The sequence below is a fragment of the Salminus brasiliensis genome, chromosome 9 (assembly GCF_030463535.1).
Source record: "Salminus brasiliensis chromosome 9, fSalBra1.hap2, whole genome shotgun sequence".
Taxonomy (NCBI): Eukaryota; Metazoa; Chordata; class Actinopteri; order Characiformes; family Bryconidae; genus Salminus; species Salminus brasiliensis.
Window position 1 is genome coordinate 13485526 of NC_132886.1, and position 144179 is coordinate 13629704.

Consider the following 144179-nt stretch of genomic DNA (forward strand, 5'->3'; position numbering starts at 1 on the left):
TACTCCTAAATCCCATTTAGTTTTCCCACTGACCTGGACCTCAAAGTAAAATCTCCCTGAGGAGAATCCCTCCTTTCCCACAACAGACACACTTTCATTAAATCTTTTTGGGTTGTCAGGAAGATTCTGTCTTGTGTCACCACAGGTCACTTGTTTTCCATCATCAGACAGGATCAGACCAGGATGAGCTGATTCAGGATCCAGAGTCACATCCACTGAGAGAAACACACAAAAACATATGGACATAAAACAAAACTCCATAGGCCTGTCTATGACAGAGGGTTTTAGTTTTCCTTGTGTTTACTGTTCATGGATTCTACAGCTCTCTCTGTGTTTCTGTCTGCAATTTCACCTCAGCTGTTAAAACTGACTCACAAGTACAAGTCAAGTCATGACTCCTACTCCTGTCTGTTCAAAGGAACTATTTCCTGAATGTTTAAGAGGCAGATCAACTCACACATGCAGCCAAAGTACGAATATACAGAAGTAATTATGAGTGATTATGAATCATGATTAAACATAAACATCAAGTTTAAAAAGAAAGAAAAAACTGTAAAAATGCAAACTTTTCAGTGTGATTGGACTATTTTCAGTGCTTTATACACTACACTAAAGATAAAGCACTGACAATCAGAAAATCAGAAAACAGAAAAAGTCCACCCTTACAAAAAAGTGCACGTTATTAAGTATCCTCTCAAGTATACTTTATGGATTAAGTATATTAATATCAATGAACAGTAAGTAGTATATTTGTAAGAGTATTATTTTAATCTTTATGGGACTAAACTGTACCTATTTTAGTTTATAAAATAATATTTTTCAGTACACTGTAGGTTTAAGAGCACCTATTAGTAATTTGAGTACTAGTTTACACAAGATAATGTTTTATTTTGTGCTGCAACTATAATAAAAGTAAACTTAGGTAGCTGTTAGTTTACTAGTTAAATACTAGTATCCCACTAGTATCTTACACTCCCTGTAAACTTAGTTTAATTAGTCTAATAGCTCAAGTGAGCCTGACATAATACTTATATCAATTACATTTTTTACAATTGTATACTAATATTTTTTTTTTATAAAGCATTCTTTACTTTTAAAGTATTATTAACACTAGAAGGGTTAATCATAGTTAGCTTCAACTGTACTTAAGTACACTTGAAGCTAATTATTATTACTACTTCTAGTGGACTAGACATGTACAAATCATAAGACACACTTAGGACTAAGAACATATATATATTTTTTATAAATCAATATTTTAAACTAATCTTTTCTTTGATGTCAAAATATAAGAACATTGCTTAAATCAACATTCTAGTTAAAAACGAAACCACACATAAACAGTTTTTGTCTGTGGGATTACACGTGCTCTGTACTGGTGTCCCTAAATGAACATGATAAACAAACCTACTAAACAATACAGAGCAGGATCTGTTCCTTCAGTTTAGTGCATACACAGTGTAATCTGTATAAAAGTTGACGGATTTACTAAACAGTTTCAAAAAGATAAAACCAAAAAATCATTCATACCTGCACACCATTTTTTCTTTAGAAGCTCTGCAAACCAAAGTAAAAGGTATGTTTTATATTAGTTCATCAGAACACAGTTAACATAGATCACATAATCATTAAGGCATAAACTAATCATATAGCCCTGGCTTCAGTTATTCTTTGTAACATATTTTAGACATTTCAAATATGTGAAAAGGAAACTACTGCAATCTAAACTTTGTCTCTACTCTCATCTATAAATTCACATCTAACTGAGGGTAACAACAAGTTTCATTTTGTTCCACACACATAAATTACAAACACAGCAAGTTTAATAAATTTGAGTTGATGTACCATGTTTTGGGCAACATTTTACTTAGATGATACACTGTAGATGCCTCCTAGGAGCTTAAGTTGGCTATAAATGATTGTCTATTGAATGTAACCCTGCATCTAACCTTAACCTTAACCTAAATAACATTATCCATTTACTGTTTAGGGTTAGATTGAAGCTTTAGGTTAAGGTTAGGGTTAGGATTCAGGGTTGGTTTAAGAATAAGGTTAGGGTTAGGATTCAGGGTTGATTTAAGAGTAAGGTTTGGGTTAGGGTTAGAGTTCAGAGTTGATTTAAGAGTAAGGTTTGGGTAAGGGTTAGAGTTCAGGGTTGATGTAAGAGTAAGGTTTGGGTAAGGGTTAGGATTCAGAGTTGATTTAAGAGTAAGGTTTGGGTTTGGGTTAGGATTCAGGGTTGATTTAAGAGTAAAGTTTGGGTAAGGGTTAGAGTTCAGGGTTGATTTAAGAGTAGGGTTTGGGTTAGGGTTAGAGTTCAGGGTTGATTTAAGAGTAAGGTTTGGGTTTGGGTTAGGATTCAGAGTTGATTTAAGAGTAAGGTTTGGGTAAGGGTTAGAGTTCAGGGTTGATTTAAGAGTAGGGTTTGGGTTAGGGTTAGAGTTCAGGGTTGATTTAAGAGTAAGGTTTGGGTTAGGGTTAGAGTTCAGGGTTGATTTAAGAGTAAGGTTTGGGTTAGGGTTAGAGTTAGAGTTCAGGGTTGATTTAAGAGTAAGGTTTGGGTAAGGGTTAGGATTCAGGGTTGATTTAAGAGTAAGGTTTGGGTTTGGGTTAGGATTCAGAGTTGATTTAAGAGTTAGGTTTGGGTTAGGGTTAGGATTCAGAGTTGATTTAAGAGTAAGGTTTGGGTTAGAGTTAGAGTTCAGGGTTGATTTAAGAGTAAGGTTTGGGTAAGGGTTAGGATTCAGGGTTAATTTAAGAGTAAGGTTTGGGTTTGGGTTAGGATTCAGAGTTGATTTAAGAGTAAGGTATCGGTAAGGGTTAGAGTTCAGGGTTGATTTAAGAGTAAGGTTTGGGTAAGGGTTAGAGTTCAGAGTTGATTTAAGAGTAAGGTTTGGGTTAGGGTTAGAGTTCAGGGTTGATTTAAGAGTAAGGTTTGGGTTAGGGTTAGGATTCAGAGTTGATTTAAGAGTAAGGTTTGGGTTAGGGTTAGGATTCAGAGTTGATTTAAGAGTAAGGTTTGGGTAAGGGTTAGGATTCAGAGTTGATTTAAGAGTAAGGTTTGGGTTAGGGTTAGAGTTCAGGGTTGATTTAAGAGTAAGGTTTGGGTAAGGGTTAGAGTTCAGGGTTGATTTAAGAGTAAGGTTTGGGTAAGGGTTAGAGTTCAGGGTTGATTTAAGAGTAAGGTTTGGGTAAGGGTTAGAGTTCAGAGTTGATTTAAGAGTAAGGTTTGGGTTAGGGTTAGAGTTCAGGGTTGATTTAAGAGTAAGGTTTGGGTAAGGGTTAGAGTTCAGGGTTGATTTAAGAGTAAGGTTTGGGTAAGGGTTAGAGTTCAGGGTTGATTTAAGAGTAAGGTTTGGGTTAGGGTTAGAGTTAGGTGCAGGGTTACATTCAATAGTCAACCATTTACATTCAGCTAAATGTCAGTTGAATGTTAGTTGAATGTCAGGTCAGCATCTTGGACCCCCAAGTAAAATGAAACCAATGCAAGTCTGACAATGTAAGTAACAGCCTAAACAAAGAAAGAATCATCATTATTAATTATCATGGAGCCCATCAGCAATCTGTGATTAAAATTAGAATGGAGGTTGACTGTTTGCTTTTTTAAAATAAATATGTATACTCCTCACCTGTGTGCAGCTGGTCCTTTTTAATCTCTGGAAAATACAAAATAAGTAACAGTGAAATATGATTTATATGCATTTTAAGCCAATGATTTATTCATGTGGTGGAAATGTGATTTTCTATCTAGTTCTAGTTAACTTGTAACAGATGATTAGTGGTCAGCGACCCTTCACAAAACAACAAAATACTACAGGCCGGCCAATATGTCATACAACTAACCTGAGTGATATAAATCTCACGAATTAGTTTAGGAGTACACTCTGTAGTAGTTAACTCTGTCCAGCTGGGCCTGGATAATAAACACTCTTGATTGGAAACTGAGCATCTGGGATTTGCTCTGTAGGGCATGAGGTCTTACATAAAACTTATACAAAACGTCTTCTATAAATAGTCTTATATAAAACACATTTACCTTCCTGAAGCCGTTTCCTCTCAGTCTCTGCAGATATTCAAAATCAGATGATTATTTACAAAGACATTTTAATTACTATATGTGAAAAAGCAAGACCAGCTCAGATTGCCTGGTTTGAATAATGTAAATATTACCATTCTTCTGATAAAGAACTGCGGTTATCATCAATCCCAATCCGGCCAACACTGAAACTAAAATTCCAGTCACAGCAAATTTCCAAGCAAGAAAGATGTTACCTGAAATTCAAACCAGGTGAGAGTATATCACAGAGAAAATACTAATAGTAATGTTCATTTTAGCATTAGAAAGACTGTACAACAGAGTAAAAGATGCTTAAGTGTAAATCTGAGTTTACTGGGGATGATAATCTCGGCCTCCGTCATGTGGTGTTTCTGTAGAAGTCTGCAGTAGAACTTGTTGGAGTTATAAACAGTGATCCTGCATTTCACTCTGAAGCCCTCAGTGTCTCTGTGTGTCTCTGTAGCTTCAGCAGTCAGAGTGACTCCTTCTCTGTCCAGCCACAAAACCTCAGGTTCAGGGTTCCAGCCTCCAGATTCACACACTAGACTGATCCCTCCTGAGCTATCATAGCCCTCCATAGTGATCACCGGCTGAGTTCCCAGAGCTAACATAAATGAAAAAAAAAGAATTTTGATTTTTTAAAAATAAAAATTACATATTAGATACAACATTAAGTCATCTAGTTCATCTTCTAATGGAATGTACATTAGTTGCACTGTAGCTAAGCTTAACTGTGAATAATCTTTCTTACCTTCAACAGTGACACGAACAATAATGTCATCATACCAGGATTTGTCCTTAATAAAACATTTGTATCTTCCTTCATCAGAGACTCGGACGTCTGAGAGTCTGAGTGAAGCGTTGCCTTTTTGCAGCTCCTCTCTGAACAGTGCTGTCCTTCCTCTGTAGGACTGATCCTGTCCTCCACTCATTTCTTTATGATTCTCATAGAGATGGACCAATGTGTCCACCACATCTAGTCTGAACCACTCTACTCTCATGTCCACAGCACTGGTGTTGGGTTTGATAGAGCAGGGCAGAACCAGGTCTTTACCAGCTTCCACAAAAAGAGGAACATCTGGACCAACCACCTTAAAACAATCTGTATTATACAACAAAGAGATTACGGTTTAAACCCCAGTAATTATTAATTTCTTTGGTGAATTGGGATCTGGAGAATTTGGAGAATATGAGTATATGCACCAGAATATCAGTTCTGCACCAGTTAAATTCCAGTGTTTGAATTCTTAGAAAACTATAAAACTTCCTTTCATGGCTGAATTCTATAGAATACTTAGTCCCTCATCATTACATTTGTAGTGACATCTAAAGACATTTAATTAGTGTACACATTCTGTAGTTTTAGATTTCAGCTGGATCTCAGAGGCATGTCTGTCCTTCAGTGATAAACATTGATAAAACATGACTAAACCAACTGTTAATCAACTGATCATTCTTCTCTTTATAAACAGTTAAAAATTGTTGTTAGAAATAGCCTTCACATGCCTTCCACACTCACATGTAGCACCTGCACAAATAGATGTTTTGAATGTTAACTTTGTACCTGATCTAGAATCCAGACAGCTGTGGAGAATCAGCAGAGTCATACGGAGGAACTTCATCCCTGAAGAACAGTTTCTTATCATGGCAACAGTGTAGTGTAGCACATTAATAAATGACTTCTTACACAGTGTTATCATTCAGTATGATTTAGAGCTTTGACCTGATTTTAAAACAGGAAATATTCAACCCTGAACACGTACCTCTTATTACGATCTTTCAGAGTTACTTTCAGTTTGTAAACAGAGCAACGAGTCTGTCAGTCATTCATTACCTCTTTCAGTCCAAGCCACACCCCAACCAAGCACACACACAGCGGAGCTGTGCTCTCTGGAATGAATTAGGGAAGAGATTAAACATCCCTGACTATGCAGCAGCACATGTACTTGAGCTGTCTTGGGCTGCAAAGCCACATAGACATTCTCTGACCTCTTAAACCTGTAGCCCCATCCCAATTAGATCTGGCATGAACTGAAGCTAAAAGCAAGTGGGTAGACAATGTTTATAGTCACAGTCAGTGTTTAAAATAGAGACATTTCCTGTCATTCCCATACGCTTGATTTTCCTGATATTACCAGTAAGTATATTCACAGCCAGCCTAACATGGGTCATTCTGGTAGCTATGAAATAGCAAGCTGGGTTTCACTGCTAGTCCTAAAGGAACAAGGTAAGTGTGTACTTCTATTTTACAAAGCAATTGTGTTGTTCTTAGTTATAATTTCAAACATTCAATAGGTTTAATAGGTTTAAATCTATAAAAATCTGTAAGATGTAAAACAGTCTGAGAGAGTATTGGTGATGAGGAAGGCTCCTGATCACAATGTGGATGTAAACATGAACAACAGCAGTATCTCCTGAATAACCAGCACTCTAATCTTCTACTCACTAATGTAGCATTACTGTTATTACAGTGCTTTAAAACATTTTAAAATACAGTGCTGTAATGTTTGTGATTTGTGATTGTTTTATTATGTAGCCTCTATAACCTCAAAATGTCAACACTCATCAAAAATACTTTAGACAAAACATTTTTACATTTAATTTATGATTTATATACACACACAGTTCACAATGACAGGGTGCTGAATTTACATGTATGTATGTATGTATGTATGTATGTATGTAGTTTATACCTAAACATTTGACAGCAGATATTCATTGATCATAACTGACAGGTGAGATGATCAGTGGAGCTGAATTTTTTCCTCCATCATTACTAGAGGGACTGAAGAATGGGTAGAGTTTCTCAGTGAAAGACTGACCAGTGAAAGCGTAAATATGAGCCCTGGCCTCCACATCATAAAAGAAGACCAGACCCTCCTCATAATCCACAAACACCCCCACCTTCTGGGGCTTCACTTTCAAGGAGAGGGAATATCCAGGACCAGCACAAGCTTTATACTCATTCTCATTCCTCAGGACCACAGTCCAGAATCCATTCCCTGGTGTCAGTCTATTCTGACCCTTCCTGTTAACGGACTCTCTGGCCACTCCTAAATCCCACTTGGTCTTTCCACTGACCTGCACCTCATAGTAAAACTTCCCGGAGGAGAATCCCTCCTTTCCCAGAACATAAGAACAACAATCAAATCTTTCTGGGTTGTCAGGAAGATTCTGTCTTGTGTCTCCATCTGCCACTTGTTTTCCATCAGCAGACAGGATGAGATAGGGATTAACTGTATCAGGATCCAGAGTCACATCCACTGAGAAAAACAGAATAAGACAATAACATAACATATAATTAAACAATACAATCTAACAATTCACTCAGTGCTTCAGACTTAATGATGATGTAGAGAACAGTTTGTAAAAACGAAAAAAAGCTGTTGATAATGTTGATTTTTCTAAATGATCACAGATAAATAGAGCTGATGAAAACTGAACATTACAGACTCAGTTTCCACTGTTTTGGGGGTTCACTGCCCCAAAGTGACCTGATTTAATAAACATTATTGTCTTAAACAGATAAAGGCATTCTTACCTGCATGTTGTTTTCTCCTCAGAAGCTCTGTGAACACAATTAATGCATTAAAGGAGAGTACAGTACTCTATTGAGGATGAATTCCTCAATCATCTCTGTTTATTCTGGCTGATGCACTGCTCTGTATTACCTTTAAAAAGCTAAATAAATCCTTCTTACCTGAAAACAGCTTTTCTTTTTTAATCTCTGGAAAACACAAAATCAGTTTTAAGCCTTTTTTGTGTAAATGTTTCAATACACAGCAATAAAAACATAACACAGAGTTAATAGTATTACCTTAAGAGAATATCTTTAATGTGTAATCAAAAACAGAGGTACACAAATTAAAGAGTCATTATTATCTAGTTGCTGAGCTAAATCAGATGAAGTTACACTATGAAAAGAAAAGCAACAACAACTTAATGTGGTAACAGGTGACTGAACAGGGATTAGTTCACTCAATACCCTATATTACACACTGACCTAGGTGTTTGAGTTACATAGAGTCAAATAAATACAATAGTACATTTATTAAATGTTCTCTTTACAGTGCTTTAACACATCTGATTAACACATAATTAGTCAACAGTTTTATTAGGTGGTTTGTTTTTCGGGTCGAACATATACATAATTTTTACAGCAGTGAAATCACCAAACTGTGCTGGACTGTGGCCTCTGTTGATCAGTACTGGTGCAGTGAGAGACACATGCCTATAAAAAATATTTAATAAACACATCACTACTACTTAATAAACTCTCAGTGTTCATTTTGCCCACAGAGACATAAGACATAGTGGTGTGGTGTGTGCAAAAAAGCAGCAAAATGAAAAATTTTAAATGTTTTTATATGTCCATTTCTTCACTTATTTACACAACATGTATGGCCATTAATATTGGTTATCGTTGTATGGGACATTAATGTAATTGTATTACTGAATAACTGTTTACAGAGCATAGTCACTCAGTTGTTAGTTTAAATATATTGTACTGAATATTCAGATGTCTTATTAGTATTGGTATGACAATACGCACTGCAATGTCATCAGCATAATATTAATGTGACTAACTGATTTGTTATATTCGAATTATATCTTTCTTCTGTTAATGTGTCTGTACATACATGGGAGGCCACATTGCTCTTTACTTTGCTTTGCTTTTGTTTGCTTTTCATTCATTCTATCTATCTGTCTGTCTGTTTGTCTATCTATCTATCTAAAGTGGGGCCAAAAAGTATTTAGTCAGCCACTGATTGTGCGAGTTCTTCTACTTAGAAAGATGAGAGAGGTCTGTAATTTTCATCATAGGTACACTTCAACTATGACAAAATAAGAAAAATGAGAAAACAAATCCAGGAAATCACATTGTAGGATTTTTTAAGAATTTATTTGAATTATGATGAAAAAATAAAGCATTTGGTCAAGTTCAACTCAATACTTTGTAACATAACCTTTGTTGGCAATGACAGAGGTCAAACGTTTCTTCACCAGGTTTGAACACGCTGTAGCTGGTATTTTAGCCTATTCCTCCATGCAGATCTCCTCTAGAGCAGTGATGTTTTGGGGCTGTTGCTGGACAACACAGACTTTCAACTCCTGTCACAAATTGTCTATGGGGTTGAGGTTTGGAGACTGGCTAGGCCACTCCAGGACGTTGAAATGCTTTTTACAGAGCCACTCCTTTGTTGTCATGCTGGAAGACCCAGCCGCGTTCCATCTTCAATGCTCTCACTGATGGAAGGAGGTTTTGGCTTAAAATCTCACAATACATGACCCCGTTCATTCTACCCTTAATACGGATCATTTGTCCTGTCCCCTTTGCAGAAAAACAGCCCCAAAGCATGATGTTTCCACCCCATGCTTCACAGTAGGTATGGTGTTCTTGGGATGCAACTCAGCATTCTTCTTCCTTCAAACATGACGAGTTGAGTTTTTAACGAAAAGTTAAAGAAATATTTTGGTGTCATCTGACCACATGATAGTCTCCCAATCCTCTTCTGGATCAAGACAATTTTCATCCTGGTGTCCTTCGACAGCTCTTTGGTCTTCACCATAGTGGAGTTTGGAGTGTGACTGTTTGAGGCTGTAGACAGGTGTCTTTTATACAGATAACAAGGTCAAACAGGTGCCATTAATACAGGTAATGAGTGAGTGAAGGACAGGAGTTTCTTAAAAAAGAAGTTACAGGTCTGTGACAGCCAGAAATCTTGCTTGTTTGTTGACCAAATATATATTTTCCACCATTATTTACAAATAAATTCTTTAAAAACCTACAATGTGATTTTCTGGACTTTTTTCCCATTTTGTCTCTCACAGTATGATGAAAATGACAGATCTCTCTCTCTCATCTTTCTAAGTAGGAGAATTCGCACAATCAGTGGCTGACTAAATACTTTTCGGCCCCACTGTATCTATCTATCAATCTATGTAATTTTAAAAAGGTCCCCAAACATTTGCATAATACTATAGGGCATTATAAAATATAGATTTCACATACCTCAGACACTTAAAACCTACATTTCACTTACCTACATTAATATTATATAATGTTTATTGCTATATTATAGCATATTCTCCCTGTGCAGTGAAAAATATGTATTTACAAAATGGTGACTTTACAGGAGAATGCAAAGTTTTACTTAACTGTGAATGGAAGTCAATGTAAATAAGAGTTTATTCCAGGTAATAGAGAATTTCTGTTAGTTTATAAATCTAGAATTATTAATGCAGTATACAGAGCAGCTACATTGTTCATAGTTAAGGCTCATGATTTATATTTATTTAGACATAAAAAGAAATTTACCTTCCTCTAAGCTTTTCCTCTGCCTCTCTGAAAACAAACACATTCATTAATAACCACATGTATTGCATTTGTCCTCACGTATGATGGATAAAACATGTAAATAAATAAATGAATAACTAAAAATGTAAGAAATATTTATTGTATTTGTTAATTGCTGCATTTATGCATTTCTGCATAATTCTACATACATCATTTATTTATTTTTGTACTTTTTATAGATTTATTTCATTATATTCAAATATGCCAGTGAGGTAGACACCCCAATAGCTAATTATAGAGAAAGAAAGGTATTCACTCTTATTTTTCTTAGTTTTAAATCACATGACACTAGACAGGAAGAAGCAGTGCTACCTGTGCTCTATTTCTCTATTTCTATGAACTGCATTCCAGTGATTTTGTAATGTATGTTTAAAACGAATTAAAATGTTTACTATGTAGTGTGAATTGAGATAATAAGCCAACTGATCTTACTAAGTTACCATCTTAGTGGCACACATTCTATTGATCTAGGTTAATTGAGTCTGCAACCCACCTTTGGCCAATAACTAAAATTACATTAGCTTTGCCCACCTTAATAACAAGGACTGGGGGAGAAATACAGAAATCGAGAAATGTTCAGAAGCATATTCATTTTTTATTTTTTTTTATTTTTTTACTTTTTTTATTTTAGTGTTTCTGATTAAATAGAGCTAACTTCATTACTTACATTTTACATTAAGTTTCAGGTTAAACCTACTTATATTTACACAAACACAGGTTTACACATATGTATAAGTCATTAATGCAAATTATTGAATTACCTTTCTTGTAATAAATTACAGCAGCTGTCGTCAGTCCAACAGCAGCCACCAGTGCTAATAGTGAATTGCTGATGACAGCAGACTTCAAAACATGAAAGACTTTATCTGAAATTAAACCAGGCATCGGTACATATTTTAATGATGGTAGTGGTAATTGATAAATGATGATTTATTCAGTACACTAAACATGCAGAAACCCAAAATTACTAATAATTATATAAATACATGAAAACAGAAAAAAGTTATGATGAAATATCCTTAGCTAGTCTCATAATAATGAGCCCATAATCAGACAGTGAACAAATAGGACTGATAGGGGTTGACTGACATACATTTCCCTCTCTGCTACATGTTCCAAGGCAAACAATAAAATGTTAATGTTAAAATAAAAATTGTATTGTTTTAATCTCAAGATTTTCAAGTTTATTTTCTTCTTTAAACAAGAATGAGATATATGCAAAAACAGAATCATGAGGGGCCAATATTACACCATGCCACACTTTTCACCAAACCCTGCCCCTGTTTTTCAACCATCGCTGTAACATAGAGCAGTAACAGAAGCTGTACTGATTTATGGTGAAATACTGAATATGGAACTTATTCATGATTAATTTAATTAATTACAGCAGTTTATTTTTTTATTTTAAAAGTTCTACTATGAGGAATCCGAAATACTAGAAACAATGATTTATGAAATTTATGTTATGTGTAAATTTTAGTACTTTAACTCAAGTAGAAACAGAGAACATTTTTATAAGTTCTTTTACAGAGAGCATTTCCATTTATTACCTTTTTATAAATGTATGTTATATTTTTGTGAGAATTTCTTTCACTAACCAGTAAGTTTATATTAAGTTAACTTACCAGAGATGATAATCACTGTCTCCCTCATGTGGTGTCTCTGTAGAAGTCTGCAGTAGAAACTGTCAGAGTCACTGTTATAAACAGTGATGTGTCGTTTCACTCTGAAGCCCTCAGTGTCTCTGTGTGTCTCTGTAGCTTCAGCAGTCAGAGTGACTCCTTCTCTGTCCAGCCACAAAACCTTAGGTTCAGGGTTCCAGCCTCCAGATTCACACACTAGACTGATCCCTCCTGAGTTATCATAGCCTTCCATGGTGATCACCGGCTGCGTTCCCAGGACTGCAGCAAATAAAAACATATTTGTGATATAAGTAACCACATGATGATATCATGATGACAGTAGGGTTGGAAGACTGGGCACACACATAAGGAAGAACAGGAAGATTCAGGCAAAAATATCAGAGTGTGATTTTTTTACCAATGCTAAACCAGCATGGAATAAGTTAGTTACTTACAGTTAGGTGATCCTGCTGCCAGAAAGCACATTGTTACAAGTATATGATTGCCAGCTTCTTATTAAAACGTATGCCCACATGAAGTGCTGCAGTTGTACTGTTAAAAGTATAAGATCCTTTTGGAAGTTCTTCAGTTTGAAACTGTGGAGATTTAATTTTTTAAAAAACTTAAATTATTTTAGAAACTTAATTTTTACAATTTCCAACTGATGAACCTCCAAAAAGTCCTTAAGGATTCCATATATAATATATAATAATCATCTCCCCAAAACAATCCTCAGGCATGATAATAACTCCATTCCATAATAGTTATAAGTAACAAATATCGGCATGGTATTGGTGTTGAACAATACTTGATGTTTCAGTATCAGAATCGAAAAAACTGAGAAAGTGGTGTTAGTTCATTATTGTTGATTATTCATCATTAGTTCATCATTATTTAGACAAAGCTGAAGAAGACAGAATATCTCCAACAGAGCAAGTGTCTTACCGTCAACAGTGACATGAACGGTAATGTCATCATACCAGGATTTGTCTTTAATGAAACATTTGTATCTTCCTTCATCAGAGACTCGGACGTCTGAGAGTCTGAGTGAAGCGTTGCCTTTTTGCAGCTCCTCTCTGAACAGTGCTGTCCTTCCTCTGTAGGACTGAGCCTGTCCATCACTCATGTCTTTATGATTCTCATAGAGATGGACCAATGTGTCCACCACATCTAGTCTGAACCACTCAACAGTCATGTCCACAGCACTGGTACCAGGTTGGATAGAGCAGGGCAGAATCAGGTCTTTACCAGGTTCGGTAAAAAGAGGAGCATCTGGACCCACTACCTTCAAGCACTCTGTATTGGGAAACGTCCAGACGCAAAAGAGTAAAATGCTAAAATTAGTCAAGTCATAACACAACAGCCATGCAGTTACAAATCTCCAGCAGACTCATACCAAAAGACTGAATACTTCAGTCAAATGCACTATATCCTGGAAGTGGAGCCAATAGGATATCAGAGGTTCTACATTCAATAAAAGTACTGAACTACAAGCGCCAACTGATCTTTGAATGTGTATTAGAGACTGGTTAAAAAAACAGGCCTCACTTACTTCCAGCTCACACGCACACACACACACACACGAACAGAAATGCCACATGCATTAAATCTATACCTGATTCAGGTTTCATACAGCAGAGGACAGTCAATACTGTCATACAGACGAACTTCATCCCTGAAACACAGGTTGTCAACATTTGTACAATGCACCACATTTAATTTCATTGTTACTTAACATATTTTAAAAGCTTTTAACTTTATCAATACATCATTTATATATGCACCTATTCTTGTCATCGTCACATGCTTACACCAGGCGTTAGGAGAGCCACTTTCAGTTCAGTAGGGGGAGAGGGGAGAGGAAGGCGGCACACAGCAGACTGTAAAAAAGAAAATGTCTACATGACATTAAAGCAGAATCCTAAAATGATTAGGCTATTTAGAAATACCTAAATTCATCCCGTCTCAATCCTGGTTCAGTTCCTGTCCCTGTCGCTGCCCCAAACCTAATCCAGCTCCTGTCTCTGTCCTGATTTAGCTCCTGTCTGTCCCATGACCTTGATCTCAATGTCTGTTTTAAGTCACTGATGTGCGAATAGCATCTGTTTGTGTTTTAAACATCAAGTTATGCCAAAAACATGTTTGATGTTCCATATATTTTGCGTAAACAATTGCATCAGAAATTACTTTCACTTTTGCTACTCTAGGCAAAACAGCAGGACTGTGTAACAATGGTTTACATGATCAGTGTATAATGATCACTTTCATCCTAAATTCATTCAACTTTTAAGTTAAAAACTTACACTGACAGATTTCAGAGCGAAGTACGTCTAAATTTTGAGATCAGGAACTACAAACTTGCTCATTCACCAGCAGCAGGAACCTTTCATTAAAGGCAGGTCAGATCACAGCAACAGTAGAAACATCCAGCTCTCAAAGACATTTATTCAGGTAATATTTCATATTTCACCAAATGAGAAACAGAGACTAGATCTATAGATTAAAACAGAAAACACACACACACGCCTCAGGCTTTTTGGTAAACAGTAAACAGTTTACTATAGACTTTTATTTTTATATGCCCTGTTATAAAGTCATGATCTATCCATGAGTATTAATGTGCTTCATAATATCTGCTGATGATCTGAGATGTGATTAATTTATAGTGATAATATAGTATAGATACTATATACATATATATAGATACTATATAGATAATATAGATTATAGTGACGCTCATACTTTTTCAGCTCTTTGTATGAGGCAATTGAAAGTTTCAGGTATTTTCCAAGCAGTAACGGCTGAACACTTGAGGGCAGGCTGGCATATTACCCAGCACCAGGGATGCATTACTGACCAGGCCAATGGTCAGTACAATACTTGCAAAAAACACACGAATATTAACATTAGTTGACTATGATTACTGGAATATGTTCAAATGACTAAATAAATGAAAAACTGCTCTCAGTTTTTACTAGTCGTGAAAAAGGTTGCTGTACCGTAAAAACCGTGTCAAATCATGTCATTTTCACTTTGTTATTTCTCTGAACATTTTTTCCTGGGAGTGCAGAACTCATATGTGTATAAAACACACCCCCTTGAGGAGAGAAGAAATATAAGATACCTTGTAGTGAGGAGAGGCACCAAAGGGCCTGTAGTGAGAAGTACCAGAGGGCCTGTAGTGAGGAGCAGATCCCAGACGACTTGTAGTGAGGAGAAGTGCCAGAAGAATTATAGTGAGAAAAGGTATCAGTTATTCAATTGTAGTTGAAAGTAACAGAGACCTTGTTGTAAGGAGGAAATACTAGAGCACCTATAGTTAGATGTAGGAGAGAGGATTGTAGTGAGGAGAACTACCAGAAGACCTGTAGTATAAAGTATGAGAGAACTTGAACTTAAAACTACCAGAGAACTTGTATTGTGGAGAAATAGCTGAGGACCTGTAGTGAGGAGAAGTACCACTAAATTTATATATTTAAATTCACATTTTTTAAATATGTAATCTCCACAATATCTCTGCAATAGCAGCATCTGCCGCCTCTCTACATGTATGCACTGAATCCCAAATCAAGCAATCTGTTTTTGCACATTTCAACGTTTGATCATTCATGGAAGACCAACACTGGAACAGCGATGTGTTAAAACCTTTTTTTTATCTTTATTAAACTCTTGAAACATTTGGCAAACACTTTCCCACCCAAAACAAAAAGACTAAAGAGAGACCTAAGAAACCTGCAGGTCATTGTACATGTATATCAGTCAAGTCACTGAACACACAAAAAGTGTAAAAGCCTCAGATCATAAATTATTAAAAAATAAAACCAACAGCCAATTATGTAAGAACCTTTAATTTCAACTTGCACAGGGAGAAACACTTTTTAAAGGCTTCAGTTTTGTAACATTCATAACCAGCAGCATGAGTCTGAACAGAATGCACATCATCAGGATGCACATCAGATACGAAAGGACAAACCTGATCACATGGACATTGGAGATACTCTACATTTAAAAGTAGCAGAAGTTGCTGCAGTGGAATGAATAGGGTTGCTCAAAACACTCTTGAATTGTGCAAGGAAATGAGCATGTGTCTAGTGTTGTTTCGAATTAGCATGCACATACAGTATCTATATATGACCATTACCGTACAACCATAACACTTTCAGATAAACAGGCTACAGGAATAGCTGTCCCCTTTCATCAGTGCATAGAGGAAGGTTGCTAAGACATTAGCTATACTGAATAAGGAGTGATGTGGAATGGCAGAGTCAAAGTGCTTACTGTATTTTGGTCCAACTTCGGAAAAACAAAGCAAATGCAGAAAACATAAATAAAATAAATGACTAAAATACAGCCAGGTTCAGAATTTGGACAATGACACAATGTTTGTAATGTTGCCTCTGCACACCATTTTAACGGATTTCAAATAAAGCAACCAATGTGTGACTGAAGTGAAGACTTTCAGCTTTCATTAAAGGGTTTTAACAGAAATGTTGCATTAACTACTGTATTTACTGTATTACAACCAACAGAGTTTCAGGCATGGCCTATTTCCTCATTATTTCATGACTATTTTAATGATAAAAGGCCAAGAGTTGATTGCAAGTGCAGAATTTGCACTTGGTAGCTATTCAAGGGAACATATACCATCTTAAGGCAAAGATAAGGAATGTTCTTACATGGCAGTCAGTCGCCTGATCTCAACCCAACTGAAAAGCTTTTCACTTACTGATAACAAACCCGGAGAAGGAAGACCCACAAACAAGCAGCAACTGAAGGTGGCAAAGCATCTTAAGAGAAGAAGCTTAGCATTTGGTGATGGTTATGGGTTCCATACTTTTGACAGTCACATACTACAAAGGATTTGCATCCAAGTATTAACAATACCATGTCCAATTACTTTTGAACCTGTGAACATGGTAAGTATTCCCATGACAGCTACTTAATGCAGATGTGTCATAAAATAATGAGTAAACAGGACACACTTGGCCATCAAACTGCCATCAGTCACTTATCCAATTTCTTTTGAACCTGTGCAAAGGAACTACATAGAAAATGGTTGTAATGTCTAAACAGTTAATGCAATATTTTAGTTCAACCACTGGAATTAAAGCTGAAAGTCTACACGTCTGTGTAGTGTACAGAAGAAACCTTTCAGAAATTGTGTCACTGTCCAAATACCTGACTGCAGTTTCTAAATGCATAGAGGAAAACATAAGGCTCTGTTAAAGTACTTCATAAATTAAGACGAAAACCCACAGTGTGAATTAATTAAGGGCTGTAAAGGCTGGGATATGAGAACTGGTCAAGAGAATGTCAAAAGTACTAACACAACTAAGTGAGAGACAGAAATGCATTTTGGACAATCCTTATTACATTTTGAACACTACCTGGAAAATCCATGAGAATATAAAACTTCTCATAGCTGGCCCAAAAAACCCCAAAAAACACTGGTAGTAAAATGTGTGGTTCGTCCTGGTGTGCACAGGGTTTGTAAGTGTACGTGATGTCTGTGTCAGATAATTACAACATGAAGAATACAACAGATATATAAAATATAACCCACTGCATGGATTCGTTAAAGGCTATTTTGCTCAAATGAGGACCTGTTAAAGCCATAAGACTGGTCCTGAACCAGCACTAATCTGCAATAGCAGTAGCCTAGTTATCAGTACCAAACACAGTGTTGAGCTGCTGAGTCACTCTAATGAAGGTGGTGCGGCGACTCAGCTCCTTCAACTTAGCAGCTCCAACGTAGGTACATGTGGAGCGAACCCCTCCCAGCACGTCTCTCACTGTGACGTCCACTGGACCTTTAAACGCCACCTCCACTGTTTTACCCTCCGACGCCCTGACACACAGAAGAGATGTATTCAGCATCCAGCAGAAGTACTGTACAAAAGTACTGTATTTAGACTCTGTGCTATTATTTAGCAATTTTACATCCAAATAGCAGCCTTATATTCATTTTGATGGTACACTGGCTTTTGATAGAGAGAATGGCGTCCCCCACTCCGAGCCAGAACACTGATACTGTATTATGTAACTCCGGTGAAGCTGCAGAAAATCTCTCTTGAGAACTGCAGAATGCTGCGTAACCGGAGTTAAATTAGTGTACAATTCTGTAATTGCACTCTTCCGCCTTAGCTTGTCAACAAATACATATGCAGAGCTGTCCATGACAGCGTGATCTGTATTTACAGCAGTGGTATACAGTGAATTACATTCCAAAATATCAATTCTCACACTGCTGCTTTAATAAACGATCATACTAATACAGTGCATTAGATTGCTAATCATGACAACTCATGGACAGTGTTAAGGACGCTTGGCAACAGAAGGGACAAAGGCACCTGCACTAGCTCACAAATGTCTGATAATGAAGACAGTTTAAAGCAGTATCATGGAAGAATTGGCATTTCTTGCTACTGGGCTCCCCCTACAGTGGGGAAGTGTAATTCACGCTTTCAGCCACCACGGGGTTTACAGAATTGATACAGAGATACAGAATTGTCATCTGAAGTGAAATAAGCATGTGGACTGAGGCAGTAAGGTAATATTAAAGGTTTTTACACAAATATGACTTGGGTTACAGAGTGTTATGCAGTTTTTGCAAGCGCTATCCTGCCTGTGCTGAAGTTACATTTAGATAGTTTCTGCCCTTCCTTACTTTAGGTCAGTGGAGCATCAACATGATTCTGAAGCGTAAGTTATTTTAAGGTAGAAATGCTACATACTGCTGTTTTAAAAAAGAAACCAAGCACGCTGAATAAACACTGAAACTGTGGGAAAGCAGCATAGACAAAACATTCTGATATCACAGAGTCATCCAAGAACAAAAGTGTGTGTGAACACCGAAATTCAAGCTCTGCCTTGTTTCTTTGCAGAAAAGCTTTCCAATGTTTTGTCTTCATAATGATTCATTCCTAATTGAGTCTTTGTATTACGTTAGTTACAATGTAGTAACTTTAGCTAAGAAACTAATGTTTTGTCCAAACTAGTACTTTCTCTGTTTCTCACTCTCTTTAGCTCACCTGTACTCTGCTACTCCTCCTGCATGCCGCTTCATGGCCGTGTCAGAGCTCATGCCATAAAAGAGTTTGTACTTTTTCCCGTTCTTCTCAATGATCTCACCCCCGCTCTCTGAGTGACCTGCCAGCATCCCACCAAGCATCACAAAATCTGCTCCGGCACCTGTCCGTCCCACAACACAGCCAATTAAATACAGTCCAAAGATGATCAGAATGTATGTATTAACTAATCAACTGGACAATAAGAACCAATGTAATATCAGGACGGTAGAGCATGAGGTAGAGCATCAGGTTACAGAGCAGTCAAACTCACCGAAAGCCTTAGAGACATCACCTGGGCAGGTGCATCCTCCGTCCTGAGTGAGAAAGATTAACTGCTTTATAAAATCTGTACAATAACTGTCACTACAAGCTACATAGTGGATATCTTACAGAGATGATGTGTCCACCCAGGCCATGTGCTGCATCAGCACACTCGATTACAGCACTCAGCTGAGGGTAGCCCACACCTGTCTTCTTACGAGTGGTACACACTGAGCCTGCACAGACAAGCAAACAGATATGAAAAATAACTAAACAGAAAAATAGACATGGTGAAGAATGTATGCACACCAGTTGATGACATATGTAACAACACTCCAAACTAGGGGTTGTATTAATGTATATACATTAATGTATATATCCCTCCCCCCAACTTGGTACTGTCAATTAATCCAACTTCAGAACTATTACAGCACTACTCAAAGCACTAACTCTATAAGCACTGATCACATAAGAATCAAGTGGCATAATTTTAATTGGTCCATTACCTGGACCGATGCCCACTTTTATGATGTCAGCACCGGCCAGAATCAGCTCCTCCACCATCTCTCCAGTGACGACATTACCAGCCTTGAAGGAAAATAATGTTTACAGTTTTTAACAACCATAGGCACCATTATCTCATCGACCAGATGTACACTGTGCCTCATTATCTGATTGGCTTTTGAATGAATGATAGTTTGTGTCTGCTACAAGCTTTAAACACTGACCATGATGGTGTGGGAAGGGAACTTCTGCCTCACGTCCTTCACGAAATGCACAAAATGTTCAGAGTAACCATTTGCTACGTCCACACAAATGTACTGGACCTTAGGCACAGCTTCCAAAATGGCGCCTAGCTTCTCAAAATCACCCTCGCCTGTTCCTGTACTGACTGCTAAGCTCTGTGGAGAAGCAAGAGGAAGAAAGAGAGTTATGTTATGTGACATTGAAAGCACAATGAAAAGTCTAAAGTAGTGTAAATAAAAACACCTTTTTACCTCTAGGCATTCTGGGTGCTTTGCTGCAAACTCTTTCCAGTCGTCTACGCAGTAGTGCTTGTGTATGGCGGTAAAGAGAGAGAACTGGAAGACAAGGCAGGGTTTGTGAATCTTCCTGTTCAGGTCCATGAGATAAAGTGCATTTCACAACAGGATATGAGAAGAACCTTCAAGACCAAAAATTCAGAGACCATTCAGAATCACAGTGATCTTAAGGTAAAGGTTTGTGAAAGTCTGATCATTCAAAAGACAATTACTGGATGCTGCTTAAATGCTGCTTAAAGTCCAATTTATGCTTCTGCTCCTTTGCCTAGAGCCTTTGCAAAGCCTACACATTGATGCATATCCTACATTGTACCCTAGACCAAAGCCAGACAGACGCACACCAGAAATGGAGCTACACGTCGTGGTGATGCAGGCTGCAACAATTGTGATTGGACCGCATGGTAGCATCGTGTTTCCTCCTTCACCATCACTTTTAAATTCAGGTTGACAAGCACAGATCATTAATGTGCGTACGCCGATGTGAGGTTGCAGATGATGACCCAAATCATCAAAATCTCACTGCATTTCCTCGTCTATGACTCTCGGATGGACAAGCACAGAAAAATTCACCCTCCTTCTTGAATTGGTTCAGTAGCCATAAGTCTTTTCTCTCTTTTACTGCAGAATTCTTTTAAAGGTAACGTCACTTTTATCCACTCAGTTTTAGTGGCTAATATCAAATGCCAAAGAGGTCACCACAGTGGCACAGAAACCACTTCACCAGACTAGTGTTCGGGCAGTGTAAGTACAGAGTGACGCAGGTGCACCAGTGCTCAAGGCCACTTGCCCGGGCTATGGAGTAGACATATAGATAGAGGCATAAATCAGTGTTAACTCATACCTGATGGAGCGCCACAGCCATCTCAAAAGTTCCAACCGTGTCCATGTTAGCAGCTATGATTGGGATGCCTCTGTAATTTCCCTTAGAGTTTCTGAAAGTGAAACTGCGCACCAGGTCCACCTGAATGAGAGAGACAGAACAAAAGAGATGAGGGAGAGAATGTCAGAAAGTTAGAAGAGATCAATGCATGAAGGTGTGTAGAATGGAGTAAGCAAAGACAAGATGTGGAACTAAAATCAGCCAAGGGGCGCTACCATGGATTTTGGGCCCCATGAAAAGATATTACATTGGCCCCCACAACTCCCAAACTGCCAAAATAATTCATTAACACATTTTTAGGGACCCTGCTGGTCACAAGCCCTTAGAATCGCCATAAAGACATTCCAGAGAAACTTTCACAGTTGTGGTGAATGGAATGAGAAATCTGAAGTGTTTGCTCCTAAAGACTACATCACAAAAACTTATTTCATCAAATACTGGTGTAATGATGGCTGGAACATTGTTGTTCTCAGACAAGTTCAGTCTGAAACACTTCTAGGAATATTTTTCGAGCAGAATGTTAAGGTTGTGCTAGGCTGCACTCAAGGGATTTGACTGACACTTATATCCAGAGTGACTTACAATGGCTAAGCTATCATGTTACACAGGTTACTATGTGCAATATCCCACCCCCATGTGCAATTAAGAGTCTTTTGCTGTAAATAATATTGTTTATTGCTTTTTTAATTCTTATCTATATTGTGTGTATATAGTGTAAATTATTTATTTATCTAAATTTTTGTAACTGAGTGTACTGCTATCCCTTTCTGCTGTCACACTGTGAATTTCCCCACTGCGGGACTAATAAAGGACTATCTTATCTTATCTCTTATCTTAGATGAATGCTGTGTTAAGAGCCTTGCCCAAGGACTCTCTAATTGGTCTGGTGTGGTGTGTGTGCATCCAAGTGTTGAATTGAACCCCAGTCTGCCACAGGGAGGGCAGTGTTGTTATCCACTATGCTATAACAACTGCTTTATTGTTTGTAATGCAAATCCAGGTAGATTAACAGCCATTTTATAGCGGTGTATTGGTACATCCCCAATTGCTTACTTGCAATGTAGTGGGTGAGTGGAATATGCATTAAGGGTATGAGTAAGAATTAGCTTTGCCACCATTTTACCTTTATTATTACAATGCAGAACACATGTGTAGGTGCACTACTAGTTGTGATTAGTTAATAACATGGCTTGGTTCGTGTTTTAGACATCTCAAATGTGGATCTCTGTGAAGAAGAGTCAGAATGTGCCTCTACAATGCAGGATGTCATACCGGACCACTCTGAATTACTGACTAATGCATACATTAAAAAAGAAGTGGGCTTTCCCTTAATAGAGGATAAACTGGATTTAGCTAATGTGATATAGAACAGAAACAGCAAGGCTTTGTAAGATGGATTAATATAGCTGAACATATCGTCACAGTCACCCAAAAACTTGTATCTCCATTTTTTTTTTACTTTTTGACAGTGAATCTGGCTGTTGTTGAACAGACCAATAGAAACGTTTCAAAATGACTTGGAATAAAATGAAAAATGTTTCTTGCATGACAAAAAAATCTCTCTCACCTCACTACGGGACTTAAGGGTGCTGCGTTTGGGACGAAGCAGCACGTCCTTGAAGTCGAGCTTGATGTCATTCTCAATGCGAGGCATGGTTGCCTGATGTGCTGTCCTTCAGACTTCTGCAGGGTGGCTCAGTGTGGAAACAGCAGCTGTGCGTAGGAGTCTCGTCCTTGTGCGGTCTGTTTGTTCAATCAACCAAACAAACCAAACCAGAGCTGTCACTGGCCCCTTTCATCCATGGGACCCCCCCCCCCCCACCCAACCCCCACACCGCCTCCCATCATGACACGCACGTCAGAAATCATACAGGACGAAGCTGAAGTTGTTTTCTTAGTCTAATTTTCCGTCCCACCTTAAATGCCTACAGCTCGGCGCCTGAGCGATACAGTGAGGTAGTGCTAGCTAACTGCTGTACCATCCAGCTAAAGTGGACCACAGAATGAGCTCGAATAAAAAACAGGCGAATCGTGCAATATCTATTTTGAAGAAAATTGAATTCTCAGGAGAATTCAGTAACTCACGGCATCTAAAAATGCACAGGAATTCAGTGTTACATAACATTACAGACATCTGTTGTTCATAGCCTGTCATATTTTCGGCATTCAACTGATAGTGTATGTTGAAAGCTAGCTAGCCAGCTAAGATCCTAATATGCAAGCAATTTTCGCCGTTACACATTCAGAGTTACAGCCTATAATATAGCTAAAAATACAGGACGATCTCTAAAATGCTGTATGGTTTTTGCATTACCTTTCACAGAAGATGTTGACAGAGTCACCGCTGGAATGTATGAAGGGGGACAGGAAGGATGAGCAGTGTTTTTACATGTAAAGGCGGTATTATTTTGCCCCGGATCTACAGTAGAAAATAAAATGTAGTTTTTAGGACCAGACCCGCCCATTCGAACTGGCTCACAGTGCGCTCTTAATGGACTACAAAATGACGGCCCGTTTTTTACGACTGCTGTCGCAGTCCCTCGTCACTGCAGCTTTTCGTTCCAGCCGAAATATTTTTAAACATTTATATTTAAACCTACACCTAAATACAATATATATATACCACGTGTATATATATTTTTTATAATATACGTGTTTGAACTAAACATGTAGTTTAGCCTAATATTTTATATCGGAACTAATTATCAGTGCTACAGGACGACAGGGAGTGTTTTTGGAGTCGTTCAGCACTTTCAATTGAATGTGTTCAAGAGTTAAACCGAAGGAAATATTGTAGCCAGAGGAACTTTCTGTTGGATTGGTTTTATTTCTGCCTGTATTCACACAGAATCACACAGAATTCACAATGTTGATCAAAGTTAAGGTAAGGGGACGGGGCATTTCCTGCTGTTTCATTCACACCTCCGGTTAGCTAGCGGCGTTAGCCGAGCCGAGCTGTGAGCAGTTTGACTGAACCTGCGCTAAAAAGTGTTACTGAGACCATGAGCGAGGCTTCAGTCTGCGTTTTAAAAATGAGGAAGTGTTATCTGCATTTTTGTGGCCAGTGTGTGAACTATAGTTTTCGTCTTGCCCTGTAGGGGTTAACGTTTTGTGAGCGGGGAAACGGAGCTTACTGTAAAAATAAGATTGGTCAGTGCTAAGTTAGGTGCTAGGCCATAGGCACACTAGATACTGGATAGCACTGATGTCCATCACATGATCTAATGTCTATCAGATCATCAGCCAGTATTCAGAAATACTAATAGTCCTAATATTGAGCATTTCGTGTTAATTCTGTCCATTTTCAGCCATCTGACCTAGATACTTTATTCAAACTAGGCTGTGGTCAGACAGAAAGCCGACTGGGTTCATTGTAGTGCATGATATGAGTTTGGTTCCTGCAGGGAGAAAGAAGCGGGCCATTTTCACACGTCATTCGCACATGTGACGTCAGCACACGGTGGTCTTGCAGTTTTAAACTTCAACCCCAATCTAGCAACACCCCATTCACCAGATGAAGGACTTCTAAAGGCAGTAATTGGATGGGTCAGGTGGAGTGGATTAGGGTTGGATCCAAAGTCTCTGGAACGTAGCTCTCCAAAAGCAGGGTTGGGGAGACCATGGAGTGATTGTTAGTGGAGTGGGACACTGGAGCATCCACACAAGAGCCTAAACTCACTGTGCTCAATGCCAAGTGGTGGCAGAAGAAGAACTGCGATCTCTGGAGTTATGAAACTCCATCCAGTCTTTTTAGGATGAGGTAGAATGGTGTTTGTGATCCAGAACTGATCATCCAGAATCAGTACCTGGCCACACTAATGTTCCTGTAGCTGAAGCCTTACAGCAGTGTCCCCACAGGTTTTCGGATAAATAACATTTATTTTAGTATCTTATTTGTGAACACCCCTTCTAATGAATGCATTCATCTATGTTAAATTGCACCATTGCTGGGACAGATGTGCACACACACAACTTGTCTAGTCTGTGTAGAGAAGTATTGGCAACAGAATAGGACTCTGTGGAGCAGATAAACATAAACTGTTGGCATCATGCCTAATGCCAAGTGTGGGCTAGAGGCCCCCCCCCCCCATCTTGTCACTGAGTGCAATCAAATCCTCACAGCAATGCTCTAAAATCTAGTAGAAAGTTCGCTGGACAGTAGAGACAATTGCTTCCACAAAACCAGGATTAAAGTTTTTTAATACGCTCGTTTTGTTTGGAGAAACAATGAATAGTCCGGTGTCCCAATACTTTTGTCCATATCGTGTCTTAAAAAAACTGAGTAATAGAAGTACTGTAGAGCAGCTATCCAAATTCGTGGTGCAACAATTGATCATGTACTAACTCTGCTCTCTTTTTGGATGCTTGCAGACCCTGACTGGCAAAGAAATTGAAATTGACATTGAGCCAACTGACAAGGTATGTTTTATCAGTGACCTCAGTAAGGCAGATATTCAGCATTAATATTTGAATATTGAAGAAGCTGAGTTGTTGTCAGTTGTTGATACATAGGCTGCAACTCCCTGTTGGTATTGAAGAGTAATGTCTAGTTGTTTGTGAGGCTCATTTAGGTGGTATGTGATGTTTGTCTGTTCTCTGATTTGCTTATTGCACTCAGGTGGAGAGAATAAAGGAAAGAGTGGAGGAAAAAGAGGGCATTCCACCCCAGCAACAGAGACTCATCTACAGTGGGAAACAGATGTAAGACAAGTTCAGACAACTATAAGCCCCTTTTCACACGCACAACCCTGGACATTATCAGCATACTTTTCCCATTGAACATAAGTGTAAAAAAAGCCTGAATATATACCTCTGAATATATATATATATATTAAACATGCTCTTGCAATTTTTGGAAACAAACAGTTCAACTTTAAAATCTCCATAAAAAAATTTTGCTTTGCTGGCCACACCCACCAGTAGGGTGCATTTTTGCTGGTTGTCTCTAGAACCACCTGGAAAGGTTCCACTGTACCAGCTGTGAACCAGGCGTTACTGTATTACCTGTACTATATCAGCTTTTGTTTACAAACAACCCCTCCCACCTCCCTGGGTATTGTACTAGCTCTTGTGTTGTCCCGTTTACTACCTTTACATACAAGGTGTCTAGGCAGCCTTAGTACCAATTAGGGATGTCCCGATCTGATCCAGTAAATCGAAATCAGGGTGGATTCAGGCATATTTTAATGGATCTGGTATTGGCTATTTTAATCCCCAGTTCAGAGTCTTTGTTTTAACCACAGTGTTTAGAGCATCATCTTTGGAGTGCTGTTAACAGATATTCTTGCCCAGCCTGCTGCACTGTGGAGCTTTTTCAGAAGGGAAATAAGAGTTTAAAGTGTGCAGTGTGGAGATATTTTACATTGGAACATGGAATCATAGCATAATATCTGAAACTTTATAAAACTATCAGTGATTTTACAGACGGGAGAACTGAAAAGCACTGAAAAGCATGTTAAGAACCAAATTGAGGCTATCTGCAAATACACATGCTATAGAAACCAAATTGCAGCACATTCCCCCACTATAAACCAGTTATTTCACATCATTAGTTCACAAACAACAACAGATGCACCACGATTGGATTGGTATCTGCTTTAATACTCATCTTTAAATTACTCTGATCAGACCAGGGGCAAAATGCCCTGAATGACACATCCAACATGAATTTTATATATATATCATATACATTTTTGTTAACAGCCTAAATCCCCCTCTCATTATTTCTTTCTTTGGATTATGTTTAAAATTGTTCTGGTAGTTATTTCTGTCTCTGCCTCACTCGCTTATGTACTTCCCGACCCCCTTTTCACTTTCAGTCACAAATACATGTTCTTTCAGTGTTTTAACATATTCCATAACACTTAAAATACTTCTCCATGTTGTTTGTTTTTCATTATTAGGAACGATGAGAAAACAGCAGCAGATTATAAAATACAGGGTGGCTCAGTATTGCATCTGGTCCTGGCGCTCAGAGGGGGGCGAATGCACCAACGTGCCAACAACCACCTGCAAGCCTTATAATCCTCAGCCTTCCCCACATTAGATGTCCCGTCAGCCTCAACACCAATGCCACAGCTCCTTAAAATGATCTCACTCAAACTCCATCGTGTCAGCACCCTCTCTGGTTTTTGTGTAAGCCTTTCTGTTCTGCAGTATCTTCCTGTCAGCTCCCCCTCGTCCCCTAATTTATCCTTATATCCTTAGTGCACTGTCCTGCTCGGTTTGTTGCGTTTACCAGGAGCGAAGCTGAGTAATCATTGTTAAAGTGAAACTGATGCAGTAAAATCATTTGTCAATAAAACACCACGTTGGCATTTTCACTCCTTCTGGGTCATGAATATTTCACCACGGGATGTAAAAGCGTAAAAATGATCATTGGGCTGAGATAAATCATTAAGAGTTCAGTGAATGAAGGCTGTTGTGAAAAGCTTGAATGTGTGTTGCATTCATTTAATGAATTTTTCGCTTGATTTATCAAAACAGTATTAGATTTCTACTCTTGGGCCAGATTACCTTACCACGACCTCATACCTATGTTAAGGTCCCGTCCACACGTATCCGATTATTTTTTTAGAAACTAAGGTCTGTGTTTGTCTGTGTTTTGACCTCCTGTTGTTGTTGTTGGTCACTGAAAAGCTTTTCAAAAACAATCCCCAGAGTGGAGATATTTAAAACATCTCTGGGCAGGAAAAACAGCGCTTTATGAAAACGCTAAAGGCACATTCACTTTTCTGGCTGAATCTCAAATACCTGCTTACTCCCTAGATAGTAAACCACGTGAGTCTTAAAACTACAACATTTACATGCTGATAGAACCAGATTTCCACATATAAATTAATGTAAATATATAAATACTTTCTATTCTAAATATATAATGCTCTGTTTAGATTTAGAATCAATATCTTTGGGACTTGCGTTTTACACTACATAGTACACTATATAGTAGTAGGAGTAGTGTACAGAGGTTTCATTTGGGGTTTGGGTTGTTGGTTTTCTTGCTTATTCGTGGTGTTTTGATTTCTGGCCTCTGATTTATGAGGTGCTGTCGCTCAGGTCGCTACAGGGCTAGCATGCTTTTACAAACATTTTCATCTGTGTGGATGAAAGGTTTTTCAAAAACGTATGGATGGGGCCGGATACATATGGACAGGGCCTGAAAATATGTTTAGACTTTAATATTGGGACACTGTTGACATTCTGGCTTAATCCATGTTTACAAACCTGAACCTAGCAGGTGTTCTCTGCTGATCATTTTATTGTCCAGACCAGATTTACCACCAATCATACCTGTGTAGAAAGTATTTATTATTTAGATATTAATTAGTTTATCTCATGATGAGCTAATTTATGATCCCGTTTTGTCTGTAGGGGGTGCCATTTCACAACAAACTGTTTTAGCCTTTACCGCAGGGGTGGTGACCGGAGGTTCACAGTCTGATGATTATCCAGGCTTAAACACACCTGATTCAACTGATCTGATAATCGCCAGATCTGGTTGGTATGCCGGTGCAGGGAAATCAACAGCGTCCGTCTTTGGCCCTCACGCATTCCCCACCCCTTCTTTACAGATTCAGACCACTAAATTGTATTTGTTTACTTCACTATATAGGTTTATTCATTTTTTTGTTATATACAGTTGAGATGTATACAAAACCCATAAGAAAGCGGATAACAACTTCAGTAGAAAGTTCACCCAGATGTACTGTTTGTGGGATGATTTTATCAACCGGTATGCATATACAAAAGCCTACATAACAAAAAACAGCTACGTATAATGTACACACAGAATGTGGCAGAGACATTCAGAATATCACAGACATCAATCACTTGATGGTGGGTACAGTCATATTCAGTGGAAACACCATCATCGTCCTCTAGGTTAGACATTTTGCATGGCTTTCAGGGCCCCCTCCTAAATGTGCGTGTGAATTAATACACAGCGTAAACTTATACGGGCAGTTTGTGGTAGATGGATCTGCAGCATTATTGTAGGGCTCCTGCGTTCTGTACAGTGGGTTTGAGTGGGTTCTCGAGGTCTCTACACACAGATCAAGCCCCTCACTGCACTAAATCATGTCTAATAAATCTTAATAAAATCATAGATCAAGAAATGTTCAGAGTAGCCCTGAAGCGGTTATTTTCTTGTAACTAATTTAGAAGGTTTAGCTTAGATTTAATATAAAAATTATAAGGTTAGTTTATTAAATTCTTCAGAATTGATTAGTCAGGCATTTCCTTCTTTTCAGTCTGGTATTACATCTAAGTCCTAGTGCTTCTCCATTCAGAACCACAAGCATTACTATAGTAATTTTTAGCACTTAACTCTTACAGTCGTTTATAATAGGCCTCACTCACCAATATCTTCCCAAGAATTTTCCTAAATTCTAGAGAAAAGTCTTCAGAAGAAATTTGTTCTTAAGAACGGTTGGTGAATAAGGCGTATTGATGGTGAAGGGATTGCTACTTGGGAGAAATTACATGCTCATGCAAAATGGTATTGATCTGTAGTCGCAAGCTTAATCTTAACACAGATAAATCTTGGACTTGGGCAGAGTTGTACGGCTAATGGTGTTTCTCCATTTTGTTTTAGTCCAAAGCTTAACATGTGCCTCTAAAGATTTAACATTCTATTGCTTTTACATAGAGCACCTATACACATTCACTACATTTATACATTTTGAAAAGACAAAGAAACAGAAGAACAGTTGGCACGCAGTGTTCATTCAACACATGTATCGTCCATGTAAAGTGGGACATCAACACATAGGCACATAGACAAATCTGTGTCAGCGAAAACACAAAGACCCTGTGACCAGAACAGGCCACACATTTACATAAACAGCAGCCCCTGGCCCTTTCTGTCACTCCTCGATTTGTCTTCTGGAGTGGATGTGTTATGTATGAAAAGTGTAACAACTTTGGCCCTGTAGAGCTGGCGTCCAGCACAGTTTGAAAGTTCCTCTACTCAAACACACCCAGTATGCCTGGCAGTTGGCAGATGAGTTGAATCAGTTGGACTTGGGCAGGAAAGTCAGTAAAAAAACTGCTGGATACTGGCCCTCTGGAACTGGTGCTGGTCATGTTGACTGCTCTACATCTATGAGCTGAGGGTTTTAAGGTGTGGTAACATTTGACATATTTGTGTTTGGTAGGAAAATATGATTTTTACCAGTGTATAAAGCTTGTAGCAGATAAAGGCCATGATAGTCCGGGTCCAGGGCTGATGGTAGTTTGAGCATGAGAGATGGACCAGAAAGCTACTCATGAAACTACACACCACTCCTAAAGGTGCTACAAAGGGTTCTTTGAGTGATGCCATAGACGTACCACTTTTGGTTCCATTTTTGATAAGCAGATGTGTGTAAACAACCTTTTTACGGTGTAAAGAGGGTGAGGTTAAAGTAAAAGCTTATTTACACTCACATCTGTTTACAATGATGCTTAGTTTGTAGAATCAAAAGTGCTTCTTCTATGGTATTACTCAAGAAAGCCCTTTGCAGAAGCTCCTCAGTGGAATTTATGATTTTAATTGACTCAAATGTGTCCATAAGTTCCACATTAATAAAGTATATGTTACATGTTGATGTAATAGTAATGTATTCATGTGGAAGCAATGCACAGATTTGGACCAGAATATTCAAGTAGGTCAAGTAGGTTGTTTTAATGTGTCTTTTGCTTTTGGTAACACTTTAGTGGTTACTGGCTGTACAGTGGCAAGTATGAACCACTGTAGGGGAGTTAGCTGTGATACCATCAGCTTAGACTCAGCAGCCATATAGACAAAGCAGTAGAGCGTGTGTGATACAGGATTAGTGAAGCAGAAAGTAAAGAAGCAGCCTGGTTTTCGCAGTCAGTTAGCTTAGCTATTGGACTGATGTACATATATCACACATCTACACAACTTCTGAGTATGAACATGAAAATAAAATGAATATGCATACTTGTATGTGATGAAGTGAAGATGATGCCTGGCTTGATCCATCAACTGAAATTAGTTGTTGCACCCACACTGACATCTAGAATATATTATATATACTTTTAGATTATTCATATGTGAATATATCAATATGAAATAATTATTGATCTGGCTCTAAATACACGTTTTAGTTCAAGTATGTAAGTACACATTTATAATGCCACTATTGCTTTACATTTACCTTTTCCACAACCACACGTGAAATCCAAAAAATAGCACTACATTACTTTCCTTTGTCCTCTTTTTCCTCCAAAAAATACATTAGTGTAACTTTGAGTGACAATCAATCCACAGACGACTAAAAACGCACTTATATAACATTTAGTTCGTTTCATTTACAACTGATCACGTATACGTAAGTATTTATGCTGTATTTGTGTGATTTCAGGGTATGTAAATAGATAATCAGCAGAAATCAGCAGTAGATCATGGGCCTGCCTTGCCCGACCTATTACAGCCTGTTCTGTCCGTGCAGAAGGAAGTCACCAGTCAGCATTGAATTTCTTAGCCTTTTTGGTTTCTCATAAACGTCTTTTATCTTGAAAAATATCAAGAAAAAACAAACAAACAAACAAAAAAAATGTTCAATAGTGATAATAACAATGGTCATTAGAATGCCTGAGCACATGCTCTGATTTATGTATAATATTATAATTAAGGCAATTTAAAATGCTTGAATTATATCACACCAGAGTAAGAGTCTGGTAGAAAACTACTCTGAACCATGAACTGTGGTTCTTAAATATATACCTTATATATACTATCTCAAAAAGGAACATCCCAGAGTTATCATCCGGATAAAAACAACAAGCAGTGACTGAAACGAACACAAAATAATAACAATAATGACAGAACATGATAAAAAATGAACAATCAGGATATGATAATTAAGGCAAACAGATAAAAAAAAACGGTTTGGAATCAAAGTCAGAAATGATTCTTTAGTGTATTGATGAATGACTGAATGATTGTGATCTGAGGTGAGATTTCTGAATCATAATACTTTTAAACTAAACAAACGACGAAAAAGATGGGTTTCCGAGGGAGTGAAAGACTAATACTGCCCTAAGCAGTGACTGGATCTGGATGTGGCAGTGTTTGTATACGAAGTGTGTTGGTGAAGAGCTACAGTAAAAGGTGGAGGAGTGACTTCAGCTGGAGTCTGGGGATCAGAGTTACAACAATAGAAATGGAAAATAACAATCACTGTTTTGGTTGAAATTATGACATCATCAATAACACTGATCTAATCTACATCACAAATCAGATCTTATCAAAATAGCAGTATTTTATGTACATTCTGGAGTTCTGAGTGTTTTATCATGTCAAAGAAACTAAAGCTGTAACTCCAGTGGAGTGGAGGCAGTGCCGAAGAACGGAGGTGAATGTCTTTACAGTGACCAGTGTACACAGGCGGCCGATTTGAGGACCTCAGTGCTTCACTGACGCACTGAATTTACTTAGTACAAATATGTGCATCATGTCAACACATAGAGTCTTTTACATCAACACAGTTTTTACCAAAACGGAAGTAAAATTAAGACTGGAATGTGTTGATGTAATAGATTTAGTGAATGATTTAATATGTGTACATGATGTACATTTTTAAGTCCAGTAAATTCAATTTCTTATTCATTCTCTCCTGATCTTTGGCTCGACCCTCCAATACCACCCCTGCTTAAACACCAGCAAATGTGCAAAAGTATATACATCAGTCAGAAAGGTGTGCTAGTGTGTGCTTCATGAGTTGTCACCCATGTTTTCCAGTAGCGTATCTGTATGAAACTGGCACCCTGCTTGTGTGTGTGTGTTTGTGTGTGTGTTTGAAAGTGTGTTGAGTGTTTAGTTATCAGCCGATTTTGACGTCTCCTCCTCATCCCCTCCTGATAGAGGAGCAGTCTCCGTTTTCATTTCAATCTCCTCTCCACAGCCATCTTCATGTTTCTCATCTTCTGCCGGATACACCACTACGCAGAATTTCTGACCCAGGTATGTCATCTTATCTGCAGGAAAAAGGGCAAAGTGTAAAACATTTCGCTTTCTTTCAGACACTGTACAAGTCGTCGCTGTCCAGCAAAAACCTCGACAACTTTAGAAGTCAAAACACCTTCTTAACTTTCAATAGAAGTCAATGTACTGCGTTTATTCCAAGTAATTTTCCAAGTAAAATTAATCCTATAACACAGGTCTTCAGCCTTGTAACATTGTTTATGTGATTAAATGAATGCTTCCAACATTCAAAATCAGCTGTTAAGGATTTAAATTGCATTGGGAATGTATTCTTACTCTAGCTAACAACAATGACACTGTGATGAGACAGGACTGTGGATCTGTAACAGCATTAATGCTGCTCCCTTTTGACACAAAGGTTTATTTATACAAGGCACGGTTGTTTGCATTATAACCTAAAAGAAATGTGTGTGGTTTAACAAGGTTAAAGACTTTGTTTTAGTATAGATGTATAGATGTCTACACCACTGGAGGGCCTGCCTAAAGAGGCTATCCAGTGTATAGCACTGAACAGCAGGGGACTGTACACTTTGTTGCACTTACCCACAAATGTGTTAAAGCACTGGGGCTTGTTGTCCCAGTAGACGCCCAAGAAGTAGACAGGCACACCGGTGAGCATGATGGCCAGGCCGATGCCACACACCACAGGCTCAGAGTACAGAGAGAAGATCAGCAGGAAGGCCCAGAACAACAGATAGATCACCGGCCACACAAGGCTGATCTGAGATGAGAGAAACAGGTTTGAGTTATAAGATATTTACCAGATATCTAAACTACTGGTTAACCCGCTAAACTGCAGGCATATTATCCAGTTTTAAGTCAAATGCTTTACTATTTTACCTAATACGAAATACTATTCGGTCACCACTATGAAGCTACGTAGTTATGTAGTGGGGAACTGAAGTGTGGGCCTAACATATGGACCTGTAGAGTTCAAAAGGTTCTGAAAGAGATAGTGTTCAGCTCTCAATTTCATATTTAACAGTACAAAAATACTTCTGTACATGTTGCTAAGCCCAGAAGAAGTATTTCCCTGGATTTGAACTTACTTTGATTGGCCGGTGCATGTTTGGCTGTTTGATGCGCAGTACAATCTGCCCGGCGACAGTGACACCGTAGAAGAGGTAGTTGATGAAACCCACATAGTTGATAAGTGTGTACATGTCACTAGTGCACAGCATCAGAAGAGTTGAGATACACTGTAAAGGACAACACAGAGAGAGATAATAAGAAAGGCACACTTTCTGAAAATTCTGAAAGAGAGAAAGTTTTTCAGGATAAAGGGCTGGTTTTCTGAACATGGATCAAGCCTAGTGCATTTTGAATGGAGTTTTTGAATTGAAAACAAAATGGAGACTTAACTTTATATTATTTTCAATTGAAAAACTCTTAATCTGTGAGCAACCCTGCCAAACTATCCTGACTGAATAAAAAAACAAGGGTATCCCACTGTTTCAGCACTAAGAAAATGCTTCTTAATTGGTAACAAACCTTTCACAAAACACTTTTTAAGGCGGAAAGGAATTCTTTATGGTTACTGAAGTACTGAAGTATTATGCACAAATGACTTTTAAGCCTGTTCCTAAACATGGCCACCTATAAATTGAATACATAAATAATCAGCAAAAAAAAAAAGATGTAAAACTAATACTAAGCATCTACTGTGAGTCTGTGAACAGTCAAACTCACAGTGAACAGCAAGGCTGGAATAGGTGTGCAGCGCTTCACATGGATCATAGCCAGCAGGCTAGGCAGATGGCCCTCTCTGGCACCAGCAAAGAACAACCTGAAAGATAGACAGAGAAAAGAATGAGGCAATTATAGGGCATTATGCTTAACTGGAGAGACATCAGGACATCAAGGGGACCAAGTGAAAGAGGGAACAATGCACAGAGACGCACCAGGAGAGGACGACATATCTGGCATGGCAAGTCACTGCTTGGGAGTGACACACACTGACTATAAGTACAATGACAACATATGGAAACACCATGGGAGAGTTTAAGATGGGGGAGATAATGAAGAAACAATAGGCCCAACGTGAAGGCCTGTGTTTACATATGAATATGTACAGATGGATGGTTGGATGGGAAGACTGACCGGGAGGAGGTGAAGAGGGAGCCGTTGACCCCCCCAAAAGTGGACAGGGCCACCGAGATGGGCATGATCCATGACATCACTCCCAACAGCTTCTCACCAAACGTCTGGGAGAGAGCAAAAGAGTGGTGAATGAGGGAATAGGAGATAAAGAGAGGGTGAACCTGAAGGAGCCCTGTTAAACATGTTTTTGTTTTTAACCATTTTAATAATGTTAATATATAGACATTCTGTGAGTTCTTAAATGTTTAATGGCAGCATTGGAAGTCAGTACAAGTATCAATTGTTCAGTCAATTGATACTTATTTAGATATGTCCTGAAATATTTCAAACAACACAACCTTTCAGTAACAAACTCAGTTAAAACCAAAGTCAAAGCTATTTGTGTAAATTCCTCCTGTCAGTTCAGTCCTTCAAACAGGCCTTTTGTCATTGGTGGACAGTTAATCCTGGCCAATCAGGAGAGAGGATACTCACCACAGCAACAGCGTTGGAGGCCAACAGCTCCTGAGGGCTCATAGCAGTGACGTAGGCGATGTTAGCAAAAACATAAACAAAGGTCACCAGGGGAATGGAGATGAAGATCGCACGAGGAAGGTTTCTGTAGAGAGGGAGAGAAAGGAGCAGAGAGATATAATGAAAACAAGACTTAAAGATAAAGTCTGTATCAGTGGTTCTTTTGAAGGTTCCTCCACACAACATCTCAGATAGTTCACGTTACCACCATTTTCTTGCCATTACTGAAAAGAGATTACAGTATGTTACGCCTCTTCTGTGATTTTGTCTGTTTATTTCCACTGTACATACTATAGAACAGTGTTTCTGGTCCCAGTCCTTGGGCTCAGCACATACATCCACATTTTTGCTCCAAACTAGTGTGTTGGGATCTAGAATAGAACATGGGGAACAGCCAGTTTACCCCCTAAAGACTGGGTTGACAAACACTGCTATAGACTACACTGAGGCACAGGGGCATATAGACATTTTCTTTTGCTGTTCTGCAATATATATTGCAATATTAAAAAATACAGAAATTCTCAAGAAGTGAATGATTCAACATTTAGCTATATTAATAATGCATTATGTGTATCAAAGATTAGAGTAAAATAAATTATATTGGGCAGATATGATCTGCCCCTGGGAGATCTGTCATGAACAATAAGAACAATATGAATTTTCCTGTTCTATCAAGCACATTGTAGCATGATGTGTATGATTTAATTTGCCTTATGTGAAATTGCACATCCTGACTAGTGCACATTCCAGTGACGATGCTAAAATGATATACTGTGCAGCCCTACTAAGGCAATTCACCTTCTAAACCTGCCAGGGATTCTTATTAATACACATTAATACAATAACATTCTTTACACTAGCATCCATTAGTTGGTCCTGTGCCCCCCTATGACTATGCAAAAAATGATCTGCTCCACAGAACATATTGGATTAGCTAAGATTAGCCATTACTTATGACTGATGTTCCAGCATGGCATGAAATGCCATACATGCTTTGTGAGAACCAGACTGCTAAGAGGTTGGAGGCTTACACATAGGGATCCACCAGCTCTTCTGTTACATAGTTGAGGAAGTTCCATCCGCCATAAGCAAAAGAACCTTGTAGAAATGCTAGAGCTATCAGACCAACATCGTAGTCCTGAAAGGGCTCAAAAGCATTGGCTGGCTCCAACCAGTAATACTCGCCTGCAGAGATAGAAAAAAAAGGACCATGTTATTAAATACTAAACACAAACCTTGTTTTCTTTCTGCATATCCATAAATACCAGTATTTTATATAGATTTTATTTTACAGTACTTACAATTACAGTTACAATGTAATATTATTGTATATTAATTAATAATTAATACTTACAATTACAGTTACAAATTAATATTACTGTATATCCAGAACAGGTTAAGGCCTTTATGTGCCAGAGGGGTGACAAAGTCTTAGTTGTCATGATTAAACATTAGCTAAAGTAAAATTATAATACTCAATCAATATATGTCCATATATTTTGCATGTAAAACTGTTATTTTAACCTCCATCAGCAGCCAAAGCTGGCAACTAAACAACGGCTGTTTTTATGAATGCACAAGATAAGGCTATTTATACCACAGTTAGTTCTGACTTGCTATGATTGGCTGAGAGGCATTTTATGAATTCTGATATCTCCCAGTAACACCACTTTGACTGAATCTCTGTTACCTAGGAACAACCACCAGCCATTAAAAAATAGCAGCCAAGTTTAAAATGACAAATAACAAGCCTGCTGAAAAAGACCTATAACCAATAACACTGTGTCTCTGTACCAGCCATGAGCAATTTTGATGGCTGGTTAATTTTTTTGGAAAACTGATAATAAATACCAGTAATGTAAATGTGGTAATCACAATAATACACAGAGGGAGTGCTAACACGTGCAGCACACCAGTGCCAACATCCCACACTATAGGACTCACTCTCATGTATTATTACGCAAGTGTGAGAACATTCTACCTACTGATAAACTGGCCTGTGGCCCCCAGCTTTACAATATTATTACTCTAACAAGGTCAAAAAAGGTATATGGGTCATATCTCTGTGCCCCCATTAACCTTTCCGTCCCCTCTGTACCTCTCGGTTTGGGCCCGTCCTCGCACATGACTGACCAACAAGCCGGTCACACACAGACGGTGGCAGCGTTAAAGCCGAACCACTACAAACACACATCAGCCCTATTTTCTTTCTGCATTCGGCTTTTGATAACAGCTGTCACTTAGCCTATACTGGAACAGCCTGTGGAATAACACCTCTAATAACACCCTCTCTGTACTGTGATCTTATCTAATCCCCAGTGACGCTTCTGCTGTAAAAGCGGCATTATCAAGGCTTTTCTATGCTAGTGGTTTTGAACCCGGTGCCTTCTCCTGTGTCAATAAGGTGACAGTCACTGAACTTTATTTAATTACGCCACACATTTCTATTCAGTCAAATAGAGCAGAGTCAGCATCCACAGACTTGTGATTGCAATTAACCCTCATTTAATTGCTCCTTGGTTAATTTTCTTACGTGAATGTGTGTTGTGTAGCAGTACAGAGTGGTCTGGAGACAAAGATCTGAGCACTAATACATGAACACACATTCACAGATGTACAATCCATCACGCACTCTCCCTCTCTCCAACACACACATGTAGGCAGATGGCTCGTACCCTTGCAGATTTGCACGATGCCCATGATGATGATGAGAACGAGGGCCAACAGTTTCCCTGCTGTGAACATGTCCTGCACTCGTGTAGCCCAGCGTACGCTGGCACAGTTCACCCACGTCAGCAACACTAAAACAGAGAGAGATCAGGATGGAGACATTAGCATACATGCTTTTTCAGTCATAGCAGCACTAACAGAGAACCTGTAACAGAACTAAAGAACAAATAACAAAGAAACATCACATTCCTCAACAGTAATACTGAAATTCTTAATCCAAATGAAATCCTCTACCACACTCTATAACCATCCTTCATACATGGTGCCTGTTTCTCAGACCCAGATTAAGCCTTAAGTCTAGACTAAAAAGGCTTTGCAATGGTTAATCGCCACTGGCATTACAAAAACGTCCATTAGCAGGCTTAAACCATGTCCAGTTGGCCTTGAATGTAGCAGTAAAGCAATCATCAGGAGGAGACAGAGACAGGATTGAGCACTGAGCAACAAGGCTGTTTAAGGCTTTTAAAGCATTTGGATCAGATCTTGTCCATTTAATCCCCGTCAGAACGACTTAAAAGACAATCTGATTCACACACACACAGAGATTCCTATGACTTCACTCCTGCAGACGCATGTGACTGAAGTTCAGTTGTGGATCATAAAACACATAAGGGTCACCGTAACCTTTCCATTCAGCTCATTTGCAGAACTCGTACAGCAATCTTCAACCCCTGGACTCTAGATAGTGTAATGAAGGTTTGTGCAGATGTATTATAATATAACCTAAATATCCACTGAACGTCTGAAAATATCCTCTGAACTTGGTGAGGGGGTCGCCAGTTTTTGTTTGTTTCTTTTTTTTTTACTTTACAGCTAAAATATTTGAACTCCTTTAAATCTATTTTTTTAACAGTAATAATATATTACTGTCCCTTTCACAATTCACAATATATAAAGACTGCATTTGTCAGCAAATTGTAGAAATGTGTCAAAAATGAAACAGTATGCACTTTACAAACTACATTTTTCATTAGATCTAGGACATAACAGCAACACAAAAGTATTCGGACACCTTTTCATTCAAAAACAAGGGTATGAATTGTTTATCCTGATTTTGTTGGAGTAAATGTCTCTACAGTCCAGGAAAGAAGGCTTTCTACTACATTTTGGAACATTGTTGTGAGGATTTGATTGCATTCAGTAACTAGAGCATTAGTGAGGTCGGGATGTTGAATGATCGTCACCCCACCTGACCTTCAACTCCTCAACTCATCGCAAAAGTACTAAATGGAGTACTAAATTATCCTTCCAAAGAGCACAGTTCCACTGCTCCACAGCTCAATGCAAGGGCCCCAGAAAGACCTATTCTATTGACAGGACATCTCTACAGGGACTTGACAAGCTGTGTGTGTGCTTTTGCACATCTGTGTCAGCAATGGGCGTAACTTAAAGTAGCAGAATGCATTCACTAGAAGGGGTGTCCACAAACATTTTGGACATATAGTGAATCTCCTCCTCTTGTTATGTACATAACTACATGCAGTTTTACATGAAAGCTTATTTTAATAATAATGAAATAATTACTAAACAAAAACTGTATGCTGCAACAATATCGTTTTAGGCTTAAAGGGAGCTTTAAATATCTCAAAGTAGGACATGTGTTCTGGTAAAATAGTACAGGGGTAACTCCTTTCAAGAATATCATGTTACCAGACAGCCCACAAAGGGACCTTGCTGGTAGTATCTGACCCATTACACTGATCATTAAAATGTGTGCCAAACGCTCCTGCTGACAGGGCAAGCCAAGCACCCAAACATCATCAAATATACTCACACACCTGCTCTTCAATCTGACCTTGCAGTTGTATTGGTCCTTATTTGTATGCTGTGATCTCCAGGAGACCAAACTATTTGTGTCACTGAAGACAGAAGTTATAAAACTGTTTTCAGTGCCTGGAGGCGTAGACAGCAAACACATGTCCTCTAAGACTTAGTCCCAGGAAACTGGTATGGTTGACATGTCATTATGAGGGGTCAAAGGGGAAGGAGTGTTTTGTTCCATGTAAGCAGAAGCTTTAAACGTCTATTGACTTAAATAGTGCAAACAGGCTTGCGGGAGAGAAGGCAAACACACCAGACTGGAGTAAACACACTATAAAGATGGCACATAGCTGAAATGGTGACAGTGGTGCAATGTCATGAATATGCATACCGTCAATGCCTGAACTGCCTGATTCAAGAAACACATTTTTTGCATTACAAAGACGGTATGCAAATACAGGTAAACTGTGCACTTCCACAACAGATGATTCCAAAAGCTGACCTCCCTGTAAGAAGCACTTGAACTGCCAGTGCTGAGTCTTATTACACACTAAGGTGTATTATTCAGTAACTACGGGGACCTCTCTACAAACTGGTGAGGCTGTTTTTTGTTAATAGAAGTTTGTCATGACCCTTTATAACTCTTATGCTGTTTAAGGGCTTAAAGTGTCCTAAAGTCATGTATTCAGAAAAAGCCATGAGTTCTAGGTAAGGAGCCACATGGCCTAAAGGGAGGAGCACTGACATGTTATTGAAACTCTACACTGCCCTAAAAGAAAAACAGAGACAAAGACAGAGATTGCGTCACACACATAAAAGAAGAGAAAAGCAGTAAGGTAAACTAAGCCCCTCACCACACAAGCACACACATTACTTTTGGGGAAGTCAGAAATCAGAAATACATACACATATCATCCACCCCCTTCTCACACGCACCATCTGCACGTATCACACACAGCAAAACAGATACATGCTTACACGCCTAAATCATAAACCAAGCCGGCATAAACAAGCAGAGATAAAAATACACTGCTGTCAGCCTAGGAAAACTCATACACACAGTGTTACTCTACTACTGTTCTTTCCTCTGCGCTTCCAGGGGCCGCAATTCTGTTTAATAGTTTAATAATATCCGACCAGTCAAGTGAGTCTAAACACAGTGACTCTTTACTGCCACAGCCAATCAGACTGCAGAAAACCTACGGTTGTGATGTCCCAAAGCTGAGAAAAAGCAGAAGCAGAGCAGAGGCACACCCCACTGTACCTTCTCAAACAGCTCTGAGCTCAACAGGTAAAACCAGGTGAGGTTGAGCACTATTCCCCAAACACACACACACAACAGCCCCCAAGCACATCTAAGGCGAACGCGTTCAAGGTATAATCCTAAAAATAAAAGTGTTACAAATGGTTCTTTGTGCAATTCCATGGAAGAACCACTCTCGGTTAAAGATTCATGTTTGTAAAACATGGTTCTTTTATGGGATCGCTCAAAGAACCCTTTGTATGTACCTTTACATAGTGTATGCTTATTGCTGACTTGTTTAAAATGACTATGCAAAACAATAAATTCAGTCTTTCTGAGATCATAAAATGTGCATCTTAAAAGAAGGTGAGATACTGACATACACCTGTAACTGCCCTTGTATATGTATAACACTGCTGTGATATTAAAAACTTCAAACATAACAATTTCTTTAACCATTAAAATATGCCAGCTGTGCTTTATGCCTATGTACTGCTATTTGTGTTAATATTTGATAACCAACAGGAAAATACAAATGGTCTAATATTACCTTAAATAATAGATTGTTGCATTATCATACTCATGCACTCATTACAAAAAGGCTTAGTTAGTTAATGGTTATGGTTCTATATAGAATTATGACATCTTAAAGAACTATTTGTATGCTTAAATATTTATCTGCCTGGTTAAAGGGTTCTTCAGGAACCTTATTTGATGGTTCCACTATCACTACGAAGCAAGGAACCCATTCTCCATACTATATAGTATATACTATATCTTGTTTAGTGTGTGTATATTAAGATTTTGCAACATTAATGTACATTGAAGCACTGTTGTAAAGTTATTATATACAACAGAGGTTACAACAGTGTGAATAATTATTTACCTAGTAGCCCCCCACACACACTCTACTTTTCCGTGTCTCCATAAGGTCTGTCTATACACACCCTGCAGTATTTGTGATGTGAGTGTGAGTTTTGTCTAAAAGCAAATGATCCAAGTTTGCCAATGACCCACAGGGCAATCCATCCATCCATCCATCTTCTGTTCCCTCAGCCTTCACACAAATATCTACCTCTACCTCTCTCTTTCACTCCTGTTTTCCTGCTTTCGTTATTTCATTGTTGGGAATTTGTTGGGATAACATAGCAAATACACAGTCATATTAGAATATTATGACCACCTCTCTAGTAGTGGGAATAACCACCCTTGGCTGGGATGACACAAGTGGGATGTTAGACCGTATTAGGTGATGGAAGGTGTTCAGTTAACTGTTCCACTGTGGCGCATTGATTGCTCTGTACCATTTGCCAGAGTCATCGTTTCTCTTTGCCATCAAAGGCCTGTGGAGCACGACTGTTATGCCGTTCGGAGGCAGTCAATGTTCACTACGGTGGTTTTAGAAAATCCCACATCCTTTGCCTTGTACCCTGTTATCATGCCCTTTTGGACATCAGATTGTGTCCTCTTTCAATGTTGATTGTTTTGCACTCTCCTACCACTTACTGGTGTGCTCACTTATTTATATGTGTAGCAATTCAGCAAGCACAGTTACGTTGTTACAATGTTTTGGGACAGCCTATATTGTTTTGATGCCCACAACAATGTCACATTGTTGAAATACACTAATCTTCTAAAAAATGTGATGTGTTTTATTGTCAGAAATCGAATAATGGAACATGATTGGGATTGGTCTTATGAACTGGTCTTATGGCCGAGAGACAATGTTACCTAAAAATAAGTTTGCGACAACTTTGTGACAACCAATCAGTCTGATTATATGGACAGTGTACACCTGATCCTGAATCAGAACTCAGACACTTGCTGATAAATCAGCCAGAGCTCAGGCAGTCAGAGCCCAGGCTCCTTGCAGGTCTTTATTTTACAAGTGTAATAAAAAGCAAGTCTGTTCTGGGTCAGCTCTGCTAGTTGAGCCAGCCCCAGGGACCACCATCCTGATAAGGTGAGTTGCTATAGCAACCCGGCATCTATACAGGAAAAAGCTGTGTATGTCCCTTGATTGAATTTGTATGGTATGAACAACAGGCATATAACAACAAGAAAATCACAAACAGATGAGAAAACAGAGCATGTGCATGTAAGCTGGTGAGGTGTAAAGAAAGGGCAGAGAAAGAGAAAAGCTCTTGTGAAACATGTGAAACACATTCTGTGTTAAAAGTGCTCACAGGTGTTGATTTATAGGGTTTTCCACAGTTATAGTACATTTTGCTTATTCCTAACCCATTCAAGTCTAGTGGTTATTGTTGTTTTGCTATTATGTATCTAAATATATATTATATTATGTATTAACAGGTGTAAGTCTGAAACTCTTTTCTGTTAAAATATAAAAATCACTTCTTTCTATTTACTAACACAAATCTAGTACCTGCCAAAAGGGTTTAATCTTGGTTAAATTCTTTTTAAAATAATGTATCCATTCATTTCAATTAACTATAAGCAATAAATAAGGAATATAACATTTTGCCATATTGACAGTGATAACTGTGACTTGTAGTCCCTTAAACTGTAGAGCTTTTATTATGTCCTAAAGATTATTTTATAGCAATTACACAGCGAACACTGAGAACTGGTGGAGTTATTCCTAAATTCTAGGAGTGAGGTATACTGGGACCTGAGGCTAAGGGTTAAAAATATGTCATATACTTTCCATAATGTCAAACACAAAGTGTGCATGTGAACAATAAACACACTGGGCACGTGTTTATTGTTCTTCTCATTCCGCCTTTCTCATCCCCTCACTCTCTCTGTCATCCAACCGCCCACCACTATATGCCCCCCTTGTAGAGTACAGCTGGACTTACACAGGCAGATGGCTGCAAGCAGGCGCAGGCCATTCTCTGGCGGGAAGCAGGTGGGAAAGAGGGGTTGCAGGACATAGTTGGAGAAGGTGAGAGCGATGACTGCCTGGTTAGTGGGGTAGATCACCAGCACAGCGATCCACAACCTCAGGAACCTGCAAGACACAAGCACACACACACACACATACACATGCAAACATGATCACTATGACATACTACACCATGTAATCCATACACAACTGGTCGGTGGCAGGTTTCACTGTTGTGATGTGAGCATGGTAAGACAAAAGACACCATAAAAAGATTGGCACACCAGCTTGATCTTTAACAAGGGATTTTAACAAGATAGAAGCACTGAATAACCCGAAGAAAAGGCCAGGTTACAGCTTGCTACGTGATATGTACAATAAAAAGCCTGTGGACGTCTAGGAGAACGTCTTAAGGACAGTTGAGAATAAGATGAATCTGTTTGGACTGACTGAATGAATGGAATGAGGGTACTGTGGAGAAAATGAGGAACTGCTGAAGGCGCACCTCATCTATTAAACATGGTAAAGACAAGCAATTACTACTGTCCAACTAAGACTTAATATATCAGACTCGTACAGTTAATACATGCAATAGGCTTCAACACGTGGTGCTCAAGGAAGCTACCTTTACTCCTGACATGTGGCCAATGTTTAAAGGTTAAGAATGCTTCTAGATCAGCTTCTATATCAGCGCACTAAGGAGTCGAAAGCATCACTGATTCTCACTGGTATGTGAATAATGCATAAGACTATTGTAAGCGCTGTATTGGTAAATGCCCTCTCAGAGAACGCTATCAACTTAATTGGGGACACTTGTACTAACAGGGTTACAGACTAAAAAGTTGAAAGAGAGAGCTCACTTAAGGAGAGGGTTATGGGAGGTCAGGTGGAGTGGGATTTAGCTGTGGAAGGATGGAAACAGCAGGGGAAACACAGCAGCCAGTTTCCATTCATTTTCCATTTGCACTTTGATAACTTTGTTAGCTTAATGTCTGCAATTCCTTAAGCAACTGAGCTTTCGGACATTACATCTTCATAGACTGGCAACGCAGCAAATTCAAAACCATTCGAAAAAAAAGTCACAGAATGTCACAAAGCACTTAACTGCACAGAGAAACTCATGTCTATTCACAATTACTAAATAGGGCTACGAATAGGGCGAAAAAAATTGCAAGAGCATTTAAACATTCATCAGAGAGAAACATCTCATTGAAGACCAAGCTTGAAATAGATCCACCCCTCCCCACCCAGGAAGTCCCACTATTCACACTGTGGTTTCCTGTCTGTCTGCATCACTCGCACCACATGGGGTTTGTCTTGATTTAAAAAAAATCTCTCACCCTGCCAGTCCTCCGAAGATGTCCTTCACATAAGAGTAGTCGCCGCCAGACTTGGGGATGGTGACACCCAGTTCAGCGTAGCAGAGCGCTCCAATGGCTGTGATGATGCCTGTGATGATCCAGACGATTAGTGCTAGGCCCACGGAGCTGGCGTTCTCCAGCACACCTTTAGGGCTGACGAAGATGCCTGAGCCAATAATGTTGCCTGGGAACAAAACAGAGGAGGGTTAATGATAACTTTACAGTTCACATAGTAAGCTTCTTTCACTTCCATTCACTTTGACTGTAAGCCATTTAATGACATTGGGCAGTATCATATAGGCATGATTTATTATACACAATACACACTTCAGCTGGACTAAAGAAAGCAAGTCATAGGGGGTGATTAATTAGACTTAGTTAATCAGTTATTTATTCTATAATACTGAAACCTCATGTGCAAAACATCCAGGTGAAGCCTTAAGGGCTTGAGCTGAACCATTTTAGATAAGGGTGTAACACACGTAGCAGTCAAAGGGCAAAGTGATAACACATCCTCAGTAAATCCACCAAGTTCTTCCTGAAGACCTCAACAGGGAAGGAAAGGCTACTAGGGCTGTCCCAATTGAATATATTACTAAGTGGCCTCATATACTAATTATTTGAGTAATCAAGAGATTAAAACAATAAAACAATAAAAATAATACTTAGCCTTTAAAAGATTGCAAATACATTAACGGAGAATAATGAACTACTAAAGCATATTTAGCTGGGATAAGTTTTGCATAAGGAGGTGAGATCATGAGTTTCTCAGTGATTTAAGGCCTGTCACTTTTACTTTTACAGTATCACAATATATTAACTCGTAACCCCTGTATTGTAATATCTGTCAACATGTATTCTTGTCCATGCACAGCTCTAATTGAGAAGTTTATTTTTACTCTTTTTTCCTTTTTTAACTGAGTACTTGATCTTAATCGATTCATTGTGACAGCTCTTGCAGTTACAGTGAGGGTCCTGAAATGCAGTAACTGAATTCGGGAACTAAATGAGTATGTCAGAAAATAAAGACATTCTGGATGTGGCAGGGTGGAAGAAGAAAGCGAGGTGATCAATTGAGCGCACAGAGAGCAGACATTCATATCAGTGAGGAACCTTCGCCTTCAGCGTGGCAGAGAAAAATGGGGGGATATTAAAAGACCAGCGAGGTAGAAAAAGGCAGGGACCTGGCTGTGTTAATCAAGAGGAAATGAGCTTGTCGAGAGAGAGAGAGAGAGAGAGAGCGAAATAGCGAGACGGAAAGCTCAAGGCCAGCAGACAGAAAGAGTAATTTGCTGAGTCAGAAATGAGGATGAGGAGACATGGTGGGGTGAATGGGTGCACACTGGCCAGGTCTGTGTGTTTGTGTGTGTAAGAGAAAGAGAGTGAGCGAGAGACATAGAGAAAGAGAGAGCTTTATGTGATATGTGGCCTGTGAATGAATAGCTTACGAGTGTTGCTACATGCATGCATGCACACATGTATGTTTAAACCTGAACAATACTCTTGACACCCTCCATAGCCATCAGATGTGCATGCTTACTGAGAAGAGGCACCAGGGACAAAAGGGCAAAGGAAAATAACGGGTGCACATGAAAAGACAGTGTGACCGAAAAGGACCTTTATCCTAGGACGCCTTTACTGTCCCCCTGTTGGATGCTGAACACGAACAGCGTTTTTCCTCTGATCCTGAACTTACGGTCAGCTTCCCAGACAGAGATTCTAATCTCCCAGCATTTTGACAAAACAACTACAAAACTGCACAGGTCTGCAGGATTGAGGCCTAGCAGGGTCACAGCTTCTGCAAGTCTTAGCAGATAACTAGGAAGACGAAATCTCTGCAGCCGACTGTAGAAGATGAGAACAGATATGAGGGCAGGTACACCTTCCCAGCATGAATATTACAGTAACTGTATGAATCTGTGAATCATGGCTGAATCATGGGTGATGAGACAGCTGGCTACTCATCCTCCATTTTAATTTCCTTTTTAATTGCCTCCTCTTATGCAAGGACAAAAAACAATCTGTCTGGAATCTGTTTTTACCATTTAACATTTCACCAGCCTTGTGCCACCAAAGCACACATTACATAACATAATGTGATCCATGCCATCGTACAGAGGCTCGCTTAAGCAAGACCCCCGCAGTGGATTGAGTAAAGCTGGTTCCAGCTAGCTCACTCTCGTTTTAATTCCCAGAAACACAGTGGTGTGGTGCTAATTGACTTCAGACGAAGCAGACCCAAATACTGGTTAGGGCCGGTTTTGCCCAGAATTCCTTCTACACAGCAATATACAGCTGATGTGCAGCTCCAACACAAGTGGATCCGTGCATTGCTGACTCCGGTGGAACACCCTGTGCACAAGGGCTTCCTGTCCACACTACTTCCGCTCACTTCCTTTTTCTGTGTGTGTGGTTAGTGCACAATGCAGCTATGAGCAGCAGCAGTGACTTTACCACTACAGGTACTGCCTGGTAGCTAGCATACACCTTGCACATGCAGAGACATGTGGTACCTATGGTACTAATATTTCTGTGCCAATAGGAACCTGATTGACTTATCTAATGGGTCTATCCATATTCCACCTTAACAGTACCTCTTCTGTAGCTCCTACTGCTCTATTTGCAAGTTCGGGTCATGCCATCAGTATACTACAAGATGCAAGGTGACTGTAACAGAGGGGAGAGAATTCAAAGAACTTTGCGCTGGAGTTCAGGTGGCTTCTGCTTTGTTGTAGAAGGCCAGACACTCCTGATAAGTGCGGCTTGGACTGAGAGAGATATGGCAGAGCTAATTCGGGATGATGGGATGGTGATGGGTTGTGAAGACGTTAACTTGGGAGGAAAAGGGGTTTAGGGCATATTCCTCCTTCCAAATTTCAATGATTTCTTAATTCAGCTTCAACCTAATGAGGAATTGTAGTGCAGTCGTTGTGGAAACATCAAAATGTAGAGATATTTATTTCTTTATGTGAGACGTCACACTGTTAGGATAGGTCAGGTGGTGTTTTTTTCATTGTGTAATCAAGCTACCATTAGCATACCAGTCTCGTCTGTCTCAGTAGCATAGTAAATTGGTAACACAGTGTTGAGTAAACAGACAATGTTGTCTAAACAAGCACCATCCCGGTTCAATTTGAATAATTGTGGTGTTTTGACTTAAACATGAATGCTGCAACTTCTCATTAGGATTGGACGGGGCAGGATGCAGGATGCGCAACAAATTACAGCATTTAAGTGGCAAGCAGTAAACACAAGATGGCCAGAACAAGGCTACCAATAAACATGAACAAACTGCCTCTTCAGAGGCTGTAAATTGTCAGTGTGATTCCACTATCTCAATTATGTTCTCTTGTAATAATAAATCTCTCCAACGGGCTGCCTACTGCTAATCCCCCCCAACCCCCTATTGATTCTCTTATGTTGCTCTATAATCTCCTGCACTACAGCGGTTTACCTGTCAGCCTGTTTGATCACCAGCCTTGAAGCCTACATGGGCTTTCCTCTCCAAACTTGGCCAATCTGTATTCTTTACAAGTGGGTTTATTTTACTCCAAAAAAAGGAAGGATATATGACAAATTGCACTGAGTGTGATAACAGCTTGTAGTACACAGCGGTCTGTGACAGCAGGAAGCAAAAGCAGGTCTTGGCCACAAGTGCGTGTGTAGCTTCTATGTTTGTAGAATGTAAACTCGAGCTTGCAGGTTGAGCTAACATATAGCTCTTTGTGGTTTCTATTTAAAGGATTTTACACACAAACAGAACATATCCTGTCTGGAGAAACTGCATTGAACTCTATTAATATTACGCAACAACAATAGACTGAATGAGACTGCATCTTACAATGCACAATATGTTCCCAGAAAAATCTCTTCCGCACAGCATTGTGCCTTTTCAGTTTTTTTTGAACAAGCAGCTTTCATTTCTGCTTCCAGGCCCATTCCACATCTGTGTTGCAAGGACTGAATCAATATTGACGACATCACTTAGGCAGCACTTTCATCTTTTTTGGGACTTGAACCAACAACCTTCTTACTGGAGTTCGGGGCTACTGCTCTTTGAAGTGTGCGTTGATTAATCTTCTATTGAATCTTCTATGGGGTGTGAACGCTACATATATGGCTTGAAACCTTGCCGAAAGATTAGCCTACAGTAACCTTCACAACTTAGACCCTCACAGCCAGTGAGCAGCTACTGTACACTGGACTTGACATTTGGATGTAGTCCAAGTAGCCCAGCAGCTAATCCATCCTTTAGCACCCCTTACCTGGGTTTCAGTCTAATCTGCTCCAAGTATTGCAACGGTGAGGAATGCATGAGCTTACACCCCCTGCTCCCCAGAAACCCACCATTTAGGCTTCTTGACTGCAGCATCTTAATCAGCAACTTCTCTCGTTCTCTCCTATCTCCTCTCTCTATTACAAAAATTATTTTGTAAAAATGTTATTTTAAGAGTGTACTAGCATTGTAATAATACCCAGTTATATCAGAATATTATTGTCACAGGACGCTGCCCGCAGGAAGCCGGTGGCTGGAATTTCAGCTGGGTGAACTATTCCTAGTCCCAGAATGGCCCACCACCCAAATAATACCTGCTCTGTGGTGGTCCTGTGGGGGGTGAAAAGAGGCTTACGAAGTATGCAGAGAAACAGATGGGCCCACCAAAAAACTGAACCTCCTGGAACTGTGACTGGTCGAGTTCATGGTACATAGTAAAGAAACACTGTGATTGGTTATGTTGAAGTTCATGTGTAGCCTTTTGTGATGGTAATGTTGTCATGGCAACTATTATGCTAACCATCAACTAACAGTATATAGTGTGCAGCCCTAGCTTATGACCAGAAACCATACAACCAGACCCACATGGAGACCAGCCAGTTAGATCTAATGCTACATTATTATGGAGGCATTATCTGGGTTAGGGGTTGCTGTCAAGTGGCCAAAGATTCAGTGCTGTTAGTGAAGAGGCTGACATGGACTGGAGTGATACCTGGAAGCAGTTCTAATGCATTCTGAGAAACTCAGTGAAGCGAGTACAGAACAAAGACTGGCTGGTGGGCATCTGCAAGACATGATTTGACAGTCACCTGATAATGATATTCACGTGAGAAGAGTGTGGATGAGCAGCCAGGACAGGGGTAGATGATGACTTGGCCGATTGTTAACTGGACTCTTTTAGAGACGGTAATGTTTGTTGAGCTTATTTTAGAAGGGTTGTTTCTTGCGCCGGGTTAATTTTGAATTAATCTTATCATCACGTCAAACAACTCTCCAGCTAATGTCAATGATAAAGCCATAACTGAGGGCAACCTCTGCACTCTGAGGGAGGTTAGTTTAGTCGAAACCTGGGTCAGGTTTACTTCCTGTTTTTTCTGAGCACCCTTAACCCTTTCCACTGCAGGCTTATTATTCAGTTATTAGTTTTATGACCTATTATTCATATACCTCAATACCACCACGCCTCTCCCCCCAAAAACGTTATTGTCCACTTTCACTTAAAACTAGATCTCTATGGACACCAATACCAATGCAGATATATTGAAATTGCAACTTTACTAATCAGAATGTGCGCTAACATAGAGACCCTTAGCATGTGAGGGGTTAATATGAGTTGTGTAGAAGGTTTCCCTGCATGCAGATTTCAATACCTAAGGTCTAAACATGGGCCAGTAACAAAGAGAGGACCAATCTGGCCTCAGATCAGAACGCTAAAAGGCCAAGTTCTACAAGCGTCATCCTATCTACCCTAGAGATCCCTCGAACATGTTCAGGCCATTTGGTTTCCATAGAAACCTCCCAGTCATGCTTTTCCTCAAGGTCACTCTCACCTGGCTCTTACAATCCGACGAGAAAAAGTGCCACATTTGCGCTGATTTGCAGCCATCTCTCCTCCTCCAAACACAAACATTAGCCATTGTGCGAGCTGCACCACAACTGGTTTCACATCAACAACTGCTTTCTGGACAGACTCCCTGTGTCCCTGTTTAATATACAGATGACCTTAGAGCTTGACTTCAATGTTTCTGCTACTGGGGTTTGATATCTGCTGGAACCGTAGACCTATCTGCACTATTCTGCCTCATCAACCAGCTTAATCAACCCAAACAAAAGCCTCAATGGGCCTCTATGAAAGAGAGTTACTCAGCAGTAGCAAAAGCTGGTCTGAGTGCTTATCTGTCTGTCCCTGTGTGGAAAAACAAACCGCAAGGAAAGCTCTGGATGAGAACACCCCCTCTGGCTTGGAACGGTACCCTCGTCAGTCCGCTGAGTAGTGTTGACTGCCGTGTATGGGAGTATGAGAGCAAGAGAGTAAGAGAGTGGAAGAAGGTTTGAACAGGGCCATTTATGAACATTTGGGAGTCTAAAGCGTCATCCTGCTCGATGGCCTTCTATCTATCCCAACAGAGAAAGATCAGAACAGTTTCTGAACATTTGGTCGGGTCAAAATCAACATTCTGACTGAGGGCCTCCCTCCCCAATCATACATGAAATTGATAACACTGTACAGACAATGTACCAGGAGTCCCTTGGTGATTCAGGGGGCCTAAACGACTGACAGCAAGAATTGCACATCTGCTAACACTACAATGTATGTGTGAGGAAAAGGGCTGTTTCCAACCAAATGGATAACCCGGTTTCTCCTCTGGCTTACAACTGTACCCTCACCAGTCAGCTGACTAGTGTGACTGCTGTGTGAGAGTGTGCACACACCCCTAGGAAAAGGATTTTTCATACAGGAATCTTACAACACACTCCAGTATTCAACACAGATATTGCAGATTAATATTAGGCAGTATTACAGGAATACTATAGGGGGTGAAATTATTATATGTGATCATATAATAGCGTTATACCGCTCTATAGTAATCTGAGCTATAGCAATCATATGTGCATGACATAATACTATAATATAATACTATAATATAATACTATAATATAATAATATAGTATTCCTGTAATACTGCTTAATATTAATCTGCAATATCTGTGTTGAATACCCCTTTTCCTAGGGATGTGTGCACACACTCACACAGCAGTCACACTAGTCAGCTGACTGGTGAGGGTACAGTTGTAAGCCAGAGGAGAAACCGGGTTATCCATTTGGTTGGAAACAGCCCTTTTCCTCACACATACATTGTAGTGTTAGCAGATGTGCATTATGACAATATATGCCATAATAACCCTGCACTCACCCACTATGATCCCGCAGGCGCTGACGAGGCCAATCTCCTTCTTCAGGGCCACAGACTCTCCGGCAGGTTTCCCGGCTCCCGCAGCTCCATCCCCGCTGCCTGCGGTCGCCACGCTGCCTCTTTGTCTCGGTCCATCCGTCATGTTTGCAGATTGAGTCGTTCACGCGCTGCTGTTGGGCACCGTGCTGAGGGCTGAGGTGTGCGCTTACTCTGCTGTCTGAAGGCACCGTTTTGGAAAAAAAGGGGCACGAAACACGGCGGTGTGTGTGTGCAATATGAAGCCGATACGGACAAAGTAAAGGCGTTTATCGCGACAGACAGACAGACAGACAGACCGCCTAGTTTTCGCGTGGCGTTAAAAATCCTGAGGTAAACACCAGAGCATCGTGTGGGGGATGAGTACAAAAACAGCAGGAGAAAAAAGAAGCCTTACGAGACCCCGCGACAAAAGCACACTGAGGGTCGAAATAAGAAATCCCAGCTTCCTATTTCGATGGTTTAAATATATTAACAGCAGTCAATGTGACTTCTGAAATCAGGAGCTATATATTCCAATAGGAATGTGTCTGTGTGGTTGAGTCCGTGTCTCTTTGCAGTGGAACCTGAGACTCCTCACGAAGAGCCCAAATCCACTGTGGACTCAATTCCCCCTCTGAAGCACCAGCTTCGTTTACGGAGAAAACATCCAAGCAGCTGGCTCGTCTCAGGTGTGAAATTCAGAAGGCATCTCCTCAGCAGCAGAGGGGGGTTCTCGCTAACACCGTGATGTGATGCGAGGAGCTTCAGCTGCCCTTTAAAGACCTGCAAACAGTGACGCTGGGAGGAGTAACCAGCCTTCGGTGAATAGTAAGTAGCAGTTGCAGTCCGTCCTGCTTGGCCAATGCACACCTCCCCCCTCCTCCCCAAGTACAGCTGGCCCTCCTCTTTAATCCCACCCCCCCTCACCCACCCCCCTCCCACACCCCCTCATTCAAGACCTGTTTTTACGAGCGTATCTACTGTCAACCCCCAGCAAAACACACACACACACACACACACACACACACACACACACACACACACACATATATATCTGAGAAATAGGTCATATAAGCATTAAAAATCACACACAAACACAGACAGTGACTGAGCTCACACAAGCACAATGCCAGAAGACAGGGAAACACACTCATTCTCAATGCTGCTCTACAGCACGGCTGCCCTTGGTTTTCTTGGAGGGGCAAAGTGCAATATTTGCAGAGGGTCAAGAGCCAAAAGGACAAATTACAAATACATTATATATGTTAGGTAGGCTATATGACTATATTTAATTATTTGAACACTTAAAAATACACATTTGAAAGGTACATGAGAATCGGTTTGCTTTTCTATTTAGACGAGGGTCCAAATCAGACATTTTTCTGGGCCAAAATTGGGGGCAGACCTGCAATTTTCAAACCAAATCAAATTTATTTGTATAGCAAATAAATTACAACTGCCGCTGTCACAAAGCAGCTTTCCAGAATCCATAATCAGTGGTCAGAGGACATGAGATCAACAAGACATAAAAAAACTTAAGACCCCCAGTAAGCACGCAAGCCAAAGGCGGCAGTGGAAAGGAAAAACTCCCTCAGAGCTGCAGGAAATTCAGTAAATAATTTTTTTTATAACATTACACAGTCCTGTTATGAAATTACTTAAAAACTACCAATTTGTGAAGAGAAATACAATAGGCTAATAGGCTATATATCGTTGCTGTCCAATGAAAAACATGTATCTCCAAAATGGTGACTTTACAGGAGAGGGCAAAAGGTCTAACTCTTAACTTTGAAAATGGAAGCTCATGTAAAATTTATTATAGAGTTTATTCTAAGTAATGTAGAGCATTTCAATTGGTCTATTCATCATCAGTTATTTACACAGTGTAGAGAGCAGCTACAGGGTTCAAACCCCAGAGAAAACTAAAGATGGACAAAAATGGAGATACATGGTTTTCATTGGACAGCAGCGTTATGGTATAAAAGTATGTTTATTATTTTATATGATGAGGGGCTATTGTGTAACCCTCTGGGGGGCTAAATCAAACAATCTCTCTGGTCCCCCTTGGCCCACGGGCCACACTTTGAACAGCTTTGCTCTAAAGCAATGAGCGTTTAGAACTTAATTAGGCCGGTGCACCCACTGCTTTGCTATCTATATGAGTTATCTTGGAGCGTTATTGGTGCTGTAAAACATCTTGCTGCACTAACCCTTGATGTATGGTTTACTCATCTGCTATACATGCAGGCTCCTACTTGGTCCAAGTGTACTTTGGTGATTTTTTAGCTCTGCAGTGTGACCTCTGTATACTGAGCTTGTGTGTATGTATGCATGCTTGACATGCATGTGAGCTTTTGATGCTTATATGCAGGGGTTGAACTGCATACCTTTCATAGGGGGATTAGATTTTAACAACCGTTAGGGCTGACAGTGGTTGATCATGAACTGTGGCCATATTTACTTTTTTAATCACAACCAAATCTTGTCTATAAAGCACTCATATACATATAATATCAATGTGTATATAAAGTGCTGTATTTGCTATGATCATAACATGCTATGATTGTTTTCGTAATTCATTAATAAGGGTGTTATTTGATGCCACACAATCACATCAATCAATCAAAAGGTGTAATGGGGGGATGGTTGTCTTTCATGGGGGCCCTACTTGTATGACCTATTACTCAGAGATATGAACATGTGAAAACCCTGATATCAGACAGCCTGTCAGAAAGGAATGAAGGAATGGCGTGTGTGACGATAGTGCCGCAGCGTTCAAGGCGAGAACGCTAAAGCACAGCATACTAATTGGAGTAGTGTTGATCAAAGGCCATATACCAGAGAACGAGAGAGAGAGAGAGAGTGTGTGAGAGAGAAAAAGCACACTTACCAACATAATAACGTCACTGTTTCCTCATTGCTACAAGAGAAAGACACAGTTATTGAACGGAGGCCGTCGCAGAATGTACTGTACTCGCCAACCCCAGTACAAGACTGTCATTTCTCATAGTCATATTCACATAGCAACCCTGCTAGAGACAGTCGCCTCATGTTAGCACAGCTGTAATTTCCCACAAAACAACGAGTTCTAACTGAATGTTTTATTGTTAGGGTTTATTCTCATACACACTAGGATTTTATACTGTAGGAATATGAGTTCCTACCCATGCCTCATATGTATTATGTACACTCACCGTACAATTTATTAGGAAGACCTGTACGCCTGCTTGTTCATGTCATTATCTAATCATCCAATAGCGTGGCAGCAGTGCAGTTCATAAAATCATGCAGATTACAGGCCAGCCGCTTCAGGTAATGTTCACATTTACTATCAAAATGGGTCAGAATTGAATTGGGATTGTTGGTGCCAGACGAGCTGGTTCGGTATAACTGCTGATCTTCGTGGATTATTAGCACAACGTCTCTAACGCTTCCTCAGAATGTATTCATTAAAAAAATTGTGAGCAGCTGTTTTGTGGATGGAAATGCCTTGTTGATTTAAGAGGCCAATGGAGAATGACTAGTAACTCAGAGATCCATGGTGCAGAATTCAGACCTTAAGGTTGATCAGTTTCAAAAAGCAGAGGGCCATGTGTCAGGTTTCACTTCTCTCTGCCAAGAACAGAAAGCTGAGGTTGCAGTGGGCACAAGATCAGCAGAACTGGACAGTTAAAGTCGTCCTAGACCTGAGGCAGCAAACGGCTCCAAGTGATACTGCAATCCCTATGTAACATGAGAGGACCTTCAAGACTTCACACACCCCTTAGGTATTAAAAAAGTAAAGATTTGGACCCAGCACCACAGTCCATTTTATAAGGTATCTATTTTTATCTTAAATGTTTATCTTTAGAAAGATTTCCTCCATGCTACGAGCTGTCTAAACCCAGCCTACTGGCAATGCATTTTATTTCTGATGAAACTACTTGGGCAGCTGGGTAACATTGCCCAGTAAACAAATGTACAAACTATCCTATAAATGTTTACCTAGGTTTAGGGATTAGATGAAGATCTGATCACATTTCAGGGCATAAAAAATAAAAATTGCCACCTGCTCTTTACACTATTAAAAAGAAATGGTCTAAAGTTACTGAAAATAAATATTTTGCAAACATTACAATGTAAGAATGTTTCTGCTTACAGTTCAAAGAAATGAAACATATGGCTTTTGTAAAAAATCTCTTTGCATCATCAGTTTTAGTTTGTTGGCTCTGGTACTTTAGGTTAGTCCTGCTTACCTCTGATTTTCCATTTACATTTACAGTTATGGCATTTAGCAGACGCTCTTATCCAGAGCAACTTACAAAGTGCTTTGCTATTTACTCAAGAAAACCTTAGCTAGTTAGAATAGACTAATAGTTCAAAGATACCTTTAAGCTTAGACATTACTAAACACAAGACAATAAGGTGACCAGAGTACTCTATTTGTCCTCTATTTGTAGTATTCTCGGAAGAGGTGGGTCTTCAGTCTGCGTTTGAAGACAGTAAGTGACTCCCTGTTCGGACACCCAGGGGAAGTTCGTTCCACCACTTTGGTGCCAGGACAAAAAAAAGCCTGTGGACGCTTGTCTTCCGCGGATTTTGAGGGAAATGAAGTAAAATTAAGTTCCAATGAAGTTGCTTCATAAAAACATACTTAAAGCGATTAATAAATGCCAAATATGTGAAGTATGGTAGATATCACTCAGATTATTAATGTTATTCAGATTTAAAACATACACACACAAACACACACACTACTCATGACTGCCTTGTTTTTATAGCTGGTTTAAACACAAAATCAGGACATTAAGTCACACATAAGCTAGATTAATGCCATCTCAGCAGTTAGCAGTCTGCCACGCTCCTCTCAGACTCTTCACAAGCATCGCAAACAGCGAAGCAGTTTCACAATTTCATACTTTTTCTTGTTTTGGGAAATAAAGCCTGGACACAGTCCTTCTGTCACATGCTGCTCTACTTCTCTACTTCTCCAGCTGAACTAAGACTGGACTACATTTGGTTAAATCAACTAAATAAATAAATATATATCAACATACATCATTATAAATGTCCCTAGAAATTGAATGACCATTCTGCCTGTTGTACCATCAGAGAACAACTACAGGAGCATGTCAAACATAGGGGTGTATGTATAGCTTTGTCTATGTATTTACATTGTAATCATGTCTGTAATGATCTCTTTTCAGGCACTTAACCATGAAGCAGAGACAGGAAAAAAGATGCCAATACTTATTTGGCTTCTGATTGACTCCTGCTGCACCAACACATGAGGAAATGAGTAGGAACAGGGTTTAAGCCCTGATGGGCGTTTTCCTGTGCAGCGTTATCTGATTGACCCGTGTGATGAAGCAAGGACGGACTGTGTGTGCTGCACACAACTTCTAAGATAATAAGAGGTATAATAAAATTTTACTCATTAAATTCCTCACTCTCATAGAACCATAAGTTATGTATTAATTCCATAGAAGTTATTGTATGATTTATTATAGTTCTGAAATATGAATCGGTTAGTTTAAGTGGTTAACAAGTCCTCATTTTTGCCATTCCACAAAACTCTACATCAAAATTACTTCCCTTAAATGAACAACTGGATAATAAGCCTCCAGTCGAAGGGGCTAAAACATATAAACGTAGACATTACAAACACCATTAAGCAGTGTGTAGTTTACTGCTCTTCCTGGCCTAATACTCCCAAATCAATAAGCTAATGAGCCGAATCCTGCATGTTAGAGCTACACCATGGCCTGGAAGGGCCCTTGTCTGCATTAACAGAGTTGTGGCAGTAATTACCACAAAAATATAAAGATGGAAGCTTGAAATACAGAAGGGTTTGAAAGCTTTAAACGTTTTAGTTCGGAGTTTTAAAGCCAGCACATGAGGATAGTCATGAGGACGGGGGTGAGTAAGACGTGCTGTGAGGCCTAAGGGTTTAAACTCCAACATATTACCATAGATCAGCGATTCTTCAGAGCGTACAGATAAGAGAGTTACTCGGATTGATTATGACACTGTTCTACCTCTGTCAGCTCTCTCTCTCTCCTTTTGTCTCTCAAACTTACTCACCCACTCACACACACACACTTTGCTGATAACAGGGCAGTGAAAGGTGCAGAGATTTACAGATATGGGGTTAATAAATAACTGGAGCTTTTAGGCCCGTTTGCTGCCCAGTGGCTGGAAAATTGGCCCAATAAGGCACGTAACTACACACACAAATCCAATCGCAAAGCCAGCAGAGACGTGATCACATTTTAGATCACTTCTGGAGGAGTAAGCCTTCTCACAGCCAACGGACTGTCTGGCCTGTTTAGAAAAGTGTCTGGACAAAGCTGTTAGCAAGCTAGTTGTGAAATTCCAAAAGAAGCTTCTCTTTCTTTGCAGTATTTTCTGAAAAAAACAAAAACAAGCCAGTCTGGTTGAACCAGTGTCTGTAGAAAACATGGACAGCGCAATGTCTCTAAAAAGTGAACCCACCACTGGTGTAGTGCCTCTGCTGGCTGGTTGCAGTATGATGTGTAGCTCCGACCATTCCCATATGTTTCAATCATAAACCAGCCAATTGTTCATCTCATTTTGCTCCTCTAAACTCCTTCTCTTACCATCTCCAATGTCTAATTTCAACAGTCCCATGTGCTAAAATTGGCACGTATTTTATTTTCCCTCAGAAATCGTAAGAGGTCTTTACACCTAGGAATGAAGTCTTTGGAAGAGGCCGTATGCAGGACCTGCATCACACGGGTCTACTAAATGAGTAGGTGAGTCTGGCTCCGCCTCTGCACTCTACTGCGCAGACTCTGGTTGCAAATTTGACAACATGGTGGACAATTTTAGCTTCATTTCTATTAAATAGAAGGAAATAGAACCTCAGCGTTCGTTTGAACAAATGAACTATGCTGGTCATTGAAACAGAAGCTAATAAATACCTAGATGACCACCACAAAGCAGAGACTGATTCTGAAGTTTTTTCTTTTCAACAGATTCTGTACAGTGTGTCTCAGAATCGACCAGGCGTTTTATTGGCAAAGATTCTTAGAGCTTCGTCTTCAGTATCTTACAATACCTTGCAGCTGACAACATTTTCTTGTACGATCACATAGACGGCAATTCCAGACGTCTGCCGTGCATACGAACACCCAGTCGTGTAAACACTGACACAGATGCCAATTCATGAATAAAAAGAGTGTGTGTTCTTCAAGGTAATCGTGCCTCTAGAAAAAGACCTCTCACAGCTGCTAGCGCAGGTAGCTAGATTAGGGCAACATAAGAGGTCTGATTTCTTAGAGAGTTGTGCAACATACCCAGAAGTGCTAAATGGAGGCAGCTGGATGAGACTGGATGAGAAGCGAGGGAGAAAAGAGGAGAAAAGCTACATGTGTGTGAATGACAGAGAAAGACTTTGTCATAGGCTGTAGTGTGTGACCTCAGCATAGGAGAGAGGAATGTGTATATTTACAGAGAGAAGGAGAGAGCAAGCGAAGGAAAAAGAGATAGAGAGGGAAGGAGACAGAGATGATGGAAGTAGGAGGGAAAGAGAGCAAGCGAGAGAAAGAGTGGAGCAGAAAGGGGCGTGGGTATTTTGGAGAGACCGTAATTTGAGAAGTGTGTTTACCATGCAGAGACACACATGTGCTCTAGGAACAATGTGTCCAGGAACACTTTTCTGCTCTGCACAACAGCTTCATCCTTACTTTGCTCAACAGTGTTGTTTGTGTTAGATTTAGTTCTTATCGCTCTGTGGGGTTTGTGTGTGTGTGTGTGTCTCTCTGTCTTTTGGGCCGTCTTTGTGTTCCTAATCTTGATCTAGTACATGTATCAGGTCTCCTCTTCGTCAGTCATCTCAGGCCGGTTTTATCCGCCATACTCCTGCTTCACATTGTTTGTATTTGCATGTGTGTGTGTGTGTGTGTGTGTGTGTATTCGCTTTTGTATATTTTCAGAACCAGTTAGACACAATTAACACAAACAAAATGCTTTTGATGTTGTACTAAAAGGGTTAAACCATTCTGTAAAATTATGTTAAGATTAGGGGTACAGGTACATGTACATACTATATGTCTGAATGTTTGTGGACACCCCTCCTAATGATTGCATTCACCTACTTTAAGTTGCACCCATTGTCCAGACATAGCTCTGTCTAGTCCCTGTAGAAAAGTACAGCCAATTGAACTGGACTCTGGAGCAGATAAACATCAACCTATTGGCACCATGCCTGATGCCAGGCGTGGACTAGAAGGGTGTAAATCCCCCCAGCATTGAGCTGTGGAGCAGTGGAACTGTGTTCTCTGGCATGATGGTGCCCCAGCTAAAACGTTTGGGATGAGCCAGGGATTTGGGAATGAGGTGGGATGGTGATAATCCAATATCCTTTCCTCATTAACACTCTTGTCGCTAAATGCAATTAGATCAAGTGTCCCAATACTTTTGTTCATAACGTGTGTGTGTGTGTGTGTGTGTATATACTTGAGTGAACTTGATAAATTGGGTTGAACTGTACAAATTATAGGTAATGCATACTGTAATATATATATATATATATATATATATATATATATATATATATATATATATATATATATATGTGTGTGTGTGTGTGTGTGTGTGTGTGTGTCTTATATGCACATCTGAGTGTGTGTGTGTGTTTATGTTTATCAGTTGGAGGGCAGGGCCTTGTTTGTTTATGTGTATTTATAGGGCGGAGCCAACATCTGTTTGTCTTTTTTTCTTTGTGTGTGTGTGTGTGTGTCTTTCACCTGATTCTGGCAGTTTCTACAGCAGCATTCACTAACATGCTTTGTACTCTCCTGTTACTGAGTGTGAGTGAGAGTGTTTATTTGTGGCTATGGCTTTGCTTACAGGCTAATAACTGTGTCACAGTCCTTTGGCTTGGTTGTGCCCACTGCCCTGTGTCTTGATGTTTATGTGGCTTTTTGGCACTTTTTCATTAGTTTGCACTCAGTTCTCTATCCGAGATGATTACTGGGCCTTTGTTTTATGTAACAGAGCTTTTCTTTGCACATTCCTTCACATTAAACCATGTTACTCAACACAGCTGTGGTTTGTATTGTGGTTTACTTTAATGTGAAATGATTGTTGCTTTGTCTGGATGCTACACTGATTAAACAGCACCAGGCCTATCAATGCTGAATGAATGGGTGTAAAAACTTTCATCACAAACACAGAGATGTGTATTTAGTAATAACCCCCAATCAGAAAGAGTTGTTTCTTAGCTTGTTTTCATCATGCTGAAGGTGATGTTTTCGTACTATTGTCTGACTTAATGGCTTTGTTGATAAGTTTGCATGAGTGAATACTGAGTGCAAATAGGATTTAGTGTCAGTGTTAAAGGGTAGCTATTTCACACTAAGCAAAGTGACCATTCCAGCTGCATTTCCCAGGATTCCAGAGGTTATGCAATTATAATGCAAATTTCTTGAGGTTACAAGTAAGGTTAGACTTTGGAATGTGTTTAGGATCGATTAGACTACACTATATGTCCAAATATTTGTGGACACCCCTTCTAATAAATGTATTAAGCTACTTTAAGCTGACACAGATGTGAAAATGCATGCAAACAGCATGCTGAGTCCCTGTAGAGAAATACACCCAATACAATGGGACTCTCTACAGCAGATAAACATGAACCCGTTGGCACAATGGCCAATGTCAGGCATTGGCAAGAGGGGTATAACGCCCTCCAGCACTGAGCTGTGGAGCAGTGGACTATACTCAGGTGTTGTTTTGGTCCACATGTGTTGCGTGTGAGTATGTCATTTAGGATGTATATGTATTAAAATAGAGAAGTACAGATGTTCTCAGTGTGAGCCTCCTAGAGCTGTGCTGAACACTGTGCTGCTGTGCTTTTGAAGCATGGGGGCCATACTCTCTCTTTCTCTCTGTCTCTGATCCCCTGTTCACCTCTCCCTGCGTGCTCTCTGTGACTGTTTATGGCAGTCTGGCTTAATCCAGTTCCCTCTGCTTCTTCCTTTTCCTCGAAGTGAGCTACTCCCCCTTTCTTTGCCCCTCCAGCCGCACGTGCTGTAATTCTGTAGTCAGCAAACTGACAAATTGTTCAACTGCAGAAGTGTAGGATTCTGTAAAGCGTTGTGAGTACAATGGGCAGTGTTTGTGTGTGTGAGGTTGTGTTTAAGGATCATGATATGGCGTTTTTATGGGGAATGTTCCGCAGTGTGTCTGTGTGGAAGTTTCCCACGACTCCCTGCCTCATGTTTTGACTCACTGAATCTGTTTTCTTGCATTCAACACACAGGAAATTTTGATACACTCACTTATGGGTGTCTATTTACTCAAACAAGTGAAGTTTTGAAAGTGATAGGAATGGCTTTTGTGTGTGTGTGTGTGTGTTTGTGTGTGCATACAATGGACCTTGCTCACCAACTGTTTTTAGGAAGAAACCCATTTATGCAGTTTTCTTAAATATTCTGATATTTTGGCCAGTGTTTTCTTATTTGGGATTTGCTTAGTTTACAAGGATAATCCATCATTATAAGAAAAGAGCTGTGAACAATTATGCAGTTTAAAAACACATCATGAATCTGATGTAGACTTTTGCATTTACATCTTATCCGGGTTACTTGTATTACAGAAGTGAGCCAATGCAGCATTAGGAGTCTTGAGCAAGGACTTGTATTGGTGTAGCACACCCAGACCGCAGTCTCCTACATGATGTAATAGCTCAGTAGGTAGTGGTGTTATCTGTTGCGCCACACCAACTACAGCAACCTTTTAGTTTGGACTTTTCTTAAGAACAAATATAAGAACATTCTTAGGAAGATCCTGGTGAATGAGACCCAATGTGCTTACGCATTGTCCGTCCCGACACCGATGGAAGACTGACAACTGGACTGCCCTGCTACCCGCGTCAGACCAGCTGCCCACCCTCCTGCTACTGCTATATACCTACTGATTGTGCTGAAGTTTACATGGATTCTACTTGCTATTATTATTATTATAGTGACTTTTTATCCTTGATTTATATATATTGATTTAAAATATACAATTATAATTTATAATTTATAAGACCAGAGGAGGATGGATCCTGCCTTGTGAGACTTGATGTCTCCCACGGTATAAAGCTCTGAGGTACCTCAGTTGTAAAAAGCAAAAAATGACAAAAAAATGATTTGATGTCATTGTGTAACAAAACTATGTATCTGTAGTAATAGAGGTTTTATTCCATGTAATTGTGACCATTTTGGTACATTCCTCGTGTAATGTTCACATAATGTGTAAAGTGAAGCTGCTGTTGTCAAATTAGGGAATAGATCTTCACCACAGAGACATGCCGCCCCTTATGTATTTACACAATTTCCAAGAAGCTGTAAGATAATGTTAAGAAATAAGGTCTAATAATGGCAGATGACATGACATGGTAACTGAATTGGCTATACTACATTGCCCTCTAGGTGTGAATGTGTGTGTGTGGTACTCTGCAATGGGCTGTTGCTCTGGCCTGATGTTGTGCCCGATAGGTGCTGTACCCACTGTGACCCTGACTAGGAAGAAGTGAACAAAAAGATGAATGAATGACCTTAAAAAAATCCTTTTCCATTTAAAAATCTGTGCATTTTGTTATAGATATATAAGTGAACACAATAAGCTTAACCAGAATACATTTATTACTCTCAGTAATTCACTGACAATAGTTTTATTGTGTAAACATGTGTGAACAGTTTCATGTTTTCTTCATCAATGTCCAGTGTGAGCTGCAATGACTGTATAAATTAGTAAGCGAGATTGTAGCTTCTCAACCCTTGATCATACAGCTCATAGATTTTTGTTACAGTGGAGGTTCATGAAGGAAATTGGAGGTCCACTTTGCCGTTGCTTGTGTTAGTGTGCTGCAATGCTCCCACACGTGAAGGTGCTGAAGGTTTCAGCTACTTTTAAATATGAGGTCTACCATCATGTTTTCACATGCAGCGTGTGAGCAGCTGGGTTTCAGCCTGGACTTCTATAGAATGAGTCTATCATCACATTAACATGAAAGGCACTAATATTTATTTCTCTATTTATTTGTATTATTTATATTTATTCATAAACCTATCTAAACATACCTGCTGGTGTCTAGTTCATAATACTTGTATATTTGCAGTTTATAGAGCTTGTGTCTTTTGTCAGCAAGGCTGGATTGGCCTTTAAGAAAGCTGAGACTTTTCCCAATGGGTTGGATTGGTTTCAGCTGTGTGTACTCATAAGAGTTGTTGTGCAGCTCCAGTCGAGCTGGGATGCCTGAACAGCCACTCACTTCCTCCTCTGCCTCTGCTGTTGATGGGCAGTAACATATGCATGGTGTACAGAATCCACAACGTCAGCCTGAATGTAATGTACAGCCAGCTCTAGCACCTCCCACTCTGGCAGACCGGCCAAGTTTTCCTTAAATCACGTTTGGTCTGCATGTGACGACAGGCCGGGTATGTTTGAGAGTTATATTGGAAGGCACTTAAGGAACATGCCTTTATGTTCTCAGAAAAAGAAACAGAATTCCTAGAAGTTTAGAGTGAAGACAAAACACAGCAAGTGTGCACTGTAAAATACAAATTGTACAGTTATAGGAGTCCGTAGTGAATGATAATGGGTGATAATAGGTCTGTGTAATGTAGCAATGCTTCTTCGTTGTTTTTTTTTTAAAGATTTTTTTCTTTTTTTTTCTTCGTCCTAATAATAATAATAATAATAATAATAATAATGACTATTACTAAGTCATGCCAACACAATTAATTACATATATTTTAACTAACTGGGATTAATTAATTATTTTGAATGATTATTATTATTATTATAGTTATTATAAATGCTATTCAAATAATCAGGATTGGGTATAGCTATTAATTGTACTGATAAGCAAGTCACATATATTTACTGAAAAGGGGGACTTTTACTCTATCGGAAGGGCTTCTTGAAGGGCTTCTTGTTGTGGCTTAAACACTCAGAGACTTTTGCAATAATTAATAATAACAACAGCAAGAATAATAAATAAAGCATTATTATTAGTATTATTATTTTCATATATTTATATAGTATTTGTGGAAGTGCCTTTTATATACCATCTGCAAGTTAAAGACACATGCAAGCTATTGCCTTCATGTTTTACAGAGGGAAAGTTGCTCTCATGTCTCATGTGGTTGATTTTATTTCAGCTGCTGTTGAACCCTAGTGAGGCAGTGTTTACGGCCTGGTCTGCAGCAGCTTCACTGCTGCACTAAAAGCAAGTCCCATTGCGTCCTTCAGCGTCAGTGTTGTATTATGACGTTGGTCTGTGTGTAGGTGTGGCAGCAGCCTTCATGCACCCGCAGAGCTCATGAAATATTCATACACACGTGCCACACTGGTCTAAAAATATCTCATTCTCACATCTTTCGGAAACAAGCTCAGCTTCAGAACTTCCGGGCATGCATGCAAATGTAGGAGTTCCAAAACGAGAATAAATGCACCGTTATGTATGAATGACTGGCATGACTACACTTCATATCTGTGTTTTGTGCAAGAGGCGCTTTCTATTTTAAATCAAAGCCTAGATATTGACATGTAAATCTTTTCCCACCAAATCCGCCCCTGTCCAGGAGGGTTTCCAGTCTTGCAACCAATGATTCCAGGTAGGCTCTGGACGCTCTGCAGCCCTGACAAGAGAGAAGCAAATTCCTAGTCTGTCTAAACACCAATCCAGTAACACATGACATTTTTTCAGACAAACACTGTAAGCTGAAGTCATAGTATGCTTAATTGTAAGATGAAAATCTGAATGCCTGAAATAATAATAATAATTAGAATAATAATAATTGGAATAACAGGCTATGCTAAATCAATTGCTCTTATATCAGTTTGTAAGTAAATGCCCTGCAATAGACCCTGTAAAAGTATGCCCTATCCAGGGTGTATTCAGGGTGCAGAAGCCTAATTCACTCGCTCAGTCTTTCTGGGTAGGCTCCAGACCCCCGAGACCCTGTCAAGGACAAGTGAATGAAATGATACATAGATGTATTGATGTGACCATCACTTTAGTGTGCTCAGACTGTGTGTAAGAGTTGCACACCTCTTTGTCCAGCAGATGAAGACAGTGTACTGACAATGATTGCTGTAGTTCACCCTAGACCAGTTTTAAAGGGCCTATAACATGAAAAAACAACCTCCCCTTGCCTTACTGAAATACACTGGATGTATTAAAACACTGTAAAAGTTTACAGCCTATACCATCCATATATGTTAAACATGCAGCAAAACCAGCAAGTTGTGAATTCCTCATTTCTGTGATGCCACAAAAACTATGCATTTACATATACCTACCCTTTCTATAGCTGACTCTGGGTTATACTGAGTATTTCACCTCAGATTACATTTAAAAAGAGGCACAGCGTAGAACAGCCAATCAGAACAGATATTTTACATTTTTACATGTTACATTTATGGCATTTAGCAGACGCTCTTATCCAGAGCGACTTACAAGGTAACTTGTATTACAGAGGTGGGTCAGTGTAGTGTTAGGAGTCTTGCCCAAGGACTCTTATTGGTGTAGCGCAGCATAGTCACCAAGACTAGGAATTGAACCCCAGTCTCCCACATGGTGTGGTAGCTCAGTGGCAGGTAGTGGTGTTATCTGTTGCGCCACACCAACCAAGATATCATCTACATATGGCACAGTCACAAAACAGAGATAATTAAGGAATAATTAGAGGTCAGAATGTATTTTTGTTTTCTTGTCATAAAACACCAAAACATCTTAAGTGGACCTAAAATACAAGAAAGATGTAGAATATGAGAATATGGACACTCAGGCACTGTATTGCAAGACGTTACCAAGTCACTGTTTATATATATATATTGTCATATTACATTATATCACATTATCATATAGTATCATATTTATATATGTATCAAATCCACTTATTTACCCCTTTACAATTTTTAAATCCACTCTCAAACACAGTGTCCTCCCTGACTCTATTTATTGTTTTGTTGACCTGATCTGACTGTTGAGTGGAAGATACACTTTGTACAGTTTCCCAACACTGCTTAGATCACATGTTACTGTAATGTTTGCTCATGAAAACAGGATGTATATACCAGACTAAGTCATGCTTTAATAGTTGAGCCTCAATATTGTGAAATGTCTAAAACACAGGAAGTAACTAACAGGTTCAAACTGGCCAGCAGAAAATACAAGGTAGAATTAATGAGAGCAAAACTAGGGTCAACACCAAATTCATTCAGCACACAAGCAAACAGAAATGGACAAATTGCTGTGTTAACTGGAGCAGTGGTCCTTATACTGGTTGCCACAAGGGGGCACTAAAGCGATCCGAAGAGAAAACTTAGGCCGAGAGGCGTAGAGAAAAGTTGTAGGCCTATCTCTACTTAGTTATTTTAATTTGGTGAGTTTATTACAACTACAGTCACATCTCATTGAGTTCCCTGAATTAGGTCAGAACTCTCAAAACAACCTTGTTTCCTAAAGGAAGCTCTGTAAACCTCTTACCATTTGAGGTGGAGATGACATCAGTGCTGATGAGACAAGAGTGATTCCTTTCCAGGGGAATCAAGGTCCATAGTTTCTACCTAAGGAACACACGAGAGGTTGATGAGATTATCTCTGTCAGTAAATTGGATAAACCAATTAAATTGGATAAACCTGTTCTGTTTCAAGTTCTGAATTTCAGTGATAACCATGTTGTGGGGTTTTCTGACTCACATCTGCAGAGGACAAGCTCTAAAAAAGATCTAATTTACACAATGTTCCTGTATACCAAAGCAGTTATGATCAAGCAGCTTGGACCTCAGATTGCCAGTTAAACAGTAAGGCCTAAGCTTTAGATGCACACAGAATTAATGTAGTTTAGGAAACACCATCTACTATCTTGTAAGCCTGAGTTATGTTTGAGTGCACTGCATGATAATTATTTCATCTTATTTTATTTATCAATTTATTGTTCTTGGGTTTATTCTCAATTTGTTCATTTTTCTAAACAATAAATCTAAAGGACAGCCACCAAAAATCTTTTAATAAGCAGCTGAACTAAATTAAATAGTGGGATAAATAATAGGATTCCAAATTTATGTGGAGGGCTGGATTAGAACCTATATTGGGCGGGTTCTGGTCTATGTTTAACGATTTAAACAGACACATCAATTCATATTCTGGTAAGGGTGAGCTGTATGGGTTCACTCCTGTGTCACTCCTTGTTGAATGCAGCTTTACTCCATTATCTGATATACTTCGATTCCAGTTCTGAGCTTTATCAGAACATAAAAGCTAAAACAACTAAAAATAGTGTCTTAAAGAATGCTTGTTTACATTGACATAGTTATGCCAATATTATTATTAATTTTTTAAAAAAGTTTTACAGAAAGTATTTAATTTAATTTAAGTGTATTACCCATCCTGCCCTGCAGGCAGCACGAATACAGCATTCACAATCCCAAAGTCAATTGTCTGTTGTGCTGGTGTGCTGGAAGTTGTGTATCCATGATTAGTTTTTTCCAACTATTTTATTGGAAATTAGCCACTACAAAGCACTAGAATTATGGCTGTGTCCAAAATGGACGGCAGCTGCCTTAATACCTTGCCGTAAGTCAGTGACCCAGAAGGCAGCATTGTGTTGAAGGTACCTACAGCAGCAATACGTTACCAGGATATTGACAACTACTGTCAACTGGTGGCGTAACTAATTCAAATCATTTGACATACCCTGCCAATCTCTCATTAGAAATAAAAATTACATCAATTACATTTGTAAGTTTCCCTACTAGCTAGACTAGCTGGGGATAACCCAGAGGATCATGGTGTATGTAAGGCAGAAACAGATACATCTACACTGCCTTCCCAAATTGGCAAGATGAAGGTGCCTTGGAAGGCAGCATTTTATTTGGACATGACTCAGTACCTGTGTCTTGGAATACTGCCGGAGTAGGCAGCATTTAATACGTATCAGACACATCCTCAGTTTCAAATACAATAGCCATGATGTTGTCCACAACTCTGTTGCTACTTTTAAATAAACATCAATACCTTGATGGATTTGTGTAACCCTTTCTCAGAAAGGTGCTCAAATCGTGCTCTGATGCAGCATATTCTAACAATGCCAGTTAACAAGCACTGAAACATTGGCTTTGTGTTGCAGACCAGTTAAGATAAAAGTCTAAAGTTTCTATTCGAATAATTAGAATCACCCCGAACAAGGTACAATGGGCTTGGAGAGTGAATGGCTTATTGGTGCCACCTGCAGGGCATGCTGGGTAATGAGCTTAACATTTACATTTAAGGCTTTTAGCAGACGCTCTTATCCAGAGCGACTTACAAAAGTGCTCTGCTATTTACTTAAGAATAACCTCAGCTAGTTCGAATAGGCTAAAATTCAAAGATACCTCTAAGTTAAGACACTACTTAACACAAGTCAATAGGGTGACCACTCAGCTTAAGTTTTCCATCTATATCTGAAGATCATTGTCTCAGAAAGAAATAATTACTATGACAATGCAAACGACCAGCACCCTTCTAGGCAGCAGCCTTTTCTGATTAAGCTTTTGTTTAAGCTTGCATTTTATTATAGTGCAGGATGGATAATTCCCTTCAGAGGAGTTTTACTCCTTATAGAAGACCCAATGTAATTGTTTACCATGACATACTTTTATGGGCTTTATAATAAGAGGAATACTGCTTATAATAGTATCTTCATGTACTGAGCAAGTTATAATTAAAGGAACTATTCCAGAAATGCCCCCCCCCACTTTTTCTTTGAAACACCACACTTTCAGCCATGAATAAAATCTCTGCATGCTACTGCCAAATGTTTAGGGAGTTCTTATTTTAATATTACTGGTTCATTCCCATGGTGATCTAGATATCACCTGAGCCTTTCTGGAGCTGGGCACCATGATGTACAAAAAGATGAATGCATACAATATTGTTGACATCATATTGTTGTTTAAAACAACAAATATGAAATATTGTACTATACAAAATGTTTAATATGTAGATTTTGCCATAATCTCCAAATTCCATAATTTATAGAATGTTGTTTTCTATAATGGTTCTCACTGCTCTGTCACATGGTTCGGTTTCATGCCTTTTTTTATGCCTGAAAAACACACAGGAAAATCGGCTACCCTGTTTGAGTCCAGCCCTCAGTTTAGTTCTCCAGCCATGTAAAGGATATTATTGCCAGAATGTAATGTAATCCCATGTAAACGTAATTTTGAAGTGATATGGGTAATGTTACAATAATGGGCATGATGATTACATGTAAGAAAGGACACCTGACCTGTAGAGTGCACTGTTGTACATGTTTTACATAGTGACTGCAGTTTGTCTTGTTGTCACCTTAACACTGAATGGGAATGCACCGTGTAATGCCTTCGGACACTTCCATATTTTTCTAGAAGTCTGCTTGAATTGTACAGTGCTCAAATCAGGACAGTCACATTGCTTCTGAGATTTTTCTGCACAGGATAGCTGACTTTTGCTGTTGAAATTTAGATTTTGAGAAAGGCTTAAACGCAGGCAGTTAAGAATAATTAACTAAGAATTCCAGAGCTTAAACACGGGCTCTGCAAGGTATGTACCAAGGGTTATTCTTATGTTTCCTCTTGTTCCAGTGTGTTTCGAGAAAGTGTTGGTGCGTTAATTAAACAAAGAATAAACGAGAATCAACAAACAGACATGAAGAAATTCTCTTTTGAGATATTATATATATATATATATATATATGTTTTAAAATATTATTTTGTATGTTAAAAATTCAGAGATTAAACAGCACTGATAGTGAGAAAGTGTGAATTCTAAGTACGGTCACTGATCTGAAACCTGTGAGAATGGCCTTATTACAGTAATTAAGACTTTTAGCATTGGTCCTAAATCCTAAATCTCATCTCATCTATATCATACAATGATAAGTTAAGTGTCCTCAGTAAATTAACTAATATTGTGGCTTCATTTTGTAAAATGTGTGACTGAGTGATATGATTTCTTGTTGAAAAGGGTCAAAGAAGATGATTAAGTAAATGACAGAAACCTCATCTCCACCACCAATAAGGCAGAGGACAGAGTATGGATCAATCAGAGAGCTGTAAGTTACACAAGAACAGGAATATCTGTGTATTTGACCGCTCCCTCTTTTCGAGGCATGTTGTCCTTGGTTTTCTTGTATATCCAGTTAAAGCTGTAAGCTGCTGAGTTAGTAGCTCTTTTTAAATACCATTAACCACCCTGTCTTAATGTCACACCCTATCAAATGCAGTAAGAGAAAGGTCAAATGGAGTGAGAATCCTGATTCATTCAGTGTCGATATAAACGCAGGATTTTGTAAAGAAAACTATTAATTTAGCTGAATATGACAACACTGGTTGGATTTATAGAATTACTATGTTGTGCAACTGCTCTGATGCAATGGTTGATTTGAAGCAAACAACCCTCACAGCTAGCTTCTTTTGTAGCTAAAGATTGTGGCTGTGGCTGTGGCTACAACATTTATTATGCAAGTTAACATTAGCTAGTTCACATGAAGCTAACAGATTATACCAGAACCAATAAGTAACTTCAGTAGGGTGACCATATTTAGTTTTTTTTTAAAAAGAGGACACTGGATACACATGGGTGTCCATCATAATTAGGATGTTGTGGCCAGGGCTGGCACTAGCCATTTGGGTGTCCAATGCTTCGTGGTGCCCCCCGGTAATAAACAATAATTCAGAATTTGTCAGTGTGTTTATCTTTATTTCCAAAATTAAATTAAAACTTAATAAAATGGAAATGTTTTATACTGAAATGCCATTTTGAACCATGGTACAAAAAAAACATAGCAAGTACTATAGATTTATGTAGGCTTATGTGTAAATCACTTGACATGACAACATTCAAAACTTTACTTTACCTTTATAGACCAGGTCTGATTGGGCACAATATAAACAGTTTTGTACATAATATGAAAACTCTTTGAATATGAAGGGGGGGGGGGGGGGGGGGTTACAGTTTTAACAGCAGATGTCGCCCTTGGCCTATGAACCTCTCAAAAATGTAAGTGCAGAACAACTACTAAGCTGGATAAATGCCTGTCTAATCACTTTCAACTGCAAGGTTTCTGCAAAGTTCACATTACCAAATTAACTCATTACTTTGTGAAAGTATCACATGTTGCGTTACTTTTTCCACTACACAATTACATATTCGTGGGTTTATAGAATATAACAAACGCCAAATAAACATCCTGAAATGCAGTATGCTAAGTAAACTTGGCTTCTATGGCAAAATCATCTCCTTTCACTTCAACTTGTGTCTTAAAATTAAAAAAAAAAAAAAAAATAAAGAAACTTTTCTTTTTCGTTTTTTTTGCTATTGTAAAACATATGTATATATATAAAAAAGTGGGATAAAGTCAATTTGATTGTGTTTATTTACATTTGCGTTTCAGTAAACTTTGGCTGGGGCCAATCAGCTGTTTTGGGAAGCAGTTTGACCAATGGTTTATGTAGATGGAGGTAAATGTAGACCAATAGTGGTGATGAAAAGGCAAGACTTAAATAAACTTAAATAAAAAATTAAATAAAATTATTTTCTGATATGCTGTTTTATCTTTTTTGCCTAAATGAATAATTTAGACTCAAAATGAAAAGTACACTTTCAACCTGTGTTGTGGATTAAACAAGCAGAATATTCAGAAATGTGAAATGCTGAATGAAGGAAAATAACTCGACAAAACAAAATCATGTGTCTAACATTTCCTTCATTATCTGTCAAACACAGTTGTCTGTGACTCCAGTCCTCTGTCTGAAGATCAGTTCCAGTGTTCTATCTGTCTGGATGTGTTCACTGATCCAGTCTCCACTCCATGTGGACACAACTTCTGTAAAACCTGCCTCACGCAATACTGGAACAACACTCAACACTGTCAGTGTCCATTATGTAAAGAGACATTCACCAAGAGACCAGAACTGAAGATCAATACAACACTGAGAGAGGTTGCAGATCACTTCAAGAAGAAAAGTGGTTTGGATAAACCTGAGATACTTTGTAACGTCTGCGGGGAAGAGAAGCTAAAGGCCCTGAAGTCCTGTCTAGATTGTGAGCTGACTTACTGTAAGCTTCATTTAGAGCCTCATAATTATGTCCCAATACTTAAAGACCATAAACTAATTGATCCAGTAAAGAACCTGGAGGACTACATATGTCAGAAGCACAAGAAACCCCTGGAGCTGTTCTGTAGAGATGACCAGACATTTGTGTGTAAATACTGCACTGTGACTGACCACAAGACTCACAACACTGTTCATATAGAGGTAGAGAGTGGTGAAAAAAAGGTAGGAGAACCTTATGAAGAATTATATTAAACATCTTTATGAAGACTTCATTATTTATATCTCAAATAATTCATTTCACCTTTATTAACTACTCTATGTTTTACTCTCTGATCACAGACACAGCTGGGGAAGACACAGATAGAGGTGCAGCAGATGATCCAAGACAGACAGAAGAAGATCAAAGATGTCAAACACACAATAGAGCTCAGAAAAGTGGGCAAATATACTTTATACAGTTTTATTTAATGGTTAACAACCTTGTCGAGTTTACTTTGTTCTGTTACTGGAGGACCTAATAGCCGATAAACTTCCCTTTACAGAGAATCTCTCTGTGTGAAAAAAGAATCCAAAGCCATCACATGTGTCTATCAGGGTTTATGGTCAAATTAGTCCAAGTGTGAGTTGTACAACTGTCTAACTGGATGTGCTTTCCTTCCATGCCTGCTTTTCTTGATGTTGGCTCATCTGGTAGACACATGGACCCACATGCAAGCCACCTCTGCTAATGTTTATTAAAACAAAGTTTCAAATAACAAAATGAACATATTAGTAAGTCCACTTCTAATGCTGCCTATGTGCCCCAGAGCTGCTCATAGGCTGGCAAGAAAGACAAAGCTAAACCCCTAAAGGAAAAGTCGGAAGGTTTAGCCAAAATTCCTGTCTGGCTAAAATAAGCATTTACAAGATGTGATATCTTTAATTAAGTTGAAGTTCCTCTTCCCTCAGAGAAACACAGAGAAGGAGATCACAGACAGTGTTGAAGTCTTCACTGCTCTGATGCGCTCCATTGAGAGAAGCCAGGCTAAACTGCTCGTGGTGATGGAGGAGAAGCAGAAGGCAGCAGAGAGGCAGGCTGAAGACCTCATTAAAGAGTTGGAGCAGGAAATCACTGAGCTGAAGAGGAGAGACACTGATCTGGAGCAGCTCTCACACACTGAGGACCACCTCCACCTCCTACAGGTCAGTGTTCCTCTATGTGCTCAGTGGTAATCCAGCACATCACACAACAACACTGCCCATGCTGAGTGATCTCTCCTCTCTCCTGCTGGACTGTAGACTTACCCATCCCTATGCAGCCCCCTACACACCAAGAATTGGACTGACCTCAGTATTGACCCTCACCTGAGTGTAGAGACTGTGAGGAAAACTCTGTCTGAAATACTCAAGGGTCTGGACAAGGAACTCAGTCAAACTCTTCATGATAAGGTCAGAGAAACAGGTGAGGAACCTTCATATTGGACGTTTTACAAACTGCGGTCTGACTGAATTGTTTGTTAGAGTTTGTGTGGAAGATACCTCTTAGAGTTCTAAAATAGAATTTATTTAATAATTTTATTTAAATATCATCTTTTGTCTGTCATTTGTCTCCACAGAACTGAGGGGAGTTCAGCAGTATGCAGGTACAGTTTGGCTTCTGTTTGGTTCTCCATTTAAATGTTATTTTGTCTTATTATTCCATTATTTTGTGGGAAACACAGTGGTAGTATAGCAGGTAGTGTGTGTGCTGCACAGTTCCAGAGGCCTGGTTTGAATCTTGCCCTGGACTTTGTGAGGAGTTTGGTGTGTTCTTTCTATGTCCATTTTCTGCCTGATTTCCTCTCCCCTTCCAAAAACACACCTAGTAGAAAATAGCTATCCTAGAATTGTCCCCTGGTGCTCTGTCCAGAGGGTATTCCTGCCTTGTGCCCAATGATTCCTAGGCACCCGACCCACTGCAACCCTGACCAGGCAAGCCCAAATACAATTACTCCCTATAGTCAATCATTAACATCTGCTTTGCGACCCATTTTCCACATATCAAACAAGACATTCACTGCACTGTACCACCTATTCTCCACAGGTATCTGTAGCCCGATCACCCTTGTGGGAGCCTGAAGTTACTACCATCTTAAACACACAAGGTGACTAATGTTTTGTCCAGGAAGCTTAGTTCACTATAAAACAATTATTGTTGCTCAATTTCTTTGATTTAGAGCAATACACATAAAGTGACCAGTCATGGTTGTGTCAATCTACTCTACCCTAATCTAATCTCCAGGGTGAAATTTTTCTAAAACCAGAATTGAGCACCCCAGCACTAAGCATACATAATGTATATAATTTTACCATGTGTTTCTCCTAGTGGACGTGACTCTGGATCCTAAAACGGCTCATCCAAATCTCATTCTGTCTGACGATGGTAAACAGGTGACGCATGTAGACACAAAACAGAATCTTCCTTACAATCCAAAGAGATTCGACTGTTGTGCAAATGTTTTGGGAAAGAAGGGATTCTGCTCAGGGAGATTTTACTATGAAGTGCAAGTTAGTGGGAAGACTGACTGGGATTTAGGAGTGGCCAGAGAGTCAGTTAACCGAAAAGGGAGGGTTAATTTGAAACCACAGAATGGATTCTGGACCCTGTGGCTGAGGAATGGGAAGAAGTATGAGGCTTGTGCTTCTCCTCCAGCCCCTGTCTTGCTGAGAAAGAAGACCCAGAAGGTGGGGGTGTTTGTGGATTATGAGGAGGGTCTGGTCTCCTTTCATGATGTGGAGGCCAGGTCTCATATCTACTCTTTCACTGGTCAGTCTTTCACTGAGAAACTCTACCCATTCTTCAGCCCATGTAGTAATGATGGAGGTAAAAACTCAGCTCCACTGATCATCTCATGTGTGAGTAAGACTAAATGAGTGTTCAGGGCAAGTAAATCAATGTTCTGTCAAATGTTAAGAACAACATGAATATATGTTTTTACATACTTTTTCTGCATGAAAGCAATGTTATAGAATATGAAATGTGTTCCTCTTTCAAAATAACTTTTATTTAAAATCAAACACATTTAGACTGTATCTCTGCTTAACCGCAGTAACATTTAGTCGATTAAAAGACTCTGTATGAAAATTAAAATGTTGCTACTTTTTCAATTTACTTTACATTATTTATTTAGGTTCATTGGTTTAAGCATTATACAGTGTTTGGTTTCAGGGGAGTGTAATCCCTGTCATGATGTTGTACTGTACAACTATTTGCTGAAATAAAGTACTGGTTTTGTATCTAATGAAAAACAATCAATTACCAATAGATTTGAAAGGTGTCAAAGAATACATTTATTCAGTATTGTAATGTGTTCTTTAATGTATAAATAGTACATACATGATTATGGTTAAGGTAAAATGTACAGATGCGGTTGAACAAGCCTTTTACATCCCATTAAAAATAAATACACCCTGCTTTTATTGGCTTTTATGTCATTAAGATGACCCACAGTAGCCTTTAAGGAAATCAAATCAAATCATGTTTATTGTCACGTTACATTACACATGTAAAGGTAAGTAAAAAAACACATGTGCATCGTCCCTCACAGTTACAGAAAAAGAACACATTTTAACAAAATAGAAATACTAAATATTTACACATTAAATTATACTCACATGTACACATCACACATACTCTCTATTTACAAAGCAAGCAGTTAAATGTACAGGTTTGACATTATTTACAAAAGAAGACACTGGATGGGTGTGAAATCAGGTGTAGTGTGGGTGGGGAGAAGTTATTGTTGCAGTCTGACTTTGCTTGAGTTCTAGTAGTAAGTGCAGGTGCAGAGTGTGGTTGTATGGGATGGAGGGGTAATGATACAGATAAGATAGCTCGTGGACTGTTTGCTCAGCAGCCTAACTGCTAGAGGATAGAAGCTGTCTCAGAACTGACTGGTTCTGGTCTTCAGGCTTCTGTACCTCCTGCCGCTGAGCAGCTGTGAGAACAGGCAGTGGCTTGGGTGGGTGGAGTCCTTAATAATCCTCCTAAGTCACTGAAATCAAGGTGGTAATTAAGATATGAGAGTGGCTAATAGATGGTGGTTAAGTGTTACAGAAGCAAGAACTGTGTAACTCAAGTTCATTTTGTATGTCTAAGAACAAACTGCTCATTTAATATTTGTGTTGTGTAACAACTCGTAATATAAGTTGTGTACTATGATGAACATCCTTGTTCATCAAGGTATTTTACCTACTTGGTAATAAGCTACAGTCCTGCTTATTGCTCAGGTCAAAAACATCATGACCCAACACGCTCAACACCCTGTATCTTTTTTGACGTTCTGTTGCATTTTACAAAAACAAAAAGGAAAATGCTGTGATCTGTATGAACTGCTGTTCTTTGAGTGTGAGGTCACAGAGGTTTAGTGATTTTCCCCATAATTCAATGTAATTTGCATTTCAAATTGACAAAAACAAAAAACAACAATAACATCAACAACAACAAAAACAGTTCAGTTACATATTTAATGCAGTCTACCCCACTAGACCGCCCCCAGGGCATGTTTCAAATGTTCTGCCACAGCACAAGAACACTCATATTCGTTTGCCTTTCTGTCCCACCTTTTGACAGCAGCTGCAATAAAAAAAACAACAACACTGTTTTAATCAACCATTGTTAAATCCTGATTATTTCAAACAAAGACTCAAAGACCCTGGTTTAATGAACCAAATGTTACTTGTTATAACTTTGTCAGCACTGACATTGAACCGCTGAAGTAAAATTACTGCTGTAGAAAATGTACTGTTCTGGAAAAGTAAAACTGTGGCTGTAGTAAATTAAAGTAAAAATAGAAGTAAAATTACTGCTGGACTAAAGTAACATTTCTGCTGTGATAAAATTATGGCTGTAGTAAATTACAGGGATAGTAAAATGACTTCTGGAGTAAAGTAAAACTACTGCTGTGGTAAAGTAAACTTACTGCTATAGTAAAAGTATTGCTGTAGTAAAGAAAAAATTGTGCTATAGTAAAGATAAAGCTGTATTAAAATTACTTATGCATAAAAGGTACTGCTGTAATAAAGTAAAACTAGTGCTGTAATGCAGTAATGTTTATGCTGTAGTAAAGTCCAGTACCTGCTACAGTTAAATTACTGCTGTAGTAAAGCTATTGCTTTGGTAAAATATCTGCTGTAGTGAAGTTACTGCTGTAGTAAACTTAAGTAAAGTGAATGCTGTGGTAAAATTATTGCTATAGTACAGTACAACTATATTAGAGATACGTAAATGTAATGCGGTAGGAAAGTAAAAATATCTGCTGTAGTAAAATAATGGCTAATGTAAAATTATAGTTAGTGAAATTACTGCTGTAGTACAATTACCGCTGCAATACTAGAAATAGTGTATTAGTGAAATAACTGCTGTAGTAAAGAAAAGTAAAACTACTGCTGTAGAAATGTCCCTACTGTAGTAAAAGTAAAGTGCAGTATCAAGAACACAAATTTAACGTAAAGTATTGGTTACAAAATAGCAGTTACAAAATAGCAGTAACTCAAATATCAAAATAATGCTACTAATACAGTGATAGCGATGGTACCAACATCAAAGTGGCGCTAACCTGCGTGATACCGATGCTAACACTGCAGCAGCGATGTTGGGTGAGTTAATGATGCTATACTGCAATTTTGAGTTACTCACTACATTGAACTGCAATTTTGAGGTACTCATACTGCATTTAACATTTTAAGTCACTGATAATATACTGCAATTTTGAGTTACTGATGCTCTACTGCAATTTTGAGTTACTCATACTGCATGTAACTGCTATTTTGAGTTACTGATGCTATGCTTTAATTTTGAGTTACTGTGTAACTGATTTAGTAAAGTAAAATATTGTTCCCAAAACTGTGGATATAAGGCAGAACTATTTGCCAGTGCTTCACAGAAGAACACAGAGGAACAAAATGAACGTTGGTGCTGGAGCCCTGCTTACTGCTCAGATGAACAACATGACTCAACACACAGCCGTGTACATTCTCATCAACATGGATCCAGACTTCACACACACGGATGGAAACAGAAATGTAAAAAAGTGGATGAAGACTATCATGACTATCCTGAGTGGTCTTCAATGTGTCTACAAGATCTTCACCTACATTCGTGAAATGCTTCATTAAGATCAAGGGGGCTACAGAAGAAAGATCTGACATCATCAAACAAGCTTATTCACCTCTCAAGACTTCATACTTCATGACTCCTCACAAGTTTTCTCATGATGAAAACACAGTTCTCTCAACACTTGCATTAGAAATCCTGATGTTCAGATATTAAAAAGAAAGCAATGCAAGATTTTTAACACTCATCTGTTGAAATACCAGCGTCACTGAAATGATTCTGTTGAATTTGTGTTTAAATCCTATAAATAACAGCAAATAAAGAAAGAAAAAAAAACAATGTCTGTGTCTTCTTTCCTAAGCACTCTCCAAGACAGCCAAATCTCACTTCAGACATGATGAACTGGTATAATGATCTACGGCTTTAACTCTTTTTCTACTGAAATGTAGCACAGTACTGCTGCACTCTGAGGAAGCTATACTATACACATGCACAGTGCAGGTGCTCCAGCAGATCTGGCTCAAATTACACACACCCTGCTTAATATGTGAGATGGGTGGAGCCTTTCAGAAGAATTCTCCACCAAGAAGAAACTTGAGTTGTAAAACAGCCTCTGTCTGTAAGAATAATATTTTCAGTTGAACATATTGTAAGTAAAAAACGACCAAATCTTACAACCATCACCTGGTAACATTACGAGTAGAATATATTGTTCCTAAACTGAACCTGTGAAGAAACTGCAGGAGTATTTGCCAGTGCCCCATACAAGAACACAGAGGAACAAAGGGAACGTTGGAGGTGCGGCCCTGCTTATTGCTCAGATCAACAACATCATGACTCAACATGCTGCAGTTTTCATTCTTATCAACATGGATTCACCTTCTGCACACGCTGACGGAAACAGACGTGTAAAAGCCTGTATAAAGACAGCGAGCTCTATCCAGAGCGGATGCCTCTACATAATCTTCACACGTTCACAATGCTTCACTAAGACTGAGGGGGCTTCAGACAGAGGGTCTGACAATCACAATACGAGTTTATCCACCTCTCTAGACTTCATACTGCATAACTCCTCACAGCTTCAGACACTAAAGTGGAGATCAGTGGTTGTGGAGTTTGATACGTCTGCCATTGTCCATCATAAAACCAATCACAAGGATGGCGCAGTAACGATGCTAACGCTGAAGCAACGATGTTGGGCAAGGCTGGCGTGGTAGCAATGCTAATGCCACAGAAGTGATGCTAATGGCGCAATAGCAATGCTAACTAGATAAAAGCAATGCTAATGGTACGATAGCGATGGTAACACCGCATTAGCAATGTTGGTTGAGGCCAATGCGGTAGTGATGTAAACGCCAGCAATAAGGATGGTAGTGCCAAATAAGCAATGCTAAAACCATGATAGTGATGCTATTGCTGAGATGGCAATGCCAATGCTGTTGTAGTGATGATAACGTCACGTAAGCATGGCTAACGCCACAAAAGCGATCCTAATGACTCAAGGCCATTGTTTCGTGATATTTACCAGATCTACATGCTTAGTGAGCAGATCTTATCTGAGTGGTCGGTGTGGCGCAACAGATAACACCACCACCTACCATTGCGTTACAACAACACCATGTGGGAGACCAGGGTTCGATTCCCGGTCTGGGTGACTATGCTGCGCTACACCAATAAGAGTCCCTGGGCAAGACTCCTAACACTACACTGGCCCACCTCTGTAATACGTGTAACCTTGTAAGTCGCTCTGGATAAGAGCGTCTGCTAAATGAGATAAATGTAAATGTAAATGTAAATCTTATAAAAAAGAGTCGAACAGAGTGAAAGTTGTATTTACTAGTTAACTATCTGGTACAGACAACTTTCTAATAAGCCCTCAAACGCAGCTGGAGTTATCGCTACAGCAAGTTACTGCCGCAAGTGTGATGCTGCACGAGGCCGGCGGCTGATTAACGATGATAACCCAGCAATAGCAATGCTAATGCCATGAAAGCAATGTCAACGCCACATTAGCAATGCTAATTCCATGAAGGCAATGCTAACACCGAAATGTCAGTGCTAATGCTACGAAAGTAATGCCAACACAGCAATAGCGATGGTATCTGCCATTTACTTGCAATTTTGAGTTACTGATATTATACTGCTATTTTACTCAAACTGACTTTAATTTAAGTAAGTAAGTATAGTAAAATATTGCTCTCAAAACTGTGGATATAAAGCAGAACTATTTGCCAGTGCTTCACAGAGGAACAAAATGAACGTTGGTGCTGGAGCCCTGCTTACTGCTCAGATGAACAACATGACACAGCCATGTACATTCTCATCAACATGGATCCAGACTTCACACACACGGATGGAAACAGAAATGTAAAAAAGTGGATGAAGACTATCATGACTATCCTGAGTGGTCTTCAATGTGTCTACAAGATCTTCACCTACATTCGTGAAATGCTTCATTAAGATCAAGGGGGCTACAGAAGAAAGATCTGACATCATCAAACAAGCTTATTCACCTCTCAAGACTTCATACTTCATGACTCCTCACAAGTTTTCTCATGATGAAAACACAGTTCTCTCAACACTTGCATTAGAAATCCTGATGTTCAGATATTAAAAAGAAAGCAATGCAAGATTTTTGAATTTGAATTTGAATTGTTGAATTTGTGTATAAATCCAATAAATAACAGCAACTAAAGAAAGAAAAAAAACAATGTCTGTGTCTTCTTTCCTAAGCACTCTCCAAGACAGCCAAATCTCACTTCAGACATGATGAACTGGTATAATGGCTTTAACTCTTTTTCTTCTGAAATGTAGCACAGTACTGCTGCACTCTGAGGAAGCTATACTACACTATATTTCAGAAGAAAAAATGAATGAACAGGTGTCCCATTACATTCGCCTATTTAGTGTAACTGACCACAGACCGCAAATCCACATGTAATCTATCTCTAGGTTCTAGCAAACAGGGCCATACATCTGGTCACAAAGTACCTTGATTACACCATCAAAACACAAGTCAACAGACATTGGTAAAGCTAAAGAGCTGGTATTCTCCTCAAATAAGTATAATTGGTTGTGTTTGCTGACTGTGCCTAATATTATATACAGGAATATTGTAATTAACATCCTTGTTAATTAGGTGTATATTAAAAGTGTATTATAAACCAGTACACACTAATGACCTCAAAGTGTTTGCATTAGTATATACTCATCATAACAACCACATGGTCAGTCTTATAACCCAGTACACACTAATGACCTCACAGTGTATACCTTAGTATATACTCATCATAACAACCACATGGTCAGTCCCATAACCCAGTACACACTAATGACCTCACAGTGTATACCTTAGTTTATACTCATCATAACAACCACGTGGTCAGTCCCATAACCCAGTACACACTAATGACCTCACAGTGTATACCTTAGTATATACTCATCATAACAACCACATGGTCAGTCCTATAACCCAGTACACACTAATGACCTCACAGTGTATACCTTAGTATATACTCATCATAACAACCATGTGGTCAGTCTTATAACCCAGTACACACTAATGACCTCACAGTGTATACCTTAGTATATACTCGTCATAACAACCACGTGGTCAGTCTTATAACCCAGTACAACACTAATAACCTCACAGTGTATACCTTAGTATATACTCGTCATAACAACCACATAGTCAGTCCTATAACCCAGTACACACTAATGACCTCACAGTGTATACCTTAGTATATACTCATCAGAACAACCACGTGGTCAGTCCTATAAACCAGTACACACTAATGACCTCACAGTGTATACCTTAGTATATACTCATCATAACAACCACATGGTCAGTCTTATAACCCAGTACACACTAATGACCTCACAGTGTATACCTTAGTATATACTCATCAGAACAACCACGTGGTCAGTCCTATAACCCAGTACACACTAATGACCTCACAGTGTATACCTTAGTATATACTCATCAGAACAACCACGTGGTCAGTCTTATAACCCAGTACACACTAATGAACTCACAGTGAATACCTTAGTATATACTCGTCATAACAACCATGTGGTCAGTCTTATAACCCTGTGAACACTAATGACCTCAGAGTATATACCTTAGTATATACTCGTCATAAAAACAATGTGGTCAGTCTTATAACCCAGTACACACTAATGAACTCACAGTGTATACCTTGGTATATACTCATCATAACAAGCACGTGGTCAGTCCTATAACCAAGTACAAACTAATGACCTCACAGTGTATACCTTAGTATATACTCGTCATAACAAGCACGTGGTCAGTCCTATAACCCAGTACACACTAATGACCTCACAGTGTATACCTCAGTATATACTCGTCATGACAACCACATGGTCAGTCTTATAACCCAGTACACACTAATGACCTCACAGAGTATACCTCAGTATATACTCGTCATGACAACCACATGGTCAGTCTTATAACCCAGTACACACTAATGACCTCACAGTGTACACCTTAGTATATACTCGTCATAACAACCACATGGTCAGTCCTATAACCCAGTACACACTAATGACCTCACAGTGTATACCTCAGTATATACTCGTCATGACAACCACATGGTCAGTCTTATAACCCAGTACACACTAATGACCTCACAGTGTACACCTTAGTATATACTCATCATAACAACCACATGGTCAGTCTTATAACCCAGTACACACTAATGACCTCACAGTGTATACCTCAGTATATACTCGTCATAACAAGCACGTGGTCAGTCTTATAACCCAGTACACACTAATGACCTCACAGTGTATACCTTAGTATATACTCGTCATAACAACCACATGGTCAGTCCTATAACCAAGTACACACTATGTCCACGAAGACAGCGCCCTCCGCTTCGGCGTCTTCCGCGTCAGTACAAGCGACGCCGACGCCCACCACGTCGATTATAGAGCCTGAGACCCCCAGGATTGTGCCTGCCTGGGGCATGGATCATCATCGGCCCCGGGGGGAGGGCCACAGTAGACTCAAGCCAAAGACACCTAGACCCTGTTCAAAACTGTACTGTCACGCCCGCGCGTCTGTGGGACGGTCACGTGGCGCAGCGCGCAGGACTCCATGAGGCGGAATGGTGTTTCGTCTCAGTGTGTGTTTACACGGACTCTTTAGGTTCACAGACTCTGTTTTCTCCTGGACTCTTATGTTGACATTCTAACGCGTTAGTTCTGTAACGACCTTAGGTTCACGCTCTCTCAAGCCAAGGCAGCGCCCATCGCGCGCCCAGTCAAGTCACATCGGCGTCCAGCGCGCACCCTCTCAAGCCAAGTTGAAGCCCCGCGCGCCCAGTTCACTGTCACGCCCACGCCGCCACGCCCGCCCGCATTGCCCCGGGAGAGGGCGCCATACCGAGGGGCTGACACTCATACTGCATTTAACTGCTATTTTACTAATACTGACTTTAATTCAGCTAAGTATAGTATAATATTGTTCCCAAAACTGTGGATATAAAGCAGGACTATTTGCCAGTGCTTCACAGAGGAACAAAATGAACGTTGGTGCTGGAGCCCTGCTTACTGCTCAGATGAACAACATGACTCAACACACAGCCGTGTACATTCTCATCAACATGGATCCAGACTTCACACACACGGATGGAAACAGAAATGTAAAAAAGTGGATGAAGACTATCATGACTATCCTGAGTGGTCTTCAATGTGTCTACAAGATCTTCACCTACATTCGTGAAATGCTTCACTAAGATCAAGGGGGCTACAGAAGAAAGATCTGACATCACCAAACATGTTTATTCACCTCTCAAGACTTCATACTTCATGACTCCTCACAAGTTTTCTCATGATGAAAACACAGTTCTCTCAACACTTGCATTAGAAATCCTGATGTTCAGATATTAAAAAGAAAGCAATGCAAGATTTTTAACACTCATCTGTTGAAATACCAGCGTCACTGAAATGATTCTGTTGAATTACTGTATAAATCCAATAAATAATAGCAAATAAAGAAAGAAAAAAAACAATGTCTGTGTCTTCTTTCCTAAGCACTCTCCAAGACAGCCAAATCTCACTTCAGACATGATGAACTGGTATAATGATCTATGGCTTTAACTCTTTTTCTACTGAAATGTAGCACAGTACTGCTGCACTCTGATGAAGCTATACTATACACATGCACAGTGCAGGTGCTCCAGCAGATCTGGCTCAAATTACACACACACTGCTTAATATGTGAGATGGGTGGAGCCTTTCAGAAGAATTCTCCACCAAGAAGAAACTTGAGTTGTAAAACAGCCTCTGTCTGTAAGAATAATATTTTCAGTTGAACATATTGTAAGTAAAAAAACGACCAAATCTTACAACCATCACCTGGTAACATTATGAGTAGAATATATCGTTCCTAAACTGAACCTGTGAAGAAACTGCAGGAGTATTTGCCAGTGCCCCAAACAAGAACACAGAGGAACAAAGGGAACATTGGAGGTGCGGCCCTGCTTATTGCTCAGATCAACAACATCATGACTCAACATGCTGCAGTTTTCATTCTCATCAACATGGATTCACCTTCTGCACACGCTGACGGAAACAGACGTGTAAAAGCCTGTATAAAGACAGCGAGCTCTATCCAGAGCGGATGCCTCTACATAACCTTCACACACATTAAGATTAAGCAGGATTTAAACAGAGGGTCTGACAATAACACGGTTCAGAGTTTCAGACATTGAAATAGAGATCAGTGGTTGAGGAGCTTGATATGTCTGCAGTTGTCCATCATAAAACCAATCCTCCAACCTGCTAATCTGCTGATTAACTAGCATCATATCAAAACTTTAAAATACTGCTATTGTGTGTTACTGCTATTTTAATCAACTGGTAATGTAAGTTACTGTTATTGTAAGTAACAGCTAATCAAATGCTGCAGCCATCAGCTGGTTACATTATCAGCTGAATATATTGTTCCCAAAACTGTGGCAGTAGTGCAAGAATATTTTCAGTGCTTTATACAAAGAACACAGAAGAGCAAAGAGGACCTGCTTGCTGCTTATATGAATACCATCATAACTCATCAACATGGATCCTTCATGACTATCCTAAGTGGTCTTCAATGTGTCTACAAAATGTTCACCTACATTCTATAAATGCATTACTAAGATCAAGAGTTCTACAGTTGAAGGATCCAGTCATCACCAAACTAGTATATTCACCCTTCTAGACCAAATACTTCACATCTCCTCACAAGTTCAGACACTGGAAGGAAGACCATTGATATGAGATATTAATATGGCTGTCATCATTCATTAAAATCTTATCTGTAAATAATCTTGTCTTGCTATCCCTTTTCTGCTGTGACACTGAGAGTTTTCCCACTGTGGGACTAATAAAGGATTATCTTATCTTATCTTATCTTAAAAAGCCAATAAAAAAAGAGTTCAGCATCCATTCTACTTTGTTGGCTATGTTTACATGCAAAGATTTTCTCCAGTCCATTTGAATTCATTCTGATTTTAGATTAACACTGATGTGTTGATATGTACACTCTACTCAAACATCTAATGAAAATCTGTTTCAAATGAATTAAGTTTTTAAGTAGACAACTCTTGTAAACGTGGTTCTTAAAAGAACTTTTGTTGATCACATTGCACATGTCCCCCAGAAACATCACTGGCTTTCTGTTTCACAACAACTCAATTCAAAATTTATCTCTTCAGTCCTCCATAACTTGGCCCCCTCCTACCTCACTGACCTGCTTCATCATTATAGTCCTTCCCTCAGCCTTTGCTCCTCTGATGACAAACTCCTGCCCATGCCCCTTAAGAGTAAGCACCAGCACTGGCGTGACAAAGCTTTTTCCAAGTCTGCTGCCCCAGTGTCCACGAAGACAGCGCCCTTCGCGTCGACGTCCTCCGCGTCAGTACACGCGACGACGATGCCCACCGCGTCGATTATAGAGCCTGAGACCCCCAGGATTGTGCCTGCCTGGGGCACGGATCATCGGCCCCTGGGGGAGGGCCGCAGTAGACTCAAGCCAAAGACACCTAGACCCTGTTCAAAACTGTACTGTCACGCCCGCGCGTCTGTGGGACGGTCATGTGGCGCAGCGCGCAGGACTTCATGAGGCGGAATGGTGTTTCGTCTCAGTGTGTGTTTACACGGACTCTTTAGGTTCACAGACTCTGTTTTCTCCTGGACTCTTATGTTGACATTCTAACGCGTTAGTTCTGTAACGACCTTAGGTTCACGCTCTCTCAAGCCAAGGCGCGCCCTCTCAAGCAAAGGCAGCGCCCATCGCGCGCCCAGTCAAGTCACATCGGCGTCCAGCGCGCACCCTCTAAAGCCAAGATGACGCCCATCGCGCCCTTTTAAGCCGAGGCGGTGCCCATCGCACCCTCTCAAGCAAATGCGGCGTCCACTGAGCGCCCAGTCAAGTCACTTTGGCGTCCAGCGCGCCCTCCGACCTCAAGTTGACGCCCCGCGCGCCCAGTTCACTGTCACGCCCACGCCTCCACACCCGCCCGCATCGCCCCGGGAGAGGGCGCCATACCGAGGGGCTGACACTCATACTGCATTTAACTGCTATTTTACTAATACTGACTTTAATTCAGCTAAGTATAGTATAATATTGTTCCCAAAACTGTGGATATAAAGCAGAACTATTTGCCAGTGCTTCACAGAGGAACAAAATGAACGTTGGTGCTGGAGCCCTGCTTACTGCTCAGATGAACAACATGACTCAACACACAGCCGTGTACATTCTCATCAACATGGATCCAGACTTCACACACACGGATGGAAACAGAAATGTAAAAAAGTGGATGAAGACTATCATGACTATCCTGAGTGGTCTTCAATGTGTCTACAAGATCTTCACCTACATTCGTGAAATGCTTCACTAAGATCAAGGGGGCTACAGAAGAAAGATCTGACATCATCAAACAAGCTTATTCACCTCTCAAGACTTCATACTTCATGACTCCTCACAAGTTTTCTCATGATGAAAACACAGTTCTCTCAACACTTGCATTAGAAATCCTGATGTTCAGATATTAAAAAGAAAGCAATGCAAGATTTTTAACACTCATCTGTTGAAATACCAGCGTCACTGAAATGATTCTGTTGAATTAGTGTATAAATCCTATAAATAACAGCAAATAAAGAAAGAAAAAAAACAATGTCTGTGTCTTCTTTCCTAAGCACTCTCCAAGACAGCCAAATCTCACTTCAGACATGATGAACTGGTATAATGATCTATGGCTTTAACTCTTTTTCTTCTGAAATGTAGCACAGTACTGCTGCACTCTGATGAAGCTATACTATACACATGCACAGTGCAGGTGCTCCAGCAGATCTGGCTCAGATTACACACACACTGCTTAATATGTGAGATGGGTGGAGCCTTTCAGAAGAATTCTCCACCAAGAAGAAACTTGAGTTGTAAAACAGCCTCTGTCTGTAAGAATAATATTTTCAGTTGAACATATTGTAAGTAAAAAACGACCAACTCTTACAACCATCACCTGGTAACATTATGAGTAGAATATATTGTTCCTAAACTGAACCTGTGAAGAAACTGCAGGAGTATTTGCCAGTGCCCCATACAAGAACACAGAGGAACAAAGGGAACGTTGGAGGTGCGGCCCTGCTTATTGCTCAGATCAACAACATCATGACTCAACATGCTGCAGTTTTCATTCTCATCAACATGGATTCACCTTCTGCACACGCTGACGGAAACAGACGTGTAAAAGCCTGTATAAAGACAGCGAGCTCTATCCAGAGCGGATGCCTCTACATAATCTTCACACGTTCACAATGCTTCACTAAGACTGAGGGGGCTTCAGATAGAGGGTCTGACAATCACAATACGAGTTTATCCACCTCTCTAGACTTCATACTGCATAACTCCTCACAGCATCAGACACTGAAGTGGAGATCAGTGGTTGAGGAGTTTGATACGTCTGCCATTGTCCATCATAAAACCAATCACAAGGATGGTGCAGTAACGATGCTAATGCTGAAGCAACGATGTTGGGCAAGGCTGGCGTGGTAGCAATGCTAATGCCACAGAAGTGATGCTAATGGCGCAATAGCAATGCTAACTAGATAAAAGCAATGCTAATGGTGCGATAGCGACGGTAACTCCGCATTAGCAATGTTGGTTGAGGCCAATGCGGTAGTGATGTAAACGCCAGCAATAAGGATGGTAGTGCCAAATAAGCAATGCTAAAACCATGATAGTGATGCTATTGCTGAGATGGCAATGCCAATGCTGTCATAGTGATGATAACATCACGTAAGCATGGCTAACGCCACAAAAGCGATCCTAATGACTCAATGCCATTGTTTTGTGATATTTATCAGATCTACATGCTTAGTGAGCAGATCTTATAAAAAGGAGTCGAACAGAGTGAAAGTTGTATTTACTAGTTAACTATCTGGTACAGACAACTTTCTAATAAGCCCTCAAACACAGCAGGAGTTATCGCTACTGCAAGTTACTGCTGCAAGTGTGAAGCTAACACCGTGGTAGCGATGCTGCACGAGGCCGGCGGCTGATTAACGATGATAACCCAGCTATAGCAATGTTAATGCCATGAAAGCAATGTCAACACCACATTAGCAATGCTAATTCCATGAAGGCAATGCTAACACCGAAATGTCAGTGCTAATGCTACGAAAGTAATGCCAACACAGCAATAGCGATGGTATCTGCCATTTACTTGCAATTTTGAGTTACTGATATTATACTGCTATTTTACTCAAACTGACTTTAATTTAAGTAAGTAAGTATAGTAAAATATTGTTCCCAAAACTGTGGATATAAGGCAGGACTATTTGCCAGTGCTTCACAGAGGAACAAAATGAACGTTGGTGCTGGAGCCCTGCTTACTGCTCAGATGAACAACATGACTCAACACACAGCCGTGTACATTCTCATCAACATGGATCCAGACTTCACACACACGGATGGAAACAGAAATGTAAAAAAGTGGATGAAGACTATCATGACTATCCTGAGTGGTCTTCAATGTGTCTTCAAGATCTTCACCTACATTCGTGAAATGCTTCACTAAGATCAAGGGGGCTACAGAAGAAAGATCTGACATCACCAAACATGTTTATTCACCTCTCAAGACTTCATACTTCATGACTCCTCACAAGTTTTCTCATGATGAAAACACAGTTCTCTCAACACTTGCATTAGAAATCCTGATGTTCAGATATTAAAAAGAAAGCAATGCAAGATTTTTAACACTCATCTGTTGAAATACCAGCGTCACTGAAATGATTCTGTTGAATTACTGTATAAATCCAATAAATAATAGCAAATAAAGAAAGAAAAAAAACAATGTCTGTGTCTTCTTTCCTAAGCACTCTCCAAGACAGCCAAATCTCACTTCAGACATGATGAACTGGTATAATGATCTATGGCTTTAACTCTTTTTCTACTGAAATGTAGCACAGTACTGCTGCACTCTGAGGAAGCTATACTACACTATATTTCAGAAGAAACAATGAATGAACAGGTGTCCCATTACATTCGCCCATTTAGTGTAACTGACCACAGACCGCAAATCCACATGTAATCTATCTCTAGGTTCTAGCAAACAGGGCCATACATCTGGTCACAAAGTACCTTGATTACATCATCAAAACACAAGTCAACAGACATTGGTAAAGCTAAAGAGCTGGTATTCTCCTCAAATAAGTATAATTGGTTGTGTTTGCTGATTGTGCCTAATATTATATACAGGAATATTGTAATTAACATCCTTGTTAATTAGGTGTATATTAAAAGTGTATTATAAACCAGTACACACTAATCACCTCAAAGTGTTTGCATTAGTATATACTCATCATAACAACCACAAGGTCAGTCCTATAACCCAGTATACACTAATGACCTCACAGTGTATACCTTAGTATATACTCATCATAACAACCACATGGTCAGTCCTATAACCCAGTACACACTAATGACCTCACAGTGTATACCTTAGTATATACTCATCATAACAACCATATGGTCAGTCCTATAACCCAGTACACACTAATGACCTCACAGTGTATACCTTAGTATATACTTATCATAACAACCATGTGGTCAGTCTTATAACCCTGTAAACACTAATGACCTCACAGTGTATACCTTAGTATATACTAATCATAACAACCACATGGTCAGTCCTATAACCCAGTACACACTAATGACCTCACAGTGTATACCTTAGTATATACTCGTCATAACAACCATGTGGTCAGTCCTATAACCCAGTACACACTAATGACCTCACAGTGTATACCTTAGTATATACTCGTCATAACAACCACATGGTCAGTCTTATAACCCAGTACACACTAATGACCTCACAGTGTATACCTTAGTATATACTCATCAGAACAACCATGTGGTCAGTCCTATAACCCAGTACACACTAATGACCTCACAGTGTATACCTTAGTATATACTCGTCATAACAAGCACGTGGTCAGTCCTATAACCCAGTACACACTAATGACCTCACAGTGTATACCTTAGTATATACTCGTCATAACAAGCACGTGGTCAGTCCTATAACCCAGTACACACTAATGACCTCACAGTGTATACCTTAGTAAATACTCGTCATAACAACCACGTGGTCAGTCCTATAACCCAGTACACACTAATGAACTCACAGTGTACACCTTAGTATATACTCATCATAACAAGCACGTGGTCAGTCCTATAACCCAGTACACACTAATGACCTCACAGTGTATACCTTAGTAAATACTCGTCATAACAACCACGTGGTCAGTCCTATAACCCAGTACACACTAATGAACTCACAGTGTACACCTTAGTATATACTCATCATAACAAGCACGTGGTCAGTCCTATAACCCAGTACACACTAATGAACTCACAGTGTATACCTTAGTATATACTCATCATAACAAGCACGTGGTCAGTCCTATAACCAAGTACAAACTAATGACCTGACAGTGTACACCTTAGTATATACTCGTCATAACAAGCACGTGGTCAGTCCTATAACCAAGTACACACTATGTCCACGAAGACAGCGCCCTCCGCGTCAGTACACGCGACGCCGACGCCCACCACGTCGTTTATAGAGCCTGAGACCCCCAGGATTGTGCCTGCCTGGGGCACGGATCATCATCGGCCCCAGGGGGAGGGCCGCAGTAGACGCAGGACTTCATGAGGCGGAATGGTGTTTCGTCTCAGTGTGTGTTTACACGGACTCTTTAGGTTCACGCTCTCTCAAGCCAAGGCGCGCCCTCTCAAGCAAAGGCGGCGCCCATCGAGCGCCCAGTCAAGTCACTTCGGCGTCCAGCGCGCCCTCCGACCTCAAGTAGGCGCCCCGCGCGCCCAGTTCACTGTCACGCCCACGCCGCCGCATCCGCCCGCATTGCCCCGGGAGAGGGCGCCATACCGAGGGGCTGACACTCATACTGCATTTAACTGCTATTTTACTAATACTGACTTTAATTCAGCTAAGTATAGTATAATATTGTTCCCAAAACTGTGGATATAAAGCAGAACTATTTGCCAGTGCTTCACAGAGGAACAAAATGAACGTTGGTGCTGGAGCCCTGCTTACTGCTCAGATGAACAACATGACTCAACACACAGCCGTGTACATTCTCATCAACATGGATCCAGACTTCACACACACGGATGGAAACAGAAATGTAAAAAAGTGGATGAAGACTATCATGACTATCCTGAGTGGTCTTCAATGTGTCTACAAGATCTTCACCTACATTCGTGAAATGCTTCACTAAGATCAAGGGGGCTACAGAAGAAAGATCTGACATCACCAAACATGTTTATTCACCTCTCAAGACTTCATACTTCATGACTCCTCACAAGTTTTCTCATGATGAAACCACAGTTTTCTCAACACTTGCATTAGAAATCCTGATGTTCAGATATTAAAAAGAAAGCAATGCAAGATTTTTAACACTCATCTGTTGAAATACCAGCGTCACTGAAAAATGATTCTGTTGAATTAGTGTATAAATCCTATAAATAACAGCAAATAAAGAAAGAAAAAAAAACAATGTCTGTGTCTTCTTTCCTAAGCACTCTCCAAGACAGCCAAATCTCACTTCAGACATGATGAACTGGTATAATGATCTATGGCTTTAACTCTTTTTCTACTGAAATGTAGCACAGTACTGCTGCACTCAGATGAAGCAATACTATACACATGCACAGTGCAGGTGCTCCAGCAGATCTGGCTCAAATTACACACACACTGCTTAATATGTGAGATGGGTGGAGCCTTTCAGAAGAATTCTCCACCAAGAAGAAACTTGAGTTGTAAAACAGCCTCTGTCTGTAAGAATAATATTTTCAGTTGAACATATTGTAAGTAAAAAACGACCAACTTTTACAACCATCACCTGGTAACATTATGAGTAGAATATATTGTTCCTAAACTGAACCTGTGAAGAAACTGCAGGAGTATTTGCCAGTGCCCCATACAAGAACACAGAGGAACAAAGGGAACGTTGGAGGTGCGGCCCTGCTTATTGCTCAGATCAACAACATCATGACTCAACATGCTGCAGTTTTCCTTCTCATCAACATGGATTCACCTTCTGCACACGCTGACGGAAACAGACGTGTAAAAGCCTGTATAAAGACAGCGAGCTCTATCCAGAGCGGATGCCTCTACATAATCTTCACACACATTAAGATTAAGCAGGATTTAAACAGAGGGTCTGACAATAACACGGTTCAGAGTTTCAGACATTGAAATAGAGATCAGTGGTTGAGGAGCTTGATATGTCTGCAGTTGTCCATCATAAAACCAATCCTCCAACCTGCTAATCTGCTGATTAACTAGCATCATATCAAAACTTTAAAATACTGCTATTGTGTGTTACTGCTATTTTAATCAACTGGTAATGTAAGTTACTGTTATTGTAAGTAACAGCTAATCAAATGCTGCAGCCATCAGCTGGTTACATTATCAGCTGAATATATTGTTCCCAAAACTGTGGCAGTAGTGCAAGAATATTTTCAGTGCTTTATACAAAGAACACAGAAGAGCAAAGAGGACCTGCTTACTGCTTATATGAATACCATCATAACTCATCAACATGGATCCTTCATGACTATCCTAAGTGGTCTTCAATGTGTCTACAAAATGTTCACCTACATTCTATAAATGCATTACTAAGATCAAGAGTTCTACAGTTGAAGGATCCAGTCATCACCAAACTAGTATATTCACCCTTCTAGACTAAATACTTCACATCTCCTCACAAGTTCAGACACTGGAAGGAAGACAATTGATATGAGATATTAATATGGCTGTCATCATTCATTAAAATCTTATCTGTAAATAATCTTGTCTTGCTATCCCTTTTCTGCTGTGACACTGAGAATTTCCCCACTGTGGGACTAATAAAGGATTATCTTATCTTATCTTATCTTATCTTAAAAAGCCAATAAAAAAAGAGTTCAGCATCCATTCTACTTTGTTGGCTATGTTTACATGCAAAGATTTTCTCCAGTCCATTTGAATTCATTCTGATTTTAGATTAAGACTGATGTGTTGATATGTACACTCTACTCAAACATCTAATGAAAATCTGTCTCAAATGAATTATGTTTTTAAGTAGACAACTCTTGTAAACGTGGTTCTTAAAAGAACTTTTGTTGATCACATTGCACATGTCCCCCAGAAACATCACTGGCTTTCTGTTTCACAACAACTCAATTCAAAATTTATCTCTTCAGTCCTCCATAACTTGGCCCCCTCCTACCTCACTGACCTGCTTCATCATTATAGTCCTTCCCTTAGCCTTTGCTCCTCTGATGACAAACTCCTGCCCATGCCCCTTAAGACTAAGCACCAGCACTGGCGTGACAAAGCTTTTTCCATAGCTATTTCCTCCCTGTGGAACTCTCTCTCTCTCTCTCTCTTTCTCCAAACACAAGCAAGCCTACACTGATCTGTCCACATTCAAGTACCTTTACAACAATAATACAGTGTACTATTGTTTTCTGATTGTGCCACTACTAAAATTATTAACAGATTATCAGATTTCATGTAAATCTGGCTACTGTGGCATTTAATGCAGATTACATTAGTGGGTTCCAATCACTACAAACTGTGAAGAAGAGTTAGTCACAGAATTTCTCAAATATTGCCCACTTGAGTGTAATCAATTACACTCAGTAAAGCCAAGTAAAGCCAAGATGGCGCCCCGCGTGCCCAGTCAAGTCACGTCGGCACCCAGCACACCCGGTCAAGTCACGTCAGCGGCCCCGTCCGCCTCTCAAGTCTGCTGCCCCAGTGTCCACGAAGACCGCGCCCTCCGCGCCGGTCCCTGCGACGGCGTCCTCCGCGTCGGCTCCGGCATCTGCTATGATGCCCTCCGCGTCAGTACACGCGATGACGACGCCCACCGCGTCGATTATAGAGCCTGGGACCCCCAGGATTGTGCCTGCCTCTCAAACCAAGGCGCGCCCTCTCAAGCAAAGACAGTGCCCCCTAGACAAGTCACGTCGGCGTCCAGCGCGCACCCTCTTAAGCCAAGGTGACGCCCATTGCGCCCTTTTAAGACGAGGCGGCGCCCATCACGGCCTCTCGGGTCATACCGGCGTCCAAGCCAGGGCGGCGCACATTGCGCCCTCTCAAGCAAAGGCGGCGCTCATCGAGCGCCAAGTCAAGTCACATCGGCGTCCAGCGCGCCCTCCGACCTCAAGTAGGCGCCCCGTGCGCCCAGTTCACTGTCACGCCCACGCCGCCGCGTCCACCCGCATCGCCCCGGGAGAGGGCGCCATACCGAGGGGCTGACACTCATACTGCATTTAACTGCTATTTTACTAATACTGACTTTAATTCAGCTAAGTATAGTATAATATTGTTCCCAAAACTCTATCCAGAGCTCTATCCAGAGCGGATGCCTCTACATAATCTTCACACGTTCACAATGCTTCACTAAGACTGAGGGGGCTTCAGACAGAGGGTCTGACAATCACAATACGAGTTTATCCACCTCTCTAGACTTCATACTGCATAACTCCTCACAGCATCAGACACTGAAGTGGAGATCAGTGGTTGAGGAATTTGATACGTCTGCCATTGTCCATCATAAAACCAATCACAAGGATGGTGCAGTAACGATGCTAACGCTGAAGCAACGATGTTGGGCAAGGCTGGCGTGGTAGCAATGCTAATGCCACAGAAGTGATGCTAATGGCGCAATAGCAATGCTAACTAGGCGAAAGCAATGCTAATGGTGCGATTGCGACGGTAACACCGCATCAGCAATGTTGGGTGAGGCCAATGCAGCTCCCGACGGGTGACCTACTGCTGTGGTTGCTGCGCGTAGTGGGTGGAGTCACGCCGTGCTGGTTACCCAGCTCCGCAACGGGCTGGCTCCCCGTTTGCAGCAGGAGTTGGCGTGCCGAGGTGAGTCGCTTGAGCTGGATGAGCTCATAACGCTCGCCATCAGGCTCGACCAGCTCCCAGGTCGCCCTTCCCCTACCAAGTCATACGTCAAGTTACAGAGAATTGGGGGTTTAGCTGCCGGGCCTAGAAAGCAGACCGGTTACTCAGCGTCGGGGTAGGTTTATGTGTACAGAGTCGATAACAGTGCGTCGGTGTCCTCCGCGTCGGCTCCGGCATCTGCTATGATGCCCTCCACGTTAGTAAACGCGATGACGACACCCATCGCGTCGATTATAGAGCCTGGGACCCCCAGGATTGTGCCTGCCTCTCAAACCAAGGCGCGCCCTCTCAAGCAAAGGCAGTGCCCATCGCGCGCCTAGACAAGTCACGTCGGCGTCCAGCACGCACCCTCTCAAGCCAAGGTGACGCCCATTGCGCCCTTTTAAGCCGAGGTGGTGCCCATCGCGGCCTCTCGGGTCAAGCCAGGGCGGCGCACATTGCGCCCTCTCAAGCAAAGGCAGTGCCCATCGCGCGCCTAGACAAGTCACTTCGGCGTCCAGCGCGCACCCTCTGAAGCCAAGATGACGCCCATCGCGGCCTTTTAAGCCGAGGTGGCGCCCATCACGCCCTCTCAAGCAAATGCGGCATCCATTGAGCGCCCAGTCAAGTCACTTTGGCGTCCAGCGCGCCCTCCGACCTCAAGTTGACGCCCCGCGCGCCCAGTTCACTGTCACGCCCACGCCGCCACGCCCGCCCGCATCGCCCCGGGAGAGGGCGCCATACCGAGGGGCTGACACTCATACTGCATTTAACTGCTATTTTACTAATACTGACTTTAATTCAGCTAAGTATAGTATAATATTGTTCCCAAAACTGTGGATATAAAGCAGAACTATTTGCCAGTGCTTCACAGAGGAACAAAATGAACGTTGGTGCTGGAGCCCTGCTTACTGCTCAGATGAACAACATGACTCAACACACAGCCGTGTACATTCTCATCAACATGGATCCAGACTTCACACACACGGATGGAAACAGAAATGTAAAAAAGTGGATGAAGACTATCATGACTATCCTGAGTGGTCTTCAATGTGTCTACAAGATCTTCACCTACATTCGTGAAATGCTTCACTAAGATCAAGGGGGCTACAGAAGAAAGATCTGACATCATCAAATAAGCTTATTCACCTCTCAAGACTTCATACTTCATGACTCCTCACAAGTTTTCTCATGATGAAAACACAGTTCTCTCAACACTTGCATTAGAAATCCTGATGTTCAGATATTAAAAAGAAAGCAATGCAAGATTTTTAACACTCATCTGTTGAAATACCAGCGTCACTGAAATGATTCTGTTGAATTTGTGTATAAATCCTATAAATAACAGCAAATAAATAAAGAAAAAAAAACAATGTCTGTGTCTTCTTTCCTAAGCACTCTCCAAGACAGCCAAATCTCACTTCAGACATGATGAACTGGTATAATGATCTACGGCTTTAACTCTTTTTCTTCTGAAATGTAGCACAGTACTGCTGCACTCAGAGGAAGCTATACTATACACATGCACAGTGCAGGTGCTCCAGCAGATCTGGCTCAAATTACACACACACTGCTTAATATGTGAGATGGGGGGTGCCTTTCAGAAGAATTCTCCACCAAGAAGAAACTTGAGTTGTAAACTCAAGCCACAACAACTCGTCATTACAGCCTCTGTCTGTAAGAATAATATTTTCAGTTGAACATATTGTAAGTAAAAAACGACCAAATCTTACAACCATCACCTGGTAACATTACGAGTAGAATATATTGTTCCTAAACTGAACCTGTGAAGAAACTGCAGGAGTATTTGCCAGTGCCCCATACAAGAACACAGAGGAACAAAGGGAACGTTGGAGGTGCGGCCCTGCTTATTGCTCAGATCAACAACATCATGACTCAACATGCTGCAGTTTTCATTCTTATCAACATGGAATGCTGACCTCACTAATGCTCTTGTCGCTGAATGCAATCAAATCCTCATGGTAATTTTCCAAAATCTAGTAGAAAACCCTAGTCCTTGGACAGCAGAGTCAGTTACTACTTGTTACTTACAGTTACAAAAGCTGGATAAAGTATTTAATATCCTTGATTTCAGAAGAAACAATGAATGAACAGGTGTCCCATTACATTCGCCCATATAGTGTAACTGACCACAGACCGCAAATCCACATGTAATCTATCTCAAGGTTCTAGCAAACAGGGCCATACATCTGGTCACAAAGTACCTTGATTACACCATCAAAACACAAGTCAACAGACATTGGTAAAGCTAAAGAGCTGGTATTCTCCTCAAATAAGTATAATTGGTTGTGTTTGCTGACTGTGCCTAATATTATATACAGGAATATTGTAATTAACATCCTTGTTAATTAGGTGTATATTAAAAGTGTATTATAAACAAGTGCACACTAATGACCTCAAAGTGTTTGCATTAGTATATACTCATCATAACAACCACATGGTCAGTCCTATAACCCAGTACACACTAATGACCTCACAGTGTATACCTTAGTATATACTCGTCATAACAACCACATGGTCAGTCTTATAAGCCAGTACACACTAATGACCTCACAGTGTATACCTTAGTATATACTCATCAGAACAACCACGTGGTCAGTCCTATAAACCAGTACACACTAATGACCTCACACTGTATACCTTAGTATATACTCGTCATAACAACCACGTGGTCAGTCCTATAACCAAGTACACACTATGTCCAAGAAGACAGCGCCCTCCGCTTCGGCGTCCTCCGCGTCAGTACACGCGACGCCGACGCCCACCACGTCGTTTATAGAGCCTGAGACCCCCAGGATTGTGCCTGCCTGGGGCACGGATCATCATCGGCCCCGGGGGGAGGGCCGCAGTAGACGCAGGACTTCATGAGGCGGAATGGTGTTTCGTCTCAGTGTGTGTTTACACGGACTCTTTAGGTTCACAGACTCTGTTTTCTCCTGGACTCTTATGTTGACATTCTAACGCGTTAGTTCTGTAACGACCTTAGGTTCACGCTCTCTCAAGCCAAGGCGCGCCCTCTCAAGCAAAGGCGGCGCCCATCGAGTGCCCAGTCAAGTCACTTCGGCGTCCAGCGCGCCCTCCGACCTCAAGTAGGCGCCCCGCGCGCCCAGTTCACTGTCACACCCACGCCCGCCCGCATCGCCCCGGGAGAGGGCGCCATACCGAGGGGCTGACACTCATACTGCATTTAACTGCTATTTTACTAATACTGACTTTAATTCAGCTAAGTATAGTATAATATTGTTCCCAAAACTGTGGATATAAAGCAGAACTATTTGCCAGTGCTTCACAGAGGAACAAAATGAACGTTGGTGCTGGAGCCCTGCTTACTGCTCAGATGAACAACATGACTCAACACACAGCCGTGTACATTCTCATCAACATGGATCCAGACTTCACACACACGGATGGAAACAGAAATGTAAAAAAGTGGATGAAGACTATCATGACTATCCTGAGTGGTCTTCAATGTGTCTACAAGATCTTCACCTACATTCGTGAAATGCTTCATTAAGATCAAGGGGGCTACAGAAGAAAGATCTGACATCATCAAACAAGCTTATTCACCTCTCAAGACTTCATACTTCATGACTCCTCACAAGTTTTCTCATGATGAAACCACAGTTTTCCCAACACTTGCATTAGAAATCCTGATGTTCAGATATTAAAAAGAAAGCAATGCAAGATTTTTAACACTCATCTGTTGAAATACCAGCGTCATTCTGTTGAATTAGTGGATAAATCCTATAAATAACAGCAAATAAAGAAAGAAAAAAAAACAATGTCTGTGTCTTCTTTCCTAAGCACTCTTCAAGACAGCCAAATCTCACTTCAGACATGATGAACTGGTATAATAATCTATAACTCTTTAACTCTTTTTCTTCTGAAATGTAGCACAGTACTGCTGCACTCTGAGGAAGCTATACTATACACATGCACAGTGCAGGTGCTCCAGCAGATCTGGCTCAAATTACACACACTGCTTAATATGTGAGATGGGTGGAGCCTTTCAGAAGAATTCTCCACCAAGAAGAAACTTGAGTTGTAAAAAAGCCTCTGTCTGTAAGAATAATATTTTCAGTTGAACATATTGTAAGTAAAAAACGACCAACTTTTACAACCATCACCTGGTAACATTATGAGTAGAATATATTGTTCCTAAACTGAACCTGTGAAGAAACTGCAGGAGTATTTGCCAGTGCCCCATACAAGAACACAGAGGAACAAAGGGAACATTGGAGGTGCGGCCCTGCTTATTGCTCAGATCAACAACATCATGACTCAACATGCTGCAGTTTTCCTTCTCATCAACATGGATTCACCTTCTGCACACGCTGACGGAAACAGACGTGTAAAAGCCTGTATAAAGACAGCGAGCTCTATCCAGAGCGGATGCCTCTACATAACCTTCACACACATTAAGATTAAGCAGGATTTAAACAGAGGGTCTGACAATAACACGGTTCAGAGTTTCAGACATTGAAATAGAGATCAGTGGTTGAGGAGCTTGATATGTCTGCAGTTGTCCATCATAAAACCAATCCTCCAACCTGCTAATCTGCTGATTAACTAGCATCATATCAAAACTTTAAAATACTGCTATTGTGTGTTACTGCTATTTTAATCTACTGGTAATGTAAGTTATTGTTATTGTAAGTAACAGCAAATCAAATGCTGCAGCCATCGGCTGGTTACATTATCAGCTGAATATATTGTTCCCAAAACTGTGGCAGTAGTGCAAGAATATTTTCAGTGCTTTATACAAAGAACACAGAAGAGCAAAGAGGACCTGCTTACTGCTTATATGAATACCATCATAACTCATCAACATGGATCCTTCATGACTATCCTAAGTGGTCTTCAATGTGTCTACAAAATGTTCACCTACCTTCTATAAATGCATAAGATCAAGAGTTCTACAGTTGAAGGATCCAGTCATCACCAAACTAGTATATTCACCCTTCTAGACTAAATACTTCACATCTCCTCACAAGTTCAGACACTGCAAGGAAGACCATTGATATGAGATATTAATATGGCTGTCATCATTCATTAAAATCTTATCTGTAAATAATCTTGTCTTGCTATCCCTTTTCTGCTGTGACACTGAGAGTTTTCCCACTGTGGGACTAATAAAGGATTATCTTATCTTATCTTATCTTAAAAAGCCAATAAAAGAGTTCAGCATCCATTCTACTTTGTTGGCTATGTTTACATGCAAAGATTTTCTCCAGTCCATTTGAATTCATTCTGATTTTAGATTAAGACTGATGTGTTGATATGTACACTCTACTCAAACATCTAATAAAAATCTGTTTCAAATGAATTATGTTTTTAAGTAGACAACTCTTGTAAACGTGGTTCTTAAAAGAACTTTTGTTGATCACATTGCACATGTCCCCCAGAAACATCACTGGCTTTCTGTTTTACAACAACTCAATTCAAAATTCATCTCTTCACTCACAGAGTCCTCCATAACTTGGCCCCCTCCTACCTCACTGACCTGCTTCATCATTATAGTCCTTCCCTCAGCCTTTGCTCCTCTGATGACAAACTCCTGCCCATGCCCCTTAAGACTAAGCACCAGCACTGGCGTGACAAAGCTTTTTCCATAGCTATTTCCTCCCTGTGGAACTCTCTCTCTCTCTCTCCAAACACAAGCAAGCCTACACTGATCTGTCCACATTCAAGTACCTTTACAACAATAATACAGTGTACTATTGTTTTCTGATTGTGCCACTACTAAAATTATTAACAGATTATCAGATTTCATGTAAATCTGGCTACTGTGGCATTTAATGCAGATTACATTAGTGGGTTCCAATCACTACAAACTGTGAAGAAGAGTTAGTCACAGAATTTCAAATATTGCCCACTTGAGTGTAATCAATTACACTCAGTAAAGCCAAGCTGGCGCCCCGCGTGCCCAGTCAAGTCACGTCGGCACCCAGCACACCCGGTCAAGTCACGTCAGCGGCCCCGTCCGCCTCTCAAGTCTGCTGCCCCAATGTCCACGAAGACCGCGCCCTCCGCGCCGGTCCCTGCGACGGCGTCCTCCGCGTCGGCTCCGGCATCTGCTATGATGCCCTCCGCGTCAGTACACGCGATGACGACGCCCACCGCGTCGATTATAGAGCCTGGGACCCCCAGGATTGTGCCTGCCTCTCAAACCAAGGCGCGCCCTCTCAAGCAAAGGCAGTGCCCATCGCGAGCCTAGACAAGTCACGTCGGCGTCCAGCGCGCACCCTCTGAAGCCAAGATGACGCCCATCGCGGCCTTTTAAGCCGAGGTGGCGCCCATCACGCCCTCTCAAGCAAATGCGGCGTCCATTGAGCGCCCAGTCAAGTCACTTTGGCGTCCAGCGCGCCCGCCGACCTCAAGTTGACGCCCCGCGCGCCCAGTTCACTGTCACGCCCACGCCGCCACGCCCGCCCGCATCGCCCCGGGAGAGGGCGCCATACCGAGGGGCTGACACTCATACTGCATTTAACTGCTATTTTACTAATACTGACTTTAATTCAGCTAAGTATAGTATAATATTGTTCCCAAAACTGTGGATATAAAGCAGAACTATTTGCCAGTGCTACACAGAAGAACACAGAGGAACAAAATGAACGTTGGTGCTGGAGCCCTGCTTACTGCTCAGATGAACAACATGACTCAACACACAGCCGTGTACATTCTCATCAACATGGATCCAGACTTCACACACACGGATGGAAACAGAAATGTAAAAAAGTGGATGAAGACTATCCTGTCTATCCTGAGTGGTCTTCAATGTGTCTACAAGATCTTCACCTACATTCGTGAAATGCTTCACTAAGATCAAGGGGGCTACAGAAGAAAGGTCTGACATCATCAAACACGTTTATTCACCTCTCAAGACTTCATACTTCATGACTCCTCACAAGTTTTCTCATGATGAAGGTCATACTGGCGCCCATCGCGCCCTCTCAAGCAAAGGCGGCGCTCATCGCGCGCCCAGTCAAGTCACTTCGGTGTCCAGCGCGCCCTCCAACGTCAAGTTGGCGCCCCGCACCAGGCCAAGAAAGCAGACCAGTCCGGTTACTCAGCGTCGGGGTAGTTTTATGTGTCCAGAGTCGATAACGTGGTCGTCTGCAGTACCTGTCAATGAGCCCATGGAGGTGGGCGTGTGCCACCTCACGCCGACATCTGCTCCCGAGGTCCACGGCCCCAGGTCTTTGCCTAGGGTCTCTGCTACGGTGGCTGTGCCCAGCTCCTCAGCTCCAGTCAAGGCGACGCCCTCGGCCCTGGTCCAAGTCCCCGCGGCGCTCGCGGCCCCGGTCGAAGTCAAGGCGACACCCAGCACGCCCTCTCAGGTCATACCGGCGCCCATTGCGCCCTCTCAAGCCAAGGCGACGCCCATCGCGCCCTCTCAGGTCACGGAGGCGCCCATTGCGAACTCAAGTCGGCGCCCAGCGCGCCCAGTAAAGCCAAGATGGCGCCCCGCGTGCCCAGTCAAGTCACGTTGGCGCCCATCGCGCCCTCTCAGGTCACGGAGGCGCACCCGGTCAAGTCACGTCAGTGGCCCCGTCCGCCTCTCAAGTCTGCTGCCCCAGTGTCCACGAAGACAGCGCCCTCCGCGTCGACGTCCTCCGCGTCAGTACACGCGACGACAATGCCCACCACGTCGATTATAGAGCCTGAGACCCCCAGGATTGTGCCTGCCTGGGGCACGGATCATCGGCCCCTGGGGGAGGGCCGCAGTAGACTCAAGCCAAAGACACCTAGACCCTGTTCAAAACTGTACTGTCACGCCCGCGCGTCTGTGGGACGGTCACGTGGCGCAGCGCGCAGGACTTCATGAGGCAGAATGGTGTTTCGTCTCAGTGTGTGTTTACACGGACTCTTTAGGTTCACAGACTCTGTTTTCTCCTGGACTCTTATGTTGACATTAGGTTCACGCTCTCTCAAGCAAAGGCAGCGCCCATCGCGCGCCCAGTCAAGTCACTTCGGTGTCCAGCGCGCCCTCCGACCTCAAGTTGACGCCCCGCACGCCCAGTTCACTGTCACGCCCACGCCCCCACGCCCGCCCGCATCGCCCCGGGAGAGGGCGCCATACCGAGGGGCTGACACTCATACTGCATTTAACTGCTATTTTACTAATACTGACTTTAATTCAGCTAAGTATAGTATAATATTGTTCCCAAAACTGTGGATATAAAGCAGAACTATTTGCCAGTGCTTCACAGAGGAACAAAATGAACGTTGGTGCTGGAGCCCTGCTTACTGCTCAGATGAACAACATGACTCAACACACAGCCGTGTACATTCTCATCAACATGGATCCAGACTTCACACACACGGATGGAAACAGAAATGTAAAAAAGTGGATGAAGACTATCATGACTATCCTGAGTGGTCTTCAATGTGTCTACAAGATCTTCACCTACATTCGTGAAATGCTTCACTAAGATCAAGGGGGCTACAGAAGAAAGATCTGACATCATCAAATAAGCTTATTCACCTCTCAAGACTTCATACTTCATGACTCCTCACAAGTTTTCTCATGATGAAAACACAGTTCTCTCAACACTTGCATTAGAAATCCTGATGTTCAGATATTAAAAAGAAAGCAATGCAAGATTTTGAACACTCACGTGTTGAAATACCAGCGTCACTGAAATGATTCTGTTGAATTAGTGTATAAATCCTATAAATAACAGCAAATAAAGAAAGAAAAAAAACAATGTCTGTGTCTTCTTTCCTAAGCACTCTCCAAGACTCACTTCAGACATGATGAACTGGTATAATGATCTATGGCTTTAACTCTTTTTCTACTGAAATGTAGCACAGTACTGCTGCACTCTGAGGAAGCTATACTATACACATGCACAGTGCAGGTGCTCCAGCAGATCTGGCTCAAATTACACACATACTGCTTAATATGCGAGATGGGTGGAGCCTTTCAGAAGAATTCTCCACCAAGAAGAAACTTGAGTTGTAAAACAGCCTCTGTCTGTAAGAATAATATTTTCAGTTGAACATATTGTAAGTAAAAAACGACCAAATCTTACAACCATCACCTGGTAACATTATGAGTAGAATATATTGTTCCTAAACTGAACCTGTGAAGAAACTGCAGGAGTATTTGCCAGTGCCCCATACAAGAACACAGAGGAACAAAGGGAACGTTGGAGGTGCGGCCCTGCTTATTGCTCAGATCAACAACATCATGACTCAACATGCTGCAGTTTTCCTTCTCATCAACATGGATTCACCTTCTGCACACGCTGACGGAAACAGACGTGTAAAAGCCTGTATAAAGACAGCGAGCTCTATCCAGAGCGGATGCCTCTACATAACCTTCACACACATTAAGATTAAGCAGGATTTAAACAGAGGGTCTGACAATAACACGGTTCAGAGTTTCAGACATTGAAATAGAGATCAGTGGTTGAGGAGCTTGATATGTCTGCAGTTGTCCATCATAAAACCAATCCTCCAACCTGCTAATCTGCTGATTAACTAGCATCATATCAAAACTTTAAAATACTGCTATTGTGTGTTACTGCTATTTTAATCAACTGGTAATGTAAGTTACTGTTTTTGTAAGTAACAGCTAATCAAATGCTGCAGCCATCAGCTGGTTACATTATCAGCTGAATATATTGTTCCCAAAACTGTGGCAGTAGTGCAAGAATATTTTCAGTGCTTTATACAAAGAACACAGAAGAGCAAAGAGGACCTGCTTACTGCTTATATGAATACCATCATAACTCATCAACATGGATCCTTCATGACTATCCTAAGTGGTCTTCAATGTGTCTACAAAATGTTCACCTACATTCTATAAATGCATTACTAAGATCAAGAGTTCTACAGTTGAAGGATCCAGTCATCACCAAACTAGTATATTCACCCTTCTAGACTAAATACTTCACATCTCCTCACAAGTTCAGACACTGCAAGGAAGACCATTGATATGAGATATTAATATGGCTGTCATCATTCATTAAAATCTTATCTGTAAATAATCTTGTCTTGCTATCCCTTTTCTGCTGTGACACTGAGAGTTTTCCCACTGTGGGACTAACAAAGGATTATCTTATCTTATCTTAAAAAGCCAATAAAAAAAGAGTTCAGCATCCATTCTACTTGTTGGCTATGTTCACATGCAAAGATTTTCTCCAGTCCATTTGAATTCATTCTGATTTTAGATTAAGACTGATGTGTTGATATGTACAGTCTACTCAAACATCTAATGAAAATCTGTTTCAAATGAATTATGTTTTTAAGTAGACAACTCTTGTAAACGTGGTTCTTAAAAGAACTTTTGTTGATCACATTGCACATGTCCCCCAGAAACATCCCTGGCTTTCTGTTTTACAACAACTCAATTCAAAATTCATCTCTTCACTCACAGAGTCCTCCATAACTTGGCCCCCTCCTACCTCACTGACCTGCTTCATCATTATAGTCCTTCCCTCAGCCTTTGCTCCTCTGATGACAAACTCCTGCCCATGCCCCTTAAGACTAAGCACCAGCACTGGCGTGACAAAGCTTTTTCCATAGCTATTTCCTCCCTGTGGAACTCTCTCTCTCTTTCTCCAAACACAAGCAAGCCTACACTGATCTGTCCACATTCAAGTACCTTTACAACAATAATACAGTGTACTATTGTTTTCTGATTGTGCCACTAATACAATTATTAACAGATTATCAGATTTCATGTAAATCTGGCTACTGTGGCATTTAATGCAGATAACATTAGTGGGTTCCAATCACTACAAACTGTGAAAAAGAGTTGGTCACAGAATTTCTCAAATATTGCCCACTTGAGTGTAATCAATTACACTCAGTAAAGCCAAGATGGCGCCCCGCGTGCCCAGTCAAGTCACGTCGGCACCCAGCACACCCGGTCAAGTCACGTCAGCGGCCCCGTCCGCCTCTCAAGTCTGCTGCCCCAGTGTCCACGAAGACCGCGCCCTCCGCGCCGGTCCCTGCGACGGCGTCCTCCGCGTCGGCTCCGGCATCTGCTATGATGCCCTCCGCGTCAGTACACGCGATGACGACGCCCACCGCGTCGATTATAGAGCCTGGGACCCCCAGGATAGTGCCTGCCTCTCAAACCAAGGCGCGCCCTCTCAAGCAAAGGCAGTGCCCATCGCGCGCCTAGACAAGTCACGTCGGCGTCCAGCGCGCACCCTCTCAAGCCAAGGTGACGCCCATTGCGCCCTTTTAAGCCGAGGCGGCGCCCATCGCGGCCTCTCGGGTCATACCGGTGTCCAAGCCAGGGCGGCGCACATTGCACCCTCTCAAGCAAAGGCGGCGCCCATCGAGCGCCCAGTCAAGTCACTTCGGCGTCCAGCGCGCCCTCCGACCTCAAGTAGGCGCCCCGCGCGCCCAGGTCACTGTCACGCCCACGCCGCCGCGTCCACCCGCATCGCCCCGGGAGAGGGCGCCATACCGAGGGGCTGACACTCATACTGCATTTAACTGCTATTTTACTAATACTGACTTTAATTCAGCTAAGTATAGTATAATATTGTTCCCAAACTTGTGGATATAAAGCAGAACTATTTGCCAGTGCTTCACAGAGGAACAAAATGAACGTTGGTGCTGGAGCCCTGCTTACTGCTCAGATGAACAACATGACTCAACACACAGCCGTGTACATTCTCATCAACATGGATCCAGACTTCACACACACGGATGGAAACAGAAATGTAAAAAAGTGGATGAAGACTATCATGACTATCCTGAGTGGTCTTCAATGTGTCTACAAGATCTTCACCTACATTCGTGAAATGCTTCACTAAGATCAAGGGGGCTACAGAAGAAAGATCTGACATCATCAAACAAGCTTATTCACCTCTCAAGACTTCATACTTCATGACTCCTCACAAGTTTTCTCATGATGAAGGTCATACTGGCGCCCATCGCGCCCTCTCAAGCAAAGGCGGCGCTCATCGCGCGCACAGTCAAGTCACTTCGGTGTCCAGCGCGCCCTCCAACGTCAAGTTGGCGCCCCGCACCAGGCCAAGAAAGCAGACCAGTCCGGTTACTCAGCGTCGGGGTAGTTTTATGTGTCCAGAGTCGATAACGTGGTCGTCTGCAGTACCTGTCAATGAGCCCATGGAGGTGGGCGTGTGCCACCTCACGCCGACATCTGCTCCCGAGGTCCACGGCCCCAGGTCTACGCCTAGGGTCTCTGCTACGGTGGCTGTGCCCAGCTCCTCAGCTCCAGTCAAGGCGACGCCCGCGGCCCTGGTCCAAGTCCCCGCGGCGCTCGCGGCCCCGGTCGAAGTCAAGGCGACACCCAGCACGCCCTCTCAGGACATACCGGCGCCCATTGCGCCTTATCAAACCAAGGCGACGCCCATCGCGACCTCTCAAGCCAAGGCGACGCCCATTGCGCCCTCTCAGGTCACGGAGGCGCCCATCGCGAACTCAAGTCGGCGCCCAGTAAAGCCAAGATGGCGCCCCGCGTGCCCAGTCAAGTCACGTTGGCGCCCAACGCGCCCTCTCAGGTCTCGGAGGCGCACCCGATCAAGTCACGTCAGTGGCCCCATCCGCCTCTCAAGTCTGCTGCCCCAGTGTCCACGAAGACAGCGCCCTCCGCGTCGACGTCCTCCGCGTCAGTACACGCGACGACGATGCCCACCGCGTCGATTATAGAGCCTGAGACCCCCAGGATTGTGCCTGCCTGGGGCACGGATCATCGGCCCCTGGGGGAGGGCCGCAGTAGACTCAAGCCAAAGACACCTAGACCCTGTTCAAAACTGTACTGTCACGCCCGCGCGTCTGTGGGACGGTCACGTGGCGCAGCGCGCAGGACTTCATGAGGCGGAATGGTGTTTCGTCTCAGTGTATGTTTACACGGACTCTTTAGGTTCACAGACTCTGTTTTCTCCTGGACTCTTATGTTGACATTCTAACGCGTTAGTTCTGTAACGACCTTAGGTTCACGCTCTCTCAAGCCAAGGCGCGCCCTCTCAAGCAAAGGCAGCGCCCATCGCGCGCCCAGTCAAGTCACATCGGCGTCCGGCGCGCACCCTCTAAAGCCAAGATGACGCCCATCGCGCCCTTTTAAGCCGAGGCGGTGCCCATCGCACCCTCTCAAGCAAATGCGGCGTCCACTGAGCGCCCAGTCAAGTCACTTTGGCGTCCAGCGCGCCCTCCGACCTCAAGTTGACGCCCCGCGCGCCCAGTTCACTGTCACGCCCACGCCTCCACGCCCGCCCGCATCGCCCCGGGAGAGGGCGCCATACCGAGGGGCTGACACTCATACTGCATTTAACTGCTATTTTACTAATACTGACTTTAATTCAGCTAAGTATAGTATAATATTGTTCCCAAAACTGTGGATATAAAGCAGAACTATTTGCCAGTGCTTCACAGAGGAACAAAATGAACGTTGGTGCTGGAGCCCTGCTTACTGCTCAGATGAACAACATGACTCAACACACAGCCGTGTACATTCTCATCAACATGGATCCAGACTTCACACACACGGATGGAAACAGAAATGTAAAAAAGTGGATGAAGACTATCATGACTATCCTGAGTGGTCTTCAATGTGTCTACAAGATCTTCACCAACATTCGTGAAATGCTTCATTAAGATCAAGGGGGCTACAGAAGAAAGGTCTGACATCATCAAACAAGCTTATTAACCTCTCAAGACTTCATACTTCATGACTCCTCACAAGTTTTCTCATGATGAAAACACAGTTCTCTCAACACTTGCATTAGAAATCCTGATGTTCAGATATTAAAAAGAAAGCAATGCAAGTTAACACTCATCTGTTGAAATACCAGCGTCACTGAAATGATTCTGTTGAATTTGTGTATAAATCCAATAAATAACAGCAAATAAAGAAAGAAAAAAAAAACAATGTCTGTGTCTTCTTTCCTAAGCACTCTCCAAGACAGCCAAATCTCACTTCAGACATGATGAACTGGTATAATGATCTATGGCTTTAACTCTTTTTCTTCTGAAATGTAGCACAGTACTGCTGCACTCTGAGGAAGCTATACTATACACATGCACAGTGCAGGTGCTCCAGCAGATCTGGCTCAAATTACACACACCCTGCTTAATATGTGAGATGGGTGGAGCCTTTCAGAAGAATTCTCCACCAAGAAGAAACTTGAGTTGTAAAACAGCCTCTGTCTGTAAGAATAATATTTTCAGTTGAACATATTGTAAGTAAAAAACGACCAAATCTTACAACCATCACCTGGTAACATTACGAGTAGAATATATTGTTCCTAAACTGAACCTGTGAAGAAACTGCAGGAGTATTTGCCAGTGCCCCATACAAGAACACAGAGGAACAAAGGGAACGTTGGAGGTGCGGCCCTGCTTATTGCTCAGATCAACAACATCATGACTCAACATGCTGCAGTTTTCCTTCTCATCAACATGGATTCACCTTCTGCACACGCTGACGGAAACAGACGTGTAAAAGCCTGTATAAAGACAGCGAGCTCTATCCAGAGCGGATGCCTCTACATAATCTTCACACGTTCACAATGCTTCACTAAGACTGAGGGGGCTTCAGACAGAGGGTCTGACAATCACAATACGAGTTTATCCACCTCTCTAGACTTCATACTGCATAACTCCTCACAGCATCAGACACTGAAGTGGAGATCAGTGGTTGAGGAGTTTGATACGTCTGCCATTGTCCATCATAAAACCAATCACAAGGATGGTGCAGTAACGATGCTAACGCTGAAGCAACGATGTTGGGCAAGGCTGGCGTGGTAGCAATGCTAATGCCACAGAAGTGATGCTAATGGCGCAATAGCAATGCTAACTAGGCGAAAGCAATGCTAATGGTGCGATTGCGACGGTAACTCCGCATTAGCAATGTTGGTTGAGGCCAATGCGGTAGTGATGTAAACGCCAGCAATAAGGATGGTAGTGCCAAATAAGCAATGCTAAAACCATGATAGTGATGCTATTGCTGAGATGGCAATGCCAATGCTGTCGTAGTGATGATAACGTCACGTAAGCATGGCTAACGCCACAAAAGCGATCCTAATGACTCAATGCCATTGTTTCGTGATATTTACCAGATCTACATGCTTAGTGAGCAGATCTTATCTGAGTGGTTGGTGTGGCGCAACAGATAACACCACCACCTACCATTGCGTTACAACAACACCATGTGGGAGACCAGGGTTCGATTCCCGGTCTGGGTGACTATGCTGCGCTACACCAATAAGAGTCCCTGGGCAAGACTCCTAACACTACATTGGCCCACCTGTGTAATACGTGTAACCTTGTAAGTCGCTCTGGATAAGAGCGTCTGCTAAATGAGATAAATGTAAATGTAAATGTAAATCTTGTTGTATTTACTAGTTAACTATCTGGTACAGACAACTTTCTAATAAGCCCTCAAACACAGCTGGAGTTATCGGTACTGCAAGTTACTGCCGCAAGTGTGATGCTGCACGAGGCCGGCGGCTGATTAACGATGATAACCCAGCAATAGCAATGCTAATGCCATGAAAGCAATGTCAACGCCACATTAGCAATGCTAATTCCATGAAGGCAATGCTAACACCGAAATGTCAGTGCTAATGCTACGAAAGTAATGCCAACACAGCAATAGCGATGGTATCTGCCATTTACTTGCAATTTTGAGTTACTGATATTATACTGCTATTTTACTCAAACTGACTTTAATTTAAGTAAGTAAGTATAGTAAAATATTGTTCCCAAAACTGTGGATATAAAGCAGAACTACTTGCCAGTGCTTCACAGAGGAACAAAATGAACGTTGGTGCTGGAGCCCTGCTTACTGCTCAGATGAGCAACATGACTCAACACACAGCCGTGTACATTCTCATCAACATGGATCCAGACTTCACACACACGGATGGAAACAGAAATGTAAAAAAGTGGATGAAGACTATCATGACTATCCTGAGTGGTCTTCAATGTGTCTACAAGATCTTCACCTACATTCGTGAAATGCTTCATTAAGATCAAGGGGGCTACAGAAGAAAGGTCTGACATCACCAAACATGTTTATTCACCTCTCAAGACTTCATACTTCATGACTCCTCACAAGTTTTCTCATGATGAAAACACAGTTCTCTCAACACTTGCATTAGAAATCCTGATGTTCAGATATTAAAAAGAAAGCAATGCAAGTTAACACTCATCTGTTGAAATACCAGCGTCACTGAAATAATTCTGTTGAATTAGTGTATAAATCCTATAAATAACAGCAAATAAAGAAAGAAAAACAATGTCTGTGTCTTCTTTCCTAAGCACTCTCCAAGACAGCCAAATCTCACTTCAGAGATGATGAACTGGTATAATGATCTATGGCTTTAACTCTTTTTCTACTGAAATGTAGCACAGTACTGCTGCACTCTGAGGAAGCTATACTATACACATGCACAGTGCAGGTGCTCCAGCAGATCTGGCTCAAATTACACACACACTGCTTAATATGTGAGATGGGTGGAGCCTTTCAGAAGAATTCTCCACCAAGAAGAAACTTGAGTTGTAAAACAGCCTCTGTCTGTAAGAATAATATTTTCAGTTGAACATATTGTAAGTAAAAAACGACCAAATCTTACAACCATCACCTGGTAACATTATGAGTAGAATATATTGTTCCTAAACTGAACCTGTGAAGAAACTGCAGGAGTATTTGCCAGTGCCCCATACAAGAACACAGAGGAACAAAGGGAACGTTGAAGGTGCGGCCCTGCTTATTGCTCAGATCAACAACATCATGACTCAACATGCTGCAGTTTTCATTCTCATCAACATGGATTCACCTTCTGCACACGCTGACGGAAACAGACGTGTAAAAGCCTGTATAAAGACAGCGAGCTCTATCCAGAGCGGATGCCTCTACATAACCTTCACACACATTAAGATTAAGCAGCATTTAAACAGAGGGTCTGACAATAACACGGTTCAGAGTTTCAGACATTGAAATAGAGATCAGTGGTTGAGGAGCTTGATATGTCTGCAGTTGTCCATCATAAAACCAATCCTCCAACCTGCTAATCTGCTGATTAACTAGCATCATATCAAAACTTTAAAATACTGCTATTGTGTGTTACTGCTATTTTAATCTACTGGTAATGTAAGTTATTGTTATTGTAAGTAACAGCTAATCAAATGCTGCAGCCATCAGCTGGTTACATTATCAGCTGAATATATTGTTCCCAAAACTGTGGCAGTAGTGCAAGAATATTTTCAGTGCTTTATACAAAGAACACAGAAGAGCAAAGAGGACCTGCTTACTGCTTATATGAATACCATCATAACTCATCAACATGGATCCTTCATGACTATCCTAAGTGGTCTTCAATGTGTCTACAAAATGTTCACCTACATTCTATAAATGCATAAGATCAAGAGTTCTACAGTTGAAGGATCCAGTCATCACCAAACTAGTATATTCACCCTTCTAGACTAAATACTTCACATCTCCTCACAAGTTCAGACACTGGAAGGAAGACCATTGATATGAGATATTAATATGGCTGTCATCATTCATTAAAATCTTATCTGTAAATAATCTTGTCTTGCTATCCCTTTTCTGCTGTGACACTGAGAGTTTTCCCACTGTGGGACTAACAAAGGATTATCTTATCTTATCTTATCTTAAAAAGCCAATAAAAAAAGAGTTCAGCATCCATTCTACTTTGTTGGCTATGTTTACATGCAAAGATTTTCTCCAGTCCATTTGAATTCATTCTGATTTTAGATTAAGACTGATGTGTTGATATGTACACTCTACTCAAACATCTAATGAAAATCTGTCTCAAATGAATTATGTTTTTAAGTAGACAACTCTTGTAAACGTGGTTCTTAAAAGAACTTTTGTTGATCACATTGCACATGTCCCCCAGAAACATCACTGGCTTTCTGTTTCACAACAACTCAATTCAAAATTCATCTCTTCACTCACAGAGTCCTCCATAACTTGGCCCCCTCCTACCTCACTGACCTGCTTCATCATTATAGTCCTTCCCTCAGCCTTTGCTCCTCTGATGACAAACTCCTGCCCATGCCCCTTAAGACTAAGCACCAGCACTGGCGTGACAAAGCTTTTTCCATAGCTATTTCCTCCCTGTGGAACTCTCTCTCTCTCTCTCCAAACACAAGCAAGCCTACACTGATCTGTCCACATTCAAGTACCTTTACAACAATAATACAGTGTACTATTGTTTTCTGATTGTGCCACTACTAAAATTATTAACAGATTATCAGATTTCATGTAAATCTGGCTACTGTGGCATTTAATGCAGATTACATTAGTGGGTTCCAATCACTACAAACTGTGAAAAAGAGTTGGTCACAGAATTTCTCAAATATTGCCCACTTGAGTGTAATCAATTACACTCAGTAAAGCCAAGTAAAGCCAAGATGGCGCCCCGCGTGCCCAGTCAAGTCACGTCGGCACCCAGCACACCCGGTCAAGTCACGTCAGCGGCCCCGTCCGCCTCTCAAGTCTGCTGCCCCAGTGTCCACGAAGACCGCGCCCTCCGCGCCGGTCCCTGCGACGGCGTCCTCCGCGTCGGCTCCGGCATCTGCTATGATGCCCTCCGCGTCAGTACACGCGATGACGACGCCCACCGCGTCGATTATAGAGCCTGGGACCCCCAGGATAGTGCCTGCCTCTCAAACCAAGGCGCGCCCTCTCAAGCAAAGGCAGTGCCCATCGCGCCTAGACAAGTCACGTCGGCGTCCAGCGCGCACCCTCTCAAGCCAAGGTGACGCCCATTGCGCCCTTTTAAGCCGAGGCGGCGCCCATCGCGGCCTCTCGGGTCATACCGGTGTCCAAGCCAGGGCGGCGCACATTGCGCCCTCTCAAGCAAAGGCGGCGCCCATCGAGCGCCCAGTCAAGTCACTTCGGCGTCCAGCGCGCCCTCCGACCTCAAGTAGGCGCCCCGCGCGCCCAGTTCACTGTCACGCCCACGCCGCCGTGTCCACCCGCATTGCCCCGGGAGAGGGCGCCATACCGAGGGGCTGACACTCATACTGCATTTAACTGCTATTTTACTAATACTGACTTTAATTCAGCTAAGTATAGTATAATATTGTTCCCAAAACTGTGGATATAAAGCAGAACTATTTGCCAGTGCTTCACAGAGGAACAAAATGAACGTTGGTGCTGGAGCCCTGCTTACTGCTCAGATGAACAACATGACTCAACACACAGCCGTGTACATTCTCATCAACATGGATCCAGACTTCACACACACGGATGGAAACAGAAATGTAAAAAAGTGGATGAAGACTATCATGACTATCCTGAGTGGTCTTCAATGTGTCTACAAGATCTTCACCTACATTCGTGAAATGCTTCACTAAGATCAAGGGGGCTACAGAAGAAAGGTCTGACATCACCAAACACGTTTATTCACCTCTCAAGACTTCATACTTCATGACTCCTCACAAGTTTTCTCATGATGAAGGTCATACTGGCGCCCATCGCGCCCTCTCAAGCAAAGGCGGCGCTCATCGCGCGCCCAGTCAAGTCACTTCGGTGTCCAGCGCGCCCTCCAACGTCAAGTTGGCGCCCCGCACCAGGCCAAGAAAGCAGACCAGTCCGGTTACTCAGCGTCGGGGTAGTTTTATGTGTCCAGAGTCGATAACGTGGTCGTCTGCAGTACCTGTCAATGAGCCCATGGAGGTGGGCGTGTGCCACCTCACGCCGACATCTGCTCCCGAGGTCCACGGCCCCAGGTCTTTGCCTAGGGTCTCTGCTACGGTGGCTGTGCCCAGCTCCTCAGCTCCAGTCAAGGCGACGCCCTCGGCCCTGGTCCAAGTCCCCGCGGCGCTCGCGGCCCCGGTCGAAGTCAAGGCGACACCCAGCACGCCCTCTCAGGTCATACCGGCGCCCATTGCGCCCTCTCAAGCCAAGGCGACGCCCATCGCGCCCTCTCAGGTCACGGAGGCGCCCATCGCGAACTCAAGTCGGCGCCCAGCGCGCCCAGTAAAGCCAAGATGGCGCCCCGCGTGCCCAGTCAAGTCACGTTGGCGCCCATCGCGCCCTCTCAGGTCACGGAGGCGCACCCGGTCAAGTCACGTCAGTGGCCCCGTCCGCCTCTCAAGTCTGCTGCCCCAGTGTCCACGAAGACAGCGCCCTCCGCGTCGACGTCCTCCGCGTCAGTACACGCGACGACGATGCCCACCACGTCGATTATAGAGCCTGAGACCCCCAGGATTGTGCCTGCCTGGGGCACGGATCATCGGCCCCTGTGGGAGGGCCGCAGTAGACTCAAGCCAAAGACACCTAGACCCTGTTCAAAACTGTACTGTCACGCCCGCGCGTCTGTGGGACGGTCACGTGGCGCAGCGCGCAGGACTTCATGAGGCAGAATGGTGTTTCGTCTCAGTGTGTGTTTACACGGACTCTTTAGGTTCACAGACTCTGTTTTCTCCTGGACTCTTATGTTGACATTAGGTACACGCTCTCTCAAGCAAAGGCAGCGCCACAGTCAAGTCACTTCGGTGTCCAGCGCGCCCTCCGACCTCAAGTTGACGCCCCACACGCCCAGTTCACTGTCATGCCCACGCCCCCACGCCCGCCCGCATCGCCCCGGGAGAGGGCGCCATACCGAGGGGCTGACACTCATACTGCATTTAACTGCTATTTTACTAATACTGACTTTAATTCAGCTAAGTATAGTATAATATTGTTCCCAAAACTGTGGATATAAAGCAGAACTATTTGCCAGTGCTTCACAGAGGAACAAAATGAACGTTGGTGCTGGAGCCCTGCTTACTGCTCAGATGAACAACATGACTCAACACACAGCCGTGTACATTCTCATCAACATGGATCCAGACTTCACACACACGGATGGAAACAGAAATTTAAAAAAGTGGATGAAGACTATCATGACTATCCTGAGTGGTCTTCAATGTGTCTACAAGATCTTCACCTACATTCGTGAAATGCTTCACTAAGATCAAGGGGGCTACAGAAGAAAGATCTGACATCACCAAACATGTTTATTCACCTCTCAAGACTTCATACTTCATGACTCCTCAAAAGTTTTGTCATGATGAAAACACAGTTCTCTCAACACTTGCATTAGAAATCCTGATGTTCAGATATTAAAAAGAAAGCAATGCAAGATTTTGAACACTCACGTGTTGAAATACCAGCGTCACTGAAATGATTCTGTTGAATTAGTGTATAAATCCTATAAATAACAGCAAATAAAGAAAGAAAAAAAACAATGTCTGTGTCTTCTTTCCTAAGCACTCTCCAAGACAGCCAAATCTCACTTCAGACATGATGAACTGGTATAATGATCTATGGCTTTAACTCTTTTTCTTCTGAAATGTAGCACAGTACTGCTGCACTCTGAGGAAGCTATACTATACAAATGCACAGTGCAGGTGCTCCAGCAGATCTGGCTCAAATTACACACACACTGCTTAATATGTGAGATGGGTGGAGCCTTTCAGAAGAATTCTCCACCAAGAAGAAACTTGAGTTGTAAAACAGCCTCTGTCTGTAAGAATAATATTTTCAGTTGAACATATTGTAAGTAAAAAACGACCAAATCTTAAACCCATCACCTGGTAACATTATGAGTAGAATATATTGTTCCTAAACTGAACCTGTGAAGAAACTGCAGGAGTATTTGCCAGTGCCCCATACAAGAACACAGAGGAACAAAGGGAACGTTGGAGGTGCGGCCCTGCTTATTGCTCAGATCAACAACATCATGACTCAACATGCTGCAGTTTTCATTCTCATCAACATGGATTCACCTCCTGCACACGCTGACGGAAACAGACGTGTAAAAGCCTGTATAAAGACAGCGAGCTCTATCCAGAGCGGATGCCTCTACATAACCTTCACACACATTAAGATTAAGCAGGATTTAAACAGAGGGTCTGACAATAACATGGTTCAGAGTTTCAGACATTGAAATAGAGATCAGTGGTTGAGGAGCTTGATATGTCTGCAGTTGTCCATCATAAAACCAATCCTCCAACCTGCTAATCTGCTGATTAACTAGCATCATATCAAAACTTAAAAATACTGCTATTGTGTGTTACTGCTATTTTAATCTACTGGTAATGTAAGTTACTGTTATTGTAAGTAACAGCTAATCAAATGCTGCAGCCATCGGCTGATTACATTATCAGCTGAATATATTGTTCCCAAAACTGTGGCAGTAGTGCAAGAATATTTTCAGTGCTTTATACAAAGAACACAGGAGAGCAAAGAGGACCTGCTTACTGCTTATATGAATACCATCATAACTCATCAACATGGATCCTTCATGACTATCCTAAGTGGTCTTCAATGTGTCTACAAAATGTTCACCCACATTCTATAAATGCATTACTAAGATCAAGAGTTCTACAGTTGAAGGATCCAGTCATCACCAAACTAGTATATTCACCCTTCTAGACTAAATACTTCACATCTCCTCACAAGTTCAGACACTGGAAGGAAGACCATTGATATGAGATATTAATATGGCTGTCATCATTCATTAAAATCTTATCTGTAAATAATCTTGTCTTGCTATCCCTTTTCTGCTGTGACACTGAGAGTTTCCCCACTGTGGGACTAACAAAGGATTATCTTATCTTATCTTAAAAAGCCAATAAAAAAGAGTTCAGCATCCATTCTACTTTGTTGGCTATGTTTACATGCAAAGATTTTCTCCAGTCCATTTGAATTCATTCTGATTTTAGATTAAGACTGATGTGTTGATATGTACAGTCTACTCAAACATCTAATGAAAATCTGTTTCAAATGAATTATGTTTTTAAGTAGACAACTCTTGTAAACGTGGTTCTTAAAAGAACTTTTGTTGATCACATTGCACATGTCCCCCAGAAACATCACTGGCTTTCTGTTTCACAACAACTCAATTCAAAATTTATCTTATCAGTCCTCCATAACTTGGCCCCCTCCTACCTCACTGACCTGCTTCATCATTATAGTCCTTCCCTCAGCCTTTGCTCCTCTGATGACAAACTCCTGCCCATGCCCCTTAAGACTAAGCACCAGCACTGGCGTGACAAAGCTTTTTCCATAGCTATTTCCTCCCTGTGGAACTCTCTCTCTCTCTCTCTCTTTCTCCAAACACAAGCAAGCCTACACTGATCTGTCCACATTCAAGTACCTTTACAACAATAATACAGTGTACTATTGTTTTCTGATTGTGCCACTACTAAAATTATTAACAGATTATCAGATTTCATGTAAATCTGGCTACTGTGGCATTTAATGCAGATTACATTAGTGGGTTCCAATCACTACAAACTGTGAAGAAGAGTTAGTCACAGAATTTCTCAAATATTGCCCACTTGAGTGTAATCAATTCTAATTTTTCAGATTGTAGGTTACAGTTGTTTTCAGAGTAAGTTTCCAATTCTGCTATTAGCACAGTACAGTGCCTAATCCCTTATTACAGGTGCCAGTGTGTAAGCAAAAAAATGGAAAAGGACAGCCAAATAACCAAACAAATAATACAATTTGGCTGAAATTTGGATAACCAAATAACTGCTGCCATTTCTGCTTATGTGTGTTTGTCCACACAGTTGACAACTGTTGACTTGACCACTTCCCCTCTTTGAGTTTTCCTCTTTGGCAGGTTGCTTGATGAGATTATAGAGCAGACCAGCTATGCAAGAGAAATCCTTTATCTATTGTTTATAATAACAATAAAAGCCCAGTATTTCTCTGAACTCATGCACAGTGCAGTGTTTCCATTTCTGTTGGTTTTGGTTTTAGCATTCTTTAATGCGGTCTGTGTCTTTGCAATACTGTTTTAACACCAGCTCTTCTAAATGTATTTCTAAAGACAATGACATCCCCTAAATAGGGGACCCTTATTTCATCACATAGATTCTTGCGAGTGCATTCATTAAATCATGGGGATTTTCACCCACTAGTATAGTTCCAGTGGTGTTACAAATCTTTCAAGTGTTAAGTCCTCTGACATAAACCATTATCACAGTGTTTCCTTCAAGGTTATCAGTGACATTTTGAACACTAAGCAAATGACTACCAATGTGAGTTTTCCTTTATTTCTGTTGTCAGGTAAAGGTGCACGTATTTGTCACTGTACAGTGTACACTGTACAGCGAAATGTATCCTCCGCATTCAACCCATCTGGTAGTGAACACACACACACACACACACACACACACACTAGTGAACTAGGGGCAGTGAGTACACACACACCCAGAGCAGTGGGCAGCGGTGGGCAGCCAACTCCAGCGCCCGGGGAGCAGAAAGGGTAAAGGGCCTGATGTTGATAGTACCATTAAATACTCTCTATAAAAAATGTTATATATTTTTTTCCCCAAGCGTATTTCCATAAAGTTCACTTAAATATATATATTTTAAATAGTATGCTTGACATTATGACATGCTAGAATACTTTTACGTATGCTTCAGTATATTAAGAAATTAATTAATGTAATAATAAAGTTATCATATCATGTTCATTACACATCAACATTACTGAGGCAGCACATTGATAGAGAATAGTAGATTAAATGGCAAAAACAGCAGCTACTCATGGATTGGGATGTTCCAGTGTTAAAGAAGTACTTTATAAATGAATAGAGTCAGAGTAAAATGGAAGGAATAACACACACAATAACAATAACCACATATATCTTCAGCTGCACAGTGTGTATGAACAGTATGTGAAGAGAATTCAACCTGACCAAAGCAGTGTTATTTGTTATTTCAGTTTGTAATTTAGAATAATTCATGCGTCTAACATTTTCCTTCTCCCATCAGCCTAGCATTAGCTTTTAGTAATCAGTAAGAGGACAGGAGATCAACAAGACATAAAAACCCAAGACCCCCACTGAGCCAAAGGTGACAGTGCCTACAACCCCCCCCCCCCCCCCTTTTTTTTTTTTTTTTTTACAGCTGGAGAAAATACCCTTGGGAGGAACCAAGACTCACAAGGGGGACCCATCCTCCTCTGGTCAGTCCTTCTTTGGTCAGATGATACTTTCTAACACTGAAGAAAATAAACATTACTGTGCCAGTTATCAAACAAAGAAACACATTAAAACTTGTTCTGATGGCTGTTACATTAAACACTACATAATATGTGAGGATTCTCTTCTATTGGTTACTGAAAAAGTTTAAAACTTATTTTACGTATTACTTCAAAATCCTTTGTAAAAATGCACAGGGAATTCAGCTGATCATAATAGGGGCCCTTTAATGTGCAAATAAAGAAAACCTAGCTTAATTTCCCACTCAGCATTTCTATTGTTAAATGTGGGCTGGTTGACAGACAGTCCCTGATGTTTGGTTATTTCATGAATGATTGAATGCTGCACCCTTGTGGACATTTTGGAGGTTTGCCACTTTTTCAAGTCAAGTCAAGTCAAGTGGGTTTATTGTCATTTCAACTACATACAGAGTACACAGTGAAACGAAACAACGTTCCTCCCGGACCACAAACAAACAAGTGCGGACAGACAACACAGTACAGACAGAGGATAATAACTGGCCTAAGCAAGAACTTTTGATCAAACTTCAACCTTCACTTCCATTGGTTCCATAAGTTATATCATACCTCAGTTTCTAGCCTAGGTTTTATTAAATGTCAATATTTAACATTCACAAAATAGATTTTGGATGAACAGACATTTCTCACAATTTATCTATGATCTTTTAAACACGGTTGGGAGTGACTCCAGCAGTCTCCTCTCTGAAGATCAGTTTCTGTGTCCCATCTATCTGGATGTATTCGCTGATCCAGTCTGCACTCTTTGTTAACACAACATCTGTAAAACCTGCCTCGCTTAATACTGCAACAACACTCCACGCTGCCTTAATAAATAATCATTTCTTTCTGTGTCTACAACTAGACAACATTTTAGTTACATACACTAAATGTGGCAATGTCTACATTTACATTTACTGCATTTAGCTGACGCTCTTATCCAGAGCGACTTACAAGGTGACTCGTATTACACAGGTGGGCCAATGTAGTGTTAGGTGTCTTGCCCAGGGACTCTTATTGGTGTAGCGTAGCATAGTCACCCAGACTGGGAATCAAGCCCTGGCCTCCCACATGGTGTAATAGCTCACTGGCAGCTAGTGGTTTTATCTGTTGCGCCACACCAACCAATGTGTTTCCTGGCAATGCATACCTTCTTAGATTTGTCTGCATTATTATTATAATCATGATATTTGTACAGGTATTATGGACCCTAAATGTCAACTACCAAGTATTTAATGTTTGGGTCTACAGAAAGAACATTATAGGGGTGTCTTTTGAGGCATCAATCTGCCTACATTATCATTATAATCATAATTCTTATACAGGTATTATGTATACGCATCATATTTAGGTTCTTTTGGTCAAAATAACTAAAAGCAGCAGAACACATGCAGAAGAAAGTGTGCACGCTCCCGTGATACAGAACTGTACTAATCACTGGTAGGCAGGACAGTGACATCACACAAATGAAGAGAAAGTGAAACTAGATGAATCAGGAAGCTCTTATTCTGCACAGTTACTCAGTACTGCTGTCTTTTTAACTTCAACCTGAAAAACAGGCGGTTCTGACACTTCAAAAGAAAAGACAAAATAACGGTATGTAGGCTACTTATGGGTTTTTATAAGTAAAAATACCTTCTTGTCCTTGCTTATGTGTAAATCCTTGAAACACTATACCGTTTACCTCAGGAGGCAGGGTAATTGTGTCAAACAATGAAATCATTCAGTAAAACCTCACACTGTGTGTGTTACATGTGTGAAGTTCGGTTAGAGTGCCGGGATATCGATAACAGGGTTGTGGGTTAGATTCCCGGGCTCGGCAAGCTGCCACTGTTGGGCCCTTGAGCAAGGCCCTTTACCCTCTCTGCTCCCCGGGCGCTGGAGTTGGCTGCCCACCGCTCTGGGTGTGTGTGTGTTCACTGCCCCTAACACATGTGTGTGTGTGTGTGTGTGTGTGAGTGTGTGTTCACTACCAGATGGGTTAAATGCGGAGGACACATTTCGCTGTACAGTCCATACTGTACAGTGACAAATACGTGCACCTTTACCTTTTTTTTTACCTTTACCTTTAATCCTTTTTCTTGTTAAAAAGGGTGAAAGGAGTATGTAAATGGCAGAATCTTCATCTTCACCACCAAATAAATAAAGAAGAAAGAGTATGGATAAATCTGTGCAGTGTAAGTCACACAAACACAATATTTTCTTGCGTAAGAAGCGGACAAATTGTCAAACATATATTACACACATACATTATATTCAAAATAAACAGCTACCTAGCTTACACCTACAGCTTAGCTAACATTCTAATTCAGGAAAATACCAAATCCCCTAATCATAGTAAATACATTTACAGCAGTAAGAATTTGTATTTGTTACTCATTGCCCCCCCTCCCCCTACCCCTACAGGTGGAGATTGTTAATTCCCAGCAGTAAAGACAAAGTGCTCTTTAAGTAACATTACAGGGTTTTACACCAAAATCTCTTTTATGTACCTTTACATAGTTTACATAGTTAAAGATATAATTATATCCACACTTGTACGTATCGTTTTATTTAATTCAACAGCCAACTCACATCCACTAGCTAGGTTAGAAAATATCACTGGGGATTGAACACTCTAAAATTCTAAATTACACTCTAAAACTCTGATTACAGAGCCAGTGCTTAGACTGTTTATCCACTTGGGAGCCCAAAATGTACCCTCTTATGGCAAAACAACAGCTACTCATGGATTGGGATGTTCCAGTGTTAATGAAGTACTTTTCATAAATGAATAGAGTCAGAGTTAAATGGAAGAAATAACACACACAATAACAATAACCACATATATCTTCAGCTGCACAGTGTGTATGAACAGTATGTGAAGAGAATTCAACCTGACCAAAGCAGCGTTATTTGTTATTTCAGTTTGTAATTTAGATTAATTCATGCGTCTAACATTTTCCATTTTCCCTGTCAAACACAGTTGTCGGTGACTCCAGTCCTCTGTCTGAAGATCAGTTCCAGTGTTCTATCTGTCTGGACGTGTTCACTGATCCAGTCTCTACTCCATGTGGACACAACTTCTGTACAACCTGCCTCACACAATACTGGAACAACACTCAACACTGTCACTGTCCATTATGTAAAGAGACATTCACCAAGAGACCAGAACTGAAGATCAATACAACACTGAGAGAGATTGCAGATCACTTCAAGAAGAAGAGTGTACTTGATAGACCTGAGGTTCTTTGTGAGGCCTGCAGTGGAATGAAGCTCAAAGCCCTGAAATCCTGTCTGGATTGTGGTGTGACTTTCTGTAAGTCTCATTTAGAGCCTCATTATAAGGTCCCAAGACTAAAAGAACATAAACTGATTGATCCAGTGGAGAATGTGGAGGACTACATATGCCAGAAGCACAAGAAGCCCCTGCAGTTGTTCTGTAGAGATGACCAGACATGTGTGTGTCAGTTCTGTACTGAGGGAGCTCATAGGGCTCACAACATTGTTCCTATAGAGGAGGAGAGTGGACAGAAAAAGGTAGGAGCCACATTTGCATCCACTAATCAACAACCATAAGAATAGCTGTGAGAAATATATTTCACTTTAACATTTAAAATGATTACATTTCCTCACTGCTCACAGACACAGCTGGGGAAGACCCAGACAGATGTGCAGCAGATGATCCAATATAGACTGAAAAAGATCAAAGAGATCAAACAAACAGTAGCGCTCAGAAAAGTAGGTAAAACACAGGAAATACAGACTTTTCAGACTTTTATCATTCTGAAGTTCTTTAAAATGGGCCAAAGTCACATTAAATATATGTATATTACTCTCTGTGATTTGATTAGAGTAAAAATTGTTCTTCCCTCAGAGAAACACAGAGAAGGAGATCACAGACAGTGTTGAAGTCTTCACTGCTCTGATACGCTCCATCGAGAGAAGCCAGGCTGAGCTGCTTGAGGTGATGAAGGAGAGGCAGAAGGCAGCAGAGACTCAGGCTGAAGACCTCATTAAAGAGCTGGAGCAGGAAATCACTGAGCTGAAGAGGAGAGACACTGAGCTGGAGCAGCTCTCACACACTGAGGACCACCTCCACCTCCTACAGGTCAGTGTTCCTCTATGTGCTCAGTGGTAATCCAGCACATCACACACCAACACTGCCCATGCTGAGTGATCTCTCCTCTCTCCTGCTGGACTGTAGTTTTACCCATCCCTGTGCAGCCCCCTACACACCAAGAACTGGACTGACCTCAGTATTTACCCTCATCTGAGTGTAGAGCCTGTGAGAAGCGCTCTGTCTGAACTTCAGAAGAGTCTGGATGAGAAACTCAGTATAACTCTTAATGAGAAGATGAAAGAATCAGGTGAGGAACCTTCATTTTCAGCATGTTTTTCACACAGAGGTCTGTAGCAGACTGAATAGTTTTTTGTTAGTATTTTCAGTAAATTGTGTGAAGTGAAAATGATGATTGAAAAACACATTTTATTTAAATATCTAAACAAATATGAATAAAATAAAATAAATATGAGAAATAATCTTTTAAATTAGTAATACCTATCTTTGTAAATTAGTCTCCACAGAACTGAAGATGATTCAGCAGTATGCAGGTACAGTGTAATTTCTGTTTTGTCCTCTTTTCAAATGTAGTTGTATTATTTAGTTAAATAAAAAAACCTGTATACTTATAATTTTATTAGTAAATATTATGATATATCTCTGCAAGCCCTAGAACTAAATAACATTGTATTAACTAAAGTTCACCATTAAATTAAGAATAAAGGAAGAATTTTGTCAATTGTTGATTATTAATTTGTCAATTCATTATTAATGAGAATTTATTGATTCTCATTTGACACTCAGTGTGTTTTTCTCAGTGGATGTGACTCTGGATCCTGATACAGCTTCTCCCTCTCTCATCCTGTCTGCTGATGGAAAACAAGTGACACATGGAAACATAAAGCAGAATCTTCCTGCCAACCTAGAGAGATTTAATAAATGCCCCTGTGTTCTGGGAAAGGAGGGATTCTCCTCAGGGAGATTTTACTATGAGGTGCAGGTCAGCGGGAAAACTGACTGGGATTTAGGAGTGGCCAGAGAGTCAGTTAACAGGAAGGTAAAGATTACACTGACCCCACAGAATGGATTCTGGACTGTGTGGCTGAGGAAGGAGAATGAGTATAAGGCCCTTACTGGCCCCTCAGTCCTCCTCTCTCTGAGAAAGAAGCCCCAGAAGGTGGGTGTGTTTGTGGATTATGAGGAGGGTCTGGTCTCCTTCTATGATGTGGAGGCCAGGTCTCATATCTACTCTTTCACTGGTCAGTCTTTCACTGAGAAACTCTACCCATACTTCTGCCCTTTTCTTAATGATGGAGGTAAAAATTCAGCTCCACTGATCATCTCACCCGTATGTAAAACTGACTGAATAAAATTAAAACAGAAACATTACATGGATGTATTATAATCTGACATGATTTATTTTTGAAACATGTTGCTTCTTTTACTAAAATCATATTTAGATTTCTGTCATTAACAAAAATGATTCACATACATTATATTGCCAAAAGTCATTTTGCCAGTAAAATAATATACAATCATTGAATTTAGTTGTTCCAATCATTTCCATGGCCAAGGGTGTATAAAAAGCAAGCTCCTAGACATGCAGACTGCATCTACAACATTTGTGAAAGAATGGGTCACTCAGCTCAGTGAATTCCAGCACGGTACCGTGATAGGATGCCACCTGTGCAGTCGTAAAATTTTCTTGCTGCTAAATATTTCACCATCATGGAAGATGATGTAAAGTGACAGAGCCGGCTCATTCCCATGAACACTAAATTCTTAAACCTTGAGAAAACATTTCCAGAAGAGCTGAAGCTGTTATAGCAGCAGAGGGTGGCCCGACATCATATTAAACACTATAGATTAAGAATGGGATGTTACTCAAGTTCATATGTGTGCTAAGGCAGGCTAGTAAATACTTATCAATATAGTGATGTAGGTAAAGAGGTCAGGATGCTATGGTCCCTAGAGTTAATCAGAATCTCTTTATTTCACCAAGTATGTTACACATACAAGGAATTTGTCTTGGTGAGAGCAACACGTATGACAAGTAACAAAAACACAGAACACAGATTATTTACAGTATTAAACTAAAGGAAAATTACACTAAACAATAAATAGGATAGGGGATAAATTAAAAAAGTAAAAAGTACTAAAGGTAACAAAGAGCTGAAGATTGTCTGAAGATAATCTTCATTGTCTGTACTGTCTTAATATGTGTTGTACAATTAATTACTGAAATAATAAACATCCTGGTTTATTGATTTCCAGAATGAAGCTTAAAGAGTAAAGAAATGTTGACCTGTATAGTGTGCTGTTCTGTAGGGTTTAGAAATTGCTATTCGCCTTGTAGTCTCTTTAACATGGAATGTGTGTTATGCCTGTTAAAGATAAAGGTGCTCCAACAGGTTCTTTAAGCAATGCCATGGAAGAACCATTTCTGGTTCAGAGAGATCATCTTTTGAAAAAGAGATATGTTGGTATAAAGAACATTTTGATATGTAAAAAAGCACCTTGATGTAGTGGTTCTTATATGCTGTTGCTCCAATAACTCTTTGTAGCATCCTTATTGGTGTCTACATTGTAATCTATTCCAGTACTAAATCACAAGTGAGCTGAGTAGTAAGTTTCCATTTGTTACAGAAGTGAAACTGAAAGAATAAGGAACATCACACTTCACTGGACCATCTTCTTTGTAGTCATGTTGAGTAGGACTGCTGGATGTTCACCTTAGAGAAGAATTTGAACGCACAAAAGTCAAGACAAGAAGACTACAGAAAACAGAGGTATGTAGTTACAGGCTTTTTTATGTGTTATCTTGTTCCAGTGTGCTCAACAAAGTGCCAGTGTGTTGAAGACAATAAATAGAGATCAATGAAGAGACTTGAAGAAATACATTGTGTGTTCTGAAGTATGTTATAGATACAGAGTTTGGAGTGATTTGTGGATGTGTTTGATAGGTATGCTGTGTCATCAATAAAACACCACTATAATCAATGTGTGAACTGAGTAATGTGATTTATTACTAAAATAGGGTGAAAGAAAAGGAGCGAATCCAGGACAGAGTATTCCTCTCATCACAGAGAAGAGTGTGAAAAGCATGGATAAATCAGAGAAGAGTAAGTTGCATATTCATGAACACAGATTGTGTGAGTGTTTAACTACATTGACCTCTTCCTCTTTTCAAGTCATGTTCTCCTTGATTTTCTTGTGTATCAAGTTAAAGCTGTTTTCAAGCTGTGTGGGAAAAAGATCCTGCACTCACCTTCTGGTTCTTGACTGTTCTGGTCCAAGATTTTACCTCATGCAATCACAGTTAAGATAAAAATAAAGGTTTTCGCCTTCTATGGCTAGCCATTTTAAAAAGTACATAAAAGCCATAACTCATTTTTCATTCGTAAAAACTCAAATTTAATGTAATTTTCACTAGTCATGTCTTACCATTGAATTTACATGAAATTTCAGTTTCTCCTATCTCTGCTTACTGTTTCTACTACATAGTTTCCACTAGTAAAAACTGCATTTCAGAGATCTTACATTTGAGTTGTATTGCTGGTGTAATTTTAGGGTAAAACGGCTTGCTTAGCCTTCTGTCCACACAAGCACTACATTTTAGGTTAGATTGGAAACTAGTGGAGATATTTGTAAACTCTGTTTTAGGTGTTTTAACACAGTTTAAATAACAGTTTTTTTTAAATAATTAATTACTTGATATGATTTTTTCACCCAATTTTACCTCTATGTGCTCAGTGGTAAGCTTTTCTTTCCTGGTATAAATCAGGTTTTGAGTCTGTGTGTGAGATTGAGTTCTGGAGATCTGCTGTTTGAACAACAGAGAAAATCTCCATTTATAGAAAATGTGCTTCAGCTTTTTGCTGTACTGAGGTCAGTTTTGGGCATAACACTGTTCTTTAGTAAGCTGACATTATAATAAGCGCTTTAGAGTAATTTTCACATTTTTGAGGGATTTCCAGAAGCTGCTGGAAACCGAGAGAAAAAAATACATTTTCAGAAAATATCCAGATACCTGAGGACGGATCTAAAGATTGTTTTCAGCTAGTTATTTGTAACTATTATAACTAGATAAAATAAGTAGATCTGACTAGAGCAGCATCACTAACAGTGAGGTAACAGCAGATTATACCAGAACATAATGAGTAACTGTTGAGCAGAATAAAAACTAGCTCAGCATTAGGTTGCAAATCAAATGTGGTGAAAAACTACACTGTTGACACTGGTTGAGCCAAATGAGAGGGAATTTTACCTAAAAGGGCACAATCAACAAGAAGGCGCTGGTTGCATCAAATTGATGAGAACATCAGGTCTCTCTACCTAAGAAAAGTTTGGATGGGTCTTAAGCAAACCACAAATGATTAGACTGGTCAAATGTTCCCCCTCCTGGGACAAGCACAGTCATTTTAAAACAAGGTTAAGTCATTAAAAGTGGAAGTGCTTGGATAGTCCTCAGTACGGGCAGCTAATAATTAGTAACCGCCGATGGCCAAATAATTCTTTTTTTTTTTTTTTTAAGCAAGAGCATCTGTAGCAGAATTTGCTGCAGAACCTGCTTATGTTGCTTATGATTGTCTAGGGCTGTTCTTAATTGTTCCATTTCTGCTGGGTCCATAACAGAACATTGTTCTGCTCAATGTTCATCAAACCCATTTACAGCGCCATCTACCGCTCTGGCTGTGATAATGTGGGTTTGAAATGATTCGTACCATTTTTATAATTGTAACAAATAACGATGCAGCAGATAAAAATTTAACATAGTAAAAGTATTAAAGTCATCCAAAATATAAAGGTAAAGGTGCACGTATTTGTCACTGTACAGTGTACACTGTACAGCGAAATGTGTCCTCTGCATTTAACCCATCTGGTAGTGAACACACACTCACACACACACATGTGTTAGGGGCAGTGAGTACACACACACACCCAGAGCGGTGGGCAGCCAACTCCAGCGCCCGGGGAGCAGAGAGGGTAAAGGGCCTTGCTCAAGGGCCCAACAGTAGCAGCTTGCCGAGCCCGGGAATCGAACCCACAACCCTGTTATCAATATCCCGGCGCTCTAACCGCTGAGCCACCACTGCAACATGTAGTGAAGTAAAGGTGGAAGTAGGAAAAAATACTCCAGTAGGGTACAGATACAGCATTTTATTACAGTACAGTAGTGAAGTAGTTCTACTATGTTACTATACACCTCTGATTGTAACATGGGTGATGTGGAGTTAAGGTCCAACCTGAGTCCCAAGGGAAGGAAGGCAGAAATCCAACAAGACGAGCTCATTGGACAAGTTGGCCACATTCCAGATAAAATAAAACATTTTATTATTATATTTAGAGAGTCACTGTGTGTCTGAACCTGAGAAGTGTTACTAGCTTAGCAAAGAGCTTAGCTTGTGAGAGTGTAAACACAGGACTAAGCTCTGACTGACTTGTAGAGCTCAGCCATGTGTTTTGGATTGCCCTGTTTGTGATTGAGAGACTGTTATATGCGTCCCTCTAGTGGCAGCATGAGGGCTAGCCAGTCATGCCCTTACAATGTATGATTATTGTCTAAGCACAGTTCAGTTTCAGAGAAACATTAATACTTTTTATTCACTAAACATTATTAACATGATTCCCCTGGATGATCTGTAAAATACAGCTGAACGTGACTCCCACAGTCTTCTGTCTGAAGATCAGTTCCGGTGCTCCATTTGTCTGGATGAGTTCACTGATCCAGTCACTACTCCATGTGGACACAACTTCTGTAAAACCTGCCTCACACAATACTGGAACAACACTCAACACTGTCACTGTCCATTATGTAAAGAGGAGTTCACCAAGAGACCAGAGCTGAAGATCAATACAACACTGAGAGAGGTTGTGGACCACTTCAAGAAGAAAAGTGGTCTTGATAAACCTGAGGTTCTCTGCGATGCCTGCACTGGAGTGAAGCCAAAGGCCTTAAAATCCTGTCTGGATTGTGGCTTGACTTTTTGTAATACTCATTTACAGCCACATGATACTGTTCCCAAACTTAAGAAACACAAGCTAATAAACCCAGTGAAGAACCTGGAGGACTACATATGCCATAAGCATGAGAAACCTCTGGAGCTGTTCTGCAGAGATGACCAGACGTGTGTGTGTCTGTTCTGCACTGAGGGAAACCATAGAACTCACAGTATTGTCCCTATTAATCTGGTGAGTGCACTAACATGAAAAATTCATTAGAATATGAAGAGTGAATTAAAAAAAATGCAAAACATTAATAAAAAAAAAAAAATCTGCCGTTTAATAACAAAAGAAATGTTTCCTGGCCACAGACACAGCTGGGAAAGACACAGGCAGAGGTGCAGCAGATGATCAGAGACAGACTGAAAAAGATTGAAGAGATCAAACACTCAGTAGAGCTCAGAAAAGTGAGTCAAATGTGATATACAGGGTCATAAAAAAGAGAAGTCCATTCTTGACTTTCTCTATTTTTGAATATTTGTCACAATTATTGGCTTTTGGATTACTTAAACAAGCAAATGTTAGACGAAGAGATGCTTATCAAATATTAAACACATTTTTCTTTCAATTAAATTACATTCATGGCATTAAGCTAACACTCTTTTCCAGAGTGACTTACAAGGTTGCTTGTATCACAGAGGTAGGCCAGTGAGGAGTTTTCCCATAGACTCTTATTAATGTAAAGCAGCATAGTCACCCAGAGCTCTGTTGCGTATCACCAAACAAATAATTTGACCCAGTAAGGACTCAAAACCTCCTCAGCTATGAAGGCTGATGCCTTATTTAGTGGGGCACTGGGCTCACTGGCCTCCCCCACCTAAATTGAAAACTGAATCCAACATGTCCTATAATGCTTTAGTGTCAGCTCCACAGCATCACTACATCATTTTCTTAGCAACTTTAATATGAGGTACAGTTTATATTCAGCAGGGGTACATTTAGTTGTGTTCAAGCAGCTAAATCTCATTATCTATTCTATTAAGTAAACACGGTGTTTGAATATCTAAGGGGGCAGCTACTTTTTCACATGGATAATTTGTAGGTTGAAAAAATTAAAATACAATAAAAATGTATTTTGTGTTTGATAAGTGTCTCTCTACTGTGTGGGAATACTTTTTCATGGCACTGTACACTGAACCATTACTGAACCATGATTCTGTTTTGTATAAATTCCATAGAACGTACTAAATAATACAACATACACTGTATGTATTACAATTCACTGTTATGTGGTCTCTTCCCTCAGAGAAACACAGAGAAGGAGATCACAGACAGTGTTGAAGTCTTCACTGTTCTGATACGCTCCATTGAGAGAAGCCAGGCTGAGCTGCTTGAGGTGATGGAGGAGAAGCAGAAGGCAGCACAGAGGCAAGCTGAAGACCTCATTAAAGAGCTGGAGCAGGAAATCACTGAGCTGAAGAGGAGAGACACTGAGCTGGAGCAGCTTTCCCATACTACGGACCACATCCACCTCCTACAGGTCAGTGTTCCTCTATGTGCTCAGTGGTAATCCAGCACATGACACAACAACACTGCCCATGCTGAGGGATCTCTCCTCTCTCCTGCTGGACTGTAGACTTACCCATCCCTGTGCAGCCCCCTACACACCGGACACTGGACCGACATCAGCATTGACCCTCATGTGAGTGTAGAGCCTGTGAGGAAAATTCTGTCTGAACTTCAGAAGAGTCTGGATGAGAAAATGAGAGAGACAGGTGAGAAACTTTCCTATTAGATACAGCCATAACCAAAAGTAGTGGCACTACTGCTACAATTACAATGTGGTCGTTCATGTTTATTTATTTTGTTTGGATTGAAACAAAAAAGGTCAAATCTATTGGTACCTACAACTTTTCATTTTTGGTAGCACATCCTTTGGAAACAATATCTGAAATCAGTCACCAAAAAAACCTTTGTTGCAAGCTTCAATCAGTTATCTCTTCCGTCCACATCCAGGGAGATTAGCTACTTACCTAATGACCTTGTGCACACAGTAGACACAGGTACACTCTGGATGTGTAGCCTTAAGATTTGAATTTTTGTTCCTAAATCCTCAGACAAGTCCTTGCTTTTTGTTATATACTCATATATTTATATATATTCCAAGCATCTGTTACATTACAAATACTTTATTTTTTTGTCGTTTCAATGCAAACAAAATAAATAAACATGTCAAATTTGTCATTTGTAATTGGAACTCATTTCTAGGAAAAGTAATAGTAATCATTTGTGAAAGAACTACATGGGTGCCAATATTTTAGACAACGTAGTTGTACACAACAAAAGGAATCTCTAAAATAATTCAAATCCAAAATTATATTGAAATCACCTTTAATAATATATAAAATATAATACATTATATTGTTGTAAATAGTCACTACAGAACTGAAGAGGGTGCAGCTGTGTGCAGGTACAGTAATGTTTTTTATGTTATAAATGTTTACTATTTTTTATTATTTAATACTTGTACAATCTTCATCGCATCACTGCTAAACATGAAATTAAATAAACCATAAAATTAAATAAAGTAGCATTAACTGCACTTTGCCATTATATCAGCCCAAACATTAAATCTGAAGATAATTATTTGGAAATAAGATATGACAGCAATATTGTTTGTGATATAATAAAGAATATCAAAGGTATCACTATCAGCACACTGATGGTCAGTCATTTAACATTTTTTGTATAATAAGTATTCAGAAATGTAAAATGCCGTAGCCTTCATCACAAGTGACCGGTAGTAGTTAACATCAACATTAGCCCTATTTGGATGAGATTTATCTTACCTGGGAACGTGGAGAAAGGTTGTTTTACTACAGGACATTTTTTATGTTTAAAGGATAAGAAATCTTGGCATAAATTACTGAGATAAGAAAGTGCACTTCCAAAACAACATGATGATAACCAGATTGGCGGGTTATCATGTTGTTTTGGATGTGACAGCAGTGCATGATTTGAAAATTAAAAATAAATTTTAGTTGGAAAATTAGCAGCTACATGTATGTAGGCTTTAAGCTATGCTACACAATGACTTCCTTAAAGGTACCAAAAGCTTCACATCTCTGAGATGTCCTTTGGCTCTGGATTTGACACAGGTTTGCCAGACACTTGAACAATCTGAGATATTGGGCCATACACAATGACACTAAATGCCTCCTCAAGCGCCTCTACAGTTCAGAAAAACTCCTTTCCATAGGATATAATGAAATATTTACCCATATGTTGATTCGCACAGGATTAATATAACCTGAGATATTTACTAACATTGTGCATTCAGACTAAAAGCATAAAAAAAAAAATCATTGGGTAATCTCATCCAAATAGGGCAATTAATACGCATATATAGATGCCACAGATGGCTGTTGCTCTCAGTTGCTGAGTTCCTGTGTTTAAATCACATTTCCAATTCTTCACTAAATGTATTTTATGACTGTCAGACATTTTGACATTGATATTGCTAATTATACACCTGGTGCTTTATTTGCCATGGCATTATGTATGTAATATGTGATCACATGTAACATCCTCAAAATTCAGATGTGAAAAGTGTACCTTGCCCCCCAGCCTGAAGTCCACTTTGTTTATTTGTTGGTTCTTATTATTGAAACTAATGTCCAGGTTACAATGATACTTTTCCCAGATGAATCAGCCAGTCAAATCACTTTACATTACTGGACCTCCTCTGGTAGAAGTCATCTAAAAATCAACCAAAAATCAATAAAAATTAAGATCTGTACTAACTGTAACTTATTTTACTTTTGACACTTAAATAACGTGATAAACACGTAGTTTTGTACTAAAGTAGAAATCTAGATACCTGCATACTCAGATCTCATATTCTTTTAGTGGACGTGACCCTGGATCCTGATACAGCTAATCCCTTTCTTATCCTGTCTGATGATGAAAAGCAAGTGGTTTGTGGAGGCACAAAACAGAATGTTCCTGACAATCCAAGGAGATTTGATAGATGTGTCTCTGTCCTGGGAAAAGAGGGATTCTATTTAGGGAGATTTTACTATGAGGTGCAGGTCAGTGGAAAAACTGACTGGGATGTAGGAGTGGCAATTGAGTCCAATAACAGAAAGGGGGTAAATACACTGAAACCACAGAATAGATACTGGGCTGTGATTCTGAGAAAGGAGAATGAGTATTATGCTTGTGCTGGACCCTCAGTCCTCCTCTCCCTGAGAGAGAAGCCCCAGAAAGTGGGGGTGTTTGTGGATTATGAGGAGGGTCTGGTCTCCTTTTATGATGTGGAGGCCAGGTCTCATATCTACTCTTTCACTGGTCAGTCTTTCACTGAGAAGCTCTACCCATACTTCAGCCCAGGCCCACATTTTGGAGGTAAAAATTCAGCTCCACTGATCATCTCACCTGTGTGTAAGACTGAATGAATGCTCACCCTGACTAATTCGGTATTCTGTTAAATGTTATTTATGTAATAAAAATAATGTTTGTTTGTTTTTTGCTGTAAAACATTGTCAGGATAACCTTTTAGATTATCTATTGTCAATCACACATGTTCAGCTACATACATATTTTCCCCATGTTTTTCTATGGTAAAAAGTAAAAAAAATATAAAATATCCCCTACAAATTCACAATTAACTCTTGTTATTGTCATATGCACAGCAGAAACAAGTAGGTACACTGTACAATGAAATTACTTACCTTACTTGCATGCAGTTCCTCCATTTACCAAAAAACCTTATAAATATCAATATAAAAAAGAGAAACAGATTAAGTATATTAAAAAATATACACTAAATATATACACTAAAGTAAAGTAAAAGAAAACACTAAGTAAAGAAAGGTAAAGAGTACAGTAGAGTTGCATGTCTTACACATGCATTATTAAAGTCATGATTTCAAAGACATGATTTCACTTTTTGTGTAATGGGAAATTACAGTTTATGGTGCTGTAGTTTGGAAGTAATCCCTGTTTTCTGTGCTAACATAGTCTTAACAGAGTCTTCTATTTTACCCAGATGCAGGGTCAGTCTAATAGTATAGCACCAGCATGTTATTGTTTTGTTTGTTTGTTTAGGCTGTTGGGAGATGTTGATTTCTTTACTGTTATATATGCTTAATTTCTTGACTCAAAGACCCTGAATCTCTCTGATTTTCCATCGTTTTGTACCTACACTATATGTACTGGTACACCTGCTCATTCATTGTTTTTCTTAAATCAAGTGTATTAAAAGAGTTTATCCTGCTTTTGTTGGAGTAACTGTCTCTACTGTCCTGTAGCTTTCTACTAGATTTTGAAGCACTGAATGAGAATTTGATTACATTCAGCAACAAAAGTGTTAGTGAGGTCAGGACATCGGATGATCGCCACCCCACCTCATCATCAACTTCCTAACTCATTCCAATAGTATTGGATGGAGCACCATCACTGCAGAGAACACAGTTGCACTGCTCCACAGCTTAGTGCTGGGGGCCTTTTTGTCCCTCTAGCCCATGCCTGACATTAGACATGGTGTTTAGACAAAGAGTACAAAGAGTCCTAGTCTATTGGCAATACCTCTCTACAGGGACTTGATAAGCAGTGCATGGTCATTTGCACATCTGTGTCAGCAATGGTTCAGCAACTTAAAGTAGCTAAATGCATTTACTATAAGGGGTGTCCACAAACATTTGAACATTTTGTGAATACCTTAGAAGTGCATCTTAGAACATTTGAATACTGTCAAAACATTTATTTTTGTTCATAATTTAATTAAAAAAGGTAACCTTTTTTATTTATTACACATTAAGTGCCATATTGAAAGCCTTTTGTTCTTTGGATCAGTATGGATTAAAGCATGAAAATGAGAAATTCAGTATATTAAATTATTCGCAATTTACTGTTTAAACAGTTTAAATAATGTGTATCACTCAAGGCTGGTGTCAGTGCATCAAGAGCCATCAAGCCCAGACATCTCCAGAAAACGTCCTAGAACTGGACTGTTGCTCAGTGGTCCAAAGTCCTCTTTTAAGATGAAAGTAAAATTAGCATTTCATTTGGAAATCAACATTCTGGAGTCTGGAGAAAAAGTGGAGAGGCACAGAATCCAAGTTCTCTGAAGTCCAGTGTGACATTTCTGCAGTCTGTGATGGTTTGGGGTGCCATGTCTTCTGCTGTTGTTGCTTCACTGTGTTTTATCATGTCCAAAGTCAAAGTACCCAATCTGCCAGGAGACTTTAGAGCACTGACAAGCTTCATGGAGAGGCTGATTATAGCCAGAAATAAAGCAGGGCTGGGTGGCAAAATGTTAGCCAAGCCACACCAACTCTGCTCTGAAAATAAAATTAAGCGCACTTACACATTTTTGTGGATTAGACATGTATACTTTGGTTTAAGGGTCTTCTTGAAGCAGCATGCATCTATGTGCAGTGAATGTGTCTGGATTATATGTTAATGTCTTTGATTGTCTTAAGTGACACTTGCTGTGGGCTAACAAACTAGATTATTTGGCCTGGCCTTTCAGCAGATATGAATTTGAGATGCAGACAGATAGAACACTGGAACTGTGGGAGACTGTGGGAGCCACACCCATTTGTGTATTACAGATCATATAAATACAAATTTAGATTTAAATTATTATAACCAATTGTATGAATAAGATGTATTATTGGTTTTCTAAAACTGAACTGTCATCCACTGAACAAGGATCATTTATTGTGAGAAAAATACTGACTAGACTTCATGCTACCACCAGAGGGAGGCAGATAACGGCATCCTAGTTGTAATGCAATCAGGACAATTCAACACACCTTCAGCAGCTCTCCTAAGCCACTCTGTGCCTAGTCTTAAGTTCACCCTGCCATGTGCTGGTAGAGTTTTTTTTGGAGGGGGGGCTGGTCTTTTTTGGGGGTCATGATCTTTTGGAGTAGTTTATTTCATTTCATCAAGATACTTAAGAAAAAGACAAACAAAAATATACATTTTACTGAACTGCTTCAGAAAGTTCAATGTAGAAACAGATGTAGAAACAGAAAAGCAAACCGCATATTTATTCTTCAACAATAAGTGAGATGCATTGATGTGTTTCAGTTTTGAGTCAAATGTGTGGTTAAGAGGCATCCTGTGGCATTTCAGTGATCCTAATTTGAGGTTATTTTGAAGCATCTACACCAGTCTGTGAAAAACAAGTAAATAACAGGTTTAATAAATAGTAGACATGTACATTATTACTGTGAGATATAGTCTGTACCACAATTTCCTGTTCATGTTAAAGTAAACAGTCATTACTTATTGACTGATCATGTAACTGCAAATAAATTAATGCCATGATGTCACCTCAAATATCAAGTCCTTAACCAAACATGAAGCATGTTGTAGGAGCAGATGGTGCAACTGCTCATAGTGCAGCACATTAGAGGGCTTTCTTCTTTCCTTCACATACAGCCAAGCCATGTGTTGAAGAACCACAAATTAGAGGATGCTTGGTATTTCAACAATGGTCAACCAAGCAGGCTGTGCAGGTGAAAACTCCAGTTATCTGTCTGCTGGACAGGAGTGTAAGCCAAAATTAATGTTATTAAACACAAAGATTACACCTCTTTATTTCAATGACTTTGTCCTGAACTCTGCTTGTTTCCCATTTCCCAATCTTTCTTCTGCAAAGAAATCAACATTTTTTATGAAACATTGTGTATAAATGCAAAAACGAATTGGTCACATTTCAGAGATTCAGTTGCATTGTCTGGTATGTGACGTGTTTGTTAACCTGCTGTTCTCTTTACCAACCAACAAACTGGTTTGCTATCACAGTCACAAATAGAGAAGGGTAAAGAAATGTGAACCTAAACAGAACCTTTCAATGCAGTGTTCTGTCATCCCAGCCAATTAATATTTATACAGCTCCCACGTGGATACCTGAAAATACTTACATTTTGGCTATTTGGGCAACATAGAAATTTGCAAAGACTTTAGAAAGAAAAATGAAAATCCTCTCGTTATCAGAGTAAAGATTCAAGATTCAAGAGTTTATTGCCAAATGCACAGCAGAAACAATTAGTTACACTGTACAATGAAATTCTTACTTTGAAGTTGCTCCATTTACCGACAATCTTCAATATCAATATAAAAAGAGAGAAACAAGTATATAAGTATATCGCAGGGTTTCTAACCCTAATGCATTGGCTATGGGCCTTATTCAATAGGCCCTAATCTCACTTTTACGCCACACTTGCTATTTCTCACACATTTTTAACAACCTCTCACTTCCCTCGCTTGGGATTTAACTGATTAAACACACTCTGGACCAGGAACACCAGGGGTACCATTTGAGAGGATGGGGTGTTAGGACAAATGCTGCCATTTCACGACAGTTAGCTAAGACCTTTAGAGAGTTACAGTAACTGTTTTGAGAATTGTTTAGTGGTGTTATATGGCTATATATCCAAAATTTGTTCCACTTTTAACATCCCAGGTTATCGTTGTTAGCATTGTACTAGGTTGCCATTGTTAGCAATACCAGTAATGCATTATGCAGTATTTTGCACATCCAAAACAGAAGTTGGGCAGTACTGAGCGTTCAGCTGCTTTAACGAGAAACAAAGAAGTGCTAATAAACTGTATAATACTACTGCTCCCAAGCCACCTTTGATTACAGAGAAAAGTCATTCTAGTGATATGAAGTTCTACTGTTTGAACACAAAACAACCAGCACCAATCAATGACTCACTGTAGCATGTCATGCCCCACGCCCCTGCCGTTTAGCTGTAGTGTCATTAGTAAGGCCATAGAAAAACACTGAACTCATTGTTCATAGAACCAGTTTAAGGGTTTTAAACAGTTTAAAGCTGTTTTGAATGTTGTTGTTCTAAACAATTTTGTGTATCAAATGCAAAAAATAGGAAACTGGCACTGTATTTATGTTGTATGATTTCTAACCACGTAAATTTACAATTACAGAAAAATGTTATTTTCTTTTGCACATTTGGTGTTTTTTTGGGTCTATACCAGTATTATGTAGTACTGGTAAAATGTAGCTATTATGAACCTCAGACAACCTTTAACAACCCACAAAAATCTAACTCTACACATATAATAAATATAACATATAATAAATAAGTATTTTCTTTTGATTTAAAATCAGTTAACATAATGTACCTTTATAAAACAGAAAAAAACAGTGAGTGCTGCATTTTCTCAAAGAGAAAACAAGAGAAATTGAATGCTTAGCTTTAATTTGCCATAGAATAACCATGTCTGGAAAAAAAGATTTGTGAACGTGAAGAACCTTTTATTAAGATTCTTTGTATCAATAAGGGTACTTTAGACATTCTTTACACTCGCACCTCACATCTAAATGAACTAATTTAGAGTTGAAATAGCAACAGAAAGCAAGAGAGATGGAATGCTTAGCTTTAATATGATTTTATATATTTAAATCACAACTTGCATGGCCAGAACTACAAGATATGTAATAGACAATAGATTTCTGACATTTTACATATGGCCACTCTGATGTGTGATGGGCTCACTCAAGGTTACAAATTCCCTTGTACGCCAACTTGACATGCTGGTTTCGGATCCTGCAGAGAAAAAAAAAAATCAGAAGAATATGAAGCCAACAACTGCGCATACTGTTTGTAGGTCATGTACTTAAAAATAATCCAGCCACTCACTCGCGTTTACAGTTTTCTCTTGCTAACTTACTTGTTTTCTGCACAGAGAACACACTCAGTTGGGTATGTGTTTCCATCATCACCACACACTGGTTTAAAATCCTTGGTGCATGCAGTGTCTGCATACTGACTGCAGTCAAGCTGCAAATAATCACATAATATCACATAAAAATCACTGATTTAAAAACACATGAAAAATTATTTGCATCATGTTTTCAGTGAAGTTTGATTACCTCTGTTGTCTCTGCTCTTGTGAGAGCTGTGAAGAGTAAATGTAATTTATGAGAAACAAACAAGGAAGTGTGCTTTTCTTTTTCAAAACAAACTGCATAGGAACATTAGTCTCTAAGGAATGTGGTTCAGCAAGTATTATCTTACTGGATTACTTTTCTTTCTTCGCCTGACCCAGCATTAGTCAGATAAGTTGAAATAATGTAGTGGAGTTATGAAATAACTACAATTTTTGGAGGAGGAACATGCCTTAAGCCCTTCCTTCCTAATCTAATGTCGTTTAATACCATTTCTTCCTTCATGTGTCTACAGCAAACCTGCGCAACCCTCTATCACCTCTTCACCCGCCTTTTAACCCTCCTCTATCATTATTATTCCTGGCTCCTCTTATCAGAGCAGTAGCCACCTGAACTTCAGCCCAAAATCCTCTGAATTCTCCCCCCTCTCTTACAGTCTTCTTCAAAATCATCATAAGATGAAGGCATGGTCCGAACAAGCAAATTAGCAGTTTTACACTCATAAGAAATACAGTTGTTTTGATTGCCTAGAAAAACCATGTCTGTCATTGAGATTTGTGAATGTGAAGAACCCTTAAACTGATAAATATCAAGTGAAAGTACTTTTAGACATTCTTCACACTCACATCTTACATCTGTTACCTAATTTAGAATTCAACCAGCAACAGTAACCACATTCTCAATGTTATTTTTCTGTATTATGGTAAAAGTTTCTTTTACTATGATTAGCACTCACCAGCCCAACAGAGGAGAACAGATGCGCAGAGCAGGATAGCCAGCTTCATGATCAATAAGTGTGCTTAAATCGAGCGTCCGAGACGTGAGAGAAGATCTGTCCTTCTAGTGTGTGAACTGTGTTATGTGCCTGGAAACGTTCCTACCCTTCTTTATTCACGCGTCATTGTTTGTGAGAACCTGCTCAGTGAAATATTGTTTCACCAGCCTATCCGGTTTCTCAAATATTTGGACAGAATGAAAGCCTGATTCAGAAGACCTTTTGAACTATAAACGTAAACACCATTGGACTGTGTGGTGTTTCAATACTAACAGTCCATATCGTGGACAAAGACTTTCATATTGCATTTTGCATATGGCATCATGATAGAATCTTTAACATCAGAATATTTAATGATAATAATAGATAATAATAGAAGATAAAAATTACTGGCATCAAAAAAATTTATTACAATTTTATGATGTTTCAAACTAACATTTGATTATGTATTTTTCTTTCTAAGATCATAACTATGATATGCTTTAGGTGATTCTGGGCTTTTGTGCTAAAACAAAAACCCTGTATATGATCAATTTTCCTGCAAAAGTATATTTAATCTTGCACAAAAATGTTATATATGTATTGGAAAATTACATCTACTGCTCACTTAACTACACACAGTAAAAAATCATACACACATGGACAAAATTGTTGGTACGCCTTGGTTAATGGAAGAAAAACTCACAATGGTCACAGAAATAACTTCAATCTGACAAAAGTAATAATAAATAAAAATGCAATGAAAATTAACCAATGAAAGTCAGACATGAATGTCGGTTTTTCTTTCATTAACTGAGGGGTACCAAAAATCTTTTCCATGTGTGTA

The 144179-nt window shown here is 40.5% G+C and overlaps 9 protein-coding genes and 1 long non-coding RNA gene across 10 annotated transcripts in view; 5 read left to right on the forward strand and 5 right to left on the reverse strand.

The window, feature by feature from the left end:
* The window catches only part of LOC140562384 (butyrophilin subfamily 1 member A1-like), a 6033-nt gene extending 330 nt beyond the window's left edge, over positions 1-5703 (reverse strand). The window contains exons 1-7 of the mRNA XM_072687997.1: positions 5622-5703; positions 4809-5159; positions 4392-4661; positions 4171-4272; positions 4037-4063; positions 3630-3656; positions 1-215 (exon numbers count right to left, since the gene is read on the reverse strand). The exon at positions 1-215 is cut by the window's left edge and continues 330 nt beyond it. Of these exons, the coding sequence (XP_072544098.1) occupies positions 1-215; positions 3630-3656; positions 4037-4063; positions 4171-4272; positions 4392-4661; positions 4809-5159; positions 5622-5703 (1074 nt within the window). The remainder of the gene's footprint in view (positions 216-3629; positions 3657-4036; positions 4064-4170; positions 4273-4391; positions 4662-4808; positions 5160-5621) is intronic.
* A 1069-nt stretch (positions 5704-6772) lies between these two features.
* Positions 6773-13710, reverse strand: LOC140562399 (butyrophilin subfamily 1 member A1-like). The gene is made up of 8 exons (XM_072688017.1): positions 13653-13710; positions 12983-13333; positions 12041-12316; positions 11177-11281; positions 10377-10403; positions 7758-7784; positions 7599-7625; positions 6773-7320 (listed from the first exon to the last, which is right to left on the reverse strand). Exons 1-8 carry the CDS (start codon positions 13708-13710, stop codon positions 6773-6775), a joined length of 1419 nt encoding a protein of 472 aa, XP_072544118.1.
* A 2159-nt stretch (positions 13711-15869) lies between these two features.
* Positions 15870-23693, reverse strand: gmpr2 (guanosine monophosphate reductase 2). The gene is made up of 10 exons (XM_072688802.1): positions 23606-23693; positions 22859-23034; positions 21253-21372; positions 20367-20450; positions 20097-20270; positions 19875-19956; positions 19498-19604; positions 19379-19421; positions 19069-19228; positions 15870-17885 (listed from the first exon to the last, which is right to left on the reverse strand). The coding sequence occupies exons 2-10, from the start codon at positions 22943-22945 to the stop codon at positions 17696-17698; spliced, it is 1047 nt and encodes a 348-aa protein (XP_072544903.1). The 5' UTR covers positions 22946-23034; positions 23606-23693; the 3' UTR covers positions 15870-17695.
* A 324-nt stretch (positions 23694-24017) lies between these two features.
* On the forward strand, positions 24018-27617 carry nedd8 (NEDD8 ubiquitin like modifier). The gene is made up of 4 exons (XM_072688803.1): positions 24018-24175; positions 25663-25710; positions 25910-25992; positions 27195-27617. Exons 1-4 carry the CDS (start codon positions 24158-24160, stop codon positions 27313-27315), a joined length of 270 nt encoding a protein of 89 aa, XP_072544904.1. The 5' UTR covers positions 24018-24157; the 3' UTR covers positions 27316-27617.
* Positions 27618-28877: 1260 nt separating this feature from the next.
* slc7a8a (solute carrier family 7 member 8a) lies at positions 28878-53853 on the reverse strand. The gene is made up of 11 exons (XM_072687500.1): positions 53028-53853; positions 45816-46020; positions 44450-44601; positions 38569-38694; positions 36925-37078; positions 35855-35978; positions 35381-35484; positions 34970-35066; positions 34330-34479; positions 33824-34001; positions 28878-33273 (listed from the first exon to the last, which is right to left on the reverse strand). Exons 1-11 carry the CDS (start codon positions 53167-53169, stop codon positions 33113-33115), a joined length of 1593 nt encoding a protein of 530 aa, XP_072543601.1. The 5' UTR covers positions 53170-53853; the 3' UTR covers positions 28878-33112.
* On the forward strand, positions 53083-59799 carry LOC140562100 (uncharacterized). The gene is made up of 3 exons (XR_011980122.1): positions 53083-53873; positions 58232-58441; positions 59711-59799. It is a non-coding gene; the product is annotated as an uncharacterized lncRNA (long non-coding RNA).
* Positions 59800-63102: 3303 nt separating this feature from the next.
* Positions 63103-77549, forward strand: LOC140562104 (E3 ubiquitin-protein ligase TRIM39-like). The gene is made up of 8 exons (XM_072687505.1): positions 63103-63148; positions 72034-72121; positions 73795-74348; positions 74466-74561; positions 75075-75308; positions 75405-75567; positions 75722-75748; positions 76471-77549. Exons 2-8 carry the CDS (start codon positions 72103-72105, stop codon positions 77016-77018), a joined length of 1641 nt encoding a protein of 546 aa, XP_072543606.1. The 5' UTR covers positions 63103-63148; positions 72034-72102; the 3' UTR covers positions 77019-77549.
* Positions 77550-116066: 38517 nt separating this feature from the next.
* Positions 116067-128164, forward strand: LOC140562413 (uncharacterized). The gene is made up of 12 exons (XM_072688039.1): positions 116067-116413; positions 116982-117639; positions 117705-117988; positions 118111-118255; positions 119288-119461; positions 124222-124258; positions 125628-126181; positions 126287-126382; positions 126519-126752; positions 126849-127011; positions 127220-127255; positions 127523-128164. The coding sequence occupies exons 1-12, from the start codon at positions 116067-116069 to the stop codon at positions 128068-128070; spliced, it is 3276 nt and encodes a 1091-aa protein (XP_072544140.1). The 3' UTR covers positions 128071-128164.
* A 1211-nt stretch (positions 128165-129375) lies between these two features.
* On the forward strand, positions 129376-137111 carry LOC140562105 (E3 ubiquitin-protein ligase TRIM21-like). The gene is made up of 8 exons (XM_072687506.1): positions 129376-129493; positions 129742-129826; positions 132358-132896; positions 133019-133114; positions 133954-134187; positions 134284-134422; positions 135082-135117; positions 136557-137111. The coding sequence occupies exons 2-8, from the start codon at positions 129808-129810 to the stop codon at positions 137102-137104; spliced, it is 1611 nt and encodes a 536-aa protein (XP_072543607.1). The 5' UTR covers positions 129376-129493; positions 129742-129807; the 3' UTR covers positions 137105-137111.
* Positions 137112-142051: 4940 nt separating this feature from the next.
* Positions 142052-143423, reverse strand: LOC140562938 (trypsin inhibitor ClTI-1-like). The gene is made up of 4 exons (XM_072688804.1): positions 143315-143423; positions 142564-142589; positions 142362-142471; positions 142052-142237 (listed from the first exon to the last, which is right to left on the reverse strand). Exons 1-4 carry the CDS (start codon positions 143361-143363, stop codon positions 142183-142185), a joined length of 240 nt encoding a protein of 79 aa, XP_072544905.1. The 5' UTR covers positions 143364-143423; the 3' UTR covers positions 142052-142182.
* Positions 143424-144179: the final 756 nt, after the last annotated feature.

Excerpts from the sequence above, each read along its gene's own strand:
- LOC140562104 (XM_072687505.1), top strand. Across the intron at positions 74,349-74,465 it reads TAGAGAGTGGTGAAAAAAAG|ACACAGCTGGGGAAGACACA; the intron begins GTAGGAGAACCT and ends CTCTGATCACAG. Across the intron at positions 75,309-75,404 it reads ACCACCTCCACCTCCTACAG|ACTTACCCATCCCTATGCAG; the intron begins GTCAGTGTTCCT and ends GCTGGACTGTAG.
- LOC140562413 (XM_072688039.1), top strand. The coding sequence starts at position 116,067 with ATGGCGCCCCGCGTGCCCAGTCAAGTCACGTCGGCACCCAGCACACCC. Across the intron at positions 126,383-126,518 it reads AAACAGTAGCGCTCAGAAAA|AGAAACACAGAGAAGGAGAT; the intron begins GTAGGTAAAACA and ends TTCTTCCCTCAG. Across the intron at positions 127,012-127,219 it reads TGAGAAGATGAAAGAATCAG|TCTCCACAGAACTGAAGATG; the intron begins GTGAGGAACCTT and ends TTTGTAAATTAG.
- LOC140562938 (XM_072688804.1), bottom strand. The coding sequence starts at position 143,363 with ATGAAGCTGGCTATCCTGCTCTGCGCATCTGTTCTCCTCTGTTGGGCT. Across the intron at positions 142,590-143,314 it reads TGTTCTCCTCTGTTGGGCTG|CTCTCACAAGAGCAGAGACA; the intron begins GTGAGTGCTAAT and ends TACTCTTCACAG. Across the intron at positions 142,238-142,361 it reads GTTCTCTGTGCAGAAAACAA|GATCCGAAACCAGCATGTCA; the intron begins GTAAGTTAGCAA and ends TTTTCTCTGCAG.
- LOC140562399 (XM_072688017.1), bottom strand. The coding sequence starts at position 13,710 with ATGAAGTTCGTCTGTATGACAGTATTGACTGTCCTCTGCTGTATGAAA. Across the intron at positions 11,282-12,040 it reads GACAGTGATTATCATCTCTG|ATAAAGTCTTTCATGTTTTG; the intron begins GTAAGTTAACTT and ends GTTTAATTTCAG. Across the intron at positions 7,321-7,598 it reads GAGGAGAAAACAACATGCAG|TGGATGTGACTCTGGATCCT; the intron begins GTAAGAATGCCT and ends TGTTTTTCTCAG.
- gmpr2 (XM_072688802.1), bottom strand. The coding sequence starts at position 22,945 with ATGCCTCGCATTGAGAATGACATCAAGCTCGACTTCAAGGACGTGCTG. Across the intron at positions 19,957-20,096 it reads TCCCTTCCCACACCATCATG|GCTGGTAATGTCGTCACTGG; the intron begins GTCAGTGTTTAA and ends TTTTCCTTCAAG. Across the intron at positions 19,229-19,378 it reads TGATGTCTCTAAGGCTTTCG|GTGCCGGAGCAGATTTTGTG; the intron begins GTGAGTTTGACT and ends TGGGACGGACAG.
- LOC140562105 (XM_072687506.1), top strand. Across the intron at positions 132,897-133,018 it reads GTATTGTCCCTATTAATCTG|ACACAGCTGGGAAAGACACA; the intron begins GTGAGTGCACTA and ends TCCTGGCCACAG. Across the intron at positions 133,115-133,953 it reads ACTCAGTAGAGCTCAGAAAA|AGAAACACAGAGAAGGAGAT; the intron begins GTGAGTCAAATG and ends CTCTTCCCTCAG.
- nedd8 (XM_072688803.1), top strand. Across the intron at positions 25,711-25,909 it reads ACATTGAGCCAACTGACAAG|GTGGAGAGAATAAAGGAAAG; the intron begins GTATGTTTTATC and ends TATTGCACTCAG. Across the intron at positions 25,993-27,194 it reads ATCTACAGTGGGAAACAGAT|GAACGATGAGAAAACAGCAG; the intron begins GTAAGACAAGTT and ends TTTCATTATTAG.
- slc7a8a (XM_072687500.1), bottom strand. The coding sequence starts at position 53,169 with ATGACGGATGGACCGAGACAAAGAGGCAGCGTGGCGACCGCAGGCAGC. Across the intron at positions 37,079-38,568 it reads CATCGTGCAAATCTGCAAGG|GCGAGTATTACTGGTTGGAG; the intron begins GTACGAGCCATC and ends CTATCTCTGCAG. Across the intron at positions 35,485-35,854 it reads CCTCCAACGCTGTTGCTGTG|ACGTTTGGTGAGAAGCTGTT; the intron begins GTGAGTATCCTC and ends GCTCTCTCCCAG.